At 42.5% G+C, this 140446-nt stretch overlaps 6 protein-coding genes across 6 annotated transcripts; 3 read left to right on the top strand and 3 right to left on the bottom strand.

The window, feature by feature from the left end:
• Positions 1-45881: 45881 nt before the first annotated feature.
• LOC137281974 (serine protease inhibitor 42Dd-like) lies at positions 45882-57885 on the top strand. The gene is made up of 4 exons (XM_067813717.1): positions 45882-45979; positions 51488-52329; positions 55728-56059; positions 56374-57885. The coding sequence occupies exons 1-3, from the start codon at positions 45922-45924 to the stop codon at positions 56049-56051; spliced, it is 1224 nt and encodes a 407-aa protein (XP_067669818.1). The 5' UTR covers positions 45882-45921; the 3' UTR covers positions 56052-56059; positions 56374-57885.
• Positions 57886-68807: 10922 nt separating this feature from the next.
• LOC137282761 (leukocyte elastase inhibitor-like) lies at positions 68808-76246 on the top strand. Its single transcript, XM_067814547.1, has 2 exons — positions 68808-68899; positions 74550-76246. Exons 1-2 carry the CDS (start codon positions 68842-68844, stop codon positions 75752-75754), a joined length of 1263 nt encoding a protein of 420 aa, XP_067670648.1. The 5' UTR covers positions 68808-68841; the 3' UTR covers positions 75755-76246.
• A 982-nt stretch (positions 76247-77228) lies between these two features.
• LOC137281185 (uncharacterized) lies at positions 77229-80047 on the bottom strand. Its single transcript, XM_067812306.1, has 2 exons — positions 78450-80047; positions 77229-78309 (listed from the first exon to the last, which is right to left on the bottom strand). Exons 1-2 carry the CDS (start codon positions 80045-80047, stop codon positions 77229-77231), a joined length of 2679 nt encoding a protein of 892 aa, XP_067668407.1.
• A 10543-nt stretch (positions 80048-90590) lies between these two features.
• Positions 90591-92108, bottom strand: LOC137281184 (uncharacterized). The gene is made up of 2 exons (XM_067812305.1): positions 91647-92108; positions 90591-90788 (listed from the first exon to the last, which is right to left on the bottom strand). The coding sequence occupies exons 1-2, from the start codon at positions 92106-92108 to the stop codon at positions 90591-90593; spliced, it is 660 nt and encodes a 219-aa protein (XP_067668406.1).
• Positions 92109-96391: 4283 nt separating this feature from the next.
• On the bottom strand, positions 96392-98953 carry LOC137281973 (COMM domain-containing protein 2-like). Its single transcript, XM_067813716.1, has 5 exons — positions 98787-98953; positions 98480-98557; positions 98218-98300; positions 97746-97919; positions 96392-96903 (listed from the first exon to the last, which is right to left on the bottom strand). Exons 1-5 carry the CDS (start codon positions 98851-98853, stop codon positions 96706-96708), a joined length of 600 nt encoding a protein of 199 aa, XP_067669817.1. The 5' UTR covers positions 98854-98953; the 3' UTR covers positions 96392-96705.
• A 273-nt stretch (positions 98954-99226) lies between these two features.
• Positions 99227-133321, top strand: LOC137281972 (centrosomal protein of 63 kDa-like). The gene is made up of 18 exons (XM_067813715.1): positions 99227-99450; positions 102390-102475; positions 102762-102951; positions 103599-103694; positions 104115-104258; positions 109109-109222; positions 109560-109694; positions 109971-110090; positions 110876-111021; positions 111189-111275; positions 117613-117724; positions 123538-123600; positions 123880-124077; positions 125620-125775; positions 128655-128764; positions 128999-129138; positions 129414-129541; positions 129854-133321. The coding sequence occupies exons 2-18, from the start codon at positions 102429-102431 to the stop codon at positions 129998-130000; spliced, it is 2133 nt and encodes a 710-aa protein (XP_067669816.1). The 5' UTR covers positions 99227-99450; positions 102390-102428; the 3' UTR covers positions 130001-133321.
• Positions 133322-140446: the final 7125 nt, after the last annotated feature.

Below are 140446 nucleotides of genomic sequence, written 5' to 3'. Positions count from 1 at the left end.
TAGAACCGCGGCATTTGGCCTTCAGTTCGGTATACCATAATGGCATTTTAAGAATTAGGTTTTCATACCATCATTTTAAAAACATTTTTATATCTTTTCCAAAATGTCTAGAAATCGAATCATGCTGTCCAATTCTATGCATTGCTAGACGGCCACCAGTTTCCCAGAAGAAAGTTCGGAATTGCCTTGAATGTCGTCAGCTGAGATCTACAAGTCAGTAAGACATCAGTACCTGGGTTCCTTTTTCAGTTCTTTGAAATAAAAGTAATGAAATAAAAAAATGATTGATACATTTAAAAAAACTAATTTCCTAATTTTCTTACAACCCCACACACTTGATGAATATGTTTCAAGTAGTAGTACATGGACACTGGATTTACTGAGAACATATTATATAGAGAGGTAAATTTGGTCATGTGATGTGGCAACACTTACCTCTCATAATCTCAGTAAATCTATCATAGAATCTTGAAATTAGTACTGCAGCTATTCCAAATTTAGGTATGTCTGAGATTTTTTACTTTTTATCAAATTAATCTTCAACAGATACGGTCAATAAGGAATTACGATCGAATGTGTTCTAAGTCTTATGCAGATGTAATTACAATTCAACGTACTGAGTGTTTAATTTTGCAGCTCTTATCAATGTCATTTTTTAATCCAATCTGTTTAAAAAACATTATCTGCAGCAATAATTCATTCAATAAAAATGTTCTGTTTGATACACATCATATTACACCTCGATATGTTTCAACAACTGGCCAGGTATGAATGTGATGACTTAGGTGTTATTTATAGACATGTGATCATTCGCCAAATCTGTCATCAACCTGAGTGTCTGGAACACCTGCAGTTACAAGCAATATTGATGATTGTGAGAAGGATCACTTGCCATTTGCTATCCATTTCTTATGTGTTTCATTAATTCATTTAATTTATTTAATATGATTTAAATAATTACAGCTTTGTTCATTCAGAATAACAAAGATTATGGTTACGTTGTCATATACCAAACCGAAAAGGACCGGACCGAAGGCCATGTACAGTAATATGTACCATACTGTGGTGAGAGTGTACCGTTTCTCCCTTAGATAATACACTGAATATAAATATAGTTTTTAGAAATGTTTGATGAAATACTTTGATGACTAGAACAGGTGCTTCTGATTTAAGGTGAATAGTGAGCAATATGATAATACAGTGTTACACAGATGGTTGAAGCAAATTTGTGTCCTTGTTCAGCCAACAGGAGTTAAAAGAATGTGGCATCTATAACTGTTGCAAACTTACAGTGTTGCAGTATCTCAAGTGAAGTGCACGACATTGTAGTGTTTAGGACTGAAACAAGTTATGACTGTTTTTATTGTGAGGTTATATCCATGAAATTATCGGGTATTTCCAATACATCTGATGTTATGTATCAGCAGGTGTTTTGTTATGGCATATGGGTGAGTCATTTGGGATATAAAACTGGTGTGTTTGAAAAACAGAGACATGTTTTACAGTATTGATGGCAACTAAATTTCAGTTTGAAAAGAACACACAGGGTGAGAATGGTAGAGTTTAGTATAGCGTGGTAGGTCAGGTTACTCTGTGCCTGGCACTGACATTGGAGTCGTACACTGGGACACAGGTCACACGGATCTCAAATAGATGACAGTTTTGGTACACAAGCATTTATCAATTGCCTCCTGCGACAAGCATTGTTTGCAGGAGACTTATTTCTGAGCGATCTTTGCCCACATTCTCATTGATCTGATGCCAAACTAGGTCTGGGTTTTCGACATTATCTCCACATAATTCAGATGAACAGAATCTCCCCAAACTGCTGTCGCCAAGCATCCCTCTAAGTCGGAGAATTTAGTAATGTCACTGGTTTTGTTCAAAAACTATTTGGGGTCTGTTCAGTTTCTCAAATTGGAATGTAGTTATATTTTATTAAGATATTTCCCAGTTAAGGATAGTAAGATCATGACCAGCAATATGTTAAGGGAGACTATCCTGTGTCGGGAAATATAGAGAAAGACATTGTCATCTTTTAAGTTTGGGGCCAGTGTGTTAGCCACGTTAACGTTGATCAAGCATTCACTCGATTCCAGGTTCGATTCCAGACATGGGTACAATGCTTAAAGCCTATTTCTGGTGACCCTGCCATGATATTGCTGGAATATTGCTATACGCGGCATAAAGCTGAACTCTGTTACTCTGAACATTGAGCCAAACAATATATTTCCGTAGTTTTGAACTCGGCAGTGCGTGTTTAGTGAGATCCAAGAAGGGCTGTGTCTGTGTGTGTGTTTGCTATGCACACAATGTATGAAATGAAGCATAGTAAAAGTGAAGATATTGTTTCCAGATGTCTGTGTGACTGTGGGTGGTAAATGTATGAAGGGTGGTAGTGCTGAAGTGTGCTTCCTTGTAGGATAGACATGTTTATTTCACATGAATGCATGGTAACACTATCCAAAGTAAGGGTTTGAAGGTGTGTATGGTCACTTCAAACAGGACCAGTGTATGAAATAAGGCCTGTCTGACCCCCCAAGATGGGCTGCATTTCTGACAGTCTAAATTTACAGCTAGCCAGCCGGTTCATTGTATATTTTGTAACTGAAACTTGAGTTTTCTTTGGATTGTCTGGTATGGTTAAATTCATTTTGATGCCTGGCTGGGTTTTTGGCTTATTTCATACACTGAACAGTGCTTCGATTCAGGACACTGTCGGTCCGCTAGACGGCAGCAGCCAGCCAAGCCAGTCATAGATGTGTGGTTTAACATGGGGTTCATAAGTCAAATTTATTCTGAATTTTAGAATAGGTTCACCTGGCACTCCAATTTGGAAAATTTGATTATTTTGTGCAAAATTGTGAGGTTTTTTGTTGGGTTTTTTTTTGGTTTTTTTTTAATTATCTTCATGAAATTAAAAGATTGTTTAAGTTGTATTTTGAGATTACATTCATTTCAGTGTCAGTGACCTTTAACAACCCGTCACCCTTTGTCAGTCAGGTGAAGATCAGGGTGTCCTTGTACAAAGCGGCCTTGACACTAAGACTACCTTAAGTCCATGTTAAGGTATGGGAGTGACCTCTGCACTAAGACTACCTTAAGTCTATGTTAAGGTATGGGAATGACCTCTGTACTAAGACTACCTTAAGTCTATGTTAAGGTATGGGAGTGACCTCAGCACTAAGACTACCTTAAGTCTATGTTAAGGTATGGGAGTGACCTCTGCACTAAGACTACCTTAAGTCTGTGTTAAGGTATGGGGGTGACCTCAGTACTAAGACTACTTTAAGTCTGTGTTAAGGTATGGGAGTGACCTCAGTACTAAGACTACTTTAAGTCTGTGTTAAGGTATGGGAGTGACCTCTGCACTAAGACTACCTTAAGTCTTTGTTAAGGTATGGGGGTGACCTCAGTACTAAGACTACTTTAAGTCTGTGTTAAGGTATTGGAGTGACCTCTGTACTAAGATCACTTTGTACAATGACACCAAGGTCAGTGCTGACTCTTACTTACAGTAACATATGTCGACATAAATTGGCAAAGATTTTATTCAACATGGAAAATATCTAATGATATATGCTGCCAACGCTATGCTGGATATTGGCCTCTGAGAATCTCTAGATAAATGCCTTGCATGCTCTCTGTGAGGTCTAGTTGGGGCACTAACTGACCAACCCTGTGTGAGGTCTAGTTGGGGCACTAACTGACCGGCCCTGTGTGAGGTCTAGTTGGGGCACTAACTGACCGGCCCTGTGTGAGGTCTAGTTGGGGCACTAACTGACCGGCCCTGTGTGAAGTCTAGTTGGGGCCCTAACTGACCGGCCCGGTGTGAGGTCTAGGTCTAGGGACGGAATATAGGGGATGGAATATGATGTCTTCTCATGTTTGGTTTGTATTTTATCAGATTCTTTTGTTTGCCTTATCCTTTTTGACAGGCATATAGTGCTTTTTCTGTTATGTTATTTTAATTGAAACCTGTGGCCAATAAATATGTTGATGCAAACATCATTAGACTTGGGTTTGTTTTGTTAGTGACATACATGTATTTGAGGTATTTCCTTGTGTTTTGCTTTTGACTCATGTATGTGGTACATAACACGACATGCTGTTTCTGTAGACCCTGTGACCGACAGCATGAGCATGTGATCCACGTCATTGACTTCTGAAGGAAGGCATGGTCTATAAAATGAGCAAATAAACTATTGCTGAAATATATGTTAACAGGGTTTAATGGTCAGCTGACAAACCTTAGTCAGGGGTGCATGTTCAGCCCCACTAACCAACAGACGCCAGAATGTGTATATGGAAAGAAAGCAGGACTCTATATAGGTCCAAAACGCACTCAAAAGACGATCTGGTTTTCAGGCAGGAACATCAAACCTGGCAGATATAGTTGCCTTTTCGGTTGCAAATTCGACTGTTTCGGTCGCAAGAACGTCTCGTTTGGAAATTGAACAGTACGGTACAGTTTTTTTCCGGTCCCCAGTCGGTAATTTTCGACACATGAGCATCATTTCCAGATCAAGAACGGTTGCATGCCAGGTATCCCCTACCTGGACCAGCCATAGATAGATGCTAAATTGCTGATGCGGCTTAAAGCAGTATTTACTCACTCCCTCATTGGATCACTGGGAACTGTATAATACCCTGGACGCATCTTCGTCTCTGCCCAATAAATTTATTACTTCCCTTAGCTGGCTTTTCATCCAATCAGATCTCTACTCTGATAAGTTGAGCGAACCAATCTCAACTCACTTTCGCTTTTTAAATTATCTAACCGATTAAACTTGGCAAAACAAACCATGCAGATTTTCACTGAAAGAAGTGAATGGAGTTCTTGCTTATATTTTTTTTTTAAATTTCGGACCTGTAAATTTGTCTGTCTGTCTGATTTCCCAAAACGTCTGAGTCGCACTGCGAGCAAACCGTCGCATTGGCGACCACTACCTTTGTTATTCTTCAAAGGCATTTAGAAGTTGGCGTAGTAATACAGGACAAATTTTATGGATAGCAAGTTCTTGAGTTTATTTTCACGACGTTTCGGGGCTTATCCAAGCCCCCTCATCAGGTTGAGCTGAACTGATGAGGGGGCTAGGATAAGAACGGAAACGTCGTGAAAGTAGACTCAAGAAGTTGCTATCCATAAAAATTTCTCCTACCTTTGTTGACACTGGCAATCTCGGTTGTAACTGCGGTCTAGCTGATTGGCTATTGTGAGAATGTCGTTTCACATTAATTAATTTTGTGCGCATGCGCAGAGCGTGTAAAAATATCTACTGGCTCACTTCCGCTTTGGTCGTACGTTTACCGATAGTGTAAATACACTCAAAACAAAACTATAAAATAATAATTATTTATGAGTGACAACTGTTCATAGCTGACTAAATACATCGATTTGCATATGCTTTTCAGTTGTTGATGTCCCATTTTGGTTGCAGCTGCATTAGAAATGTGTGTTTTGATAGTTGTGAGAAGGGGGTGTGCGGGAAGAACGGTGGTGATGAGATTAGCTAAGATACAGAGCGTTCACTACGTTGTTCATATAGTGAACGCTCTGTACCTTAGCTATGATGAGATGTGTTTATTCAAGAACTTATTGACATAACTTTAGCTATTTAATTTACTACTCCCGATCTTTGGTGCATACAAGTATGAAAATAAGTTGTAAGAGACATAAAACTGCATATTTGGTTTGATTGTTCGTTTCTTTACACTGTGTTAACACTAACGTACGACCAAAGCGGAAGTTAGCCAGGAGATATATTTTTACACGCTCTGCGCATGCGCACAGCGAGTCTTAGATTAATGTGAAACCAACGAATAGGGAGGTAATAAAATTATCGGACCGGCCAGTAGATGCATCCAATGTATAGTGGAGACTTTTCGGAATGTATACCCTGGGTTTACAGTGTCTTTGTTATTGTAATTATTTTTTCCGGAAGTTTGCAGTCTCTGTCTTCTTACTCCAGCGGCAGATGGCAACTCATTCTGTCCCGGAATCAGTGGCAGATGGCAACTCATTCTGTCCCGGAATCAGTGGCAGATGGCAACTGTGCTTTTCGACGTGTGTCTTTAACAACCCCTGTGGACTGTGTTTTGTGTGGACCCCTGTTTTATACTCCTAATGTTGGCACATATGTTGTACCTATCATTCAACAGAATCATTCTATACTAAGGGAAACAAATAAAGAAACACAAGGAAATTCATGTGTTACTTTAATATTTTCCAGTTTTCATCACCAGCTTTGAATGGGGCTGCGAGAGGAAATCTGAGTATAAACATAGGACCACAGCCATGAAGTGCTGCGTCCTTAGTTATTTCCATCAGTATATTTATGATATTTCAAGGAACAACAATATTTGTGGTGTTTTGTCAACAGATACACATACCTTCTTTGAGAGGTATTTTCAGAAGTTGTAAAGATAAAGGGAACCCAAGGTCTGTGGGTAGTCAACTTCTTTATTGCAATGGATGCCAATGAATGTTCAGTGCAATAGTGACTGACAGATTATTCCTAGAAGGTAGTTCTCCTTTAACAGATATGCAGGAAGTGAGACTTGTAGGTCACAATCAAAACATTTTCCAAAATATTGAGGTTGTCATTTTGGGTGTGTCACCTGAACCGCATGTGTACTTTCGTTTAAACTTCAGTATATTACAGGCTTGTGCCCAGCTTCTGCTGGGTTCAGTAACAAGCAAGGCAAATGTTAGTCAGACTCTGATATTTACAGACCACCATCATATATACTACATTCAAAAACTGAGAGATCTCATCATTCGGATAAAGCAATGGTTCCGTATACTAACAGATCCGCGGTGAGACGTTGCATCTGGACGCAACATCCGATTACTGACATTAACAGCACCACCAAGGCATATGGATCAATGTATGAACACCGATCCTACAGTAGCCGTCCCACTTATTGTTTAGATTACATAAAAGTCACACCATTTAAAATCAGTTGTTGACCCGTTTCTTCAGTGAATCACTTGAACAGTCGAACGGTTTTACACAGCAGCAAATGTTTAAAAGTCCTTTGGAAATGAATCACCTCTATGAACTTCCAAGACCCATACAGAACATGGACTGCTGGGTCGTGCAAACTCTGTCACACGCACGCCTCTGTTTTCTGTTCATGTACAAGGATGGATTCGTTCCAGAATAATAAAAGTGGCGTCAACTCACCCATGGCAGGCTTGTGGTGTACACAGCCGAGCCGCCCAGAATCCCACCCTACTGCAATAATGTGCCATCATCTCGAGCTCAGACACAATATTGGTCAATTTGGTTTTGAATTGCTGCAATTTGGGGATTTTCAAGAATCGCGTACTGCAATCGTGTTTTTCAGAAACTATACTATTCAGCAAGTAGGGTACATTCCATTTGGGGCAGATTATTTGAGAACTGCATTGTGTGGTTATAACCGACATGGAAAATGGCTATACCATTCACAACCTGTTGTGAATTTCGTGCAAGTGTTTTTCATGACATTCACGTATAGTCGACAAGGGTGAATCAGGCAGTCGACTGTCAGACATGTCACTTACTAGCAGTATATTTCAGTTTAAAAATCTCACTGAAAAGCCTTCTGTCATATTGTTTAAATTCAGTTATAAATCACTCACAATGGGCCAAATGGAGTGGCACATACAACTGATGTTTCGCAGTTGGAACAAGGCCGATCATTGTGGCATGAGCTCAGAACGTTTCAAAGTCAGCAATTAAGCAGGTTGTAATCACAACATCGACAGACAGACACCATGGCATCAGGGACTCTGGTCAACCAAGGGCTACACATGGCGTGCAAGACCGTGTCACTGGACGAACCCAGATCTCTCAATCTGGAGAAGCGCTGTACTGAGGTAGGGAGTTACAGGTGTTAGCGGAGTGGACGGTTGGTTTGTTATCGGCGACACAGCTGGGACTACGAGGGTTCGAATCACAGTTTTGACATTTTTTTTTAAAACACAAACGTAGATTTTTGCAATCGTATATTGTGTATACATATTATGATGCACATACATTTCAAATTTCTCATTTAAATGTAATAAGTATAGTGGTAGAATTTTCTAAAATATTCAATTTCTCACCGATTTCGTTCAAATGTGAAATCTATGTTAATCATAACGTATAAAAAATATATATATATGATTGCAAAAGTGTAGATTTTCATTTTCAAAAATTATTGTCCAAACAATAATTCGAGCCCTCACGGCCGGGACCCCAAGGGCGACGTCTACGTGTTTTCCCACGATTGCGCGATCGGCAAAAAACTGCAAGACGTCGTTTGTGCCAGGAGCGGCAGCACAGGAACAATCGGTGTTGAGCCAACATCGTGTATTCGGACGAAGACCACGGTGTTCTTGAGCTTCCTTGACATACGTAGTGGCGTGGACAAAATGGGCGTTTTCATGCCATTAGCGTTAGACAAAGCGAATGTTTTGGCTTGGTTATGGGTGGGATTACTTTGGCTGTCATGACACTTTTACGTGTTATTCACATACTAGGCAGTACTGCCATGTCAACTTCTGTGGGGCACCGTTGTGTGGTCTGTATGCCAACATGAACATCATCAGCGTTAGAAGTTAACGTCGGTCCTTCGACCCGACTGAAGACCACTCGAACATACAGCTTTTGGTTTCTGCAAGTCCTTATGACCGGCATCTTTTTCATCCCTAATTAATCTGAGTATTATTTTCAAATTACAATATAGGGCTTACATATTCTGACCAGGACTCACAACTTTTTATGTTCCTGGTTCCTTATGGCTTGAGCCTACCAAGGTTATGGAAGAGCACTGGGCATCGTCTTATGTCTTCAGGGTTCTTATTGCCAGTGGGAATCTCCAGCAGCAAAACAAAACCATCGTCAGCTTTCACGCTGCCTTGAACGGCACGTACGTCACCGTCAGAAACCACCGTACGTTGGCATTGCTCGCTAGATAACAAGTATGCTCAGTCGAATTCCTGACTGACAGAAGGATTCAAGTCTGATGAATGTGACTTTAAAGACGTGATGGACAACAGGGCGCTGTGGCCATTGATGCAACAGCATCTGTTCCAGTTACACAGCTAACAACATATCTCATTAAAGATATGTCAACTGGTTCGTGTGGGGTAACCAGCTTATAGCTTAAATAGAATGTAGAATTCCGTAAGTCAATGATCAGTCAGGGAGGTGTTTCAACATTTATTGTGAGGTCAAGTGTGTAATACATAAATACATATACATAAAAGATATTTAAACAATAATCGAATATACACATTTTGAGGGGGAATTAGCGTCTCAAATGGTCGAGCTTAAATCTGTAACAGTTATAACATTTCCTTTTTCAACATAACATCAAATACTAATCACAATGGGAAAGTATATTCATACAAATCCTTTTAACACATATCTCAATTGTGCCTCAGCTGTCGTTATGTAAAACATATATAAATGATATTTGCTATTGAACCAAATATTCACTTTAGTTCATTATTAGCATAATGATGATGCAAGGTACATCTAATGTGTCCATACATGAGTGCAACACAGGCACAACTAATCCATGACAGCACATCTACTTCACTTACATGTTCAAATAACGACTGAGATATTATGCATGACGATGTTCATGCAAATACAATATTACATAGTCAGTAACGACTTTGACATTATGCATGACGATGTTCATGCAAAGACACTATATACATGATATTGCCACTTTCTATTCATAAATAAGACATTTTAGTCATGGCATTAAATAATATAATATCAGAAAGAAAGCTTACCTTAAATAGAATGTAGAATTCCGTAAGTCAATGATCAGTCAGGGAGATGTTTCAACATTTATTGTGAGGTCAAGTGTGCAGACAAGAAATCACTGACCTCTTTTTATAGCCGAAACACCACTGATCAATGTTGGAATTCTTTTGTGATTGGCCAAAAAGGTACAATCGGTGTTTTAATTACCAGTTGTGGTCTGGATGTCTATACCACGTGTCATTAAGACATTTACTAGTGCAATAAACAATAGCTTCAGTTTTAAGAGTGACATGTTCAATGGTATATGGCCTGTGTTAATTATTCTTGCCAGGTGCGTTACATCAGTTTGAACCATGACATGAAGGCTAATTAATGTGACATTTCAAAATTGCAACTCTTCAAAATGAATGTGAACTCACAGAAAGATATAAATGGCAAACATAAACAAAATACATACATACAAATAAATATACAAATATGCAGAATACAAAGATATATTGTGCACTGTCACAATACCCTCGGGTGATAACAAGCTTTTGTCCTCAAAAGCAAAACAGATGAGGGCTCAAAGTTTGTGAAGAAAGAATGTGACAATGAATGTTTACAATAATCAATAGTTGGTGGCCTCGTTCGCCCGTTTAAGTACTAAAATAAATGTGGTTATTTGTCATCTATAAGTGACTGTTGCAGGGATGAAGAATATTGTACAAACGATGATGGGATATAAAGATAGTAGCTGAATAAAGGCGTTTCGTGCGTCTTGCTTTTAAAGCAGTTCCAGCTAGGTGCAAAGGGAGCCCGAATAGAATGCATCGAAAGAGGAACATAAGTCCTGAGAAATATGGAAAATCACAGTTTGATGGGAATAAGTCTTGGGGTGAGAAATGTAAGACGTCTCTTACATATCCCTAGCACTTAATAGACACATATTTACTATGCAAATTGTTGAGGCTTATTCTCATCATTGTGCTAGAAGGTTGATAGGGAAAGACTTGAAAGAGAAGAGAGCTTGTTTAGGTAGAGAACTGAACATTGTTACATCTGATATGGTACGTATGAAAATATTTATGAGGCAGTCTTGAAGAAACGTGGGTTCTTACATCTTGTGGCAGTTGTGGTGACATGAAATCTATCCAACATGTAGTCGCGCACTCTTTCTGCCCCAATGTGGACCACAGAGTTGCAGCGATCCAAATCTTTCTCTCGGGCAGTCCAGTTGATCTTCAATGGGTGTGTGCACTGGAAGAGCATCAAACCTGTCAACTCCCAGGTGCTTGATTTTGACGGCCATTGTTAGTGGAGCTTGTGGCACAGACGGTGGGGGAGTGGTTGGCCTGATGGTGGGAGCTGGTTCTCTACGTGGTGATTGTGGAACAGCTGGTGGGGGAGTATTGGGTCTGACTTGACCTTGCTCTGTGTGGGAGCTGCTCCGAAGTCCGTAGGCGTTGAAGGATGGCGTTGTCCCTTTCTGTCTTGGCATGTGAGAGGTTTAGTGAAACCCTTTTTCCACCATTTGTCAACTGGTTCGTGTGGGGTAACCAGCTTATAGCTTAAATAGAATGTAGAATTCCGTAAGTCAATGATCAGTCAGGGAGATGTTTCAACATTTATTGTGAGGTCAAGTGTGCAGACAAGAAATCACTGACCTCTTTTTATAGCCGAAACACCACTGATCAATGTTGGAATTCTTTTGTGATTGGCCAAAAAGGTACAATCGGTGTTTTAATTACCAGTTGTGGTCTGGATGTCTATACCACGTGTCATTAAGACATTTACTAGTGCAATAAACAATAGCTTCAGTTTTAAGAGTGACATGTTCAATGGTATATGGCCTGTGTTAATTATTCTTGCCAGGTGCGTTACATCAGTTTGAACCATGACATGAAGGCTAATTAATGTGACATTTCAAAATTGCAACTCTTCAAAATGAATGTGAACTCACAGAAAGATATAAATGGCAAACATAAACAAAATACATACATACAAATAAATATACAAATATGAAGAATACAAAGATATATTGTGCACTGTCACAGATATAAAATATCAATAGGAACGCCCCTATGTTGAATACTCCCAGCCTTTGCCCATATGGTACGCAATGGGGACGAATTTAAAACTGGCGCAAATTTTAACTTATATTTCAAGCAACTAAACGTGAAATCACCTGTTGTCCAACTAAACGTGAAACCCCCTTTTAACCTAATAATATGCAAAGTTTAACTATATGCAAGAAGTTTAACCTTAACATGAAGAAGCTGTCTGTTTACCAGATGTAACATGTTGACGTGTAACTCTCTCAGCTGTTTCTATTTGACCTGCACTATTATACATGTATTTGAGAGAGGTACCCATTCATCTGTCGCTAGCGTTTGTAATTCAAAATCTAACGCCTGTCAATGACACAATGCGAAGCGGTTGTATTTGTGCTATGAAACAATGGTGTCCGAGAACTTGCATTCTTTACGGATCCTTCAAAACACCATGGTATTAATTGTAGGTCTGGGATATATATGCAAGTGTTGTATTTGACACAAAGTGATGTATTCCTTTTGTTGAGAGTGTTCCAGGGATATGTTGAGTGAGACACTTTAAACCACTCGGATATACCCATCTGTGTTTACACTACTCTATCAATGGCGGAGCAGATCATCTACCACAATGGACGGAAGGACGCTCTCGTATGTCATGTAATGTTTACAATGGTTGAAGGGTAACCTCCAATTGGTCTGAAACAAGGCCGGCGTCCATTCCGAAATGTTCTGGAATAGTATACAAGAAATGAAGATGATGACATCAAGATGATGGCAGGACCGATCCTTTGTAACCGATAATTCTGTTTATGGGCGGGATGCCCATGTGAAACTGCGCTATGTATCTCAGTGGGATAGCACTATACAACCAATGTTTGCATGGGCCAACACACGAATGAACACGCATACGCACGCGCGCACACACATGCATTTCACAATTGTGCAGTAATTATTACAATCTATTCATGCAGCGCCGCGTTCCAGCTAGGCTGATCAAAGGTGATTTGTTTCCCCCTCGATCACTGGATGTCAGTCTCAGCGTCATTTCGTATTATCAGTCTCACCCCCTGGTCATCATACAACTCTTGCAGCCACTGGGCCCACCGGGTTACGAGGTACCCGTTCCCGGCTGGGTGGACTGGGACACATAGTCATGCTACTTTGTCCAGGTTTCCGGCATGTTGTACTCGCAACTAGGTGTTTGCACGTATTCATGTGGCCACCATCTAGTATATATATATGCACTCTGTGTGTGTGCGTATGTACAAAAGAAGTGACGATATATATTGAAATGTCGTCAACATTTAAGAAAATGGGCTGAAATCACCTTGAAATTATTTAACATAAACTGGATATACACACTAATCGTCATATTAATATTGGAACATTCATTAACTTAGGCTTGTTGTAATGAGTTGAGTTGAGTTGAGTTGAGTTGCATTCAGCAATATTCTAGCTATGTATATGGCGTCCGTCTGAAGATAGTCGAGTCTGGACCAGATAATCCAGTGCTCATAAGCATGAGCATTGATCCACGCAATTTGGGAAATGATGAAATCTGTCAACCAAGTCAACGAGCCTGACCACCAGATCCTGTTTGTCGCCTCTGACGGGTTTTGACAGTATCGGCCAAACTAATCGCCCTCAGAGACTCAGTGCCGATTGTTTCAAATATCTGTCGGCTTTTGTGGCTGTCAGTAAATTATCTGTCATGTTTTCTTTCAGTTGGAATATTTCCCATGTGCTTGAGCATGTCAGCACGAGTGTTTAACAATAAACACTTCTATCTGCGCCATAGGGTTCCTTAATTGATTTTGTTGACAAAGTGTGAAACTGTGTACAGTGTAATCTGTTTTGTTTATATTGGTTTGACTTTACAAAATGAACCTGCAGATTTCATTCAGGGCCTGTAGATTTTAAAGCCTGCAGGCGGCAGCAGGCCCTGATGGTCACCTTGTAAACAGAGGTTTTGTAAACAATATTTGTTTTGAAAGTATAACCGGTGTTGTCCTTTTTACAGCCAGTAAAAATAATAGCATCGATATTTTTTAAGCTGAAATTACTAAAGGACAAATACCTTAAGTATTTCAAATACGTTAATAGTAGGTGGTGCATGCGTGTTTATGAACCGTCTCAAACACATTTTGCTCAAGAAACTGACTGACACAGGGATGACTATATATCCCACGGTATTACATGTCGTTGGGGGCAACTGTCATGAAATCATCTACAATATTATGTGCTGATAAGAAACGCATATGCGATTTGTGCTTTTAAAATCGATTAACTACCTATTGTATTTAAACAATCATCAGGATGTGTACCAAAAGTGTTGATAGCATGATTTTACATAAATGCAGAAGTGAAAAGTCGATTTTACCTGAAAATGTTACTTTTCATTTCTTACAAGGATTAAATGAGTGAGTGAATGAGTTTAGTTTTACGCCACACTCAGCAATATTCCAGCTGTATGGTGTCGGTCTGTAAATAATTGAGTCTGTACCAGACAATCCAGTGATCAATAACATGAGCATCGATCCATACAATTGGGAACCGATGATATGTGTCAACCAAGTCAGCCTGACCACCCCATGCCGTTAGTCGCCTCGTACGACAAGCATGGTCGCCTTTTATGGCATACAAAGATTACAAAGGCATGGCCACAACGCAACAGAAATCACCGTCCTGCAGTTGAAATTGTTCTGCATTCATTCGTTTTGTAGGAGTTTCAGTGTCAAATCACTGCGTCAAGTTTTGACTCTGCGACGCGGACCGTTGACATTGAAAGAATACATGCTGGAGATTTACGGTCTTCTTCTGCTCGAGGTCTGAATGTTAATCATGGCTGAAATAACAAACTGACATAACAAATGACCGTCCTCGTGCAGGCAGATCTCGAGTTACCCCTGCAGCCCAAGATCGGTACATCCGGGTACTACAGTTGCGTGATCGTACTGCCACGGGTGAGAGCACAGCAGCCAGGGTGCCTGGACTTAAGAGGTTATCCGGTCAGACTGTATCCCCTTGGTTGTATAGACATCATCTTCTAAACTGATGCAAAACTTCATGCACTAAGATCTATTTGTGGACGAGTTATACATGTTTGAAAAAAATAACTAAATTTTCGCTACAGATTTCTGGTATCTGTGTTTTTTTTAATTTTTGGATAGTATATTTCAAGTGCCTTTTGCAAGCATAGTTGAACTAAACCACATCTCCAATAGTTTAAATATCCAAGTTAGTCTGAACACAACCCTTCGAATTATTGGACTTTTCTACTCAGATCATACTCTGTTACTGTTCAGTTTTGCTTGGAATAGCATTATTTCCAAACATGATTATAAAAAATTAATTCAAATATACAGACGATGAGACCCCACTGAAAAACTCTTAGTGTCAATGGTGACTATCTGTACAGTTCAAAGCTATCTGATAATGTTAATTAATCTCTTCTTCAGTTATTATTACCTCAAGGTACAGAAATAGGAGCTGAGTGCAACGCTTCCGAAACTGTGTCCACACAGGGTCAGTTCATTCAACTTGCAGCAGATAGTGTAGAGCAATCTGAATTATTGATGTATTGAAAGGACTGGATTCGTATGTCCTCTACCAGGCAATTCGTTCATACTGTGTTGAATCAAATTGCTTGATGTCTTGAACAGTTCATGTAGAATATAACGAATCAATACACTATATCATTTACAAGTGCTCAAGTTCAGACAAAGAAGTACAATGTCGGTACACATGTGGACAAGCCACGTTCATGTTTGAGGATAATCAGAGTCAAGTGATGTACACAGATTCATATCTGGTTGTTTTTGACAGATAGTACACTCACAGAAACGAATAAGGGAAAACACAAGCGTTCTTTTATTCATTTCCAGATTTTCACTCATAGTGCAGTACAAAGCATGACAAGAAACCCGGAAAAAAGAACACGAACACTTGCCTATTTACATGTTCCTTTATACCTCTCCATGATTATATTTCACATAGGGCACTGGAAATGGGTTTGCTGTGAGAATTTGTCACTGATATGTTGGTATGGGAGTTTCTTCATGCATAATCTGTCCCCGTGTACTACTCGGTGCCTTGAGGTTACAGCAAAAATATTGATGTGGATTTCAGTCTTTAGCAAAAAAAATACACTCTTCTTTCTTGAAACCTAAATATAGTGTCATGGAGAGACACCCGGAGAGCAGAGGGATCATCACTTAGTTTCTTAAGTTTGTCAACTCCTCTTGATTCTGGAGATAGTCTTTGCAAGTATGCTGCCATTAAAATAACAGAGTCCTCTTGATTATAACTAGACCCCCCCCCACACACACACACACACCTCTCTCTCTCCCTCTCTCTCTCACTCTCTGCTCAAAGTTCATGAATGAATAAGTGTTAAGAGAAGGGAAATGAAATTATTATAATTATTCAAGTCGTGAACATACAACCTGTCGATTACATGGAGCAGCTATCTGTTCTATGAAGTATATGACAACAGCCTCTCTATATTCCTTGATGAGAAAAACGAGGAACTAAATTGCATGTTCTTGATGTTGTGTTTATTTTACCCTTGAAAATAGAAAATATATGCTCTGAAAAGTCTTTATTGAAATTATATGACTTTTCCAGCCCATGTATTTATAGCTTTTTGTGTCCTCGTCGAAAATATTCATATAAAGTTCATTTGAACCTCAATATGAGATTTTTTTTAAAAATCTCTGAAAATTTAAACTTTTCAATTTTTACCCCATTATGGGATTTAGCTTAAATTTATTTGACTTTTTCTATCCCATCTATCACTAGTACCTTGTATTTTCCTTGCAATATATACTGATGGTTAAAAGAAACTTTCTCCTGCAAAATTTGTCATAATATTAAGGTAAGAAAATATCATCAAATGCAAACTTCCCCAGCTATATAAGTTCGATTCTGACCAACATCAGTGCTTGACAACTTTGTATTGGAAACCGCATGTGTTTTGCAAGGAAGGGTAAAATTCACGGGCATGCATGATATAAAACCACCTCACAACACAGAGCAGATCGTATTTCTGCAGAAAACCACTTTACAGTGCCGAGGTTAACTTCAGCAGAGTGATGGAGGGCCATCAGAAAGCTGCAAATGTTTGCTACAATGGGTCACGTTGCAAGAACCTTCAGTTGCTCTGTCGAGAACGTCGGGAACGTTGGTCCAGGCCCCGGCAGACCCCGGGTAATGCAGGAAGACCGCCAGCTGAGGACGTTACGTCATAGAACCGCTTCCTGATGGTGACGTTATGGGCGTCAACAGTGAGTCGATGGACAGTCTCAGGGAGGCTAATGTATCAGAGCCTACCTACCGTACCGAAGAACACTGCTGACCGACAGACATCGCCGCTTCCTCCACGTCAACAACGTCAACGCCCTGCCATGGCCTGCACGATGCCCTCACATGTCGCCAATCGGACACGTATGGGACCACTTTAATAGAGTTATTCGACGGAGGCGGAGTCGTGAATTCTCTAGTATGACCCAGTGTCGACCATAACCTGTCAATAATTTATCAGCCTTGTTAAAAATCGAACGTTTGTAATTAGCACTTGCTTAATCGTTGTTTCACAAATCATAAATTGCAAACTTTGCATTTTTTATTGTTGTTTTTTTAAGTGATAGACTTGGCATCAAATTAGGTTTTAGGGATAGGTTTTAGTACTCATAGTTATCTCTTACACATGTTCAAAACTCCCAAATCACATCTGTACAATTGTCTTAGGTTTTGTCTCATTTAGACTGAGCCAAGGAAGCAGCGGGAGGGTTATCACCTCTGTGACCTCACGTTTCCTTCTTTAGATGATATTGAGTTTTTTCAGTTTACTTTGTGCACACGAACATGTTAGTTTGGCATAAAATTGACTATGTCACACCGCTGATCACCTTGACGAAAGCAAGACCGGCCGACGCTTAATAAAGTGTTAGCAAGACGCAAGCCGTCTCCACAGACTTGGTTAATATTTATTTGAGGGAAGGGGCACAAGCATTTCTATATAATTCGTTAACGGCGAATAATATTTATCGATATTCCTACATATTACGGATCACCCACACCACTTTTCGGCCCCCGGGAATGAGTGTAAAAACACACGCTGACTCACGTGTTTTAAGGTTGTTATAGCAGGGTTGCACAAATGACATGTGTAAGATTTTTATGAAAAAGGCTCATTTTTCTATTGTATTCACCAGTTCTTAGAATAATAAATCAGGAAACCAGTGCTTGACAGACACTCTGCTTTAAAAGGGCCGCCTTTTTCCTGACATATTTGTTCCTGGTTTGTCACAGTCTGACAATTGCCGCTCTTGTCGCCTGTTAGCGTTATTGACAGGAACTCTGTTTTCATGCTACTCTCCGTTGATTGGCAACTGACTTTGTGGGCGTGTCAAATACTGTGCATAATTAATTAAACAGTCACCTGATACACGCCACCCTACGCTATATTCCTTTGATCCTTTGTCTAAAATGTTTATCAAACTCGTACTTTACGTTGTCCAATATAATTAATAAGGGTTGAAAATGCATTTTGGGGTAATGTGACAACGTCAAGAGGTTGTTGTGGTTGTGCTTGGGTTAATGTCACAACGTCACCATTGGAACAGTGTTGAGACGTTATCTCTGCGATAATAACATTGTGATTCCTCCTCATAAGCAGTATAAAACAAATGATGTCAATAACTATAGTGGAATCACATTAGTGAATCAAGTCAAAACATTGATTACAGAACAGTCTCGTTTCCTGTTTACTATGTTCCATGCTATTGCGCAACTTAGTGCGATAACCAGTCCATAACTGCTAGACTAATTTATTGATCTGGATACATAAATATTAGTCAGTTTGATCACAGGAAAACTGTAGCGCAAATGTAGTTGCGCAACATAGAGTATATGACAAGTATTCGTACATGCGAGCGAAGCGAGCAAAGGTTGGCAACGTACTTTCCTCACGTCGATCGAGGAAAACATTTTTCATGTCAAAATATAAAATCGCCACCATCGAAGGTATACTTCCATTTCCTCACTTGGCTGTGCTCTCACATTTCTTACCCCATGTTTAGTAATTACTCACGCGAAATATGTTTTATTACCCCTGCCAGCTTCCGGTTGAACGGAGTGACGGAACATGAATAAGCAGAAATTAGAAAGAAATACCACATTGCCTAATTTTTTCATGAACCTGTTTCATGAACCTCTTATCTGTCATCGCTATTGGTAGAATTTTCGTAACATTTATTCTACATAAAAACACTCCTGGCACATTGGGCGAATGAAGCAGGGGAGGTAACTGTAAGTATTCCAAATAGAATAATACCCTCCTGTTCCTTCACTCCATTGAACCGGAAGCTGGAAGAGGGAACGGAGGCGAAGAACAGTCTGATAAACCACGAGTTGCGCTTAAAATGTTGATAAAAAACATTCCACGTGAGTAATGGGGGTTGGAAATGTGAGAGCACAACCTATTGTAGAAATGGGTGTACACTTTTGATGGTGGCGATGTTTTATTTTGACATGAAAAATATTTTTCGAACCGAAGCGAGGAGAGTACGTTGCCGACCTTTGCTCGCTTCTCTCGCATGTGAGAAGACTGGTCATTTTCTTTATGCTGCGCAACCTATTTGCGCTACAGTTTGTCAGTGGTTTGATTTGATGCCTCTGAGCACTTTTATATTGCAACACAAAACACTGCTCCTAATACTTGCAAACAAGTCGTACAGCGTGCTGTGTCATACAGCGTTCTCTGAGAAACGGTAACCTGGAAATCGTGGAAATCTCAAAACAAGGCTCTGCCGCTAGAAACTTTGGCGGTCTAGTACGGAAGTGATATTATATCAATCGCATTGTGGGTTTTACTGAATAATCGGGAAAACATGGTGAAACCAGTGGTGCATTGCGAATCATTTTACGACCTTATCATACAGAGGCAGTCTGGGATTTCTTAGTTAAGATAAGCTGCCTAAACCTCAACATAAAATATAGAAATAGGGTGTTATGAAAGTTTAAAATTGAAATTTATTTGCAAATACCATTTTCTTATGAAACAAGGAATTGGAATTCAGTGTATCCAGAGTTGTTTTGTCTATTTTCACTTTCACGCGAGAAAATTAGGATCGGTTGAAAAGTAGGTCCTTGACTAAATAGGCTAGTGAGACTCATGTTTCGTTATGTAATGAGCAAATTATTCATAGATATATGTAACAGGAGGTTGTCTTTTTCGTTTGCAAAGGAGCATGATGGTGTTTGGTCAGGTTTGTCTGCTGTTAACAATGTGCTTATAGTGAATGTTCTTTAGCAAACGCATCTCACACATAAAGCTGGAAAGTTCTGTGGAATCTTTGTAGATTTCGGTGACACACTTAACCGTAACACACTGAGTGTTTATGCCTTGTGTTAGGAGTGATTGCAAAAGATCTGTCGAACGTTAAGTGTAAGACAAGGATGTACACTAAGTCCTTTCTTTTTCACCATTTTTTATGTGAGGAAGTAGAGTGAGTGAGTTTAATTTTCACACACTGTACACATGTAGGGAATAGAACTCGGGCCTTCGAAGTGACAAGCGGAGCTTCCCCACCACCCGCAGAGAAAATACAAAGTAAGTGAAGTGTAAATGTGACACAGATATATATTTGTACTTGCCGCACATGTCGTACTGATGTCAAGCAGAATAAGATGTCGGCTAGAATCAGTGTACTACAATTTCAGATACTTGTTCTTCAAACATTTTCTCAAAAAAGCTGCTTCAACAGTTAACTCTGACAATACTAAAGAAGAGGTATTAAAGAGTTGGTGTATTGCCGTAGCGAGAGAAATGGTTTTATGAAGGAAGGAGATTGATATTTATGGATTGTTAAATGGCGCAAATACCGGGCATCAAAGGATTTGAATGTTTCTTAAATAGACAAAAATAGTCCTATACAAATTGAATGGAACTGATACGAGGGGATATAAAAACACCCTTCTAATTATCCTCATGAATTTATTGAGAAATTATGTCGAAAATTATGAGGTAACTTCAGTGATGTTTACCTAGTTAATGGACCAGAAACTACTGATCCAGAAGCTGATCCTAAACAGGAGTAACCCCATGCATGCAGAATGCTGAGTCATGCAGTGCTATCAAGTTTTCGCAATTGAATGGTTGCACTGTATTAACTTTGGCATAAATTTCATTATGCAGACTTTCCTGATAAAACCATTTATTAAAACGTTCTGTTAAGACTATGTAAAATCGGCACTGTTCACTACTAATATTACCACTAATAGGTCACTGACGAGAGATCTTTAGACAAACGTTAAAACGGAAGAACGCGTGTTGAAACCACTACATTGTCCCGATTCAGTTGTTCGCCACATTCATTGTTTATTGAAATAGGATGATCAAATAAAATTTCTAGGGAAAATGGACTTTGCACATTTTGGAAACTGAAACTTAAAGAAGACGAGGAGCATTACAGTTTGATGTAAGGCAGTACTGTACGTGTATGTCAATTTCCTGATATCGTTTAATTTAGTGATACATTGACTTCCTCAAATTAGAAATCTGTGAGTTACCCACACTCTTTAAAGAAGAAACGCAGAAGCCGTCTTTAGAAGAATTTATTGTGTTAGTTTAAGAGCAACTATTTCATGTCATTTCAGTGGTAGAGAGGGGAAAATTCACACGTCAGTTGGCAAAACGTTCACCAACACAACAACCTTTATTGTTGTGTTTCTGTTTTTATCTGAGTCCATAGGATGAAGGCAATGTCAATACTTTGTACGTCCACCATTTCCAGCAAATCTGCTCGACACAGACTGAAAAACTCCATGAAATCGCTCTTACGGAATTCCTGCAATACGATGGCCAGTTGTGGAAATTTCTGAGGCAAGTTATGACGATAACGAGCAATGTCGATCGAGTTCATCGCATAAGAGTTCAATCGGGTTTAGATGATTGTGGTGATCGGGAAGGCCATACTGAGACACTGACGTTAGAGTTGACAAGGAGTGGACTCTAAGATTGAAATGTCGGGATGGAGCCCACCCGTGACCGGGTGTTAAAACTTTTGAGTTACCGTTGTGTGCAGACTCTTTCAGTGTTGTCCCAAGCCCTAGTGTGCAGAATCTTTAAGTGTTGTCCCAAGCCCTAGTGTGCAGACTCTTTCCGTGTTGTCACAAGCCCTAGTGTGCACACTCTTTCTGTGTTGTCCCATGCCCTAGTGTGCAGTCTCTTTCCGTGTTGTCACAAGCCCTAGTGTACAGTACACAACCCTGTGCACTTAAAAGAACCCACGAATCCGTTGGTATATGACCAGATGGTGGCCACATGAACACGTGCATACACCTAGTTGCAGGTACAGCAACGTGCAGTGAACTTGGACAAAGTACTGTGACTACGTGTCCCAGTCCACCCAGCGGGGAACGGGTACCTTGTTAGTATAAGAAAGCCACAATAACCCCGTGGGCCCAGTGGCTGGAAGAGTTGTATGGGGCCAAGGGAGTTGAGATCGATAATACGATGTGCGGTTTGAGGTTGACATCCAATAAATGAGGAAAAAAAACAAAGCGCCTTTGATCAGCTGAGCTAGATGATGGCGCTTTACAAATATTAGCACCATACTAAGATATAACACATGTATTCCAGTTTGGTGGTAACTCTTCGAAGGCCGCTTCTCGGGCGTTCTTGCAAAAAACGACCCCTAAGGCGAGATATGGTGCTCTGATGAAAGTTAAAACTGCAACTGCAGACTGCCACTCCCTAGCTTCAAGGCGGCCTGTGGCGATGTTTCGATTGGGGGCACTCAGTCGTTTTGACAGTTTAACCCACAAAACTATGAGACATAACCGATGCCGTACCACTCACTTGTAGGCTGTTACCTTGTTCATGGGACAAACATACTTTGTGCTAAAGGTTATTTAACTAAAGATTATTCTACGTGTGTTTATGCGGTGCGTGTGCGTGTGCGCACTTATTCATGACCATCGCCAAAGGTGTATAAAGAGAGATTAATACACTCGCGAGTGTGTTAATTTATTTATTGTCCATTTGTATCTAACTTTTTTTATTTCTAAACAACTCCACGTAAAACGAAATCAGCTGTTGTCGCTTGACGTAAAGGCCAAGGTCGCGTAAGAATACAGTGATACGGCACTATGGACGTAAACTCCCTGTGTAATGCTACTAAGAAAAGAGCGCGACATATTGATAAGGTACTCTTGCACGAAGACAAAAAATACAAACACATTTGGAATTGAAATTTAATCTTTATCAACTTAAGTAACTGTAAGAATTGTATGACTGGGAACATTGTTAATGGGAAAGGTTTTCGTTGTCAGAAGAGTCAATGAGAGAAGAGCAAGCAACACGGCGACAGTTTGGAACGGCTCGGTCTCACTCACTGCCATAATAGACTTGTCAATTTTGATGTGGAATGTTCCCCCGTTTATTGGACCTCCGAAGATAGTGTGAACAAAATCACTAGACAGGGTTTTGTTTGTGTTTAGTACGACATGCATTGGGATGTTAAATTTATTTCGGACAAACTGCCGATGACGGACCGAATGAGGACGCGCGACGCGAGCGTGGAACCATAGCAGGCTGATTTCCGGTCGAAGACAACAGAGTTCCCACTTCCCAGTGTTGTGCATCAGAAAGGCGTAAATAATTGTTCACACTCTGTACATTTTTATGTCCAGACACTTGCATGATTTGCGTTGAAGCTACGTTATTGTTTTGCAAGTTCTGAATCATAGGTTTGCGGGCACAGTTATTAGTTAGCCGTTTGTCGCCAGTGGCGTGTGCTCCACTTTTCTTTATCGAGCCGAATTTATTTTTACCTTTTCTTGAAATCTCATATCAATAAACACGGTGTGTGAAAAATTGCTTGTTTGTAACGTTTTGTATATGATATCATTTCATTGGTTTGTTCTCGTAGTAGCGAGACTGAGCATTCGTAGTAAATTTGCAGTAAAAAGTTATGAATGAAAAAAGTAGTTCCACATTTGAATGGGGTCATGGAGGTCATGGTCTAATAACTGACCAATGAAATTCGTTTTAGGGTTTATTACACGTGTGCAACATATGATTTTTATGTACTGGGTCATGTTTCACTGTATGGATAACAATGCAGTTTATGCCTCTCCTCAGCTTCCTGTCACCCCGACCCCTAAACAATATAACCAGTCCTCATTGCAAAACTTTTTGTAATGTTTTTAAGCTGATCATACACCGTGTTACCGGTGCATTATACAAGTCAGACAAACTTGCTACCACACATCCAATAAATATGCCAATATGGTTTAGTATTTGAAGTAAAATCAATATGTCGATGTAACACACACTTGTTCAAGAGTCATGTTCCCTAATGATTGGATAGAGGTTTTCGAGTGTGTCAGTGCATAATGTACAGTGAACAGCAGTAAGTTTGAAACTGAATTTATTCTAAGATTGAAAAATTGGGACAAAATATTTCCCCCTCGCGTACGTGTTTCCATACACACTATGGGCAATACGCCCTCGTCCCTCATGGTTAGATACGTCCTGACGGGTGTGTCTACAGAACATCTTGAGGGGTAGATACACTTTGCTTCTAACAGCTTTCGTTTCCTGTATGAGAAAAAACTGCTAGCTCTACAGCACTCTGTAACTGAAACTCCAGAAAAGTCAAAACTCTGTGAGAACCGAACCTGAAACATATTGATTTGTAGCCCCTTGCCGTCCCACCTGCCATAGAGAATGTCGTTCCGTCTGAAGTCAGTGTTTCTTGTCATTCATTTCAAGTTTTCAAAATTCTAACATTGTTGAAATTTTGTAGATGTTATGTTTAGTGGATGTTTAGGCGATGACAGGAAGGCCCATTTCATGTGTTCACACACTAAATGTGTTTGGAAAGAACACACGCATTCCGTTTTCCGTTTTGGAAACATTAGCATAGGAAATATCATCCTTTGTTTTTATAAAATGCTCTGATTAAGAATATCTTCTGTTCTGATGATTCTGTCCTTGACATATGTCTCTCCCCCTCTCCCCTCTTCACTCTCCTTCCCAGTAGGTCAACTGTAGACTACACGTCCCTCGTCCAAAGCCCTGCTGCTATCTTCCTGTCCATGTACATCTGGCACCTGCTCATCCGCTCGCACCCAGTGTTGTCTCAAGTGCTCTCAACGATTGTTTTATTCTGAATGGAGATTCAGGTCATTGTTTCTGTGCTAAAGTTGAACATTGACATCCGGCCTTGCTGCGTCTCCCCTTCCGTGCATGTGACTGATAGAATCAGAAGGACATCTGTTTTCCACAGACAGCGTATGAGTTGGTAGGTTTAACACCCAAACCTCTGGCCCCAAACACAAGTTTCTCTGACTTACAGGAATCTCCCCAGTACGTTAAGTATTTAGGAAAAGACGTACCTTAAACCCCCTGTCACGGTCTTGGGTTGAGTTATCTTCAATCTCACTTGTCTTCCCAGCTCATGTCATGTTGGATCTGATTCAATCCGGTAAAATGCCAGTCAACGACATCATCACCAGCGATAGGTAAAACGTTGAGTGTCGGTACTGTAGTATGGGGCGTAACGTTGACATGTCCCAATGTTCCCTCCAAGACCATCTACATGCAGGAATAGCTGCAGGGTTCCTATGCACGACCTTTGATGATACTGGAATCCTGTCAGTTGTTCACTGGGCAGCTGTTCCCGAGGTTCTCGACACCCCTAGTTTACAACGACGCAACGACACATCCACATGTTTGTTGTTCCCGCTTTCAAACAATATATGCAAGTATCTTCCGGTAAACAGTCTGACCAAAGAACTCCGTATATCAAATAAGAGTACATATAAGGTTAGCATGCTAAAATGAGCATTAAATCTGTCCATTCAAAAGAAAAACACTTTTGACACTAAGACTTCATTCGTCTTTAAGAGATCCATTCAAAAGCTTCATTACAGAATCCTCACAAAAGGAGACATCTGGCTAGATTCAGCAAATGTACCCTCAACTCGCTGGCGCAAAGACTTAGATTAGTCGCAGTACAATCAAGGACTGATTTCCTGTATTGTACCCGAGACTATACGTGACAAGAGGAATTTATCCTCCATTTGGATTCTCAAAAATATCCAGAAATATATCTGCCATCTCCGAAAAAGAGCGAAAATAAAATTATATTTTATTGTACATCACTGTCCTTTGAAAAACTAAAGTCCCTGAGCTGTCACACAAACGACTAAACGCGGTTTTAGTGGCCCAAACTAAGTTGGAATTAAAGGGTTAAATGTTCGATGTTGGATCAGGAAGAGTTAAATCGTGTATTGTGGTGGTCTAGTCAGCGTAGACCCGAATAATCTAGTTTGGTGTCTCTTTAAGTGACACTATAGTCCATTACGCTAAGGGATACAACCAGGGTAAGAGTCAAGTAAAGCTTGGTAGCCTATGCTGTTCAGGAATGAATACAGAAGCAAGTAGTCTGCAGGGCAGCAAGTATGGGCTACTCAGCCAATAGCAATCAGGGTTAAGATCGTAGAAACATGCTGGTTTGTCAGAATGGCAAGAAATCTTCAACACAAAGCAAAGACGAATACAGATTTTCGTAGAAATAAAGGAAGATGTCTTTCTCTATTTCTGTGAGATTTTGAACTGTCAGAAGTAGTTGGTTCTACTATGATGACTATAAATGATACAGTTACATGTCTTCAGAGATTCACAACAGTTTGTCCCCTGAAATTGTCAAACTTGGTTTTGTCACGAGTGTGTATTTTCTGTATATTTTGTTATTAATTCAGTAATAATTATTATTGGATCACAACGTTTAGTGTTTTGAATAATAATTATGATGGGTCACATTTCATATAATATATGGTCAGCATTTTTGAGACTTGGGCAGCAGGCTTTCCGGAAGTGCTTTAGAGTTACCTCCTCTTGAGTTTGTTGTGATTATTTGTTACTTCCGGGAGACTGCTAAAGCATTCTACGGTGTTGGCGGTGGTCGTAAGTACTCGAGAGTTTTTGAAACTATGACTGAATATATATATAAATGCTAGTTGCCGTGTTGGGACAACTTGACTTTTTAAGGCATGTTGCAGGACACGGCCAGGTACAAGAAGTTCATGTCAAAGTTGTAGTTCAGCTAGCTAAACGTCGTGTTCCTGCCAAGGCATACACCGACGTTTAGCGTCCCAGCCCTATTTTATGAGGAGCACTTTCCCGGCGATTTTTACCGTGAAGGTTTTTGACTGCAGAAACACTGAAAAACGAAGTATCCTATGTATATTTGTACACGGATCGAAAGATCTATCCTTTAGGTACAAAATCCGACTGCTGTCTTACCTTGAAAAAAATTATTTAAAATTCACCACAATTATATTCATCACCACCCCGTATTTTCCACAGTCGGATGCGGCCATTTTGCCTCGTGACGTCACAGGGTCGTGTGTACCAGTTGGGTTTGTTAAAACTGGGATCGGCAGGCAAACGAAACAAAGCAGTTTTTGAATACTAACAATAAATGCACGAACTGGCTTGGTATTGGAGGGGAGTCGATTTTGTACATGCTTCAAATGGGCTCAGTTGAAATATTAATGTCCCTTTTGATGATAAATAATTAAATAATAACCAAATACCAATGCTTGCTTTTTATATTTTCCTTTTTGACTGTGTAAAGATATTGTTTAATACTGTTAAAACAACATCCTACGGTCTCACCAACGTTTTCCTTCCCTTTTTACACATTGACTTAATTTTGTTGTAGCTGTTATGATGAAGTGTTTTTGGTAAGTATACTTTCTCTTCTTACCTGTAACCTTTTCAGAACATTTAAGATGTTGCTACATTCCAAGTCGGTTTGCACAGTGCACACACTCTTTTAAAAGACAATTCAGTACACATGTAATGAAAATAAATTTTAAAACTTCTTGAGAAAGAATAATTCCACACACATTGCATCCACATTATTGAATAACACAACCTATTCATGGTGTGTCATAAGTGAGTGGAAAGCTTTAATATGACCTCTACAAATGGCCATTAATTTGTCCAGCACTGGTGTTGTACGAAAGATATTAAACCTACAGAATTCCACTTAAATGTCTACTCAACATCTATTTATATACTTAGAAAGAATTAATGGTTATGAACCTAACAAACGATGATATTGATATTAATCTCATTTTACATGGCAATGCAGGTCACTCAATTACTGAAAATCAGAATGTTTTCAAATGTGTACATATCTATATCTTTCAAAGAAAACGCTTTCTTAGTAAACATCTGTTGTACATATCCTATCCTCTGTCTCTTGCGTATGTTGTAAGATAAATTTGCCAATATCGGGAGAAGGCTTTTCTAAGTTGGATAACTTGTGCCCAATCCTTTTCTTAATGATATAAAATATGTTTACATCAAATCAACGATGATATTTGCTCTTTATGTAAAACTGACCAGGACCGCTTGTAAATGTGAATGTGAATACGTAAAACAAGTTTGGGAGAGTCTGGATGCCCACATTAATATGGAAATAACTTTGGATACCAATGCAGTTCCTTTTGGCTATCCAGGCCAACATAACCTGTTGTATCACTTAATCCTACTGAGCAAAAGGCATGTTTTTTATGCCATCTAAAGGGCAATGCCTTATCGTTTAATAAGGTTATAAATAACATCAGACAATTTTGTGCCATTGAAAGGTTTATTGCATGTAAGAGCAACAACTATAATGCCTTTGAAAACAAAAGGCCTCCACTTACACAAAGATTAATCATAGATTTTATATATAGTATTTTCTTTCAGCCATAGTCACTTCTCAGTGTTAACAATGTTCATACCCTGACATTGCAGTTCAAACATACCTTACAATCTTAATCATATAAATTATGTATGATTGTTGTCGGTTCTCAGTTTAAATTTTATTTATCTATGGAAAAGTAGTTAATATAGCTTTGAGTTGAAAAGTACATGAACTTAGGAAGTCTATTGAGTTTGTAAACAGTTGCAACTATGATTCTCTAAGGAACTTTTGTATGCTGTGTACATTTAAACACTGTGCAAACCGACTTGGAATGTAGCAACATCTTAAATGTTCTGAAAAGGTTACAGGTAAGAAGAGAAAGTATACTTACCAAAAACACTTCATCATAACAGCTACAACAAAATTAAGTCAATGGGTAAAAAGGGAAGGAAAACGTTGGTGAGACCGTAGGATGTTGTTTTAACAGTATTAAACAATATCTAAAGGATAGATCTTTCGATCCGTGTACAAATATACATGCGATGCTTCGTTTTTCAGTGTTTCTGCAGTCAAAAACCTTCACGGTAAAAATCGCCGGGAAAGTGCTCCTCATAAAATAGGGTTGGGACGCTAAACGTCGGTGTATGCCTTGGCAGGAACACGACGTTTAGCTAGCTGAACTAGTCAAAGTTGAGGCAATTGTGCATTTTCCAGTACCTCGATCTAAGAGAGAACTCATGAGATTCTTGGATATGGCTGGCTATTACAGGACGTTTTGCCCAAACGTCTCAGATGTTGTATCTCCATTTACCAACCTTTTTGGGGGAAAAGGTAAAATTCAAGTGGGATAGCAGTTGTCAGACTACATTTGAAAAAGTCAAAGCCATTCTCATGAATTCTCCTGTATTGTAGGCAACAAATCTTGCGAAAGCATTTAAGTTGCAAATTGATGCAGGTGATTCAAGAGGGTGATTCAGGAATTGAACATCCAGTTTGTTATTTTTCAAAGAAATTTGACAAGCACCAAAGAAATTATTCTATCATTGAGAAAGAGACATTAGGTATTTTGTCATCTTTACAGCATTTCGAAGTGTACCTTGGTGCCACCACTTTGCCAATTGAAGTGTTTACTGATCACAATTCCTTGACTTTTCTTCACAAAATGAAGAACAAGAATCACAGACTTATGAGGTGGAGTTTGACCTTGCAAGGGTTCAATCTTGTGATCAAGCACATTAGAGGCAAAGACAATGTTTGTGCTGATGCACTTTCCAGGGTATAAATGTGTGATAACTTGATGATGTATGTATCTGCATTTTGTCGTAGGAATTCTGCAAAAAGTTTTCTCATATTATTCATAGTATTATATGTCATGTCATTATGTTATTATTGCTATGATTGTAACAGAAAGTTTCTAGGAAACTCTCTTTTCCTCAAGGGGGAGAGTGTTACGAGTGTGTATTTTCTGTGTATTTTGTTATTAATTCAGTAATAATTATTATTGGGTCACAACGTTTAGTGTTTTGAATAATAATTATGATGTTGTGATCTGTTTCTTATAACAGATGGTCAGCATTGTTAGGATTTGGGCAGCAGCCTTTCCGGAAGTGCTTTAGAGTTACCTCCTCTTGAGTTTGTTGTGATTATTTGTTGTTACGGTGTTGGCGGTGGTCGCATATATATTCTCTCTCGCACTGAGACTTTGGTGAGTTTGCTATATACTTTGTGACCCATTCCCTTAGATTTTGTTTCATTTGTATTGTATTTGAAATCGGTATTGTGAAATTGACTTGTGACTTTGTATAACTTGCTCTCTTTGCTAAATATATAATACAATGCTTGAATACTTTAGACTTGTCTTTGCTCTGTTTTGCTGGCTGCTGGCTGCTGGGGATTTCATACACCTTTGGTCACGGCAAAATTCTTAACCGAAACAGTTTACTGACAGCTTTGGAAGACGAGTAGGCACGAAGTAGGCAGCTCCAATGGTGCCTATTGGATCCCTCCAGTGGTGCCTATTGGATCCCTCCAGTGGTGCCTATTGGATCCCTCCAGTGGTGCCAGTTGTTCTTCTGGCTGGATTTCCTTACCAATCCAAACTTCAAATTTCTGTCTGAGAGACTTAACATCAGATGTGGTTCCAAAACCAAATTTCCAGTTTGCACTCACTCTTTGGACGAATCTACCAACCTGAATTAGAATATAACAAACCAGTGCCACCGTCTCCACTGCTTACTATTCAGAGGCAATAATACCCATTGGACTCTATGACAAATAGGATCACTTCACCCGTCCCTTTATGACGGGCAATATAACCAGGCGGCCCCTTTGTTGTAAGGTTGTCCACACTCGTTTCCATAGATTCTGCCCCTTGCTGCAATATGTTTCAAGGTCACAACGAAAGGCCTCTGTAAAGAATTCAAAATGGTAGACAGTGGATGACATGTTTTAAGTTGACACATCAGTAACAAAACTAAAAATGTTAATCTATTCCCCCTTTAAACAACCGCCACTTGCTGCCATGGCCTTACATGACTGGCCTTTGCGTGTGTTTATGTCGGATGCCAGCGTCGGATGACACCGAATTTAAGTGACGACGGTGCTAGCACTGCCTAGCAGACAATTTAGGAACGTATCACTTCTCTGTACATTATTGGTAAAGCCAACCTTCCAGAAACGTCAAATCTTGTAACTCACTCGCTGCGCTAAAATCTGTCCACGATAAAGCTCGTCAGTTGTTTTTGTCGTGACGTGCCCTTCCCTAAAAACATCATACCAATGTTCGGGGGTTTCATCGAAATGGTTAAGAAGCGAGACCAGCTTTACTTCGGAACGATGTCGCTCACTGACTCACTCACTGACTCACTCACTCACTCACTCACTAACGCGCTCGCTCACTCACCCAATAGCACACACATTAACTAACAATCACTCATTCATACACTCACTCTCACTCACTCTCTCACAGACGCACTCACAACTCGCTTACTTTATCACTCACTCGCACTCACTCACTCACGCACTCGTTCGGTTACTCACTCTCTCACTCACTCTCACACTCACTCTCTCACTCACTCTCTCACTCACTCTCACACTCATGCACTCACTCACTGACTCTCTCACTATTACTCTCACTCGCACACGTACTCGCTCGTTCACTGTGCTCCACATCACTATTAACGACCTAAACAATCTACTACCCAGTGACCCACTTGCCTTGGTGAACCGGCGAGGCTTTGTATCTCATCTGGGCAGGAAACACCTTACCTCTCTTCCTCTCTCTGACACAGACACATATCAATGGCAAACTGAAGCCAGGGTCGTAGTATTAGCAGTGAACTTCCGTCCACTTTACCCACTTTTGCTTTTTGCAGGACATCCAGAACTATCTTTATTTCGTTCCTCTGGAGAGCAAGAAACCTACGATTTAGAGCTCGAATCGAGGATTCTAATATGATTCCTGGCATTTAGCACCGATCCTGGTTTCCACAAAAGGGGTAACTTCTGAAACGTCGTGTTGGTTTGTTGCTTAACGCCGCACTTAGCAATGCTAATTCTATATGGCGGCTGTCTATAGACAGTGGCGTCTGGACCAGACAATACAGTGATCAACAGCATGTGCATCGAGCACTTGACCTAAAGGACACTTGAACCACTATTTTAATTGCTAATACATCAAACCGACAAGCTCATTTCGATACATTCTGACAGCAGTCGTATTTAAAACAATTCCTATGTTTGAATTCTGTCAATCATATCGTGGTTCGTGGTTGATGTGTATTGTGTATTGTGAAAAAGTTGTCCGCGTAATGCACGTGCAATGCGTCCGAAATATGACAAGATACATCGAATATATATATATTTCAAAGCAAATTCATTATTTCGTTTACGAAATTTACGAACGAACATTTAAAAGATGCCAAGATTGGATGGTGCATTTGGTTAATGAGATTGAATGATCTCATTACAGTTACGGCAAAGTAAAGGAATAAACTTCATAAATGATCTTATTGATGAAAACGGTCATTCCCATAACCTTGAAGAGTTCAAAGAGTGTAATTAATGTTAACTTTCTGTGCCATTTCATATCACACATCTACTTCAAACTGTAAAAGTAAATCAGTGCTACTATTATACTCTTATACAAACTCAGGCTTTACGAAGTCAACATTTCCCAAAATGGGGATTGATATTTGGGGGAAATACTGTAGAGAAAGCTAAACATAAGTTTTTTAAACACCAATGGTTTCAATATCAAATTCTTCACCATTTCTTGCGAATAAAGATTTTACTTTTAAAATGCACATACCTGTGCATCTATGTATGTATACATAGACAAAGATATACATGAACACATATGAATCCATGTATGTTTATATCGACATTTATATAAATGTGCATCTATGTATGTTTATATAGACAATGATACACATGTGCATCCATGTATGTTTTTTGATACAGACAGTGATATATATGTGCATCTATGTATGTTTATATAGACAATGATACACATGTGCATCCATGTATGTTTTTTGATACAGACAGTGATATATATGTGCATCTATGTATGTTTATATAGACAATGATACACATGTGCATCCATGTATGTTTATACAGACAGTGATATATATGTGCATCTATGTATGTTTATATAGACAATGATACACATGTGCATCCATGTATGTTTATACAGACAGTGATATATATGTGCAACGATGTATGTGCAAATGCCACAAGGGAAATTATTTAAATAATAATCATTGAACGCTTCTGATGGAAATATCGGCACTGGAGGCGGGAGACTCTCGGTCTGTCGTTGCAAGATACCTCAACGTATGGCATTGATATACCCGCTTCATTTTGACCACAGTTCGCCCCAGATGTGGAAGACAGCGTGAACCCGCCTGCTCAGGACCAATTCATTCTGGTGTTTCACCTACGAGCAAATCATCAGAAATCGTCTGATCGAAGTGGGACTTCGTGTATATCGACCAAAAGCTGGACCTGTCCTGACACGACTACAACGACAACGACGTGTCAAATGTTGCAACAGGGTGCAGGAACTTGGGGAGGTTTCACTCAGCAATAAATCGCCTTTCCGTCTGCAACGACTGGGGCTATGTCCTACACGGATAGATCAGAGCTAGTGGTGGTTTAAGGGAATTTTACAGCAAATCGACTAAATCCTGGTACTACCTATACGACCCCTTGTGCCAACATATGCATATGTACAGTGAGTGAACTTAATCAGTGCTGATAATGACAATAATACATATGTTCAACCGTGTGGTGAATTTCACTTCATCAATGTTCAATACATTCAAAGATGTTTAGCCAGTGCGTTTATCTTTTTCACACACATACACACATGTACGCACACACCTTACACCCATTTTGTGAAATCACTAGAATATAGGTAAAAGCGAATGTAGTTAATACGATACTCGCACTGGAAATCCTACTTGCATGTATGCCGCCATGTCCTATATTCACAGTCTTGTCACTTCCTGCAGCTGGTAATGGTTAACTTAACATTAATAGTCCACAAGCATTGATTTCTCTTTTGTAGAACACTAACAACGTCACCCAAGGGCAACCCCACATCTCGCACAGCTCGGATCACTAATGACTTCCTCAACACTAACAACGTCACCCAAGGACAACCCCACATCTCGCACAGTTGTTAGAAGTAGAATATGGACAAACTGTATGGATAAGAAACTCCTCTTACTTCCTGAGTGCGGAATATTCTTGTACCGCAATCAAGATAACAGTTTTAATTCCCCAGTGTCAAGACGTACGCAGGAATTAGGCTCATTGTCACGGGTGCTGCTGTACAGCAGTGGCACTACTGTTTGTAAATAATCAAACCTGGACCAGACAAACTGGTGACTGACATCGATGAGGTACGATGATGGAGGTACATGTAAATCACTATTAAACACAGATGGTGACGCGAAAAGGTGCCATCCGTCATAAACGAGGCAGAGGCTGGTCAGTTGTTTCCAGTCGTGAACGTATGGAGCATGTCGAGACGAGGAATGACATCGGACATCGGATATCATTTTTGTGACTGACTGATCGGATTTTGAAATGTGCTCCACATGTTTACCATGAAACCTTCTGAAAGCTTTGACAAATGCATGATCTGTTGTGATTGTTAAAAAAACAAATGTAAGCTGTTTATTTGCAAATCGGCCAACTTCTATTATTGTCAGTATTCAAGCGAATCCTCTGCGTTTTGAAGAATCAACACGGTATTTAATACGCCAAGGAAATGTTAAAGACTATGGTTTATCTTTGAGACAAGGAAGATTTTGTTTAACTTTTGCTGGGCGTTCAAGATATCTTTCTTTGTATGGATTTTGTATGGCCCTTTAGATACAGTTTTTATCTATTGATGGTGCTATTTAATTAAATCTCAGTGTTCAAACATGTTCTTGTACAACAAGAATTATGTTCACGTGGCATCTCCATGTACTATGTTATTCGGCTTAACATTTGGTTGTTGTTTTTTCATGTCTGTGTAAGTAGTAAGTCCCACCTACAACAGGAAACTGTGTAATGCATTCCTAACGTATAAAGTATAATAAAATATAATAAAAACAATAACAAATGGCTTTTCATCTTCAAGGAGGCAGGCCCAATCTGTGAACGTCGTGAAGGGCTGCTCTTAAAACAGTCGCTGGTTGTACAGCATGCCGTTTGTTGTTTGTTGTGTCATGCAGAATTCTTGTACATACAGGCCTCCAGGTTCTTAGCGTTTCTATAAGGAAAGGGGGCGGTGGTTTAAGTCCATCTCTGTGTCCCCGCTGTGATATTGCTGGAATATTGCTATAGGCGGCCTAAAACCATATTCACCCATCCCGGAAATTGACAAGATATACAGGCTATGACGCGGATGTCTTCTGGGATGATTGCTATCCTGCACCAGGAAAAAACAGTGTATTAGCGCGCCTTGCACGTTCCACGAGGTTTAGTTGCATGATTTATGGAAATTAGTAAGAGCCACATGGTATGATAAACAGGTTATCACGGTCACGTGTCTCGGAATGGTTAATATTCTGCATTAGGAATAAAAACTACGTATTCAGCAAGGCCTGGTGGCCTTATGCAGGATATCAACTATCCCAAACCACACTCATTGATACATGTAACATACATGATGTAAGTTTACGAATATGTGGACCCCGGGATATGCGCATTTAGACACGTGCTCTTGACACACTGCCGGTTCTTTTGAAGATCGCATCAGTTTACGGCAATCATGCGATAACACTCTACTACAAATACCATGGTGAAACGTCCGGGAGTTCTCATCAAACATACGCAGTTATCACCTTCAGCAGTATCTGAGCATATTCAGAATTCACAAACAAAAGTGGGAACAAAGTAAAAAGTTAGTGAGGAGTTTAATGCCTCTTCCCGCTGTGTTTCAGCCATGCAGTGTCAGGTGTTACCCTGAGAGGGTTCAGACACTGACATGGTTCAGACACTAAGAGGGTTCAGACATTGAGAGGGTTCAGACACTGAGAGAATTCAGACACTGAGTGAGTTCAGACACTGAAAGAGTTCAGACATTGTACCGATGTCGGGAATGGAACCTGGTACTTGGTCCAAAAGAAACGCCACTAAACACAAATTATGGTAACAGGAAGAGTTGTGCTGTAAAACATTAGGGATTCGGCGCCATTCCTCTTGGAGGGCAACGTATGTCCCTGTCGTCAATGGTGACTGTTGACGTTTCCGAATACGTTGCCCAAGGTTGGCGTTCTTAGTGTTGAGGAAGTCACAAGTGAGCCGAACTGTGTGAGATGTGAGGTCCTTGGGTGACGTTGTTAGTGTTGAGGAAGTCACTAGTGATCCGAGCTGTGCGAGATGTGGGGTTCTCCTTGGGTGACGTTGTTAGTGTTGAGAAAGTCACTAGTGATTCGAGCTGTGCGAGATGTGGGGTTGCCCTTGGGTGACGTTGTTAGTGTTGAGAAAGTCACTAGTGATCCGAGCTGTGTGAGATGTGGGGTTGCCCTTGGGTGACGTTGTTAGTGTTGAGAAAGTCACTAGTGATCCGAGCTGTGTGAGATGTGGGGTTGTCCTTGGGTGACGTTGTTAGTGTTGAGAAAGTCACTAGTGATTCGAGCTGTGTGAGATGTGGGGTTGTCCTTGGGTGACGTTGTTAGTGTTGAGGAAGTCACTAGTGATCCGAGCTGTGTGAGATGTGGGGTTGTCTTTGGGTGACGTTGTTAGTGTTGAGAAAGTCACTAGTGATTCGAGCTGTGTGAGATGTTGGGTTGTCCTTGGGTGACGTTGTTAGTGTTGAGAAAGTCACTAGTGATCCCAGCTGTGTGAGATGTGGGGTTGTCCTTGGGTGACGTTGTTAATGTTGAGGAAGTCACTAGTGATCCCAGCTGTGCGAGATGTGGGGTTGTCCGTGGGTGACGTTGTTAGTGTTGAGAAAGTCACTAGTGATCCCAGCTGTGTGAGATGTGGGGCTGCCCTTGGCTGACGTTGTTAGTGTTGAAGAAGTCACTAGTGATCCGAGCTGTGCGAGATGTGGGGTTGTCCTTGGGTGACGTTGTTAGTGTTGAGAAAGTCACTAGTGATTCGAGCTGTGTGAGATGTGGGGTTGCCCTTGGGTGACGTTGTTAGTGTTGAAGAAGTCACTAGTGATCCCAGCTGTGTGAGATGTGGGGTTGTCCCTGGGTGACGTTGTTAGTGTTGAGGAAGTCACTAGTGATTCGAGCTGTGTGAGATGTGGGGTTGTCCTTGGGTGACGTTGTTAGTGTTGAGGAAGTCACTAGTGATTCGAGCTGTGTGAGATGTGGGGTTGCCCTTGGGTGACGTTGTTAGTGTTGAAGAAGTCACTAGTGATCCGAGCTGTGCGAGATGTGGGGTTGTCCTTGGGTGACGTTGTTAGTGTTGAGAAAGTCACTAGTGATCCCAGCTGTGTGAGATGTGGGGTTGTCCTTGGGTGACGTTGTTAGTGTAAAAAGAAGTCACTAGTGATCCCAGCTGTGTGAGATGTGGGGTTGCCCTTTGGTGACGTTGTTAGTGTTGAGGAAGTCACTAGTGATCCCAGCTGTGTGAGATGTGGGGTTGTCCTTGGGTGACGTTGTTTGTGTTGAAGAAGTCACTAGTGATTCGAGCTGTGTGAGATGTGGGGTTGCCCCTGGGTGACGTTGTTAGTGTTGAGGAAGTCACTAGTGATCCGAGCTGTGCGAGATGTGGGGTTGTCCTTGGGTGACGTTGTTAGTGTTGAGGAAGTCACTAGTGATCCGAGCTGTGCGAGATGTTGGGTTGTCCGTGGGTGACGTTGTTAGTGTTGAAGAAGTCACTAGTGATCCGAGCTGTGCGAGATGTTGGGTTGTCCTTGGGTGAAGTTGTTAGTGTTGAGAAAGTCTCAACGGGGTTTATGTCTAGAGAGTTGACGACCATGGCATGGGGTTGTTTGTCCTCCAAACGGCCGTTGTCAGCCTTGCCGTGTGAGGTCAGAAATTTGCTTCTTGCATAATGGGAAGCAAGAAAGGCCGTAAAATTATATGTGCTACGTTCGGCCGTTTAACTACCATGGGCGGGTACCAAGTCTTTTCGTGATGTTGGAGCCCACAGCATTACACCTTCGTCACCAAACCTATTCACTCTTCACACCGTCACTAAAGCAAACTCGTCTCCATCACAGCTGTGGTCATACTCTAGGCCCTCGGCACCACTGGCGTCGCAGCCGACGGTGCTGGTCAGCCTGAATGACGCCAAGAACCGGTGGGTCATCTCGGGAGAAGAGCTGCGGCTCGCTGACCGTTCCACATCGTACTGGCTGACGTTCTACCCAGTCGTCGAATGTTTTATGTGTAGAGGTGGCTGTGATGAGTCTCTCACTTGACAAAAGTAAGTGACCAACCTGTATGAACCTGTCGTGGGCTGCAGTTGTGGTCATCTGGATTCGAGTAGGCCACGTGTGGATCCCTCCTCCTGATAACGGTTCCACAGTCTTTTAATGACGCTTGTTGTCACATGTAGAAACCTGGGCCCGACTAACGCCGAGTCGCCTGTCTGCTCTCCCTGGCCGTAGTTCTGTCCGCGTATATCAGGTTGTAGGAAAACAGGTCATAAGACAAAAAGTTATGAAAAAAAGTTATAGAAAAACGTCACAAACTCAAAAAGGTCACTATTGACCATGTATTTATTTAACAAGCCGTAACAAGTCATCAACAATAGCATACCACATTTGAACCAAACTAAAATTGATGTCAAAGGAAAAGTGATAGGCAAAAAGTTGTAAAAAATTAAAGAAAGGTCAATATTGATCATGTATTTATTTAATAAGTCAGGGCTATTTCGTTGTTGTCTGGTGCATGATTGTGTTCAATACCAAGCTCGGGACATTCCTTGTCCGGGTAAGTCGTCAAGCTGCCTCTGCATTTTGTGCTTAATCCCTTGGTACTCTTCCACCAGATTTTACTTTTCCTTGATGAATGCCTCGTATACTGCCTGAAGGTGTGGTCTAAGGTGTCTCAGAACTTGTCGACTTCTTTGTCATCAGATTCAGCTATTGGTGCGCATGGGACGATGAAATTCACGTTTGGCGGACATGACTTGAGTTTAACCAGGAGCACCCTGTCAGATTGTGGCCATGTGACTAGAATAGATTTGGAAAACTGTATATCTAGAATCATTCCAACACCCCGATGATGTTCGTTCCCTCCGGAGTAGATCACAGTCTTGACTGCTGTATCTGAATCAACTAAAAGACAGTACAGGACAGTGTGCCATCAGGGACCTCTGGGATGCGGCAAGAAGTCGAACTTTACATCATGTGTCGTCAAGGGTCGACTCGACCATGGCACAAAGATAGATAGATAGTCTAGTATAGAAATATCCATGACAACTTACTGCCAGTCCCCCCTTATTTGTGGTCAGTCCCCCCTTATTTGTGGTCAGTCCCCCCTTATTTGTGGTCAGTAACGCCATCTTGAATGACTGAACTCCCAGTTTACCACATGTTTTATACTAGCTGTTAGAAGGAAGCCATTTAGTAAAGGAATTAACTGATAACCCGTAGTTCTTCTTGCTACAGAGGGTTTTTTCTTACAAAAAATAAACTGGTTTTTTTTTTACTTTTCGTATATGTTATTTCTGACACCATACATTGAGGACTTGAAGTGATGGTGGTCCCAGACTCTACAGGGTGATATGGAGCACGAGGAAGTTAAACTTGACCTGGTGTTCTGTAGTTTGAACTTGTATATTGAATGAGAATGTACGATATAGAGTTAAATACTAAACTTTAAGGCACACATATATTTTTCTCACATTTCATAAAACAGCTTCCTTATTATGTTGCAGACACACATCTCACACGTGAACACACGCACATGCACACGCACACAATGGCGCGCGCATACACTTTCGCATATTTGAGTACACACCTCCTATTATAGCTGATTCATTTACGTCTCAAGTCGATGTCGACGTGGGTAGCATACCGAGGTCATTTCGTCACCGGGGACACGAGGATGTGAATATTACGCACGAGGGCATGGCATGCAGCGCAAAACGCAGCAACGATTACATCAACCCTTCAATGTCTGCAACGAGGCTGTTTGCATGAATGGCGTAGTGACTGACCACGTGACCAACAAGGTACGTAAGTCAACAATGCCACCAAGATCCGATACAACTTGACCCCTGTCCCCGCCACGCACACCCCCGGTGTGGTTCGTCAAGCAGCAAGCTATCTGTGTGGTACCTGCTGTGGCGTAGGTCCGCCTGTATATCAACCATTTCATCATCAAATGTGAAACATTTGCCCTTGATTGAAAGTCGCCGTCGAGAGGTCATCTTGGAAACAATTTCGATGACGGTCTAGTGTATCGCAATGCTGATTCAAACAGACTGTGCAAGAGGTGATTAATCCAACTTATACAAAGCTGGGGTACCCACCTTCAACATATATTTAGGTTCCTTTATAAAGTTTCATTAATGCATCCTTTCATTCAGTTATAGGAATCCATACACCCAAACTCATACACACAAATATGGCTTTTCAGTATGTGTACAAATGTCTAGAAAATCTAGAACATGTACATAATTTATATTTGATTCGTCTCATACAGTCTTTGAGCCGCATTTAGAAGTGATACATATAATGCAATAAATGTCAACTGTATTTTGACAGACGCAACCTTTCGGGGTATGTTCGTTCTTACTCCTCCATTAGGTGAATGAAAGACAAGCATACAGCTATGTATGTACATGTAAAACAACAACAACAACAACAACAATAACAATAACATGAAAGAGGAGGAAGAAGTAGTGATGAGATTACTAGGGAAGGCAGTAGTTAATTAGCACTAAATGTGTAAGGTAGATGGGCAAGTGAGTGCCAGGTATTATTAATTCAAACATGAATGATGTGATCACAGTGGTGGCATTTAACGACGGAACAGAAAACAAATGAAACCGGGGCCTTATTAAAGGACAATGAGGCCAGCAGTCCTGATTATTTCACATATATGTAGTGTCAATAAAGTGTCTGTACCTTTGGAGGGGTCTTGCAGGCACTCAGTGTCTCAGTGCAACATGGGTGTTTCTAGTAGAGCCCTCTTACAACGCTACCCGTGAAGGTCCTGGTTGGACTATTGGCTTCAAGAACCCTTGTTTGTCGTGGAAAGCGACTGACAGGATCGGATGATCAGATTCACTGACTTGGTTGACTCATGGTATCGGTTCCCAATTGCGCAGATCGATGCTCATGCTGTTGGTCACTGGATTGCCTGGTCCAGACTCGATTACCTGCAGACCGCGGCTATATAGCTGGAATAGTGCTGAGTGCGGCGTAAAACTAAACTCACTCACTCACCATAAAACGCTGACCCATGGATTCCTTGCAACTTACAGACACTGTGTCTAACACAAGTTGTCTACAGCAAACACCGTACAACTAACACCGTATGATTTCTCGTTAAAGTTTGTATTTATACTGACCATGCCGGGCTCATAACACGCTCGTTCATTTCGAAAAGACCTGGAGGTCTGAATACAGGCCTACTTTCAGAAGTTATTGTTTCTATATGATCTCAACGTGGTGTCCTGTGCAACAACGAAAGATTATTGACAGGCTGGCGTCATGTAACTGGGACATTTCGGAATGCGGAGTAAAACCAACTCACTGCAACATGAACGCCATTCTCTCATTGTTCACGACAGCGTGAACTACTACAAAGACAAAGAAAGTGGCACTGACGATATTTCATAAGCAGGACTGGAGTAACATACACACTTTCGCCTATAAATATTGGATATATATTTCATAGATTCAACATTTAAGGACCATTTTAATGAAAATCGATTCGAATCATAAGTTTTAAAACTTGGCAGTGAGATAATAACTAGATCTAACTTAGTATGTGACTGTACTCTCTAGGGGGTGCAGACAACCCCAACTCCATGTCAGTTCCACATAGTGTGAAGAATTTTTATGCAAGCTCCAGTTTTGAAGCGCAGTATACTAGTATATGTGATTTTAACTTTTGGCAAAACATACCAATTTTCACCAAAGACCATTGGGATGGTGTTAATCCAGCTACGGTCCAAGCAGGTAGTAAAGATACTGCAAGGTTGTATTTTTTTATTTTTCTCGTTCTCTTTTGTCTTTGTTTTTTATTACTCACCAAACCCTGTTGCAAGAAGAGGACCCTGACAAAGGGGAAGTGTAGGGATCCAGTAGTATACATGTATGTAGGCAGGGTTTAGCAAGAGACAATAAATAAATAAATAAATAAATAAATAAATAAATAAATAAATAAATAAATAAATAAATAAATAAATAAATAAATAAATAAATAAATAAATAAATAAATAAATAAATAAGTAAATAAAATAAGAAAAAAGAATAAACACACAGCATGCACACCCACATTCGCACCCGGTCATACAACCGCACACATGATGATTGCAACTGAAATAATTAATGACACCGACATTTAGTCTTACAGTACTAAACTGTAGGGTGGCGTGAACTCTGTAAACTGAATAATCTATGGTAAGGCTGACATTTCTCAAAATACCTAGCCAAGACAATTTATCTATACTGGACAAAACATAGCTAGGGATATATATGAATTTTGAAATTATGATTAATGACATATTAATTCTTTAACACACTGATAAGATATCAATCATAGAAATACCAGTACCCTTAAATTATTTTGTCCAGCAAATAATTCACTGAGCCATTTCATTTATATTTGGTCAAACAATATAAGGATAACCTTACAAGCTTCGACATTATCTGCTTTCAGCATTAGCACAGCTTTGCTTGGCCCCGATAGAGGAATATGTTCGGGGAAAATAAAATAAATATATGTCAAAAGCTATTTACAGATCTGAGAGCAGTTGACTTTGACGAAGCTCCACTGGGTGCACTAAGTACTAAAATAGCACAACTTGTGAATACTCAGACATAGGTCACAATGTAAACAAACTCCCCACACAGTAACAAACACCTACTTACAGAATTGAGTACATTATACTAAAAGAGAATAGATTGTGGGCCTTGGCTGGCATGTTATTGACAGCTTCATGAGTGACATGACATTCAAAAACAGAAGACATATATATCCTCAGAGATATGTTTGTTGACATATTTTTAAACATTTTACTAAAATAATTGGCTTACTTATCGTTCGTAATTGCTCCTGAAAAGGATTTTCATATTTTTTCCATTTGTTATTGTATTCTTAAAACTTTGCTTTGGCATCAGATCTCTTTTTTCCACTCTGTGGGGACATTTAATTTCTTTTTGAAACATGGGAAAATGTGGTATTCGATTTGTAAGTTTACATTGATAAATAGAAAATTTAGCGAGTAAAATTATCGTCAAATATAGCATCACTGTGAAAGGAGTCTGAAATACCAAGTTGTACTAGGTGAAAGGAGTCTGAAATACCAGTTGTACTAGGTGAAAGGAGTCTGAAATACCAAGTTGTACTAGGTGAAAGGAGTCTGAAATACCAAGTTGTACTGGGTGAAAGCAGTCCAAGTTGTACTAGGTGAAAGGAGTCTGAAATACCAAGTTGTACTAGGTGAAAGCAGTCCAAGTTGTACTAGGTGAAAGGAGTCTGAAATACCAAGTTGTACTGGGTGAAAGCAGTCCAAGTTGTACTAGGTGAAAGGAGTCTGAAATACCAAGTTGTACTGGGTGAAAGCAGTCCAAGTTGTACTAGGTGAAAGGAGTCTGAAATACCAAGTTGTACTAGGTGAAAGCAGTCCAAGTTGTACTAGGTGAAAAGAGTCTGAAATACCAAGTTGTACTGGGTGAAAGCAGTCCAAGTTGTACTAGGTGAAAGGAGTCTGAAATACCAAGTTGTACTAGGTGAAAGGAGTCTGAAATACCACGTTGTACTAGGTGAAAGGAGTCTGAAATACCAAGTTGTACTAGGTGAAAGGAGTCTGAAATACCAAGTTGTACTAGGTGAAAGGAGTCTGAAATACCAAGTTGTACTAAATCACAATGGAATACAATTTTAGCAGCATGGGCACATTTCAGCTGAATCAACTGACAGAGGTCTTTCCAATATGATTCACATTTTCAGCATCCCCGAAATAGCTGGAGCACTGATTCCGGTTCAGAGTTACAACATTACAAGAGTTACAAGATTCATAAGTAAGCATGTGTTGACTGGTATAATTCTGTGTAGGTGCTGGTATTGCATCCATCTTAACTTTGGATTAATGTGGTTTTAAATGCCTTTATAAATATATTTAACCAGTTCTGTCTTACTAGTATACAATATACAGTATTTCCTCCTCCCAGTTTTCAGTAATCCTTATGTATTCATCAGTCTGCGCCATAACAACAATACTTTTTTTAACCTCTTTTACAGGAAAGCAACTGGACAATACAAACATTCTGTATCTACATCTGTTATGTTACCTTGGTCAAGTTTCAATATTTTTAAATAAGCATTGATAGATCTTCTGGGGCCTTGAAGAAGCAGGAAGCTAATCTTTAAAAAAAATATTACTAAACTGCTGAAGTCAACGAAAGGCTCCTTCTGCATTCATCAAGCAGCCAATATCAGTGATACCTTTTTCATAAAAGAGTTTGTTAAAAAAAAAAGAAGATTTTTTTATGGTGATATTCTTAATATAGGAGGGGTTCTCGTAGGAAGTCGTCATAGGTAGTTGGTCTGTGGCTACTGCTGTAGTTACCGAGCGCTGCGTGCAGTCTTTCCAAAACACAACCGGAGTATTGTTTACTAGCATCACTGGATAATCATGTCTAATTTTAATAATTAGGAACAGGGATTAGTTGCAGGGATTTCCACTTTTTGTGTTAATCATCTTTAACAAAGTTTCTTATCCATGTCAACTTTAGTGCATCAGCATAGTCAAACACATTAATCATTCCTAATTCCTCCCTCTGCAACAGGTTTACAAGCAAGTTTTGATTTGATCTGGCTTGTTATCCTAAAGGAAATTAAGAAGACTGCTATATCAAGGAAGTCTCCAGATCGATTTGGAAGAGTAAGAACAAGAAAATGTAACTTGGAGATTAGTAAGGACTTAACGATAGCTGTTTTCCCCAAGTCTACCGCAAGTCCCCATAATCAGAATCATAGTCCCTAGCGTGGTTTCATACGTGTTTCCATGGTTACATGCTAGTTTCACATGTTCATCTGTGATAGTATGGCTAATTTACTTCGCTGACAGACATCAATTCATTACGGTTTCGTTTGTATGGACTTTTCAAGATCTTTGAAATACTGCCTATGTGACTTTAAATTTTAATTCACTCAATCTAAAAATATAGATATTGTTATGGATAAACACCATTCCAGTACAAAATGTTTTCAATGAACGGTCGTCTGTATACATTGTGTGTATTCAACAATCCCTGTGTATACATATATTTTCAAATAACAGCCCCTACTTTCAATACATTGTTTATGATAAACAGTGTGACCCATCCCCTGCGCTGTCATACAGACCCACGCAGGTCTAGAGATGTGACAGGTCTTAATACCACCTTTCCAATAATCTCCAACTTTAGAAACTGTGTGCATTTCCCCTTATACACTGTTTCAACAATAGTTTAATATCACAATTCTTAGGGGAGTTCTGTGGAAAAATATTTTGCCTGCAGATTTGGTGGTCCAGACTTTGAATTGGAACCTCACGTGCATCAAAGAGACTGTTGGAACTGCATGCCGAGCAATGTGGCTTTCGTTGACTTGGGCAGTTCTCTTCGCCAATAGGGTGCAGGGGCAGTACTTTGGGCTCACGGTCCGCTGTTCGCAAGCTGCTTGGGAGGATGTGACACGTGACTCAGCGCCAGGCTGGTTCAGTATAAATACGGAAACCAAGCTGAAGATTTCAGTTGTCAATGACACTTACACAACAGCAGCTCGTTACGTCATCAAGATGGACAGACGTCAAACTCTTGCCCTCTCTCTGATGTGTGGAATCCTTCTACTGTGCGGTGAGTAGATATATTACACAGTACATATGTGGCTTCTAATGTATTATTCACGTGGAAAGAACCCTGAAAGATATGCTTAAGTGTGTGTTCTGAAACTCGAATATTTACAGGTACTGGTTACAGTTGGAAACAAATTTCAGTCGTGCATATGTCTTTGATATTGACATTCAGTGTTGTTATAATGAAATTATTATGAGGCGATGTATTTCGCCCACAGCATGTTGGAGTATGCACTCAGCTGGTCTTCGTTAAGAATAGGTAGTGTAAGCATTAGGTCACCCTGGTACCTACAGGTGACATGGCGTCATCTACAGGAGCACGCGACTGGGAGACCAAAGTATGCCTTACAAGATAGGACACTAAAGTTTCGTTCTCTTCACTTTTCTGGATCTGTTGTGACAATCTCGACAATAAGTTTCAGAATGAGCGTGGATAAGAAATAAAAGTTATTAAACTTCACGAATTAGTTTCTGTGTTAAGTGTTTGGCACGAACCCAGAAAATCGCGCAGACGGAAATCCTTAAAAATGTCGTGTGAGTCGCACAGAATCTAAATGTCACGAATACAAGCGCCTTTTAAAACACCTCAGAAAAATTCATTTCCGCTTATGGCTTACTTTTCACATGAGCTGAACATTCAAAACGTTGTAGGTATAAGGGACCCATGAACTGAAATCTCTCCTGGAAACAGCTGGTCATGGAAGACTATGAACACACCGACACTCGTGGAATGCGGGACTACATATATGTAACCTTCGTTGTTGGTGGTAGGTTTGTTTTGAAAGGTCTTGCATCACGCGGTTCCCACTGACGAACACCGTCTCCTGCCTGCAATATTCGTGTACTATCCTTGGAGAAAGAAGAATCAAGGATTTATCACGTATATAGTGAACTGTATAGATCAAGGCTTAGTCTCTGAATATATATAATATATATAGTAACTAATAAACCAATTTTAATTAAAAAGACGCCCCAGGGAGACCTGAGATTCAGAACCTGTGGAAATCTAGACTGCTTCATTAAAGGCTTTAGCACTGGAGAGAAGGCTTGACAGTAGGCAAAATAATATGGTTCAGGGACTGTGAGACAGACTATGAATTGTACAGCCATTGTTTCACGCAATCATACTTTTCGACACGGTTTGCTAATGTGCCACCAGGAATGTGATATCTATGTAAGCGTCGTATGAAATACAAAATGTTCTAATTGTTTTTAGGGAAATATCTTATTCTTACATAGTATAATCTCGTTAACCCGCACAACACTTCCGATAAACTAGCGTTTCTTTATTTAGTCTGGAATTAACGCAATAGGGCGAGGATTAGGTTTTCGGACTAACACAGAATCCGTCCTGTCGGACGCACAGGCAACTCTGTCAATGAGGATACCCATCTACAAATGTGGACAGGATCACATCTCTTTTAACTAAGAGTCACAGCACCCCATGTTAATCCAGAGGTGTATTACTACGGATATTGCCGTCCGCATTAGCGAGGTTTGACAGTAAAAAGGTGCTGTTGACGTGCTGAGTGGACCACATGTACTCATCAAAGGTATTTCTCATCGGAATGAAATGTCAGGGCGTGTTTGCTTCTGAACCCACGCAAAGCTGATGTTGCGATGGTTTCCAGGTGGGACACGCGGTTTCTGCAACCGCGTCGTCTAGACGAGGAAACATGGGTGTTGGGTGTGCGTACCATTGTTTGAAGATTCAGGAAAATTGTTCACTCATTTCAGAATTGCAACACTCCACAAAGACGATGTTATTCGTCGTGATCGTGATCCGGTGTCCGTAGGTTCGAATCCCTGACACTGAGTGTGATCGTGCCCGCGGGTGAACGTCTCATACAAACATCACCTCCTTCAGTCTGCCGGAACACAGGTAGCCAGGGTGTGTAAAAACGCGTTGCACAGTTGCGTCTCTTCGGCACACCAGGAGCCTATCTAATCACGACATCTAAATTAGCCAGCACCACAGGCGTGTTTGTAGGTTTCAATAAAACCTGCATCGGTTCAGGACGACCTCCCTGCTCACATGGGCCCGAACCCAGCTCACTCACTCACTCCAGCAATAACCTATACAAAGGCACTGCTGTAAAACCAAACCCACGTGGCCCACGCGGCGAATGCCTCATGGCAAAATACGTGCCAGTATCAGTAAACAACAAATAAGGAATGAATGTGGTGACCTCTGCTCGCCCTGCAGATGATGTGTCCTTGACTTTAGTGCTCTTAGGGTCATAGGTAGCCTTGCTTCAAGGCCGATTGAATGCTAAGCACAGGGATGTATAGAAATGCTGTCCTTTAAAGAGGCAAGTCTAGATGAGCGGACAGTATATATGTCGTCTGTTATTCATATTTTATTTTTAGAAATCAACCTTTAAGCTATTGACTGCTACCTTGAAGACTTGTGCAGGTCCGCTACATGGGTTAATGATTATATGGCAGACCTCCCTGTATATCTCCGGAAACGAACACGACTCCCGGAAGTTCTTGTTGGGGAATTAACGACTTGTTAACTTGATAATCTTCCGCGTCCGATATCATTACTACAGCAATGTAAGACTTGTATCTATCGTCATAATTTTATACGACCCTCTCATTATCAGGTAGGGGATGGTTAATTTATCACAGCATCTGGTAATAGTTGAGGCCACAAAACCTGTTACAGCTGGGGAAGGCATGGCCTTTTAGAAGAGCGTCTATGTACTAGGTTCCATGTGTCTACACTGGTCCATGTGCAATGTCCACTGTGACCACACGGCATCCATTTACCTTGGCCTATTCTGTGTACATATCTGATCTCTTACATACAACACTCGCCTCGGCTTTCACAAAGATATAAACTTGTTATCGAGATTTCAATGGTAGAGTCTGAAAGGTTTAGCGCCACCTACAGAGAAATAAACTTTGTTTGTCTTGAGGCGGGGACCTCCGCTTAGTCTGTTTGTACAAAAACATTTCGTTATGTTATTGTAGTATTCGTTATGTTATTATAGTATTCGTTATGTTATTGTAGTATTCGTTATGTTATAGCATTCGTTATGTTATTGTAGTATTCGTTATGTTATTATAGTATTCGTTATGTTATTATAGTATTCGTTATGTTATAGTATTCGTTATGTTATTGTAGTATCCGTTATGTTATTATAGTATTCGTTATGTTATTGTAGTATTCGTTATGTTATAGCATTCGTTATGTTATTATAGTATTCGTTATGTTATTATAGTATTCGTTATGTTATTATGTTCAAATGCGGCACTATTTTACGTGGACTCATATTGAAACTGTTCTTAGTCATGTCAATGTTAACTGAGAAATGTTCGGAAGTCAGATTATTGACTTTTCACACGCATCACAAGGTGACTTAATAGTCGCCTAAGAGAAGAGACTTAAACAACACTTACACAGAACAGACTTGGAAACAGATTTACGATCTGAAAAAGGACTGAAGCAGCCGAATCTCGAATCTTTCGAATCCCTCTTAGCACTAAGATAGCCATAAGTTAATGTTAATGTATGGCACTTAAGACTGTTTGAACTTTGATCAGCCAGTGTGTAAAGGATGGGCCTCAGAGGTTCGTAAGGCTACGAACGTTTCGGAAGTAGCTAGCGAGATTGCGTGTGAAACGCGGACAGGGGTCCCCAACAATCCGATGGTCTGTCTGGGTTCGACCACCCACCTGCTCATTACAGTGTCTTGATTGCAGATTGTGACGTCACAGTATAATAGCTTCAAAAACTCACTAACACAAGAAAAATTGCATTAAAACAATTTCGTCTCAATAGATTTGTGAAAAAGGTATCCTTAGACAAATGACAGTTTATTTTGTGCTTGAACTCGTGTCCAAAACATGCTCGCGAGGACGTAATCTGTTGTGACGATCCTGTCTGTATGATCTTCATTGACACATACATGTTCCAGTAGAGCAACTCTGCCTGAATCATCACAACTTTGAAATACAGAGACTGAAATACAGTACTGGCAATAAGAGCATAAAAGACAAGGACATTTGTACATGAGAAGGTTTACCGTGTGTATGCGTGCATGCCTGTGTGCGTGCGTGCGTGCATGCTTTGATTTTGTTGATTATTGTTGACTTATGTCGTACTGGTCAATGCTACTGACCGCGCATCGATGTGTACAGGGTTTATTTCTGTGCAGTGTTAAACAGACAGGCCTTGGACTTGAACACCAATGAAGGCATTAACGCGACTCCAACCAGCTCAAACGCAACAAAACGTGAAGTGTGTTCTGGAGGATGCTGACTGACCTAAAGACTTACACTTTGTCTCTGATTACATGTAATCTCGATTGTAAGAAATAAACCCATACAAACTGAAAAGGAGACCCACTGAGACCAGAGATCCTGAACCTGGGAAAGTCTAGGCTTCCGTCATTTAGGGCCTTAGCATTGCAGGGAATGCTGGGCTGAAGGGAAAGTTCCATGGTTCAAGGACTGAGACAGACTAACTGACTAACAGGTAGGTATGTGCTACAGAGTGGTCCTGTGTGTGTCTGACGGCGATCTCAGATTTACAGCACATATAGCCAGATATTGCCTGAACCTCCCACGGACAATATATTGTTTACATCAGGTAACACTGCCCCAAGTTAGCGTCTCTGTCTGGACTGACCGTTTGTCTGATTAGAAACTGATAACAATGGCGCCCGTGTTGATTACAACAGTGATAAGCAGAGACTGTGGACTAGCCTACCTTTGAAGAAAATCTGAGATCTTTGTCAGAAAAATGTTTGACGCTGGTGAAAAATTTCGTTCCACCGTGGTTGAAAACACACAAACTGTGCACAGAGAAATGCAATCCCTACTACAGGACACCCAGCGTGATGCGCACGTTGTTAGCACATTTCACCCCGGTTTTGTGTGACAAAATATTTTGTTCAGTATCCCCTAACGTCGTCCCCTGTCCTGTTTGGTGTGAACACGAGACTTTGCTCCGTCCGTCTACACAGATTGTTCACATCAATGTACAGTGTACATGCAGCAAAACAGTGCTCTGCTCGGTGAAACGTTGGAGAACCGTTGAAACTCCTGGGAGTTTCTGGGGCGTCTGAACTGGAGGAGCGTATGAAGCAGATATGGTGTCCCTTTCTGTAGTTTTAAGAATACCGTACCAAACAGTGAATGGGTACCCGATGGGTGACTGTTAACCTTCCAGCGAATCAGTGGAAACTGAGAGTGAAGGTCGATTGCCCCCTGAATAATAGCCATTATATTTTGTCCTAAGCATGTCACTACACATGACTCACGACACACGGACTCAAACCTTGAACAATGGATCCTTGTCATTTAAGCAGGCCTAGATTATCACCCGGAGACTATACGTTATATTGCTTGACTTGAACTGAACCAAGTCTCGGGCGATTTAGAACCTAAAAGCCTACAGATCCGTGAAGTGTATACAGTGCGCAAAACCATATTCATTCACTTGTATTTCCTTGTATTCACTTGTATGGCCTTGTATTCATTTGTACTTTCTTTACAGGTGTGCACTGTAAGCCGACCCGACGCGTGACAGGTGAAGCACTCCAGCCTTTCTTGGCTAGAGCTTGTAACCGGGTGAGTCTTGGTGTCTACGAAGAAGTCTCTAAGAGCAGCAACAACGTCGTCTTCTCTCCCGTGAGTCTCTGTACGCTCCTAGCTGTGTGTGTGAGAAGCGCTGCGGACAAGACTCTGAACGAACTCAGAAGGAGCTTATTTCTGGAGCTAGTCGACAAACGGGAGATGCTATCAGTTTATGGAGCTGTATATCGTGATTTCATGAACGACCCAAACATCACCATCTCTGCGACAAACATCATGTTCGTCAACCGGAACTTCCAACTGGTCGACAAGGCAGCTCAAGATTATAAAGAGACGTTTAATGGAACATTTGAGGAATTTGACCCACAGACGAAGTCTGAAGTATCCAGAAGCATCAACAACATGGTATCGTCTGCTACCCATGGAATGCTGAAGGGGAAGCTGAGGGCAGTCGACATCACCTCTGACCAGGCGCTGTATCTGTTCAACACACTGTTTATGAGCGCTCGATGGAGGGACCAGTTTGCTTCCAGGGAAACCCGCCTACAGAAATTCTACCTGAACAGTACCACGCACATCATGGTTCCAACCATGCACAGGAGTGGCTACTACAGGTGGAACAAGAACGAGAAACTGGGCTTCAACATCCTGGAGCTACCATATGAAGGAAACCGATTCGCCATGTACATCATCTTACCTCTCGAGAAGGACGGCCTTGGCAGGCTGGAGAAGATGCTGACCCCGGAGAGAACACTCCGACTGGAGAAGGCCATCACTAAGTTGAAGAGGGCCTCCAAGTGGGAGGTACGTTAACGATTATTTTGACGTAGTGGAGAAACAGGACGCTATTTGCAACTGCTTTTAACATAGCATCTAGTTGCCAAGCGCTAACGGGTTCTGCTAAGCTGAGGTTTGAAATGTAGTTTAAAACAATGGTGACGTGCGCGAAAAGCTGAATGTCCTTATTCGCCAGTATCATTCAAGTTATAAACATTGAAATGCGTTTGATATCAAATTTATGTTATCTAGTTAAGGTTAATTAATTAATCTGGAAACTTGGAATACTAAGCAAATGTGATTTTGAATGATTAGAACAAAACTTGCTAGCCAGTAGGTCTGCTTTCTTAAAGCCCAGGGCCCGGCTTCACGAAGTAAATGTTAATGAACACTACTCCAACTGTAACCGTTATTCAGCAATATTCCAACTGTGACCGTTACTCAGCAATATTTCAACTTTAAACGTTAATCAACAATATTCCAACTGTGACCGTTATTCAGCAATATTCCAACTGTGACCGTTAATCAGCAATATTCCAACTGTGACCGTTAATCAGCAATATTCCAACTGCAAACGTTATTCAGCAATATTTCAACTGTACACGTTATTCAGCAATATTCCAACTGTGACCGTTAATCAACAACATTCCAACTGTAAACGTTAACCAGCAATATTCCAACTGTAAACGTTAATCAACAATATTCCAGCTGTGACCGTTAATCAGCAATATTCCAACTGTGACCGTTAATCAGCAATATTTCAACTGTAAACGTTAATCAGCAATATTCCAACTGTAAACGTTATTCAGCAATATTCCAACTGTGACCGTTAATCAGCATTATTCCAACTGTGACCGTTAATCAGCAATATTCCAAGTGTAAACGTTATTCAGCAATATTTCAACTGTACACGTTATTCAGCAATAGTCCAACTGTGACCGTTAATCAACAACATTCCAACTGTAAACGTTAACCAGCAATATTCCAACTGTAAACGTTATTCACCAATATTCCAACTGTGACCGTTAATCAGCAATATTCCAACTGTGACCGTTAATCAGCAATATTTCAACTGTAAACGTTAATCAGCAATATTCCAACTGTAAACGTTATTCAGCAATATTCCAACTGTAAACGTTATTCAGCAATATTCCAACTGTCACCGTTAATCAGCATTATTCCAACTGTGACCGTTAATCAGCAATATTCCAACTGTAAACGTTAATCACCAATATTTCAACTGTAAACGTTAATCAGCAATATTCCAACTGTAACCGTTAATCAGCAATAGTCCAACTGTGACCGTTAATCAGCAATATTTCAACTGTAAACGTTAATCAGCAATATTCCAACTGTAAACGTTATTCAGCAATATTCCAACTGTAAACGTTAATCAGCAATATTCCAACTGTGACCGTTAATCAGCAATATTTCAACTGTAAACGTTAATCAGCAATATTCCAACTGTGACCGTTAATCGGCAATATTCCAACTGTGAACGTTAATCAGCAATATTCCAACTGTGACCGTTAATCAGCAATATTCCAACTGTGACCGTTATTCAGCAATATTCCAACTTTGACCGTTAATCACAGACCGAGAATCCCAGTTGTAAATGTTAATCAGCAATTAATATTCCAACTGTTAATGATACTCCAAAAACAGTATCTATACTACAGTATCTACACTACAGTATCTACACTACACTATCTATAATACACTATCTACACTACACTATCTACACTACAGTATCTACACTACCGTATCTATACAACAGTATCTATACTTTAGTATCTACACTACAGTATCTACACTACAGTATCTTCTCTACAGTATCTATACTACAGTATGTATACTACAGTATGTATACTACAGTATCTACACTACAGTATCTATGCTACAGTATCTATACTACAGTATCTACACTACACTATCTACACTACACTATCTATACTACAGTATCTATACTACAGTATCTATACTACAGTATCTACACTACAGTATCTAAACTACAGTATCTACACTACAGTATCTACACTACACTATCTATACTACAGTATCTATACTACAGTATCTACATTACAGTATCTATACTACAGTATCTACACTACAGTATCTATACTACAGAATCTACAGTACAGTATCTACACTACCGTATCTATACTACAGTATCTACACTACAGTATCTACACTACAGTATCTTCTCTACAGTATCTACACTACAGTATCTATACTACAGTATGTATACTACAGTATCTACACCACACTATCTATACTACAGTATCTACACTACAGTATGTATGCTACATTATCTACTGTACAGTATCTACACTACAGTATCTATACTACACTATAATACGGTATTTACACTACAGTATCTACACTACATTATCTACAGTACAGTATCTACACTACAGTATCTACACTACAGTATCTATACTACAGTATCTATACTACACTATCTATACTACAGTATCTATACTACAGTATCTACAGCATTCACGCCATGAACAACAAGCTATACACTATACAATAGTATCCACGTGGAAGCTAGGATTCATTGTGTCTATTTCGGTTCTTACAGTTTCGGTATGTATTCCCTGTTAAACAACAGCCATGCTGATATTGTACTGGACCTCCTGGGGACAAAGAAAAATCCAGATCGAAACTTCGCAAAAATTTGGATCTTAGTTATTTTCGTGTGTGGTTTGCACGTGTTGGGTCTCTGTTTGACTGATGTTTGACAGAATGGAGTTAATGGATTTCATGACGTATATTTTGTATACTTGCACTACCATTTATACTTGAGTCGAATGTCGGTATGGGGGAGTAGGTGGGGGGGGGGGGGGGGAGGGTGTGTGTGTTAGGTGTGGGTCTACTTATGTCGCTAACTGCCCCTAGTCGTGTTAGCACGTGGAGAGCAACCTTGACCTTTGTGAACTCCGAGACTAAATCAAACGTATCCGAGAGACTGGAGAGGTAATAGATACCATACAGCTATGTCAGTTCAGTCTGGAACTACCTCTACTTCAGTACTACCTCTCAACTACTACTACTACTACTACTACTACTATTGCTACTACTACTGCTGCTGCTACTACCACTACTGCTACTGCAACTAATACTACTACTGTTACTACTATTACTGCTGCTACAACTACTACTACTACAACTACTGCTACTACTACTACAACTACAGCTACTACTACTGCTACAACTACTGCTACTACTACTGCTACTACAACTACTACTACTGCTACAACTACTACTACTACCCAGTTTTGATGCCTCCCGCCGGGATATTGTTTGAGTGTTGCTAAAAGAGGTGTAAACCCCACTCACTCAGTCAGTCAGTCAGTCAGTCACTCACTACTCCTACTGTTACTAGTAATATTATTACTAATGTCATTGGCATTACCATTCAGGTATACCTACCCAAGTTCTCGGTGACGCAGTCATTCAGCATTAAGTCAGCCCTGCAAAAGTTCGGAATCAATAGGTTGTTTGACGAGAAGAGGGCCGACTTGTCCGGACTGATCAAGGGCGGCAACGTGCACGTCAGCGAAGCCTTCCATGATTCTGCCATCAGCGTCACGGAGCGTGGGACGGTGGCAGGGACGTACAGCAAGATGAGCTTCTACTACCTCTCCGCCATTCCTCTGTTCAACGTCAACCGCCCTTTCATGTACGTGCTGCGCGACACTACGACGGGCTTCAACGTGTTCATGGGAAGGTGCATTCGGCCGTGACGCAACTGGTACGTAGATAGTAGCTCGGTACAGCGACTGAGTGAGTAGGACGCAACAGGTGGGTACATGATAGCTCGGTACAGCGAGTGAGTGTGACTTTCTGTACAGCCAGTGGATGAGTGAGTGTGACGCAAGTTGCCCACGCGAGTTACGGAAGTTTTATCTGATGGAATTTCGATACGAAATATGTTTGCATTATTGTAAATATTGTTCGATTTTGACCGGTCCGGACAGAAGCAGAATCGATTACACGAACACCCTTCCGTCTTTGTTTTGGAACAATAAAATAAATGTTTCAGGTGAATATTACTCTAATTTTCAGAGATCGTCCCATGGAACCGCGGCGACGTTCGCTCTCTTTGAAGCTGAAATGTTTCCTCGACGGAAATCTCGCGAGAATGGACGAGACTTGTGTCACAGCAGCGAGATCTTCCTGTTGCATCCCTTCCGCCATTGACATGGTGGAGTTAAAACTTGCTTCCGTCCTCACAAACGAACAGGGGACTTTGAGTGTCCACTATAGGAAATCAAGTCTTTTGAAGACAAATTGATAGTGTTTATAATGTTTCCAACGCATTTGAAACAGGACATATCATCGCTTCCGAGTTTCTACCAGTTCCAGTCCCTCAGTCGGTTTGATTGTGATGCAGAACATTTGGGAAAATGTGAGGTGGTTTCCCTGAGCGTCCTCTGCACTAGGCAATCGATTAGGTACGTGACAGATGGCGTCACTATAATGTTTCGTGATTCCATTCATTGCATCATCAAAATCCTACCGTAACCTACCGTAACCTCGCCAATCGAGGCGTTTTCATTGTATCTGTACAAATTAACCCAACATGTCAACTATATGAACAAGTTCGCGAAGGGTCCTCTCTAGTGGATGTCTGAATTAACTTACTATGCAAGTCATATCCCATTTGCAAAGATCGATGTTCATGCTGTTGATCATTCGACTGTCCAGTCAGAAGTCGATTATGTACAGACTGTCGCCAGATACCTGGAATATTGCCGAGAGCAGCGTTAACCGGCAACGAAACAAAGAAAGAAAACTATCGTCTCCATTCCACAGGTTTCTGTGTAAGGGTATATGAGAGATTAATACCACTTGTTTTATAAGAAATGCTGCTTTGCCATCACGTGAGATTCCGTCTAAATTATTGTATCCTAAAAACATATATTGAACGAGAATATGGTTGACCTGCATTTGAAAAAAAACCGGCCTCCTCATCTGAATTTTTTCATGCAGGTAACAAAAGTCACGAGTAAAGGGTTGTTAAACAACCATTGTACTAATTCCGCTTTGATGCTCCGTGAGTAACTCGTGAATTGTCTGTCACCAAATAGATTTTGTTCCCACAATGGCACTTAGAAGTTAAAGTTAAATACTGAAACGGATTCCGAGGTGGGGGAGCATATCCAGTTTCAACAACGCCCAGATATATATCACACTTATCATCGTTCATCTCTGAATACTGGGGCACTGATTCTATTCGTGTATATATTGAGAACAGCTGTAAATATGACTGGGTGTACGTCCGAGTTGACCTCAAACTTCTCAGCACGTTTTGTTGAACTGGTCAATCATTTGACGTCACTTCCCGTAACCTGCACCCACTTCCGGTATCATTCGTGAATCACTCGCGTCTAACCGTGAGAAGCCGAGGAATATGCCCCGGAATGACATTGGATATAACAGTTCTCGTGTCACGTTCTTCAAATAGTTGGCATGACATTCATATCATAATATACATAATGATTGCTGAGCTACATTTCATCGTATTTATTGTTATGATGTTTGTATAACAATGGAATAAACAAACCTATACTTGTACGTCATGTCATTGTTTGTAATGAGCGTGGTGAATTGGATGGTGAATTGGATGAGGATGTGGGTGAGTAAGTCAGGGAGGATGAGGATGTGGGTGAGTATGGCTGGATGGATGAAGATGTGGGCGAGTATGGCTGAGGGTGAGGATGTGGGTGAGTATGGCTGGAAGTGTGAGGATATGGGTGAGTATGGCTGGGTGGGTGAGGATGTAAGGTGGGTATTACTGGATGGGCGAGGAGGTGGGTGAGTATGGCACAAACAGTCGATGTTGCTACGTTCAGGGTGGTCCTTTGTATGTAGCCCATTGTGCTGACATTTCACAGACAATTTCCGATTTATACGCTATTCAAGGTTCTCATTTGGGAGCGACTATGCTTGTCGTAAGAGGGGACTAACGGGATCGGGTGGTCAGACTCGCTGACTTGGTTGACACATGTCATCGGTTCCCAATGATCGATGCTCTTGTTGTTGATCACTGGATGTCTGGTCCAAACTCGATTATTTACAGACCGCCGCCATATAGCTGGAATATTGCTGAGTGTGGCGTAAAACTAAACTCACTCACTCACTCACTCACTCTCATTTGGGATGTTCTTGGCCTCAGTCAAGCTAAGTCTGTCACGAGAACCAATGGGAACCAGAGTACTGGAAATCGCGGTTCTGGGACAAACATGGCCTCACAGTGCTGGAATGCTGTGAGGTGACTTCCGATTGCTTTGGCGTCAGTATAAATAAATGACGTCACTCCCATCAGCACGGTTACATAAGTATGATCGTCACACCAACAATTCTTGCCTGTGGAAGTGACCTATTTTGGAGTCATGAAAATACTACTTGATGTATGTGAAATATCTAAAATCACTTGTGTTGCACCCACGGAAAGGGGTGAGTGAAACAGCAAAATATAACACTAAGTTGTTCAAGATGGCGTAGATGACGAAGACATCTACCAGTAAACAGACAGCACAAGGTGTAGCTTCAATACAGAAGCCTCATGGAGTTAAGTCCCTTGGTTTTAAAACTACAGTACATCGATACACAATAGAATTGTCTCCCTTCGTTCAATGAGCATAATGCATTCATTACAGAGTTTCAGTCATAGGGTTGTCCATCCTCGATATATCCAGGGTATACGCTCCGATAAGTCTCCACTATACCCTGGACGCATCTACGGCTCTACCAGATAAATTTATTACCTCCCTTTGCTGGCTCCGCCTTCTCACAGTACCCAGTCAGCTAGGCCGCCGTTATAACAGAGCTTGCCAGTGTCAACAAAGGTAGCGGTCGCAACTGCGAAGGTTTGACCACAGTGCGTCCCAGATTTTAGGGAAATCATACAAACAAATTGACAGGTCCGAAACTTTACAACAACATATGCAAGAACGCCGTCTAACTCTTCCAGAGAACCTCTGCATGGTTTCTGTTGCCAAGTATTAATCGGTTAGATAATTCAAAAAACGAAAGTGAGTTGTGATTGGTTCGCACAACTTCCCAGCGTAGACACCTGACTGGATGAAAAGACAGTGGAGGTAATACATTTATCTGGCAGAGCCGTAGATGCGTCCAGGGTATAGTGGAGACTTATCGGAACGTATACCCTGGAGATATCTAGGATGAGGGTTGTCATAATACTTCCAATCTCTTTCTTTAGAGTCTGTCGCAGTATCAAGATGTGCATCACACTGCTATTTGCTATTGTCTACCGATAGATGTGCTAACAATGACGTAACAGTAATGCAACAATATCAACTTACGAACTGAGATAACATTTAGGAACAAATTCATACACATTGGCCTGATACCTAAATTCGAAGTTAAGAAATCTCACTATTATCCATCACGACACAATTCTTCAATAGACGTGAAGTAACTACCCCCAAGGTTTTACCATATTCATGTACACATCCTGTGTTATGCGCATGTAACCTTTGACCCCCCGACCAATCTACTTCCGGTTAATGAAAATGCCTTGTCATACCTAGTACAATACTTAATTCCTACTTCTAAACCTAATATTTCTTAAAACACGTGATTTACATCCATTACATGCATCATAATGAAGTCTTCAACTGATAAACGCTGCTCAGATAGCGAAACATCAATCGATGTTACTAAGAATATATTTTACAAAGTTTCCACCAACAGTACATTTGAAACATTATACAATTATAGCATTCCTAGTGTTATACAAATAAAACACTCATGTAAATATGATCTAGAGGGCTTCAAGGGAAATATATCTGGTGTTTCATTTGATTATCATACCTGAAACAGCAAAACATAACACTAAGTTGTTCAGTCGATCATCAGCTTTAAATGATGTACAAGATGGCGTAGGTGACGAAGACATCTGACGTCAATCCGTGACGTCATATTTTGTGATGCTAGCTAAGACAACTATTTATGATTATTAGCGACACATAACCCAAGCGTCTGTTGGCTTTTAACCAGATCGATATATTACCAAGTTTTTGCGGGGTGGAGGGGTGTAGTACCTGATACAGCATAATTTTAGCTGAAACGTGTAGAAAATATGTGTGTCAATTCTAGAGGGATAACACTTGCAATTCATATATTCAGAAATATACTCTTCAAAATGGTTGGGAAATTTGGATAGAACGTATAATATAAGCGTTAACAAACATTTCACTTTCTTAGTAAAGTACAAATTCTAGTAATATTTTGGTTGTGTAATCAAACTTTTCAAAGACAGACATCTTACGAACACATCACCATTTCTCTTTATCATCACCCAATAACATAAAACAGTAACCTATACACGTGCATGGATGCCATTCTTTTTTTAACGGTTTTCATTAACGTCCAGATGTCACTGTAGACCAATGTTTCTTACAATCATCTTTGCATCTATAGTTTGACATGAAAGGCACGCGGATCCGGTTTTTGTAAACAACTCTTCATCCAATGATCCAATCGATCTCAAACTTTGCAAGTGGATGTTTTGTCAGACAACCGAATCACATTGTAAACCATGGACGTGATACGTTTGTATGAAAGAATCTGTCTATGTAACTGTCAACAAAATAAACAGCAGAACGCAGGCTGCTTGCAGAGGGAGGGAGCCAATGACCTAAAACAACCGCAGTGTTGGGTCAGAAAGGTCAACGTTTGTCAGTGTAGGTCAGCTCTGCACGTGACAGGTATGCAGAGGTGTCACCGGTCGTGAAAAGGGTAAGGTGGGTGCCAACTCTTACCCATCAAACGGAGTTTGTTTCCCTGAGTTGTTCAACATGAACCGCAAGACCCATTAGTGAATATTATCCTTCAGGTTAAAATCTTTCAATTTGTAATGTTAATGTCATATTTTGTTTATGCAGTACCTAAGTGGAAATGCATGTAAAGAACACGGAAAGTATATTTACACTAAATCATTAATCGGATCCAGCCCATGGTTAGAACTCAACAAGTTTTAAAGCCCCGTGCACACACACTCATGCACACTCATTAAAGAAAGTCTATAAAAGACAAAAGTGTTATGTTTTGATGTCGTTCACACTCCAAATTAAGCAATGCATTTCTAATAGCTTTAAGCATATAGGTAGTTAATATTTATATTTTCATGATAATTTTATGTGAAATGAGTGTTTCATGCTACACTATAAGTCGTTGGAAATGGTCAGTGCTGTCATTGTCAAAGAATTTATATTTCTTTGAGCATATCTGGCTAGATACTATTATTATCTGTATTTTTAATAACAGAATTAAACATCATCTAGTTCACTCCATTCTTCCACAGAGGAGTCATCAGTGTCCAGAGGAATGTCAACTGAATTAACTGATTTCTCCTTCAAGCAACATCTTTGAGCCAGTACTCTTTCCCCACCTTCTTGACATGTTCAACACATGCATACCAGCGTGCAATGTCAATGTCACATATAGCAGTGTTGACAATATGCTTGACATTTTCTGACAATTTTTAACACGATGTTCTTTTTCATGCCAAGAGCAAAAGTTGTACGTTTCACGTAATCCGACACCTTGTAAATCGGATTGCTACGTTTGCTGTCTTTAAAACAAAATTAAACTATCAACAAATTGATAAACTCCGAGATATCACCCATTTTTCCAATCGTAAATGCGGCACAGCTACCATTGACTGGTTTTCCGTCATAACACGCGTGGCTGTATTTTCCCGGCATCGATCGACGGCCCGCGCTCTTCAGTGTTCGGAAGTCTAGGGGAGACAACTCTTGCGAGTTTACCGTCGTTGACAGCGCTGCACACATCACGTTCATGAAACAGCAACAGCTTTCTGTGAACAATATTCCGGGAATTAAGTTACCTTCATGGCTGGATATTTTCCATTTACATTTAAATTTACATTCACATTTACTACTAATACCGCTATATTTACTACTACTAAGCACTGCTTCCTACAACCACCATTACTATGTTACTGATATTGCCACTGCCAATACGAAGACGGCTGTCATTTTCACCCCCACCACCAGCTGTGACTAGTGCTTCTACTCCGAATCTACAGCTGTCATTCTAGTAGCAAAAGTAGTCATCTTTGACCTTTGGATTTACTGTGACAGTTGCCCGGAACGTCCTTGTAGTAGTAGTAGTAGTAGTAGTAGTAGTAGTAGTAGTAGTAGTAGTAGTAGTAGTAGTAGTAGTAGTAGTAGTGAGTGAGTGATTGAGTTAGTTTAGTTTTAGAGCAATATTTCAGCTATATGTCGGCGGTCTGTAAATAGTCGAGTCTGAAACAGACAAACCAGTGATCAACAACATGAGCATCGATCTGCGCAACTGGTAACCGATGACATGTGTCAACCGAGTCAGCGAGCCTGACCACCCGTTAGTCGCCTCTTACAACAAGCATTGTCGCCTTATATGGCAAGCTTGGGTTGCTGAAGGTCTTTTCTACCCCAGACCTTCACGGGCCCTTGTAGTAGTAGTAGTAGCAGCAGCAGCAGCAGTAGTGAGTGTGACTGCTTTTATTCGTAACATAAAGGAGACGACAATCGCTATGAAATGATGTGCAATATCAAACAGTCAAATATCATATCATTACTCTCATTCTCCTCGACGTCCCGTGATTTAATGTAGTGGCTATCTCCATTGTATCACACAAATCTTCCTGAATGGAGTCAAGTAATAAATCTCTCGCCCGCCTGAATCAACAGAAGTACGGGGTCGTTCGTCAAGATACTATCGTTATGTCAGTCCTGTGCCAACTTTACTTCATCTCATCTCATTCACCATGCATGACAGTGGCAAGTCCGTTGAGAGCTGTCGACAACGACGTCCATTTCGGTGTGCATATGGCACCTCATGAGCCTCAGATGGTAGTGCCGCAGAGTGCAGTTTCTTAGTCAAGTACAGATTCTATATTTTGTTTTGTTTTGTTTAGCCCCATCTGGGATTCGAACCCACATCCTCAGAGTCAGGCAATATTGGTGTGACAGAATGAAATCTGGTGAACATTGCAGGCAATGAACAGTCTCGTCGTGCATTACGTTCCATAAGTCGCACATCCGACCTTCACCTTGAACAGAACAGGCCAATGACCAGCGTGATCTTCTACGGCGTTTTACGTGTGCGGGAAAGCCATAAACTTCTAACCTAACTAACGTCGCCACAGATCAGCGAGTGTTTGCCCGTAGGTCTGGGGTTGATTCATCTACTCTCACACCAGTCTTCCCAGCACGTCCCAAACGCGTTCAATCAGGTTCCAACCTGGGAACGGAAAGGTCAATCTGTCCAAGATCATGAACGTGTTAGCCAAGACATTTTAACAACAGAATTCTACAACAATCTGGTCAGTGAATGGTACCAAGGACATGAACACCAGCGATACGCAAGAAGTTAAGTTACGTGTCAGGGACTAGATTTCCGAAGCTCTCTTAGCGGTAAGACAGTCGTAAGTGCCATACGTTCACATTAACCTGCGACGATCTCAGGTTTCAAGAGTTTCTAAAATCAAGGCCCTTAACTGCAGCATGGCTTTCGGGTTGTCGGCCCAGAACCATGTGCCTGCATGAATGCAAAGCGATCAACCTCACGATACCCTCTTGAAACAACTCCCTGCTTCAGAACAATGAAGACGTCAACAGATTTCAAGTCATACGTGGCGCGCCAAAGCCGTGTGCAAATATCTTCAGTTCAATTCAAGATATCTCTATTTTCAGTCAAGATAACTTCAAAGATATCAGTAACGGCTTGCCATACGGGTCGGCAAACTATGTATTGTCAGACGTCCACACCCTTGGGTTCCTGCAACTCCTGCAAAGCATTGCCCGGCTGACTTGGGGTCGGCAAACTATGTATTGCCAGACGGCTACAGCCTTGGGTTCCTGCAACTCCTGCAAAGCATTGCCCGGCTGACTAGGGGTCGGCAAACTTTCTTTTTTGAGTTTTTTGAGTGAGTGAGTGAGTGAGTGAGTGAGTGAGTGAGCACAGTTTACGTCGCTTTTAGCAATATTCCAGCAATGTCACCGCGGGGGACAGCAGACATACATTTACCCACGTAGCAATCGAACCCGGGTTTTCGGCGTGACGAGCCAACACTTTAACCACAAGTAAGTGTGCAGTTTGATGTATACATATTTTTTTTCATTTTATATGTTGAGTAAGAGCCTTGTGCTTTGTATTCACACGTACCTGCAAAAGCTGAGATGATCAGATTACTCGCTGCACGTGAACATTACGTTCCACGTTGATTTGCTCCAAAGTGACAAACCTGGTTCCACCACTTGAAATCAGTGTTCAACCACACATATCTGCATCTGAAATTGATCTCGATATCATAGCACCTTTCCGGCTTCTGTCTTCGCCACCCAGGCAGATGTTGAGGCCACAGGTCGATCTTACTTCCAACAAGAGTACAACCAGCTACGTTCCATGTATAACACCCACGGCAACATTTTCACAGACGGATCCTACGATAATGGGCATGTTGCCTGAGTGCCACAATCGTTGGATCCAAGACTCTCGTCTCGTCTAGAATGCCTGAAAACAGTTCCATCTTCACGGCTGAGGCCAAAGGTATATTACAGCTTTGACCAATATTAAACACCAGAACCACTCGGAAAAATTCATTGCTATTTACAGATTTACTTTCTTGCCTTCAAGCACTTCAAAATGTTACTTCAAGTCGCCCAGTCATCCTCGACATTTTAGAACTTTACCTCGTCCTCTGCTGTTTCATATATGTTTTTTTTCTTTTTGTATTTTTAGGATTTTTGTTGTTGTTGGGGGGTTTTTTTTGTTGTTTTTTTTGTTTTGTTTGTTGGTTTGTTGTTTTGGTTTGGTTTGTTTTGTTTTTGTTTTGTTTTTTTTTTGTTTTTTTGGGGTTTTTTTTTGGGGGGGTTGGTTGTTTTTGTATTTTTAGGGGTGTGTGTGTTGTTGTTTTTTTTGTTTGTTTGTTTTTTTGGGGGGGGTATTGGTTTTTTGTTTGTTTGTTCGTTTTGTATATCGTGTTCTTTTACGACGTATTACACACGTATTACGTTGATATCACAGTCTCACACGGGTGGAGGGGTACAGAGAGATAAAAACTGTTGCCTTCACCAAAGCGAGCTTATCTCTACGACTATCGTAAGTCTGTGATATATGACATTGTAGGTATGATCCTCTTAACGCTGCGGTCGCTTTGTAGATGTGGGTCCTCGTGCTTAACGTTTGTCCCGGTGTAACTACTGCACGTTGTGACGTCTACAAGGAGCCTCCGCTGACCGTATCTGCCCAGTGTTGACCGGATCTGTCCTCTGTTGACCGGATCTGTCCTCTGTTGACCGGATCTGTCCTCTGCTGGACGGATCTACTCTACGTTGACCGAATCTGTCCTCTGTTGACCGAATCTGTCCTCTGCTGAACGGCTCTACGTTGACCGAATCTGTCCTCTGCTGGCAGGATCTACTAATTTGCCTCTACACTCTCAGGGCTATCTTTTCCCAGAAGATCTGAGTGAACCATTACCTACAGTCAAAGCATATCTTTACTTACGCATTATCAATAGCACTCATAGTGTTCCACCCGTTCAGTAATATATAGCTGATCTGACAATGGTAAGCTGAAACATTCAGCGCTCTGACTGCCCTAGCATTGACCTAATCGTTACTGTCAGTGATCTTTTCGGGTGGGCGAGTACTAAGTCTATTCTTCGACATGAAAAGATCCTACTATATCACACTGATAAAATGATATGGACTTGAATGAATAAGGACATAAAAGAAAGCTTGTGCTTACTACGGTGTGGGTATTTGTCAGGCGCTATACTGTGTATGTGTGTTCTCACTGGTTCCATATATATACGAGTCCAGGTACACAAGAACCTCTAAACTTGTATCCCACCAGCTACACCTCCCTGGTGTCAGTTTCCCTCTGGTTCAATTCCCCCAGCAAATCAAACCACAAATGAAAGGTAAACTGTTCTCCCCCGAAAGGTCTGTGTCGGCATCTCTGGGTCCACGTCAGCTTATGTTCCAGGGATGACACTGGGCACCCGTGTTTCTGCCTCTGTACACGACATCGTAGCGACCACATCTATCCGACTGCCGTCTGCTGTCAGTCCGTGGAGTTGTCCTGCTACACCATAATTTTTAAGTTTTTGTCCAATCCAAGACTAAAGAAAGTTTGTATTACTAGTCAAACTCAAACCATTTATTTTGTTTTAATGAAGGTTTATTTTGGGGCTTTTTTCGTGTTTTCGTTTGTACAGGGGGAGACCAAACCTACTCCTTGTCTCCTCCGCCTGTATTCGCCCTCAGAGCAGTGCACACAAGACCACGTCACTATTAAAAACCCTTTACCCTTTAAGTTAACGTTCTAATCTGACTACATCCCTTGCATTCTGATTGGCTAAGACATGTTTACACAGGGGTTCATTGCTGTTTGATCTAGACTACCTTCAAGGGTAGGTGGATATCTATTACATATACTGCCGAGTTGTACATAAGTGGCACGCCTACTACGACCAACAATACTTCTACCTAGATCACTCACGGTTTACCGCTATTCTCTACTCGTAAATCAATGTTTTACTCTTGGGACTCATCCTCGGTACTCCAGGGTGTTATATTTCCACCACAGTACCGCAAATACACTGGAGCATGCTCCTAACAACATTCAGTTTTAACCCATGGATATAACGTATACACTCCGATCTTTGACCTTATGACTTTAATGGAATCCTAGGGCACCCGATTGGAAACAGTGAAAATCTTTAGAAGATTTTGATTGGCCTGTCAACCACCTTTGGTCTTAAATTAAGAAACGATAAATCACAAACCGTTAGTAATTATAATTCGAGATGTCATATCCGTAAAGATCTGCGTTAGAAAATATTTTCAGCTATCCCTATTTGTCGTGAAAGCCGAGTAACTTGCTGTTTAGTCTGCTGCATTACTCAGTAGTCCTGATCTTTGCTGCATTACTCAGTAGCCCGATAGTTTCTCCATTACTCAGTAGTCCTGATCTTTGCTGCATTACTCAGTAGCCCGATAGTTTCTCCATTACTCAGTAGTCCTTATCTTTGCTGCATTGCTCAGTAGCCCGATAGTTTCTCCATTACTCAGTAGTCCTGATCTTTGCTGCATTGCTCAGTAGCCCGATAGTTTCTCCATTACTCAGTAGTCCTGATCTTTGCTGCATTGCTCAGTAGCCCGATAGTTTCTCCATTACTCAGTAGTCCTGATCTTTGCTGCATTGCTCAGTAGCCCGATAGTTTCTCCATTACTCAGTAGTCCTGATCTTTGCTGCATTGCTCAGTAGCCCGATAGTTTCTCCATTACTCAGTAGCCCGATAGTTTCTCCATTGCTCAGTAGCCCGATAGTTTCTCCATTATTCAGTAGCCCCGATAGTTTCTCCATTGCTCAGTAGCCCGATAGCTACTCCATTACTCAGTAGCCTCGATAGCTACTCCTGATTAATGAGGTTATATATAGCCCGAAATAAAATAAAAGAAAGTAAGGTTAACGTATGATTAAGTATGGTTAATTCGGAACCGTATATGTCCGGCCTGGAGAGAAGTCCTAAGTAGTGAGGGTTTTAAATGAAAATTCATCCACTACTACTGTAGATAATCTAATACGTCAGTTGTATCACAAGGTGTCATTCAGCAACATCCACTAAATGATGAAGTTTTGAGGGGGGTGCCCCCGAGTCCAGTGTCAGGTGTTTATCATCAGACAGGGTGAACTCAGCACCGACAGGCCTGTCCCCCCGACCCGAGGTGGGTGCTGAATGTCAGGCACAGGAAGCCGCACTGTAAACACGCTCTACTCGTTCACTCCATAAGTTGTAAACAGACTCAGATCCAATTGGAACTCGACCTGCATAATAAAGGCTCGTGTAGTAAACTGTATCATTCATGTGAATTTGGGAACGTTCTTTTCACAATGAGATACTCAGCTTATGGGTTAGTCTATCTCACAGTCCCAGAACCACATTATTCTCAATCCTACCAAGCGCTCGCTGCCATGCTGATGTCCCTTATGGAACTAGTCTGGGTTTCCTCGGGACATTTAAGGGTGTGCGTATTGTGCTACGTGTTTCCATCCCCTGACCGCCCGAAGTTTTCTTTCCAAGCATTTTCCTCAATTTCCCCGACCCCCTTTCAACCTACCCCCCTCACTAACCCCTTCCCTCTAAACACACACACACACGCGCGCGCACGCACGGACACACACACACACGCACATACACACCTCCCCTCCATACAGACACAAATTTCTAATAAGTATTTTTTTTCTATATCAGTGATAAATACATTTTCTTAGTATCAGTAGGAATCACGACATGAACATCATGTGGGGGAGGGAGGGGGCGGAAATTGCCTGCAATACAGAAAGGAAAACCTCGCTATTTTATGACCACTTCAATAAGCGCCAAAACCGCCAAGGGAGGTAACTGGTCTGCAAGCATACCCGAAAGTTAAATCTACTCAGCACCTGATTTGCTATCGACAGTCCCAACTTGTTGCAAGGGGTAAGATGGCGCTCCGAACGGTCCTTCTCGTCGTGTGTATGATGGTGATACTTCTCATGACGGGTATGTAATTATTTTTCATTCATGTCATTCAAACAGTCAGATCTTATCAAACCGGCTCGCTGTTTTTCTCTTCTTATTCTATGACTGTACATGTTGCTACCTGACTCGCGTTTTGCTGTGCGAATCATTGACCAATGGCTATTTTTAACACTGAGTCGTACATATTATAATATTTTTCTCATAAAAATAAGATTTATGTTTCCTCACAACTGAGACAGTGCCCGGGGGTTGTTGCAAAAATAGCAGTTGATGTAAGATACGTCGTGCTCAGTGGTGCAATGTGTCACTTTGTTTTAGATGCATTGTTTTCGTGTACTAGTGTCAGCGCAAGTCTACATAGTATGCTAGCAATGGTGGACAAAGTTTGCAGAGATCGCCGTGTCCATTTGGACTATGCACTACAATCCCGCGGTCGATGGGGGGACAGGATCAGGTTGTTTAGGGGGAAGCAAAAGTGATAATTGAAAATCAATAGCAAAGCATGAGACCAGCGATAAATATAACGCTCCATTGCGCGCGCCGGACACCTGGAGCAGACGACAGATGGTGAGGGGCCGTTAAAGGTTCTCTCCCAACCTTCCATTGTCACAAATAATGTGTGAAGTTAAAGGTTAAATTACTAAACTCTATTGTATAGGTTTAAAGGTGCATTATCTCCATTGTGTCGTGGTAGCTAAACTTGAATACGCCATAATCTTTAGTGTTATGCACATGTAAAGGGCCGCTCGTCTGGGTGTCGAGTTACGGGTGGTGTCCCTTCAATATGCACTCGGTGCTTAGGAAGGAGAGAAAACAGTCTGTTAAGTCTGACAGTCTGTTCTACAGTTGACATACGCAGGGACACCGACTCCGGCTTATTTCTGTTTGGTTTTATGTCACTGTTTCTGATTCTCACAGTGGGTTACGAGAAACGATACATTAATGTTTGATACCAAGAGGCATGGAAGATATATATATGTTAAAGCACGTCAGACCTGTTGTGTAGACTGTAGTGCCGGATGTAGGTTCATGCTGAGTAGCTGGGATGAGAAGTGAGGCGATACGTTAGCCAAGTATTACAGCTTCTTTTGATATAAATGATACTGCACAGGTCACAGTAATATGTTGTCACTATTCGCCACTATCTTGCTTTACCGCTTGTCGTCCATGAGTACGTTGATGCCAGTCTTGTTTTCTTACAGCGTTGATTATTTAGTTACCATATTGCTTTCGTATCTTGATAATTATTATTAATATGACTGTGTTGACATATCACTGAGTAGCCGCTCCGTCATACCAACACTCCGCCGGTCGTTACGGGTGTCTACACTACAGTTGGTCTGTTTGACGGGAGATATGGGTGGCGCTCGGTTTTAAAAAATCTAATTATGTTTTTAAATCATTAGTCGATCTGCAAGGACGCCGTGTAGTGCAGTGCAGTCCTTTGTGAGTAACATAACCCTGGTCTTCTGGGAGATCTTAGTGCCGTTCGTTTTGACAACTGAGAAACTGACTCAAGACTCTGGCGTCAAGGTGGCATTTTGCTGTCTGTTGAACCTGGCTAGCGACCGACTCGCTTCCTCGTCCCTTTGTCACAGAGAAGGGTTGCTGTGACGTCAGCGCTGTCTGTCTCCCAGTCCCTGAACCATTTAATCTGTGAGCCATCACATATTTTCACAGAACATATGTTAATCTAGCGTCAGTCCCGCGAGTATGTTATATGACTGTAAAACCGTGGCCACCAAACTTTGTCCCATAACAATTAACAGTCCTTGACAGCAAACACCACGTGGACACTGAAAATGAACGGGGAACTTTTGATTGTTACTTTATTGATTAAACTTCGCAGCAGAAGTTTACAGACCAATAGCAAACGAGTTTTGAAATAGTGTGTAATCGTCTTGTACTTTACTTGAAAACCTTTGACCCACATCTTCATTTATTTATTTAGAATGAAGCACTTTTTAATTGGGTGCGGGGGGGGGGGGGGGGGGATAAGGAGGGTGGAAGTGGGGTGGGAGAAGGATGGTCAGGAAAGGATGGTGAAAATTCAATTAGAGCATACATCATAGCATACCTCGAAAAAACACAAAGTAACCCACTATGGACGGTTGTTGTTTCCGCGTGGCGATGCTAATTAAGTACAGTCCGGACATGTTATTGGCTTTCTTGAAATTACCGCTCAGAGAATTTAATTTCCCTCGACAGGTAAGCCTTTGTCATAGACATTATGCCAACCGAAACTTACATTATATACACATCTCTTAGTAATATTGTGAAGAAAAAAAACTATAGCTTATTATGTCGCCATTCTCTGCTGAGATTAATTAATGAACACCCATTGTTTCACCTGAGTACTGGTCCCCTTTGAGATGTGAAATCGTGACTCCTCAGACAGGTGGGTAGGCTTGTCATATCGCCGGGGGCGTGAAAACAGTCGTGCAATGTTCAGTTGTTATATACAGACTTGAACACTTGTATAAACACTACTCTCATTAAGCCCCGAGTTTTCACAGCCTCTTTCATCGTGCCGAGATTAAGCACATTATACACACATTCAGCGGTATTCAGCGTTCGTTTAGTAGGTGGATTCTCGTGATATCATTTTGGAAGAATTAAGTCAACAATGCAATTGATAACACCTGAGAAAATATTGCTTGATCTCATTGCACGTTCTTTAGTTTCACTCAGTCCACCTGACAGGGATTAAATGAGACTAGATCTAGTTTTAGAAGTAATCCGTGGTCGCTTTTCTCGTAAGAAACAAAGCGGCCAGGAATGAAATTAAAAAATATAAACCTGCCTTGAGTATATGTTTTCGTGAAAGGTCAAAACGTTATTTTACTTCCCATGCCAACGGAAAAACCAGTTATCTCAGAGCCTGCTACGAGTATGGGAGGTAACTCTAAACGGAGCATTCCACCTTCTTCAGTATTAAGCGTCCACCGTTCTCTCTAGCTGTTGTCGTGATGTACTCTTTGATTCGAATCCCAATAATAAATATGTGTTTGTCAGTACCCTGTCCCGGGGCTCCATCATGAACGTCTACGACGCCCTGGTTCGTACAGTAGACGAGGACACAGCGACATTCTTGATGAAAAAAACTAGTTCAAAGCGTGAATTCGTAAGTTTCATTTGGACGTACTGATTTAGACATCACGTTGGTTACGTTAGATGCAATAAGCTAGAAAAGATGTGTTTATCATTTGTTTGTCTGGCAAGGTGAGTCGACACGCCACTGGAATAGCCCGTCAGTTGGCCCTGAACTACAATCGATAATTTAGGGGTCATCGACACCGTCGTGTATCTGTCATAGACATATCGTAGGTAAACCTTAAATTTGGCATCGTAGAAAAGAAATCCAGCCCCACCAACAGACCCCCCACGTGTAGTGCTATATTTTTGCCCTTAACTGTTATAGTTAAAGTACGCATCATCGAATTGAGACATTTTGTCCGTCGAAAAACCTAAACGTATTGTTTCCACCAGCGGTGTTTAGCGTTAGCCGAGTCAAACAGCCATGATGTATAGCGTAAGCCAAGTCAAGCAACAGTGATGTTCAGCGTTAGCCGAGTCAAGCAGCAGTGATGTTCAGCGTTAGTCGAGTCAAGCAGCAGTTTCGGTGTAAACTCTAACACCGTTATCAATCACTTGCTTATTAATGGTGTTAGTGCCTACACCGAAATGTTCCGTATGTTACAATGAATAGGTTGTCCATCCAAAAACATTGTTCCACATCATCACACCTGCGTCCATATGCTGAGGGCATTTGTTAGTCCTGGCGTAATGACTTGCAACGGCCCTTCCGGTTTAACGGAGTTTCTCTGTAGTATTTTACTGTTTTCACACTTAATACCCGGGACGTTGATATATAATTTTACAAACTTTTATGCCGCCCGTTGTGATTTAGGAACGAAAGAAATTCAGGCGCTTTACAGAAAGTCACAAATACTTCTCTGTGTAGGCTGATTTTGAGAGATGGGTTTCTAAGTCCTTATGTGTTAGTTTATTATATTTGGACAGGGCTCACTGTCCCTTTAAATCCTCGTGTTGTATGTCCCCGCGTCTGACCAAGTCACTACCATGTCAATTCACAGACAATCATATAGACGTGCCGTAGCACATCTCTGCAGGTTAGTACGCACGTACGACTGACCGCTCGGAGGTCAGCTGACGTTCAGATGGTGGGTGTTTTGAGAAGAGCCCTTTAACGCGCACATGCAAGGCATCAGCGTCAGGAGACCTGGTTTTGTCAGAGACAGAAAAACCAAGCAGTTCAGCAGTTCTGAAAATATGAGCCAATATCTTCAGCTGGCCATGTTGAAAGTAATGTAGCCAACAGTAGATGTTTTTTCAATACATTTCTTCAACAAATGTTATTACAAGATGAACAATAGACAACTACGTTATTCTAAGAGATTCGACATTTCAAAGTAGATGCTAACACGAGAACACGTGACGTATTTTCATGGCGACGTGGGGTTTTGTTGTCCTGAGAATCCTCGTCTTTGTCACCCTTTGTCTCGAACTGCGGATATGTCATATTGCTTTCCCGACTACTTGTTCTTCGAATCAATGAATCCATACTTATTCGAAAACAACTGAGTATGAACATCATTGACTCGAAGAGCAAATAGTCGGGAATATCTGTTGCGTGAAAGATGGAATGTACTTTTGGGGCTGCAACTACACACAGAATCGGAAACAAACTGTCATTAAAGTATTGACACATTTCACTGTGTGTTACGAGGGAGGGGTGCAGACAAAGGGACATCTAGGTGTGCGAGAAAGCATGCAGACAGCACAACACAGGTTAATGAATATATAACTTTCTCGGCACTTCTGCACGTGCTTCCCTAACACCTGGCTGTCCTTTTCTCTACACACCTCCCTCGTAACAAACAGTGAACTGTGTCGATATTTTTATGATACTTTGTTACACAACTTTTTTATTTTATAGGATGAATAATCTGCAAAAACCTCACAGAGTTTATATGATGTTTTAATTATGATCAGCGTTTCATTGAGTATTTTGTGTTTATTAGTTTTCGAGTTATACTGCAATTCATCGGTCAGCTTTTGTGTCAAACGAAATACATACTAGTATACTACAGTTCTAATCTCTTACAATGTGAGAAGACTCAGTAAGTAGTATCAACTTCATTTTTACCAAAGTATTTATCAGGTATTTAATTTATACTAAATGTTTAAAATTATGACTGTCTCCACATAATACTCTTTCATCTTGCTAAGTAGGTAAAAAGTAGTTACTGAACTTGTGGTGATCCTCTACCCTCTGTATTCCTCTACCCCCAACTACTCCTTCCATAATCCCACCCCATAGGCTGTTCTGTTATTCCTATAGGTAAGTGCATAATTCGGTTTGGACTTTTTGTAGAAGTTTTGACATATAGAAGTTTTGTCATGCAAACGTTTTGGGAGATAACCACATCATCGGTTCCCAGTTATGTAGATCGATACCCATGCTGTTGATCACTGGGTTATTTACAGACCACCGTCATATAGCTGGAATATTTCTGAGTGTGACGTAAAACTAAACACACTCACTCATCCAGTGAGTTAAAATGTTACATCTCAATACTGAAGCGGTATCATCATGTACACATACAATTTAAGTTACTAATGCTGATACTAATTTATCCTTTCCCAGGGTGCCTAGCGCGGCACAGACGTCGACACTACCGAGCAAGCAGACGTCGACCTCCGCTGTCGGAGTTCCCCCCACGCCTGCACGCCCAGTTTGCCACCGTGGCTAACAACTTCACGTGGAACCTTTACAAACAGTTGTCCTCTGGTCGGAAAAACCTGGTGTTCTCCCCTGTCAGTGTATTCAAGACTGTGTCCATGGTCTACCTCGGAGCAACCAACGTCACGGCTAAGGAAATATTCAACGCCGTGGGATATAAGCTTTTAAAAAGACCCAGAAAAGTTCGGAAGGCCTTCCGCCATTTTGCAGAAATGATGCGCAGACCTATGCGCAATGTGTCGTTTCAAGTGGCCGATGCACTGTATGTCCACGAATCGATTCATCTGAGAAACAGATTCGTCAAACGGATGAGGAAATTCTATAAAGCTAAAATACGGACATATAATCACAACACGAAGAACGCAGCACTATCCTCGTTGAAGAAATGGATCAAGAGAAATACCCGAGGCAAGCTGAATGACTTCAAGACGAATTTATCCGTGAAAAGCAAAAGATCGTTGTTGTTTATGAACGCCGTATATTTCAATGGCTCTTGGGACATGTTGTTTGATCGTAGCCGGACCAATCGGACCATGTTCGACGTCAACAGACACACACGAGCCGATGTGGACATGATGTTTTGTGACTGGAGGTACTATTATAAAATTAACCCCGACCTTAAGGTCAAGGTCATCGAAATACCATACGACTCGCACAGGTTTAGTTTCTATATAATTCTGCCCGATGAAGACAGTGGACTTGAGGAACTCGAACGCAGATTGACATCTGCGACATTTCAGAATCTCATAACAGACATGAAAGGACCAGCGCGGTTTCATCTGCGCATGCCGCGTATGAATCTCATGAGTGACCTTGACCTTAAACCTCATTTGAAGAAAATGGGGATCAACGATGTGTTTGAAAAGAAAGCAGACATGTCGCCAATAGATGGCACTAAGAATTTGTTTGTAGATCACGTAATGCACATGTCGGTTCTAGACGTGGATGAGGGTGGCAGTGTGGGATCAGGGCTCACAGGGGCTGGTATAGCTCTGAGGTCAGTGCCCCCGGAGTTCATCGCTGACAGACCCTTCATGTTCGTGATTAAAGACAAATTAACCAAAACTGATTTATTCATGGGCAAATATTCTGATCCACGTGCCTCGTAATTATTAATAATACCTTTTTGACAAACTTTATCAGGACAGCTCCTGAACCCATTTCGAGAATACGGACTTGGTGCGAGGTGGACGTGGAAAGCAAAACAATGCAATTTTTTTATGTGATTTTTCTCAGTGATGAGGATGTTGGTTTTGTATGTACAAGAGAGTCACACAGATGTGACCACATTGAAGGACACAGGTCTCAAGACAGCACGCCGCGTTCCTTACGGTTTATGGCAGTGGCAGCGAGTTGCACAGGGCACAGACAGTGATGTGAAGTTTAGGTTGACCCTCAGACATGCAGTGGCATACACACCCAACAGGTGTTTATAATAGTATTAATAATTATGATATATTATATGTCGTGTATTATTTATTAATGTCGATAGCAACAATAACTCATTTTTTGTAATATTTATATTTTCTAGGGTCGACGGATTGATAGCTAACTTTTGTAAAGTTTAACCGAAAACGATATAAAACTTCTTTAAAATATGATACATTTTCGAAATATTTTTATTCAGTTTGTCTAGGCTGTACGCAGTGAGTTGTAGATAACGGTAGGGAAGTGGTGGCTGTTTCTCCAGCTGATTTGTCCTCAGATGTATACAGTTATCAATAACAGGTAGCAAGGTAACGTAGTATTGTGAACTATGTCTGTAACAAAGACAACCCCGTTCATCCAGACGGTCCCACTGAAACTGTCTGGAATAACGAAATTCTGTATTAACGACGTTGTGGCATCCCTTTGATTTTAAACTTTTGTTTTCAAACACAAGCCGGTACTGTTGGTTCCCGAGCTGACGATATATATAACATTTTTGATTAAATGTCATTTTTTATACTTACCTGGTAGAAAGCCAACAATGCCCACGTGAGTGGCGCTTACTCAATTTCTCTCATAACACAGTCTACAAAAAGTAGAGACGCGAGGTCAACATACGGGCGGTAGGTCACCCAGGTCACGAGATGACCTGGACACGTCATTCCCTTACCCAGCGAGGCAGACAACAAAACCCTCAGGAGGGGAGGCTGGGCGGGAACTCCCGACTGTTGGCTTTCTACCAGGTAAGTATAAAAAATGACATTTAATCAAAAATGTTATATTTTTTACATACTTATCAGGTAAGAAAGCCAACAATGCCCAGAATGGCACAGAGGCGGAGGGCTGAGAGCGTGGACGCGAGACCTCGCCCGTGCGTCTCTACGTAAAGAGGAACCAAGAAACCCTGAGGAGAGCGATCCACCGGCATCCGCCTCCGCACTATAGGGCGGGTAGGACACCAACCGCTGTCCGGACATCTCCGATAAGGAGGAGGGATCGGCCGACAACCCCGGAAGGGAAACCCAACACGAGAAAAGACATCTCAACACTGAAGGAGTGGAGAGAAGCAACAGAAAAGTTTATTTGAGGCAAAAAGGGTGTGTAGTTGAGGTCCCCAGCTTGGCACCATACGAGAGGCGGGGGAGTGTAGGCCACCTAAAGAGGAGCAGCCCCGCGCCGAATTAAAGGGTAAGGATCCCCCATTCTTTGCTGGGCAAAGACCTGGGGTCCTAGCCTTGAAATGCCCGCCAGATCCTCGTTGGAGAGGGTTCGTAAATAGTGGTTGGCGAACACCAAGCCAGACTTCCAGAAGCAGCCCGCCATGATGTCCGCCACCGCAATGTTGCGGTGATAAGCCATGGTGGCCGAGACGGCCCTGATCTCGTGTGGGTTGGTGCGAGTTGGAAGAGGTCTGTCCTGGCCTTTGTAGGCCTCTATGATGGCCGACCGAAGGTATACCCCAAGAGCTCTCCGATCAATCTCCCTTTTGCTCCTCTGGGAGTGAGGGAGGAAAAGCCTCCGCCGCCCCTGCCTAAGGGAGCGGGTACGGTCGGTATACACTCGGAGAGCCCTGACAGGGCAGAGAGAGAGTGCTCCCTCCTCCGTCGGGTCTACCAACGGCCCTAAGGAAGGGATGTGGAAGGTACGTCCCAGTTCGTCTGCCTGTTGGTTCTTGCAAACGAAGTCGGGGGCGAGGCCCAAGGACGCCGATCCTCCATCCGTGGCCTCAAATCTCAGGAGATCCGCCTGAAGAGCGTGAAGCTCCGATATTCGGGCCGCCGAGGCCATGGCCACTAGAAAGGTGGTCTTCACTGTGACGCGGAGGAGGGGAGCCTCTTCCAGAGGCTCATAAAAATCTGACTTGAGGTGGTCAAGGACCACTGCCAGATCCCACTCAGGAGCCCTCGGCTTGCGCCGACCCTCCGCCTGTCGGAAAGACTTGATGAGCTCCCTCAGTACAGAAATGTCCAGTCCCGGCGACCTCTTCCTTATAACGGACATGATGGCCGCCAGATTGGTGTTAATGGAGGAGGCCTTGAGCCCTCGAACGTTGCGCAAGTGAACCAGATAATCAGCTATCTGGGGAAGAGTGGCAGAACCGGCCTCCACGCCGTTGTCTTCACAGAAGGAGGAAAAGGAACCCCACTGGAAGTCGTAGAGCTTCTGCGTGGTTTTCCTCTGTGAGGAAGCCAAGGCCGAGGCTACTCGCTTGGAGTATCCACTGTTCCTGAGCCCCCTTTGAATACAAGCCAAACGTGCAGATTGAATACCTGAGGGTTTTCGTGAACACGGCCGCTTGGCTTGCTTATGAGAAGGTCCCTCCGGTGAGGGATCTGGACGGGATCCTGCAGACAGAGTCTGCGAAGGGGAACGAACCAGGGCCGGGCAGGCCACATGGGAGCCACCAGAAGCAGTCTGATGGACTTGGTGGTCTGAAGCTTGGCCACTACCTGTGCTAGAACCGCTGGGGGAGGGAAGGCATAAGCGTCCATCCCTTCCCATTCTAACGACAGTGCATCGACGGCCCAGGCCGCTGGGTCCGGCACGGGGGATACATAGATCGGGAGCTGGCAGTTCAGCCTGGTGGCAAACAGATCCAACATGGGCCTGCCGAACTGGAGACAGAGGGACTGAAACGTCCGCGGGTTCAGTTGCCACTCTGTCGAAGGAGGCGCGTCCGGCCGGGAGAGAACATCTGCCAGGACGTTCTTGGCTCCTGGAATGTGAACTGCACGGATGCTCAGGCAGAGCCTGTCTACCAGTTCGAACAGGCGGAGGGTCAGGTCTAGGAGAGGAGTGGCTCTGGTGGAGCCTTGACGGTTGATCGTCCAGGCTGCGACTGAGCTGTCCGTGTGGACCAGTAAGGTCTGGTGCCTGAGGGGAACGGACCAATGGAGGATGGCAAGTCGTACGGCATCCAACTCCAGCACATTGATGTGCCGGTCCTGCTGGGTTGCCGACCAGGTACCTGCCGTCTGGTCCGACCCCAAGTGAGCGCCCCATCCTTGGGTGGAGGCGTCCACAAAAAGGTGACTGGTCGGGAGAGGTGTCCTTAGGGGAACTCCTTTGAGGACGTTGTCGTCCACTTGCCACCAGGTGAGGAAGTGTCTGAGGTGAGGTGGGAGATTTATTGGGTGAAGACAGTGGGTCTCCCTGACGTGCTCGTTGAGGAACACCTGAAGCGGTCGGAGCATGAGCCTCCCCCTTATGGTTAGGTCATGGGCTGACGTCAGGAGGCCCAATATCCGCTGCCACTGCCTGAGGGACAGGGGCTCTGATAGTGCCCAAGTCATCAGGGGCGCTAGCCTGGTCATCCGTTCCTTGGGTACAAAAGCCTTGAAGGCTACTGTATCCAGTATGGCACCTAGGTATTGGAGAGAGGTGGTTGGTACCAGGTCCGACTTCTCCAGGTTCACTAGCCACCCTAGGCGTCGAAGGAGGTGGATGACGAGGTCCCGTTGCGCCTCGAGAATGGAGGGCGAAGGGTTGTGAGCGAACCCATCGTCCAGGTACATAAGGAATTGGACCTGGAGTTCGTGGAGGAACTGGACGATGGGTTGGGTCACACGAGTGAACAGCCATGGGGCAGAGGAGATCCCGAACGGGAGGACATTCCACTGAAAGTGCCTGCCCCCCAGGACGAAACGGAGGTACCTGCGATCCGCCAAGTGAATGGGGATGTGCAGGTACGCATCCTGGAGGTCGAGGGACACCATGTAGTCCGAGGGCTCCAGTAACCGCATGGCTGATGGAACAGTCAAGAGTCGAAAATATGGCGGCTGTTCGAGGTAGGAGGAGTTGAACTCCTTCAAGTCGTGAATCAGCCGCCATTTCCCCGAGTTGCGTTTGGGCCTGACAAAAACGGGGGAATAGAACCCGGGAGTCAGATCCTGGAGGGGGATTTCCTGAACTGCCCCCTTGGAGACTAGAGACTCCACCTGCTCTAAGGTGAGTTGGAACCTGACCGAGTCCATCGGACGTTCCACCGGAGAGCAGGTTAGAGGGGGCGGAGAGGAGATCGGGATGCGGAAGCCACGCTCCAGGATCCGACACACGAATGGGTCTAGGCCTAGCTGACGCCAGTTTGGGACAAAGAGGCTCAAGCGGCCGCCAACGGGTCCGTCGAATGGAGGAATGATAGGTGGCGGAAGGATTGGCGGGCACCAAGAGTCACTTCTTCTTGGACGTCCACTTGCCCTTGTTCCGCTTCCGCGGAGTGCCCTTGCTGGGGGTTTGGAATCCCTGGTTAGCCTGGCTGGGCTGGTTGGACTGGTTCGTGGGTCCTCGGCCACGACCTCCGAACCGAAAGTCCACCTTCCCTGTCCGCTTCCTAGGAGTGGATTGGTCTGCTGGAGGACCTCCCTGACGCTTGCGGGGGGTGGAGCCTGCTGAGGGTCCGCCACCCGTCATGATCCGATTGGTTAGGTCCTGCTGCTGGATCTCATGGCGAGTGCGGAGAGCTTCTGGGATTTCCCCCGCGAACAAGGTGTCTGCCGACACTGAGGCGTAACGGAGGGAGTCCCTAATCTCCGGAGGGAGATTAGTGCGCCCCAGGAAGCCTTCCCGTCTGAGGTTGGTAATGGCAGCTGAAATCCTAGCAGCCGACAGGGTGACTTGTGCCACTCCGCCAGCTACCGCTCCAAATGCCCTATACAGAGGTTCCTCACCCTGTTCCATCCCTGCCTCCTTGGCGAAAGTGGCCATAGCTTGGCAGGCGTGAGCAACATAGTTGCTCAGCCCCACAATGGATCTGGCCTCCTTGTCCAAATGGATAAGGTGATTGTCCGACACCTTGTGGGGTACCCCAGCAGAAGCAACACGAGAGATATCGGGATCCAAGGAGGGAGGATCTAAAGGAATGGGCGAGTTCGCCACTGGAAGCCTGATCCTCTGTTTGTCTGAGAGGAGGAGCTGAGGGGTAAGGCGACCTGGTCCGGTGGTGGCAACAGCCTCCTTCAGTTCCTTAGCGGCTGCTTCAAGGAAGCGTTGCGGAGGGAGGACTTTCCGAGGGGAGAGAACACAGTCTTCAGGGCAGAAAGACTCGCCTCTCGCCCTAGAAGCGGCAGAAGGTTGATCGTCCACCTCCGCCAACACCACACCGGTGTATTCCGCAATTGCCTCCAGTCTAGACGCAGAGTCAGAGACTGGAGGGTTAGGCTCTGGGAGGACAGGGTCGCTGTCATCCCCCACCTCCTCCAGGAGGATAGGAATAAGTGGAGGGTCTCTTGTGTTAATGAACTCCCTAGAGGGGGAGGACCTGGGAGAAGGAGAGCGCCTCGGGGAGTGAACAGGCGTCCGCCTCCGGAGGCGGAGCGGAGAGGAGGGTTCCGCGGAACGAGCCGATGTGGGCGGACCAAGGCGTTGATCAAGTATGGACTCCACTAACCCTTTAACGGAAAGGAGAAGCCTCTCTGAGCGAACCTGCTCCCTGTTACGAGACTTCTTCGCTTTTTTCTCCTTCCTTCTCTTCTTCTCCTTCCTCCCCTCCGGTGATACGGCTACGTCCTCCCTCAGGAGGGGCCGAGAGGGAGAGACGGAACGGGAGCGAGTATCGCTCCCCTCTGGCATAGTCCTGATGGGGTCCGACTCCATTCCTGACTGAGAGTCGAACTCCTCCGCCTCCTCGTGAATAACTAACTCCTCTGATGCGGAGGGAGAAGGAGGGCGGATGGGAGAGTGAGGCACCGATCGTCTAGATGACGCCGAAGACACTGGCGAACCTGCGGAAGGCGCTGCCTTCTTCCGATGAGACTCCCTCTCGCTCTTCCTAAGTACTGCCAGGTACTGACGAAAGTCCCGCTCAGAGAGGACCTCACACTCTGCGCAAGTGTTATCCGCAGCGCAGGGACTCTTGCAAAGCCTACACAATGTGTGAGGATCCCACTTAGCCGACTTCCTAGTGCCGCACTGAGTGCAGAAGGAGGCGAATACCATGGTGGAACGCACGACAGGGAACGCTGCCGAGGGGTGACGGCAGAGTAAACTCCTATCCGAGGAGGATAGGCACGTCACAAGCGAAAGGTCCGACCAGGCGGAAGGTTCGCCTGTCCTCCGCCTCTCCGTCAAGGCGAAAGGTCCGCCAATGCTCCTCTACACCACACAGGGGTTGAGGGGAACGACAGAAGAATCTCCTAGCGAAGGGTCCGCCTAGGCGGAGGGTCCGCCTGACCTCCGCTACTGCGCACAAAGGCGTAGGTGAGCGATAGTTAAGGAACCCCTAACGAAAGGTCCGCTCGGGCGAAGGGTTCGCCTATCCGCCAATCCGCCTATCCGCCAGCGAGTAACGCGGAAGCCCGACAAGGGTCCGAGTGCACGAGCCACACAAGCGTGAACCGAGACACAATCGGGACACCCGTGAAGCACGTGCAAGTGGGACGACGGCCGACGACCCACAACTGCTGGCAAGAAAGAAAAAATCAGCTAGTCGCAGATAACGAAAAACACCTAAAAGCGACTAGAATGATGATAGTAGAGAGAGAGAGAGAGAGAAATATAGAAAAATGCAATAAACAAAGCACACACTTAACTAGAATCCAGTAGAGCGGCCAAGCAATACGTCTTGACTCGCTCGTCTCTAGTAAGGGAATGACGTGTCCAGGTCATCTCGTGACCTGGGTGACCTACCGCCCGTATGTTGACCTCGCGTCTCTACTTTTTGTAGACTGTGTTATGAGAGAAATTGAGTAAGCGCCACTCACGTGGGCATTGTTGGCTTTCTTACCTGATAAGTATGTAAAAAATATCTAATATGGCACCAGTGCATTATGTCAGTTATATCGCCAGAAATGACAGTTGTCACCCAGGCGCTGTGTTGTAAGGTTGTAACAGGTGAGGGATGACAGTCATTGTCTCACCTACCGTGCTCAAACCTTTAGCGTATAAACCCAATATGTAAACAGTGTGTTCCCCTTAATACATCCGGCATTTTCCAGGTCAATGGTCATACAGTTGGATCATGCAAACCCTATAACTCCTGCTTCTGGTTGCCATACGCTTCGGTCAAATCACCCCTTTGTTAGGTAGCCTAGCGATTTAAGCGTTCGCTCGTAACGCCGAAGACCCGGGTTCAAATGGGCACATTGTGTGAAGTCCCTTTTGGTGTCCTCCGCCGTGATATTGCTGGAATATTGGCGTAAAACCCAACTCACTCACTTATGCACTCACTCATTCGATCTAACACTGACAGGCCCTTGTGGCAGTAGGGAGGATAGCACACTTTAAATGCCCGAATCATCATCATCATCATCATCATCATCATCATCATCATCATCATCGCAAGCGACATTGTGGAAGATACACGGTGTGGGTGGGGCACTTAAGGAACACTTTGAACCTGGGACAGCTATCCTTAAAGCTACATATACGCACAGTTTTAGCAAACAGCTAATTTATGCCTTGCATTAGGACAAGGGCCGTATGAGGTCGGTATGTTTATGCCTTGCATTAAGACAAGGGTCGTATGATTTCGGTGTATTTGCGCCTGACATTAAGACAAGGGCCATATGAAGTCGGTATATTTATGTAAACTATAAAGTTTATTTGAGCACATACTTTTTACTGAGTGTGGTCAAATATGAAATAGAATCAAATGAGGCCATCATATTGAGAGGCTGGCGGAAGTGTGTGTAGGCACGCCGGAGAGGAATTGCATTTTTAGTGCCTAAAGGCTCTATTGTTATATGCTGCCCAAATTAAGGCTCTTTCACTCAGTTTCACGCAGAAAGGAAATGAAAATGAATGGAAGTCGTTTTCTCTCAGATTACCGTAGTGTAGGGAATAAATCGTTGGACAGTTCAGTATGTGGGTAAACGGGTGGAAGAGTGACCATGTCCTTATGGCCGTAGAACAACACGAAGACTCACAGCATTATTCATATTTAGATAATTCTGACAATGTTTAACCTAATTTTGATACATTTTACATGTATTCCATTGACTGTAATATGTTGCATAATTTCATTACCTTTACCTCAACATACTTGTTTTGTGTTCCATTCAATGTTATAATTACACTGCTGGTATGAACATCTACAGTCTACAGAAACACCAGCAACATGATAGGTACTTTGTGTAAATCTTGAAACCGGTTGTATGTTGTTTTTATTGTCTGTATGTTGTGAATATAAAGGTGGTTGCATTGTAGAGGTGATCTTGTTAAAAGCGCTGGAATGTCTGACTATTAGTGAATGGGGGTTTAAGCAGTAGTGTGCTTTGTATCCGGTATTTACTGCAGTGTGTTGCGGTTTCTGCCTGGAGTAGTACCAGCTTAGGTAATGCATGCATGAACCTGTTGTTTAAAGGTCACATGCAACCAAAAAATCAAACATAATTAAAACACAATTATCACTTATTCATGACATATAATATACATTGCTGCTTTTAAAAAAACAAATAAACAAAATTATAAGCGTACAATCGCGATTCAAAAGTGCAATATTTTGTACTTGGGCTTACTTTCCCCGAAACGAAGCCCTCGGGAGACCGAACCCAGTCATTGCGGGTGGATATGCACTCAAGTGTAACGACGGCTTCCGATTGGCTGTTTCATTTGCTGATATGCTGAGGGTTCATTGTGTGTACAGAAAGATGATCTGTTTGATGGGCATTTTAGAAGTATAGCCAGTCACAAGAAAGTAAGAACCTTTGCAGATAACAACTTCTTTTTGTGTACTTGATGCGTCGTTTCAGTATGGATTCATATACTGTTGTCAAACAAAATCATATACACGAAAAGAAGTCGTTATCCATGAAGAATGTATATAGAGATGTTGGGTTTGGAAAATACATGTTCTCTGAATTTGCGCTCGATCCAATAAAAAAACATGTCAGTAGAAATGGTAAACTACTGCATGCTTGGAATCTGTCATTCGTCAAGTACAAAGCAGGACTTGAAACTGACAAGAGTTTGCACCAGTTTCCGTCAGATCCAGTCATCCGAAAAAAATGAATGTACATGTAGTTTGTTTGCAACCCACAGACATAAAAACCTGTCATGTGTATCACACGTGCCTAATTACATAATGTGGCAGACACGGGACTCGGGTGCACGAGTCATAAATCAACTCATTTTCTTTATGTCGTATAGTCTGATAGGTGTTAAGTTCAAATTGCACGTGGTCAATGATTGAAGCTGTGTATTGCATGTTGTCTTTAGCAGACAGGCAGATAGACATATAGGTGTAAATAAACCAGACACTGAGCTTTCTCTGTGACAGAGACTGCTTACCACAATCAACAAGCTGTTTTGCGTAACGAGTAGATTATTTACTTGTTTGTGTACACAACAAGATTAGACTACTGCTCACGACCTTAGACCCTGGGCATGCATACTGTTCCAAGCTCCGCGAAACTATTCACTGCGCATGCGTTATGGACGTAGCGCAGCACAGTTGTTGAAACCAGTTTTCCCCCCAGCGCTGGGGGGAATTTAGTGAAACGTTTGAACTCCGATTTCGCGGGCTTTTTTTTCATTGCGTTTTTTTCAACTTTATAGGTTGAATTGGCATTTTGTTATGATTTGTTTCGGTAAGTGCACACCGAAAGGTACCAGAATCTGCAAAGTTGTGTTTTACGTTGCATGTGACCTTTAACTATGCTCATTGTAATTAGGTCATACGGGGTAAGTGTAAAACGCGACCCTGTAAAATATGGAACCTGTCATGGGAGTTTCCGTTCCTAGGTAAAATGTTCGGGTTAACAAATACCTCGATTAAGAAGTATTCAGATTAACAAAGTGTCTGGTTTAACATATGTATGTGTTCACTAAATATCTATTTAGTGGGAAAGGAGTTTATCATCTGAAAGCCAGTCAAATGAGTGTTTGCTGTAAGGAGGTTTTGTATGACTTTCAACCAAAACAAGACATGTGAAATCCAGGGACTCCTCTCACAAAGTACTGAGGTGATCCTAAGTCACTAAGATAACCTTAGTCCAGTGTTAAGGAAAGAGAGTAGGGGTTAACATTGGTACAGGCTGCTTCGTGAAAGGAGCCCCAGGCCCCTGTTCCTCAGAGTGATCACAGCGCTACGACTGTATGCCTGTGTTAAACCATAGCCCCAGGCCCCTGTTCCTCAGAGTGATCAGAGCGCTACGACTGTATGCCTATGTTAAACCATGGCCCCAGGCCCCTGTTCCTCAGAGTGATCAGAGCGCTACGACTGTATGCCTGTGTTAAACCATAGCCCCAGGCCCCTGTTCCTCAGAGTGATCACAGCGCTACGACTGTATGCCTATGTTAAACCACAGCCCCAGGCCCCTGTTCCTCAGAGTGATCAGAGCGCTACGACTGTATGCCTATGTTAAACCATGGCCCCAGGCCCCTGTTCCTCAGAGTGATCATAGCGCTACGACTGTATGCCTGTGTTAAACCATGGCCCCAGGCCCCTGTTCCTCAGAGTGATCACAGCGCTACGACTGTATGCCTGTGTTAAACCATAGCCCCAGGCCCCTGTTCCTCAGAGTGATCACAGCGCTACGACTGTATGCCTGTGTTAAACCATGGCCCCAGGCCCCTGTTCCTCAGAGTGATCACAGCGCTACGACTGTATGCCTGTGTTAAACCATGGCCCCAGGCCCCTGTTCCTCAGAGTGATCACAGCGCTACGACTGTATGCCTGTGTTAAACCATGGCCCCAGGCCCCTGTTCCTCAGAGTGATCACAGCGCTACGACTGTATGCCTGTGTTAAACCATGGCCCCAGGCCCCTGTTCCTCAGAGTGATCACAGCGCTACGACTGTATGCCTGTGTTAAACCATGGCCCCAGGCCCCTGTTCCTCAGAGTGATCACAGCGCTACGACTGTATGCCTGTGTTAAACCATGGCCCCAGGCCCCTGTTCCTCAGAGTGATCACAGCGCTACGACTGTATGCCTGTGTTAAACCATGGGCCCAGGCCCCTGTTCCTCAGAGTGATCACAGCGCTACGACTGTATGCCTGTGTTAAACCATGGCCCCAGGCCCCTGTTCCTCAGAGTGATCACAGCGCTACGACTGTATGCCTGTGTTAAACCATGGCCCCAGGCCCCTGTTCCTCAGAGTGATCACAGCGCTACGACTGTATGTCTATGTTAAACCATGGCCCCAGGCCCCTGTTCCTCAGAGTGATCACAGCGCTACAACTGTATGCCTGTGTTAAACCATGGAAGTTGCGATTGTCTTACGGTTACGATTGCCTTGAGGAACGGGGTCCTAGGGCTGCTTTCACAAAGCAACCTTTGCTAAGGTCAACCTTAACTGCTATTAGACTTAGGTAGCCTTAGTGCAATGTTAAAGAATAGGAGTTGAGGTTAACCTTAGTAAAAGTTGCTTTGTGAAAGGAGTCCCTGGACTACGGTACAAGCAAGTTCATCTGCTGCTGACTTATATTGTTTACGATACCTACTGATGGCTCTTGTGCTTCAAACTTCACAAAAGTACTGTTAGTCCTATGAGCTACAGGTGCGTTTTGACGTGTAGTCTGATAGTTCCTGGAGGTGCGAACTAATGTCTATGCCCTTTATGTGTTGTGATCTCAGACTATTCATTCCATAGACAAACGCATAGTGTCAGCTGATTGTGTCAAGCTTTGCGGGAAATAGTCTGTCAACATTTTCTCATGGAATAAACGGATTATCACCTTTCGGACAACATCGTACTGTGAAATGTTAATACTCTTTTTTCATCCTTATCGTTTTCATGTGAATGTGATATGTACCACGGTGGTGTGAATCAGCTGTGAATCAGCTGCTTATATTTCACTTAGTCTCACACCAGAGCTCATCCTCAGCGTTTATAGTTTTATCTAATATCTTCCAGTGGGTGGTGGGGTAGCCTAGCAGGTAAAGCACTGGCTCGTTACACCGAAGACCAGGGCTCGATTCCCCTCGTGGATTTAATGTGTGAAGCCCATTTAAGGTGTCCCCGCCGTGATATTGCAGGAATATTGCTAAACGAGGCGCAAAACTAAACTCACTCATTAATATCTTCCACGGTGGTCAATCAACGTGGTTATTTTTCATATTGTCAGGCACCCCTGTCAGTTAGAATCGACATTTCCTATGTGTGCATGACGGGAGGGACAGGAACCACGTGAAGTAGCGTGTTCATGACAGACTTGTTTGTTTGTTTGTTTACGATTTGACACATGTCATCCAAGTCAACAAACATGACCATCCGATCCCGTCATTCGCTTCTTTACCCTGAAGATCAAATCTAACTTTGATTTTCACGGGCAACATTCTCGTGAGTTTTGCAGATCCAGTACACACATGGGCGTACAGTAGCACAAATTGTCTTGTTTTAACACAATCGTATACGGGGAAGATCCAAGTGCAGAGTTCTACAGCTTATGGGCTTTCTAACATAGCTGTTACACAGGGTGAAGCGCTGTCCACACGAAATGTAGAGTTGCCCCAAAAGTAACTCCATTTTCTCGATGGACAGTGAAAAAAGAACACTTGACACGAGAGTAAAGGTAACTTTTCCCCCATAATTACAATATTTTTCAAGTATATCAGGATTCACCATTTGGCAGCGGGGTCTAGAAATCTACAGATCTTTCTGTAATGGCTTGACACCCTCTATATTTATTGCAATTGGGCGTCAAGTGAGAGCACCGTCTTGAGAGTCTAAACAAGATGGCGGAAGATGATCGTTTCAACTCGAAATATGACCTCATCATTCTTAGATCTTCAGTCGCAGTGCAGACTTTATAGCGTCATTAATTATTCAGTTATGGAAAAATCAAACTGTACATTGTATATGGAGTTGGGCACATGTAGCAAAAAGACTGTCCATTATGTAGTGATTTTACTGAGCAGGGAGTTGACAGTTTGTAGTTTTAACCGCCATGTCATCAACCGCTATTCTAGAGGTGTTTCTTGTGAAGAATGTTTTGTTCATTATTTGTGTATAGTTGAATAATATACGAATGGTAGAAGGTCAAGCAGCCCGATAATGTGCAGAGGTTATGGAACATGAAGTGCCATTATCACTGCTGCCGCTTTATGATGACACACACATTGCTGGATGTACTAAACATCATTACAAGAGTGTAGTTTTACGCCGCACTCAGCACTCCTCCAGGTATATGTCGGCGGTCTGTAAATAATCGAGTCTGGACCAGACACTCCCTTGATCAGCTTGAGCATCGATCTGCCCAACTGGGAACCGATGACGTGTTAACCGAGTCAGCGAACCTGACCACCCGATCCGTTAGTTGCCTCTTTCGACAAGACAGTGCATGTTTGCAGTGTAATGACGTGCCATTAAACTTGCATTGTGCAAGTCGCGACGTTTTCGTGTATCTTTCGTCTGCACATTCTAACTACCTACGAAGAAATCATCATGTACATACTTGGTTGCTTAACTTTTCACCATCAGTATATATGTTTTAGTTTGATATGTTCTTGGTTTCAGGAAATGAATTTTGAAGTCGAACAAGTCGCATATGTGCTTCAGTACCAGTCGTTTGTTGTCACCTACACAAAACAGAAAAAAACAGAAACAGGCTGTGTTCCATCCTATTGCGCAACTCAGTACCATAACCAGTCCATTTCCTTTAGACCAGCTCATTCAGCTGGGTATATAAATATTAATCAGTATTATTTGATACATCTAATCACTTGTATATCGCAGAGGTACGTTCCTTGTATTCCGCCGTGCAGCACGTGCTCTTTCGTACAACGTGCTCTGACAGACGGAAAACTAGATATCGGGGGAATCTAACTACGAGACTCGGCCGCTAGAAAAGCTTGGCGGTCTTGTGTGGCCTTGATGTGATATCAGTCACATTCTACGTCACACAAATAACCGCAAAGAACACATGACAGGTGCAACCAGTGAGTCAGATGAATTGCGAATAATTTTACGACCTCATCAAACCGGCAGTCTGTGAGGTCTCAATTGACGTCCCCTGAACCTGTAAAATATTTAAATACTATTTATTATTAAAGTTTTAAATAAAATTAATTCGCAAATACCATTCTCTTATGAATCAAAGAATTGGAATTTCGTGTATCCATAGTTGTGTGTAGTGTCTCATTTCACATTCACGCGCGAAAATTGAGATCGGCTGTAAAGTAGGTCATTGTCTGAATTAATGTATAAGACTCATGTTTCGGTTTGACCTATGCCACACATGCTGTTCTACAAGTCTTCATTGGCCTCAGACTGTATGCTAAGAGGATTCACTACCGTTTCCATTTCCAAGTCAGGGTATCAACAACAGTTGGATTTCGACAGTTATTGCTCTAGAATGCTCTAGAATAATTACCTTTACTTTCGTCTCGCGTGTTCTTCTTTCACTGTCCATCGAGGGTTGCTTTTGGGGCAACTCCACATTTCGTGTGGACAGCGTTTCCACCCTATGTGTTAGGTTAGTAATGGTGTCCGAGGGAACGGACTCCGAGCAAGATTACCATATTTTGGACCATTCCTAAGGCGATTTCATTGTCCTCGATGTGTTCACTGTGGCGTCATGTCAGAGGAACCCGATATTGCACTGCAGGTTACACATAGGCCATAGGTCTACACGCACGTCCTATATATTAATAGAGTACTCTGCGTCAAGTTGACCGAAGGCGTGGAGTGGGGAAGCTGATTCCTCACGCTGAGACCAACTTCCTATATGTCTGGGGAATGTAATAGTTGCTAGAAGCAGGACAAGCTCCTGCCTCACATGGTCCTCTAGGGCACCGCCAAGGGGCCATGTTCCGGCGACCTGGTACTGGGCAGCACACTGCACGTGCAACTGTTGACTACCCACGGTATGAGAGCATTAGAGACTTCCCATGGGCAAGTCTTGACCACAGCTTCGAGGAGTGTGGGATTCCACAAAGTTGGATCCAGATCGAACCCACACCAAGAAGAGCCAGAGAAGCTTTGGGGGCACATGTTGGTCAGGGTAGTTTATAAGTGAGTTCGTATCGTTTTACACCGCTTTTAGCAATATTGCCGCAGTACAGGGAACACCAGAAATGGGTTCAGACATTGTACATTGGTGGGGATGGAACCTGGTCCACCAGCGTGACGGACGAACGCTTTCATTACAAGACCACCTCTGCGCCCTGTTGTCATCTTGAAAAACTCTCTCCTTTGTTGTTGGGGCGGTGAGGCTGTCTTGTGGTTAGCGGGTCTTCCCGTGGCAGACATTCTGTAGCACGTGTCAGTCTTCTTTGTCACGGGATAGCGAGGGGACACCTGTCTCTCGAGAAGAAGATCCTTAGTCGTCGTTAACGCCGACATAAGGGCATTAATGATTTTGTTGTTGGTGGTGGTTTATTGACGCATCAGTGTTTATAGTCGATATAATTCTGTCATAAAATAATGGTATTCAAACAGATCTGAATGAAAGAAGTATGGAATCATAATCGTCATTGGGTCATCCCCCTCCTTATGTAATGTCCATCCTTCGTCAGTCGGGGTTTTTGTATTCCTGCAGTTGGCCGACAGACGTACACTATGTTTCTTAGTCAGCTGGTTGTCTAGTCCCGTAACATGGTTGTCTAGTCCGGTCAGCTGGTTGTGTAGTCCAGTCAGCTGGTTGTCTAGTCCAGTCACTTGGTAGTCCAGTTAGCTGGTTATCTAGTCCAGTCACTTGGTTGTCTTGTCCATTCAGCTGGTTGTCTAGTCCAGTCACTTGGTTGTGTAGTCCAGTTACTTGGTTGTCTAGTCCAGTCAGCTGGTTGTCTAGTCCAGTCACTTGGTTGTCTAGTCCAGTTAGCTGTTTGTCTAGTCCAGTAACTTGGTTGTCTAGTCCAGTCACTTGGTTGTCTCGTCTACTCATCTGGTTGTGTAGTCCAGTTACTTGGTTGTCTAGTCCAGTCAGCTGGTTGTCTAGTCCAGTCACTTGGTTGTCTAGTCCAGTTAGCTGGTTGTGTAGTCCAGTCACTTGGTTGTCTAGTCTACTCAGCTGGTTGTCTAGTCCAGTCACTTGGTTGTCTAGTCTACTCAGCTGGTTGTCTAGTCCAGTCACTTGGTTGTCTAGTCCAGTTAGCTGTTTGTCTAGTCCAGTAACTTGGTTGTCTAGTCCAGTCACTTGGTTGTCTCGTCTACTCATCTGGTTGTCTAGTCCAGTCACTTGGTTGTCTAGTCCAGTCACTTGGTTGTCTAGTCTACTCGGCTTGTTGTCTAGTCCAGTCACTTGGTTGTTTAGTCCAGTCACTTGGTTTTCTAGTCCAGTCAGCTGGTTGTCTAGTCTACTCAACTGGTTGTCTATAGTCCAGTTAGCTGGTTGTCTAGTCCAGGCAGCTGATTGTCTATTTCAGTCAACTGGTCTAGTGGGGGTCATCTGGCTGTCTAGGTCGGTCAACAGTACGTGAGCCACCGTGACATCTTCTATCAAACGGAAGATTATTTACAGCCAGTTACTGTTCAACTATATGTAATGACCACCGCCTTGGTGGTGCGCCATCTTCCTGGCGCGTCTCTCCTACATCCGTCAGACCGGTAGCTGTTAATGTTCAGCATGCATACTAACTCTCAAAAGTCGAAGTTATTCATAATTTCTCCAACTTCCATGCTATCCAAATGGGCATGGCATCATTTCTACAATAATAGCTTCAGCTTTGGCTTCATAAAATACAGATAGAATTGAAAGTTTTTAAAGCCTTGGCTTTTCGTCTTGATCCAAATATGACAGATATTCCTGATTCAGTGGCACCCCCACATGTTTGGTAAAATAGGCATCGCATCTTTTTATGGTCAGTGTTCATATTCGATATATTCACTTTGAAAACATTGAAGAGATATGTAAACAGCAGGTTTTGTTGAGACCGGGGGTTAGGTTATCTTTGGTCATATTAGGGGAAGTCAGGCAACGCTCTTTAGAGTTATCAGGGCATATGGCTTGCGAAAACATAAGTACCACACACTTTCAGTGCCTTCCATATTCAAGTAAAGTATCTTCTAGTGAAAGAAATGCATACAAGAGTACATACACAGCCATAAATTACAAAAGACCTTTTATTGGTGCTTTCTCACACCAAACAGACAACCTACCATAAACACTTAACCACGGGACAATCCTTTCATGTTCGTCCCTGACTTATGTCAAATTTACAGTGCGACCCAAAACAAGTGCTCGACTTAGTGGAAAGATTCCTGCCGGTTCAAGATTTAGCTTATCGTGTTTTGTTTTGTTAAATAGCTCTGCTCTAGTGACACCGTATGTTTATCGGCCAAGTTAACTCTAACGTTAGAGAACTAGCCTATGAATCCGAAGCATTTTATTGGTCAGCCAAGCAATTCTTTCTGGTGTACAAGTTTCTATAAATCGAAAAAGAATGTCCTGACATTTATTGCCCGACTGGCTTAACGCCAGGAGGGCATAGGTTGTAGGATGCCAACTACAGAAACGTCCATTCTCGTCCGAACACTGGCGTTTTCGCAAGAGAGTATAAGAGTAATTATATATCCATGCACTGGCGTAAATAGATATCTGACCAGATCACTGACTGTGTGTTGTTTGGATTACTGTAACCGCCTACTCGTGGGGATATCAGGAGATTGGCTACATGCACAGATTGCAGACGATACACAGCAGAGCTGTCCGGATCATAACCAGGTCTAAGGTTCACTCTTACATATCCCCAACTGTAAAGTCACTGGTTAGGCTGAGAACCTTCGAGAGGATTGAATTTAGATCCTTTCTTTAGTCTTCGCAACACTGCCCCTGTTATATTCCTCAGCAAGAACGATACTAGTAATCAGACAGGAACGGAACGGGTCAGACAGGAACGGAACGGGTCAGACAGGAACGGAACGGATCAGACAGGAACGGAACGGATCAGACAAGATAGGATATGGTGTAACAACTGCGTTTATCGATGATCATGATGTCAGTCACTGGACTGTTTAGTCCAGACTCCTGTTTACAGCTGGAATACCGTTACATAGCCGGAGGAGTGTGTTGTGTCGTCAAACAGACACACAAAACAATGCCTGTCAACAATCAGAATGTACACCATGGAAGTTATGTATCAATACAGAGACTACTGAAGGTCATCTGCTGAAGGTTATTTATATACAGTGTTAATAATGATGTTACACACTTCCTTGTATGATGCATTTGTTTATTTTAACATTGCAGTACATTTATTTTTTTTATTTTCCCTTGAGGTGACATTTTAAAACAGTGTGCGAGTTACCTGTTCTTCACACTTAACTGGATTAGTAAAACAATTAAAAACACAATAACGTTGTTTACTCTGCCTCAGGTTGAGTTCTGGTGGGGATGGGTGTATTATCTGCTGTTGAAGATGCTCAGCGACCTGTGAACATCCGGGTTATAATTGATCTTCAGTAACCCAAGCTTACCGTAGGAAGTGACTTGCGGGATCGGTGTTGTCAGGCTGGCTGACTTGATTGACACGTGCCATTGTTGTGTAGATCGATGATCATGACATCAGTCACTGGACTCCCTGGCTCTATTATTTACAACCACTGACTTACAGCTGAAATTTGCTGTGTGGCGTAAAGCAACTTATTACTCGCCCGTTGAGGATATTTAAGAAATACAGTTCATTCTACCACCATGTATAGTGTAATAAAGCACACTTTCGCCCTGAACTATTATAGTTAAAGCACGAGGACGCTGCGTGTGCTAAAGTGTGCTTTATTACGGTCCTCGTGCTTTAACCATAATAGTTCAGGGCGAAAGTGTGCTTTATTACACTATACATGGTGGTAGAACGAACTGTATTTCTAAATTCTAAGATGCTTCTGTGAAAGATCAATGGCGCCGACAATACTTTATCAGACGATAATGTGCACTTTTTGCATTACGTCACAATGTGTTGACGTCACTGCACCATTCCAGTCTGCCCCTTTGATCTTTCACAGAAGCATCTTAGAACATTGTTCTGCTCATCATGAAAATAAGGACACTGATATTACCCAGCCATTGTGTACAGTGGTGTTTAAGTGTTGGATTATTTCTTCCATATAAAAATGTTTTTTCATCCTGGGTCTAGATTTTCGAATTTCGAAGCTCTCTATGATATTCGAAAGTCCCATACATTGACATTACCTACGACAACCTCAGCGCTGAGAGACCTTCGTAAATCTAGGCTCAAAACTGTGTTCCACGGGAGATATCGTTTGTGCGAGATCAAACGTTGCTACACGCCCCTGGAAGATACTACAGTGTAATTGTTTGGGTGGCCATATTACACCAGTGTAGTATCGTAATCGCTAGATGTATGACGTCAGAAGGGTTCCGGGTCATAACGTCACGACGCTTCTGCAGCTCTGGCAGTGGTACTAGACCTTGTCTGACTCGAAGAAAACTAGGAGTCCTCACACTGTAGCAGCTTCTATCTACTTGTGTTGGAAGTAATAAACAGAATACTAACCTCGCTTCCGTGAAATAGTGAAATCAGTAGTCACTTGGGTGGGATTCTTCATACCCCCTTGAGTAGTATATCCATGCTTCTCACTTAATATAACCAGATATCTGGCTGTAAATGCACATGCCTGTCTGACAATTCGTCAATATCAAACAGTCATAATTCCTAGGACAACACTTCAGATTTACAGTCACAAAAATAAACAAGCTACATTACAAATATATTATATTTACAGATAAGCAGTCATGCATAATGGCTGAATCTGACAGGTGATTTTCGGGCATGGCTAACGCCAACAAAGGTTCATCTAAAAGCCTGTACTTGGTACACATGTCGGTACGTATTCGTTTAAACGTGTGGAAGGGAGACTACTCTTGGCAAATTTCATGCAGGCATCTCACTGCCGCTTTGTTAACTCTAAATCAGTACTGCTAAAGATATGCTGTTCCCTCCTCATCCAACCATCTTTATTCCTTCGAGCATGCCAGTCTTCTAGAGCTGTGTGTCATGTGGAAAGTGGTCAGATTAACATATGTTATATGTGTGTTACTGACTGAAGCACAGATTCCAGTACTTTTGAGTACCCGAGTCCCATCTGGGATTCCAACCCATAACTCTTGGAGTTATGCACCAAATCACCACCATATGTCAGTGATTTAAGCCCCTCAGCCATGGCAGCTTCACAAAAATGGAAATCAAACAATTCTGATGTGAGTGAACAAGAACTCTTCCTATGGCTGAAAGCAATGAATACACATTGTTGTCAGACATTGTTTGCTCATCAAGAAATGTCATCTAGGGTTTCTACATTCATAACTTTGTTTACAGGTTGGTGAAACATAATTACACATATACATCAAAGTATCCAATTTCAAAAGAATCTTGTTCTTGTTTCGTGGGCTTGGTTCTTGTGAAATAGAATAACGAGATTCCTATGGGAAGGGAGGTAACCTTTTTAAATAGTTAAAAAAAGCAGTACCTATGTACCACAGTCTTGCATACAGGATATTTATTTCATCCAAATGTTCATACATATTGTTGGGGCAGCCTGAAAATATATATCTTTAATTATTACTTTTTCACAAAGTATATGAGAAAACAATGTAAACTAGTAATAACGTCCTCAGCCATGACATTTTGTAAGCCACATCACAGCACAGCCAAGCACGGTTTTAAATGGAAGAGGAACTCAGCGTATTTTTAAACAAAATACTTCTAATTCGTAGAAACATTTCATATATAAAGAATCTCATCAGAAATATATATATATTATTAATATGTACAAAAACAATAATATAACACCGAAAATTACTTAATATTCCGCACAATTCTTCGACAATATGGTGACTTCATTTCTTGTAATGCTTCGTCTAACACCTTTGTCATGTGTATGAGATTGACAGGATCAGTGATCATCACATGTCTTTCATCCTTCCCACAATCCTTCAGGTGAAGTTTACACAGAATCTGAGGAGTAGTTTGTCTCCGTAACGATCGAGACGCAAGCTGCAATAATAAATACACAATTTTACCTGTGCTTGAAAACACTAAAAGATGCTTCAAATATAATCTTAATGGTGTGTCTCTTTTTTCCTAGCTCAAACTAACTTTAACATTTATTGACAAGACATGACAAATATAAAACAACAAATATTCAAACGAAACATGTATGCATACAACTGTCCTTTTGTGGTTTTTCTAAAAATTCCCTATTACTAAGGCAGAATCACCCATGTGAACTCCTAATTCATAAAGGGAGACAACTCATGCCAAGTACATGCTACTGAAGCAATGAATCACAAATTCATGATAAATGATCATTTGTTTGAAAATAAAAAGAATATTTTTTATCTTCAACATGATTAGCAATAATGAAAAAATAGCAACTATACATAAAGTAAAAACATATACTTGTTTTGAGTCTTCAAATGCAAGATGTTTTGTTTAACTCAGCTAACAAGCTCAACAAACCAACCTATCCACACACCTGCTCTACTCCCTGCTGTTTACAAGATGGGAACAGGATCATTGCACAATAATACAATGGATGGTAAGTTTAAATGCAGCCATTTTCTCCCTTATCACCAAATGGAGCAAAACATGGACACCTGCATCCCCACTGTCACACAGTTATATTGTTACTATCAGCAGTAATATCATACTGTTACAGTATAAACTGGATTAAAATGATACAATGTTACTATGATTGCAGTGTTACAATGATACTGTGACTACACTGTTTTCTCTGTCAGAACTGACTCAATTTCATACATGGCTCACAAACATGTCAGACGTTGACCAGAAACAGACATCTGAGCCAGGCACACAATCACTGCTTAACTTCCTACCTGAACATCAAACCTCCACTCCAGATCGTGGTAGTGGGGCAGGTCCATGGCCATCTCTGCCAAGGTAGCTCGGACCTCCCTGCGGTTGTCGAGGAACACCTGTAGGATGGCCTGCTGCATCTCTTCACTGAATCCTAGACACATGATGGAGTCTTGGAAGTCGATTTCATTCAGCTGAAGTGCAGATCAGTAGAGTGAGTTGGGGTTTCACCAAAAAAACTAATCCAGGTGGTTATTTCTTTTGCTCCATCTTACAAAGGCAAATAATAATTAACAAATGCAACTTCTTGATAACTGGGCAATGTGGAAGTTACTGAAAAACACTGACGTTTAAACTAGATAGTTAGTTTACACTTAGCATTAAATTTGTTTGCATAAGGTGGGCATATCATGACATGCTTACATACTGACTAGAGTTAATTAGCCCAAAATAGGATACTCTTTTCTGTAAATTCTGTACGTGGATACATACCATCAACTTTGAACCCTCAGTGAGAAGGTACATCAGTCCCTCAACTCCATTTTTCACCACTTCAGGACTAACTTCCAGTTTTTCTGCAAAACATTAGGCGACACACATACTGGTGATTTTGAGTGAAAGACTGATGAAACATATGAAAGACTTGGGACTGTACTAGTTGCGATCTGTATCTCATTTCATGACAATTAAAGGGCTCATATTTAGATATTATGGCAATTATAATTGCATTTGTAACAAAATAGGAATATCTTACGTGATGCACTTTGATACACTTTCGGGTTTGCTCCTTTCCTGATGAAATTCAAACTTATTTTGCAGAATTCTTGCACAACTGAAAAAGTGAGAAAATCTTTAGAGAATCAAATTTATGTTACGAAGATATCAAATTTAAGCTTGCAACGAAACATAATGGAAAAAGGAAATGTTTCATCCACATTTAGTCTGTAAAGCTTAAACGGTAAATAATTTTTTCCAAAATGTTGTTATAACTGATTATCTCAGAACAAACATGCATATTTCTGCCACGCCCCCTTCTAACAAATCGCTGAGGAAAATAGTACCGTCGGTGCTGACATCGCTCAGAAAAGACAGATGTTCTTTGTGCTTTTCTTCAAGGACTAACAACATAATTATTTAATTTTTTAGTCGCACAACCACAAATATCGTAATTTTCACTTGCACATCACACTTAGCATGTGATTGAACGTACTACGCAGGTGCAGTTTATGCCGGATATCCGTTCCCAACTTAGTCTATTCTTATCAACAATTTGATGCTGTAGTAATATATCAATAAAATAGTATACTTTACTTGATATATAATCAGTTTTATGAAAAATATATCCTAGATTATTATATTTCTGTATTAATGAAATATTTAGCGTAAGTATATGTAACATGTGTAGGCATTTATCATCAATGCAAAATGAAATTGTAGATTTATGGAATAAGTTTTAGGTTAGTAGTACAAAACCTTATATCCGGCGGAAACCATCCAGATTGTGGTTGTATTTACAAACTGAGCCCGGGAGATTCGGAAGTTTTGAATGCCAGGCTTACTGTTTATTTGTTTTGGCAACAAAACGAAAGAAAGGCAATATCGAATTTGAAAAAACGAAAATGTCTTTCTCTCGCGTATCTTTGGACATTACCTAATCTTGCAAATACATCTTAGTAGTGTCTTGAACGTTTTCCGAGACCACCCAGAACAAGCAGTAACATGTTTGTAAGTTGATGTCGTAAATTGAATAATCAATCACTTTCTGTGTCAGAAGATTAATCCATACAGAAAAATACTGTCTAGCGGGGAATTTTGGGGACTATTATTCGGATTTGAAACATGCTCGAAATGAAGTTTGAACTCAAAGGTTAGGCCTTCCTCTCAGAATATGGGTCCAGTTTGTATTTAGTTGTTTGGGACCCACGTTTACTTGATAAACTCAAAAGAGAATGCATGTATAATAATCAGAACGGATTATTTTCCACGCTGAGGTTGTGATGATAGGATATTATGTGAGGGAGTGGTGAACATGGTGAAAGTAAACTTAGTTTCCAGTCTTTAGCATTTCTGTTTTTAAATGTCTGGCATCTGAAAGGAATAATTTCAATTCATCATTTATAATTTTTACACAAACAAAGTTTGTCAATGATAGATTGTTTATAGTTCATTGGTTGATTTTTCTTTGAACTTGCACATTTATAAATTAAGCATTATGAAACTGCTGACTCTTGTTTAATGTGATATATTAAATGTTAATTAAGTGATTGAATAAATAAGGGCACATAAACAGGTCAAGACGTTCAAATATTGGGTGCTTATTTGATTATTAATGGGATTACCCACACTCTGAGTGTAGTCCCCAAAAGATGCTCACTGACGTATTACTGAATAAATGTTTTTCATATCTGATTACAGAGAAGGGTTATAGACTAATGACTGTTACGGTTATAGGTGACATCCTTACCCTGTCTGTGTATCAGGGCACGGAGTCATCCCACAGGTGACATCCTTACCCTGTCTGTGTAGCAGGGCGTGGAGTCATCCCACAGGTGGCATCCTTACCCTGTCTGTGTATCAGGGCACGGAGTCATCCCACAGGTGGCATCCTTACCTTGTCTGTGTATCAGGGCACGGAGTCATCCCACAGGTGACATCCTTACCTTGTCTGTGTATCAGGGCACGGAGTCATCCCACAGGTGGCATCCTTACCCTGTCTGTGTATCAGGGCGTGGAGTCATCCCACAGGTGACATCCTTACCCTGTCTGTGTATCAGGGCACGGAGTCATCCCACAGGTGGCATCCTTACCCTGTCTGTGTAGCAGGGCGTGGAGTCATCCCACAGGTGACATCCTTACCCTGTCTGTGTAGCAGGGCACAGAGTCATCCCACAGGTGACATCCTTACCCTGTCTGTGTAGCAGGGCGTGGAGTCATCCCACAGGTGACATCCTTACCCTGTCTGTGTAGCAGGGCACAGAGTCATCCCACAGGTGACATCCTTACCCTGTCTGTGTAGCAGGGCGTGGAGTCATCCCACAGGTGACATCCTTACCCTGTCTATGTAGCAGGGCGTGGAGTCATCCCACCGGTGACATCCTTACCTTGTCTGTGTAGCTGGGCGTGGAGTCATCCCACAGGTGACATCCTTACCCTGTCTTTGTAGCAGGGCGTGGAGTCATCCCACAGGTGACATCCTTACCCTGTCTGTGTAGCAGGGCACAGAGTCATCCCACAGGTGGCATCCTTACCTTGTCAGTGTAGCAGGGCGTGGAGTCATCCCACAGGTGGCATCCTTACCTTGTCAGTGTAGCAGGGCGTGGAGTCATCCCACAGGTGGCATCCTTACCCTGTCTGTGTAGCAGGGCACAGAGTCATCCCACAGGTGGCATCCTTACCTTGTCAGTGTAGCAGGGCATGAAGTCATCCCACAGGTGACATCCTTACCCTGTCAGTGTAGCAGGGCATGGAGTCATCCCACAGGTGACATCCTTACCCTGTCTGTGTAGCAGGGCGTGGAGTCATCCCACAGGTGACATCCTTACCCTGTCTATGTAGCAGGGCGTGGAGTCATCCCACCGGTGACATCCTTACCTTGTCTGTGTAGCTGGGCGTGGAGTCATCCCACAGGTGACATCCTTACCCTGTCTTTGTAGCAGGGCGTGGAGTCATCCCACAGGTGACATCCTTACCCTGTCTGTGTAGCAGGGCACAGAGTCATCCCACAGGTGACATCCTTACCCTGTCTGTGTAGCAGGGCACAGAGTCATCCCACAGGTGGCATCCTTACCTTGTCAGTGTAGCAGGGCGTGGAGTCATCCCACAGGTGGCATCCTTACCTTGTCAGTGTAGCAGGGCGTGGAGTCATCCCACAGGTGGCATCCTTACCCTGTCTGTGTAGCAGGGCACAGAGTCATCCCACAGGTGGCATCCTTACCTTGTCAGTGTAGCAGGGCATGAAGTCATCCCACAGGTGACATCCTTACCCTGTCAGTGTAGCAGGGCATGGAGTCATCCCACAGGTGACATCCTTACCCTGTCTGTGTAGCAGGGCGTGGAATCATCCCACAGGTGACATCCTTACCCTGTCAGTGTAGCAGGGCGTGGAGTCATCCCACAGGTGACATCCTTACCCTGTCTGTGTAGCAGGGCGTGGAGTCATCCCACAGGTGACATCCTCACCTTGTCTGTGTAGCAGGGCGTGGAGTCATCCCACAGGTGACATCCTTGCCCTGTCTGTGTAGCAGGGCGTGGAGTCATCCCACAGGAGATCTTACCTTGTCAGCTTGCTGACGGGGTCAACCTCTTTGATCATGTGGACAAGGCGTCTGACTTCAGATAAGACGGTCTGTGGTTCGAATCCCAGCCACTACAGTTCTATGGAGCGAGTGAAGTTGGTCTATAATATTTATTTTTACATGCATATTTAACATTGGTCTCTGTTTACCTCTCTGTTGTTGTGACTATTACAACCATTGATTTGCGAGGTGACTTAGTTGATTGGCACATCAGTTCATTCCATACCATCACCTGTTAACATGAACATGCTCATGCTTACAATCACTGCATTGTTTGTGAGCACTTCATCATTTGCAGTCACATATAGCTGAACTTTATTGAAATGTGGCTTCAAACGAAGACTCCACAATCAATATTTTCTATTTTAGATGATGGTCTTGGGTGTACATTTGAGCTGAGAACACAAAATGGAAAAACTCTCTGGTCTCTGGCTTGAACTGCAAAAACAGGATAAGTGAGTTACAATGTAACTATGTTCCTTTTGTTTGTATGTACAGAATCTTAACAACTGTTGCTAGATGAAGCGTATATTTCACAGGTTATGCAGCCCAATAACCACATGTTTAAATGTTTTCTTCTGTGTTGCCAAATGGACAAGGGAAGCAATGTCATCATGAGCTGATAGTCTGGTGTTGCTTAGGATGTAGAAGTTACCAAGACAAGGAGTTAAAGACAGAAACTGTTTGTTAAATTATCTTAGCAATGTATAACAGTTACTGAAACAAATGTGTGTTACCTAGGTTACCAGGAGGGGGATTGACGTCTTCGTGTCAGGAGGAGCTCCTAGAGCTGATGAGACAGCTAGACATCATGTTGACAGCCAAACGGAGAGACTGGGAGCATGAGACGGCAGCCATTAGGAGTCAACTGGAGATGAAGGACAAGGAGTTGAACATCCAGACCACAACACTAGAACACAAGAACAGACAGGTGAGTACACGATGCCAGAACATGAGAACAGACAGGTGGGCACATCGCACAAAATCAGACAGGTGGGTACATGGCACTAGAACACAAGAAACGACAGATGGGTAGATGACCCAAGAACACAAGAACATACAGGTGGGTACATGACACAAGAAGGTACATGGCACTAGAACAAAAGAACAGATAGGTGGGTACATGACACTAGAACACTAACACAGACAGGTGGGTAAAGTCCATTTGACTCCGATTTTGAGTTAAAATCTCCCCAGTGAATTGCACTCTAACTCAAAAACAAATAATTGTAAATGACTCAAACTAACGCCAAAGTAAAAAAGAAAAACACACCAACTCTGCAGAATTTTGTTATAATTTTTGTCAACAGAACGTAAAAGTTGTTTAACAAATCATCATTATTTTCATTCGATACTGCAACATTTGTGACATGGGTGTAGCAACAGCTCAGGCAACAGTCAGGTAAGCAAGAGGCACGGGCAAATTTGTCACATGACTACTGAAACACTCACTCAAACATCGCCATGTAAGTGTGTCACTCACATTGGTTTTCCCTCCATTACTGCTGAGACACTCACTCACTCAAACATGTCCATATAAGTTTGTCAGCATCAATGTTGGTGTTTAATCTGTTATAGTTTGAGGACATGAAGTCACAGCTGATGCAGGCAAGCCGGACTCGGGACGAGGTTGTTCAGCAGTACGAGGCGCAGGTTGTTCAACTCAGCAGCGAGGTACAATTACAGTTATCCCACATACATGTGTTATATCTCTGTACTGTCATGTTCAAACCCTTGGTCTTGCCCAGTGTTTCATTTAAGAGGTGTCATGGTATATTTGAGGTTTGGTCTTTGGTGTTAGAATCTTTTACTTATAACATTTCAGTTTTGGCAATGTTTAGCAATAAATGAAATACATGAGATAATTACAGATGCGAACTGCAGGGGCAACAGCAGCAGATTGTGTATTGACACATTCCAATCTGGCAGCCAGTTTTTATCTTAAAGTATTTGTGTATGTTTGACCATGCAAGTCTCTATTCAGGGTTGATGGTCATCTGATCCATTGTTTATGCTAAAGCGTCTGTCCCTGCAGTCACTGGTGTTTGATTTCTGTTACATGATCCACTGTTTACAATCACATATCGGTCTCAGGTACAGAGAATGAAGCGGGAGTACGAGAAGCTCCACAAGAAGCACACCCGCCACACGAAGGAGGCTCACCGTCTCAAGGCCGAGACCACCAGTGAGATTGAGGGTAGCAAGACTGAGATGAAACGACTGCGAGATAAGATAGAGGTATGAGCATGCTGGTACATCAGTGACACTGTAGACTGCTGTTGACAAAAGCAACCTTTTGGTGCCTAGAATGAGTTTGACGTTAAAACGGGTCATACTACCTCCATATCTGAAAGATTTCACTTGCTTTTTGTGTGTTGGAGTTGTTCACTCACATGAAGAGTGAGTGAGTTTAGTTTTACGCCGCACTCAGCAATATTCCAGCTATATGGTGGCGGTCTGTAAATAATCGAGTCTGGACCAGACAGTCCAGTGATCAACAGCATGAGCATCTATCTGTGTATTTGGGATCCAGTAACGTGTCAACCAAGTCAGCAAGCCTGACCACCCAATCCCATTTGTCACTTCTTACAACAACCATGGTAACATTCTCACATGAAGAAAACCCCACAAACATATATGTGAGGTATGTTGAAATGGGGTTTTAAGTCGCAATAATATTTAATTCATGACAATTTGCATCCATGTGTATGTGTGGCTACTCATAATAGCCGCTACTACTCGTAAGGTAGCTTTTTGTTGAAGTCCACTGACTTCAAAAATATGAAACCAAATGTGAAAAGCAACTTATATTTTATGTGCTGACAAGTAAGTAAAATATTAAAAAGATAGCCAGCTCATTTTCTGTCATTTCTCAGTTCCCTTCTTTTGAAGTGGATATACATTCACATTCACCCAGAGAAAGCCTTCCTGTTTCCCGACACATCTGTCACATGACCAGCCCTGTTTGTCACTCTCTCCTCCATCGCCCAACAAGATGGTTGGAGTCAACTTGAGTCTCTATAGGGCGTTTAATATCCTTTTATATTCCGGTCCTTTACACAAAATTTAGTGGTATACAGCTTTGGTGTGTATTAATTATCATTATGATATGAAATTGTGGATTAATTTATGTATTGTTTATGTTGTTGCACTGTTGTTTGTTCTTCCAGTGTTCACTGTGAACTTGGTAAGAATGTGTTTTTTTCTCATTTTAGTTTACTGTTCAAATATGTGCTAAAGATTTGTACATAGGCTTTCTCAAGTCATGTCTGGCAATTTGATTCTTATTGTGACTGGTAGCCATGTGCTAACTACTGTTGATATTCAGGTTTATTGTGTATGGCGATGAATTTCAACTCCTACTACCTGAGGTACTGGGCTTCAGGGAATCAGCGCAACATGCAGCATCTACTAGACCTTTAGCATCTACATCTACAACAACACTCCTACCTCCAGAGAGTCTACTTTCAATGCAGACACCGACATGTCGGATGCTTTTGCGAATCTGCAGTCGCTGTAGCATTTGGACATAGTCATTCATCAACAACTATTACAGTCACCTTATATGATGATTCAACAGCTGCGAAAGGTCTGTTGAATGAAGAAGGTGCAAAGATCTTTGCACCTTCTTCATTCAACAGACCTTTCGCAGCTGTTGAATGAAGAAGGTGCAAAGATCTTCACCGTCAACTGTGCGAAAGGTCTGTTGAATGAAGAAGGTGCAAAGATCTTCACCATCAACTGTGCGAAAGGTCTGTTGAATGAAGAAGGTGCAAAGATCTTCACCGTCAACTGTGCGAAAGGTCTGTTGAATGAAGAAGTTGCAAAGATCTTCACCATCAACTGTGCGAAAGGTCTGTTGAATGAAGAAGGTGCAAAGATCTTCACTATCAACTGTGCGAAAGGTCTGTTGAATGAAGAAGGTGCCAAGATCTTCACCATCAACTGTATCATCTCCACACAGTTTAGACAATGCACTGTGTGAATGCTCCTGCTGACAAAGATCTTCACCATCAGCTGTGTCATCTTGACACAGTTTAGAACCTTCAAGAAGAGTGCACACACATGTATCCTGCTACAGTTTCAAGGATTCACCGACAGCATCCCCCAATCATCACAGACGTCGTCATCATTCATCATCTGCGTTGGATGTGGTCTCCACACGCAGACCAGCATGAAGTCATTCATGGAATGACAACCACCCAGGGATGCATGCAGGAATGCAGACATTCAGCGCCGGGACGACATTCAGCGAACCCTTTTGGACCACTTGCGAATATATTCACGGAAGAACAGAGATGACTCGGAGAGTCGCTGGCTTACATCAGAGGGAAAAGGAAGTGGTCTTCTTGGACTCAGAGATTATATCTTTCATTAAAAATCTTCGCAACACAAAAGAGTTGAGACATGATTCAAGCCATGATGCTGCAAGTTCTACTCTCTCCATTACCACTACGACAGTGGCAGTGTCTTCTCAGTCTACTCACTTCAGCGCAGCATTTGGCCTGAAGGGAAAGACTACAACTACACCCATTACAACGTTGCAGAAACTTGTTTAACAGAGCTGATCTGTCATCTCTACGTAGATGCGTCTATACTAGGTTGAGGCGCCCACCTGGAAAACTAGGTTGCATCAGGAATTTTCGCAAACAACGAATGCACTCTGCATGTCAACCACCTGGAGATGAAAGTTGTGATCAATGCAGTACAACACTGATCGACCGCACTGACAAATAAAGAACGGACTACTGATGGTCCACACCAACAACTCCGCACTAGCGTCCTACATAAATAGGCAAGGGTAAACATGATCTCAGGCTGTTACAGCTAATCTTTCATCTCTTCGACATCATTGATGACTTGAATCTCTACTTAAAGGCATGCCACATCCCAGGTGCATACAACATCTTGGCAGACGTTATATCATTTTTTTTACAACCATCACCGACAGAGTGGATACATCAGGAGGCGTTTCGACTCATCAGTCAGATATTCGGATCACCACAAATAGATTTATTTGCCACCAGGAACCAACATTCATATCTCCAGTACCGGATCCGTGTGCATAGGCAGCAGTCACTGTCAGCATCTCATGGGAAGGAAGGAATGTTTACACGTTCTTGCCTTGGGTCGTACTACCAAAAGTCATCGGTAAGAGAAAATAGACGTCAATGCTACAAGACTCTCAGAATGGAGAAACCTACTCATCCATCCACACACCAAACAAACACTCAGATATCGTTCCAACTACATGTTTGGATCATATCCAAAGCCTGCTTGACACATCAAAGATACTCTGCTAAGATAGCGAAGACAGTCACCTTAGCTCTACGTAGTTCTACTCGCACCTAGGACAGTGGTAAATGAATGCGATTTAAGACATACACCAAGGACATCACTGCAACGTAAGCCACACATCCTCAAGTAGCAGACTACTTATGTCACCTAAGGCATACTACAGGACTTAAAGATTCTACACTATCGACCTACTTAGTGGCACTCAGCTATGTCATCACCAGGAGATTTGGGGTCAAGATGACCAAAGTGCCGGTTTTACTCGCTCTTCTATGCTCTTCACGCTGGAAGACCAGTAACGCAGATTTAAAGCACTAGCTTGGAACTTGAATGTTGTACTTCAACATCTCACCAGTGACACTTATGAGCCTCTAGATCTGACATCCTTCAAACTGTTGACACAGACAAGACCTTTTCAACTTGCCACAGCTGCACGGATGTCAGAAATACAACTTCAATTCTAAATGATTCAACACCAATGATTGTGAGACTGCGCACCAAGGACTGTGATGGAATTTTATCACCAAAAATCAACTGCCTGGTCAACTTGTATGACAGTTCCACATTCCAGCATTATTGACAGTCCTTGGGCACATGATACACAGGCTTTACCAGTATACCCAGACAGTGCATTGTAAATACAGCCTCAGTGAACCAAGTCAAGGAGACAAATGTTCAAGCACCTATTCATCCCACTATCTAATGAGACAACTACCGTTATACTGGGGGCCTCCAATCCACATGACGTAAGAGCCTTGGCGTTGACACCTGCTCTACATGGAAGTAGCTCCTTTACAACAATAATGGAGGGCTGCTTTTGGAGATCATCCACAGTGTTTGCCAACAACTACCTATGAGACATCACCACGTCACTGGCATTCACCAGTTTGGGACACTTGTTGTACCGCAACAACTAAAGGTTCCACTAAGGCATTGAGTTTCACTCTCACCTTTTCATCAAGAATGATGATGACCCTGTACTTGTAAAGGAGTTGCTTGTACATGAAGAAGGGTCGCAAATCTCTGATGAGGACATCATGAAGAAAGAGTTGCTATAGACAGCTAGAATCTAGACGCTCCAAGACGCTCTGCACTGTAAAGTGGTTGGGAGTTCATGCACACGTCTCGAACAGACTAGCATGAGTGATTATGACCCAGTTCTTATAATGAAAATACTTGTACAAGTGAAGGATCGCAACTTGTCTTGATAGGAATTTTGACACTAACTGATCTATATATCATCACGTTCCACTCAGCAATCTCTTCACAAGAAGAGAAGTTTGACTGGATGTGAACCCCTGGTTTCAAAGATGAAGGCGTTACATTTCCAGAAATGGAAGTAAGAGTACTGTGCGTACTTATACGACAACAAACAGAATTCATCATGGTCTGACCCACTGCCAATTCTGTCAGATTCTGTAAGCAAATAAGCATGAGTCAGGATAAGGAAAATTATGTAATTTTCCAAATAAAATTGATATTTTTTGCTTATTCTGACTCGCAACGTCAAGCCCTCCTTACCACCCCAATCAGACACTTTGGATTCTCTGCAATTCTCATGTCAGGCTTATGGAAGGGCTGGTCATGTGACCGATGTGGCGGGAAACGGGGAAGCTTCCTGTGGGTGAATGTGATTGTATGTCCGCTTCAAAAGAAGGGAACTTCAAGGGATATCAAGTGTTCTACAATCTTTGCATAGAGGGAGGAGATAAGCAAATAAGCATGAGTCAGGATAAGTATAAAATATAAATTTTATTCAGAAAATTACATTTTTGTGTATGCGATTGCTGTAGGAGTATCGTGAGAGGCTGCAAGACAGCGAGCAGCAGCGAAAAGTGTTGAAGAAACAACTGGACACAGTAGAAGCTCAGAAAAGGGCGCTGGCAGAGAAGTGTGAATTTGTACAGGTATGATAGATGTTTGGGGATGTGTTTACATTTAAACTATTGTATTTACTAGAAATGGGATGGGTGCAAGCTGGATGAATGTGATCCAGACTCAGTTGTTTACAGACTGCCGCCAAATGGCTGGAATATTGCTTACAGCAGCATAAGACTAAACTTAATCACTCACTCAAAGGTCATGTGTTCATTGGTTCCATAACTGAATCTCATATAAAATGGCTAGGAGTCAATTTTGTTTGGATCTTTCCTTCATGGTGACTAGTAAAGTTGAAGATGGAGATCAGCTGTTTGCTATTTATTAAGTGAAAGGTATTTGAAGAAGTTTTGGACAATGTTTCAGCAACAGTCTCAGACCTATCAATCGCAGATCGACCGGCGCCGACAACTCCAGGACAACACCGAGCTCAACCTGAAGACAACCATCACCCAGCTGGAGGGACAGGCAGAGAGACAGGGTGACATCATCACCACGCAGGTAGGTAGTTGTCACCACACATGTAGATATACACCATTACTACACAGGTTGTCGTCACCACAGGTAGATAGGCATCACCACACAGGTAGGTAGGCATCACCACACAGGTAGAAAGTCATCACCACACAGGTAGAAAGTCATCACCACACAGGTAGAAAGTCATCACCACACAGGTAGAAAGTCATCACCACACAGGTAGGTAGTCCAGTAACACTGCCTGGATATTACTGTAAACACTGTAAATATTCACTCACTTACTCGCTTCTTTTTAAACAGGAAGAAAAGATACGGAAGTTGAAGGCATCACTGAGCGAGGCTATGAATGCCCACAAACGTGCAATGAACGACAATGAGAAACTGCTGGATGATCTGAAGAAAGCAAATACCAGCATCAGAGTAAGAGTTTTACAGGCAAAACTTCTGTGTACCCCGAACTGGACCTAGCGTAATCAGATCCTAGCTGGCACATGTATAAAATATGAATGATAATCAAAATATGAAGGAAAATAGTTCCCCTGTAAAGACAGTATGCAGTAGCACCCTGTCCCCTAGACACTTTGATTTGAAAAAAATGTTTTCATGTAAAATAATGGTAGATATGAGGATAACTTGGTTTCCTGAGCAGAGTTAGCTCCCTTCCTCAATTCACCTCTAAATAAGCTGTCTTGGGTTAATATATTTTCCAATGTCTTCTTACTGATACTGTATATGAAGATAAGACTACATAACAGTTACTTGTCTCACAGAGAACATGAAGATAAGACTACATAACAGTTACTTGTCTCACAGAGAACATAGAGTTTTAATCAGATATGGAATCTGTGCTTTGGTCCCTATTTAAGTTTTTTCTTTGTGTAAGAAAGGTTCCTGTTACACATAGCTTCTGAATAATCAGGATCCAGTCACTTAGGGTTCCACTTAAAATTATTGGTTTATTGACCACCAAACAAATACTTTGACTTGTATTGTGAGGAACAAATATTTAGTCTGAATGGACTTTATAATTAGCAGTCCATGACTTCAGCCACAAAATGCTCAAATTCAGTTTCGTCTGGTAAGCTCTGCATGAGAATATCAAATGAACATGCTGTTTCAAGTTAAGATAGATGCAGATCAGTAATCAGTATAGTTGTATACATACTCGTCACTGAGATTTGTTCAGATTGTGATGTTTGCTCCAGCGGCTGGAAGGGGAGAAACAGCAGGTTGAGCTGGAGGTGCAGTCCCGAGAAGACCTCCTCCGTGCGGCAAACGAGGACGCCCAGCAGTACAGCCAAGAGGTCTCATTGTTGGAACAATCTCTGTCAGCCAAAGACGATATTATCAAGTAGGTCACCAAATCATTCATGTTGGAACATGTAACTTCAGGAATTTCTTTCAGTTACATGTCAGCCATGTTGGTGAACATTGAGTTTCTAGAGGCAGCTATGTTTGTATTATGTGGCAGCCATGTTTGCGAAATTTTGTGAGTTATAGTCTGACTATATTTTTCAGAAACCTTGGTGACAGTGCTCGTCAAGAGGAGGCAGAACAAGTGATGCTGTTACGTCAATCACTCAACGAGGCTAAAGAGGATTGCAGGTAGGAAGATATATCTTCAGAGAGACTTGAGAGTTCCAACTAGCGCAGAGGACAAGAAAAATCTTCTGACTGCAATCTTTACTTTATGGGCCAAAATTGTCCATGAGTGCTCACCACTTCAATTTTCCAAGGAATTTGAACTATATAGACCTGAAGGATATGTAAATACAGGACTACAAAGGACCTAACTCTGAGAACATACGAATTCTTTTTCATAGAGATCCTCCTTGGGGTACTTCTAAGCATTTAAATGTTCCTTAAATTCTTGACAAGTACTAAGATGAGTAACTCAGAGACTCAAACTGTTTGTATGGTTTCTTTATTAGACGCATGGGTGCTTTAGGAATCATTTTTTACAGTTTACTTGTCAAAATGTTGTAACTTTTTTGCTGTCCCTGTTGGTAGCCACGTGGTTGGCATAATGGTGGAAGGCAAGCTTTTTTCCCGCCAAAACTTTTAACTTTCTATGGCAGTCTTTTTAAAGTAAGCGTTGTTCAGCTATACTGTTTCATATATTTTATTAATATCATTTCCATATTTACTGCAATTTGAATAAATTTGTCGTAAATTATGGTGAAGTGGCACTTAGCTCATATTTGGGCTCAGGACCCTCCGTCCAAGCATTCACACAAAAAGACAAGCACAGCTTCCTCTTTGGAGGGGTCGGCTAAGAAGGCCAGGGTGTCTAGGGACCCTTCCCCTTCTCCTGCCACGTTATTCTCTGCAACAACCCCTGCTTCTCAAACACCATTAATTTCTGTTGATTCCATTAATGCCTTGTTTCAGCAGCAGATGTCCTCGGTCGAATCAATGATAGATTCGGCGCTGTCGGGTTTCCGAAAGGAACTTGACGCCCGATATTCATTGGGCGAACCTAGTGTCTCGACCCTTCTCAGTCCTTCTGTTCCTTCGTGTTCCGTCTCGGAAACGCCCTCGGCAGGCTCGCTTTACGGTGAGAGTTCCCTTTCCGAGGAGAGTGAGGAGATAGATATGGAGGAGGAGGGGATTCACTGTTCGAACCGCCGGTGGTGGACGAGTGTGTGTACGCCTCGGTCACCCTGGGGGGTCCTCCTCCTCTTCCTTGGCCTCGGCCAGGCAGGGCCGGCGGCTGCCGCCCTTCTCCACGGCAGCTCCAGCGCTGAGGTCTGCCTATCGTTCCTTCGAGGAATCGTATAGGTATGCGGCCCAGCAGCTCAGAGTTGTGGTTCATTCAGCTTCTCTTTCTGCTTTGCAGGGGCAGCTGTTGGACGGAGAGTCGTCGGCAGTTTTGGGCCGGCAGCTTACGGATGTGCACTCTCATCTGGCATGGGACAGCATTAGGTGCTGTGCCAGCCAGATGATGGGGGCTGTCATGGGGTTGTGTCGGCTATGGTTGTCCGTAGCCAGGTACTCTCCCGCTACCCAGCAGGCACTCCTAGCAGTGCCCTACAGGTTGGGATCTTCCCTCTTCCCTGGGGCACTGCAGGTTGTGCGGGAGGCTGTTAGCACTTTCAAGGACTCTAAGCCCTTGTTGGAGCAACCCTCATCGTCTCGCCAACGGCCTCCCACTCTTGCTTCGGCTTACCCTTTGGCGCCGGCGAAGGAAAGTGCTCCACTGCAGCACAAACAAAGCAAGAGGGCGAAAGGCAAAGGCAAGGGGCCTGAGTTGCAGCAGTCACAGCAACAGCAGCCTTTTCAGGGCAAAGGGAAGCCTGCCCCGGCTTCCCATTAAACATTTGTCCAGAGCCTTTAGTGTCCCTCGCACAAGCAGGCGGAGAACTGCTGAATGTGGGGATACATTACCTTGCACCAGAAGTCCCTGTAGGCGGCAGGCTGTCACTATTCCTTTCGGAATGGCAGGCAGCCACTTCAAATCCCTGGGTCCTGTCCACAGTCAGGGATGACCATATGCCACAGTGGAAGCGAGACACTCCACGCTTCTCAGGGATTCGACACACGCCAGTGCCGTTCTCCCGGGAAAAAGCAGAGGTCTTCCGTGCCGAGGTCCAGTCGTTACTGAACAAAGCAGCCATCGAGGTGGTTCCGGAAGATCAGCAAGAAGACAGGTTTTATTCTACGTACTTCCTTGTGACCAAGAAGGACGGAGGGTTCAGACGTATCTTGAATCTCAAGGGGCTGAACAAGCTCATAGAGGTTCCGTCCTTCAGGATGGAGACACTGCGGCCAGTGATCTCTTCCGTGGAGACAGGGGATTGGCTCACGTCAATCGATCTCAAGGACGCTTACCTCCATGTCCCGATACACTTCGAGTTCAAGAAATACCTTCGGTTTTCGTTCGACGAGAAGTGTTATCAGTTTTGGGTTTTGCCCTTCGGCATCTCCACGGCGCCCAGGGTGTTCACCAAACTTATGTTGATTCCAGCTCAGCTAGCCAGGTCACGGGGCAGGTGTTGTCATCCGTACCTGGACGATTGGCTTTTGAGGGGCCTTGGGCTCCTGTTGTCACACGATGCCACACAGCAAGTGATGGACAGCCTGTTGAAGCTCGACTGGATCATCCATCTCAAGAAATCAGACCTGACCCCCATGCAGGATCTGGTGTTCTTGGGGGCACGGTTCAATACGGCACAGGGGATTGTTTCCCTAGCCCCAGACTGCATCGTCAAAGTTCAGAGAATTGCACTTCAGTTTCTCGAGTCCCCCAGGGCCACAGCAAGAATTTGGCTTCATTTGCTGGGGACTATGGCGGCTACAGTGGACGTGGTCTGGCGTGCAAGGTTGAGGATGCGACCCATTCAACATGCGTTGGCCCAGTTGTAGTCCCATTGGAAGAGGTACGAGATTGTTCTCGAGACTCCTGCTTGGCTGATTCCTCACCTGCGGTGGTGGACGGAAGTCTGAAATCTGTCCAGGGGGATCCCCTTAGAGACGCCGACGCCTTCCCTCTCAATTCAGATGGACTCCTCCCTCACAGGCTGGGGGGGGGCGTCCTGGGCGAACTATCAGTCTCGGGCTGTTGGGCCGAGGATGAAGTCACCCTACACATCAATGTGTTGGAATTGAGAGCAGTCCGCCAGGTGTTCGAGAGCTTCATGGAGTCAGTGCGGGGTCAAGTGGTTCGCCTAGAGATGGACAACCAGACCACTATGACGTATATCCTGAAGCAAGGCGGCACAGTGTCTCCGTCCCTCCTTCAGGAGGCGTGGCAGTTTCTGCTGTGGTGCGACCTTTTCTACATTTGGGTGCTCCCCGTATATCTCCCGGGCATAGACAACGTTCGCACAGATGTGCTATCGAGACGTATACTAGCCCCACACGAATGGATGCTGCATCAGGGGATATTCGGGATTATTTCCCAGTTGTTCGGGTTGTTCCAGGTAGATCTGTTTGCCTCTGGGGCGACAAGTCAGATTCCTGTGTTTTGCTCAAGGATACCGGATCCGAGAGCGATAGCCAATGACGCCTTTCTGCTCGATTGGACAGACAAAGTGCTGTGGGCGTTCCCACCAGTTCCTCTGATCTCACGAGTCCTCTCGCAGCTGACCGCACAACCGGCTCGACTACTTGTGCTTCTGGCACCGCTTTGGTCGGCTCAAAGCTGGTTTCCGGTAATTCTCAGGTTTCTGGCTCAGCCTCCTGTACTATTACCCTTTCGACTGACTATCCCAGAGGGGAGTGCCACACCCGAATCCCAGGATTCGGTGGGTGGCTTGGCTGCTGTCCGGAGTCGCCTCCATGCGAGAGGAGTTCCTGCATCAGTTGCAGACACAATTCTGGCTTCGCGGAGGGATTCGACGAACGTTCAATATGAGGATAGATGGGCCTGTTATGCGCGCTGGTGTGTCGACAGGGGGATTCTCAATCCCTTTTCTGCAGATCTAGTATCTGTGTTGGAGTTTCTACAATCTAAACTGGAAGCTGGTCTGGCCGCTTCTACAGTTAGGGGCTACTCCACGGCAATCTCTTCCTTCCACATTCCTGTCGATGGTGCATTATTGGGGCAGCACCCTCTAGTTCAGTGCTTCCTTGCATGCGTGGACAGAATCCGTCCGTCTGTCCGGCGGATTAGTTCCCTGTGGGACTTACCAGTCATTCTTGATTGGCTGTCCGGTCCTCTTTTTCACAACCTGTCGGCTCTGTCCCTGTTGACATGGAAGACTACTTTTCTTGTGGCGGTAACTTCTGGGAGGCAGGTAGGCGACATACACGCTATGTCAGCCAACCCTGAATTAATGGTGTTTCACAAAGACAGAGTGAGCATTCGATTGCCAGATACTTACCGTCCTAAGAGAGACAGCACCTTTCACGTAACTGCGCCTATTGAGCTCCCTGCTTTCACGCAGCCTTCACTGCCCAGTACCTCTCTTCAATGTGCTCAGATCTTAGATGTCCGTAAGACCCTTAAGGCTTATATCAAACGAACAAAAGACATTAGGAAGAATGATCAATTGTTCTGCTGTTATGGTGGTGGCAATTCTGGCCTTCCGGCAAACAAGCAGACCATATCTGGGTGGCTTGTCTCTGCCATTTGTATGGGATACACCTCGAAAGGTCGTGCGCCCCCTGGGGGTTTGAAAGCACATTCAGTTAGGGCTGTGGCAGCGTCTAAGGCATATACGTCTGCCTTGCCCATAGGGAAGATCTGCTCCGCGGCTATTTGGAGCCGAACGAGCACGTTCATCCGTCATTACCAGTTAGACAGACTGTCAAGCAAGCGTGCTCGGTTTTGCCAGTCAGTTCATTTGACATTGTGGCTGCAATAAGTAGACTGGTGGTGGTGTCTTACTTTATACTTTCCATCTTTTATCCCGGTGGTGTGCTCTATTATGGTGGTGGTATTTTTCGTTACCGGTCTAGACTGTCTGAGTCCTTCCCTAGCACGTTGGCCGGTGCCTGAGAATGGAACTTAATATATCGGTCGCCTGTCCTGGCTCCCGTTTTTGGGGAAAAAGGGGGGGGGGGGGCAATTTTTTAGAGGCACCCTACGGCTTTCTCGTAGAATGGTAGTGTACTAGCCTGGCCCTGGTCCGCACACCCGCCGCAAGGCACAGAGGGTCACGTGACCAGGTAAGTTTGATTCCTTGTTACTTTCAGTTCGTAATAAAGGTTATCATCTTATGTCAGGTTTATGAGCAGACAGAATGCCTCTCCCTAAGATCAGTCTTTAGGAGTCTGTCTTATGCTTATAAGTACCCCCAGGAGGATCTCTATGAAAAAGAATCGAACAAACCTGTAGAGGTTGCAGATTCTTTGAATAGAGTCCTCCTTCGGGTACGGCCACCCACCTCCCCACATTCCATCTGTATTGCTAACAGAACGGAAGTGTTTTTCTGGAGGCTATAGTCTGAAGAGTTACCTGCTCTTGACTGTCACGGGGCCAGAGGCCCTGTAGGGGTGGTCTCACAAGACAAAAATGATGTTTTTTGTTTTGTACATATTTTTATTGAAAAAATATAGTTACAACTGTCGCAAGAATTTAAAGAACATTTAAATGCTTATAAGTACCCCAAGGAGGACTCTATTCAAAGAATCTGCAACCTCTACAGCTTTGTTCGAATTAGGTTCATACGAATCCTTGGCTTGAAAACATTTCTTCTTGCTTTATGTTTATCATGCATCTTGTTCCTCGACCTACAACCAAGTGGGGACTTTCGTTAGAATGGTTTCCAGTATTGCTGACTGTACGCAGTGGTCAGACCGGTATGATTAGGCAGGGACATAGCTGACTGGGTGTGTCGTTCTTCCTGATGGCCAAGTGGTCAGACCGGTATGATTGGGCAGGGACATAGCTGACTGGGCGTGTCATTCTACCTGATGTCCAGGTGGTCAGACTGGTATGACCGGGCAGGGACATAGCTGACTGGGCGTGTCATTCTACCTGATGTCCAGGTGGTCAGACTGGTATGACCGGGCAGGGACATAGCTGACTGGGCGTGTCATTCTACCTGATGTCCAGGTGGTCAGACTGGTATGACCGGGCAGGGACATAGCTGACTGGGCGTGTCATTCTACCTGATGTCCAGGTGGTCAGACTGGTATGACCGGGCAGGGACATAGCTGACTGGGCGTGTTGTTCTACCTGATGTCCAGGACAATTGTTTGGATTCCAGCATTTAATCGTTTGTTGTTGTTAGGTAAAATGGCTTATTGGCTCTTCTACGCTGACTTTGGTTTTCACTGGACTGAGTTTGTCAAATCATAGTACACACCTCTGGTTCAAACAGATGATGTGATTGCTCCTCCGCTTTAGATGCCAATATTTGATGGAAAAAGCCTTCCAAAACTTTTTGATGTAATTATCAATACAATAATACCTAACACACTTTCCAGATTGACATGTTTATAAACTGATGGTGTAGCCTTGACTGCAAGCCCTGTCACTTACTGTATTAACTAGATCTCACAAGAGAGCCCAGAAGAAGCTGAGAGATGAGGTGACTATCTTGGAGAGCAAGCTTGAGAATTCCGTCAAACTACGAGACAGCATTGCACAAAAGCTTGATGAGAAGGTTTGTTACAGAAGCATGCTAAATGGGGAGGTATGAGTTCAGGATTTAGATGAAGTGAGAGGATTTCTAGAGTTCAGGATTTAGATGTACAGAGAGTATTCCCAGAGTTCTAGATTTAGATGAGAGTATTCCTTGAGTTTAGGATTTAGATGTACTGAGAGTATTCCTTGAGTTCAGAGATTAGAGGTATTGAGAATTTACATAGTATTTCTTCAATTTTCCCTTATCCTGACTCAAGCTGAATTGCTTGTCACCTTTTCCCTGGCGAAGGTAGTGGAAATACATGAAATCCCTTGAAGTTCCCTTCTAAAAGAAGCCAACATAAAAATACACTCACCCACGAGTAGCCTCCCCTTTCCCGCATAATTGGTCTGCTGACCGACCATGCTTCTCAGACAACTCTCTCCTTATCGGCTGACGAGGGTGGCTGGAGTTACCTAGGGTCTCCACTACGGCGATATGTTTTTGAACTGTTGCAGTCCTTTTACTATATTTATGTAATATGTGGTATTTGGTTTATGTGTATGTATCACAATTTGTTTATATCTGATTATTGTGTGTTGATATAGCATGTATTTAGTGAACTGAGACTTAGTCTCAGTTGATGAAATCGAGTTTACAGTGTAAATTACGACTGTCATCGTTTAACATCGCTCTTAGTCCCCGGCGGCGTGTCAACCCTATGTTCTTCCTATTTGCTGTGAAATTTGCAGGAATATATCTGTTTCAGAATTTATTGTATTAATTCGTTCTTTTCACAGGCGTTCGAGGGACAGGCAGCATCGACCTTCGTTAGGCAAGTCTTATTGGGTGATTTAGCTGCTGGTAACGGCCTTTTCATTAACTACTGATTTTCATTCCAGTTATCAGTCAGGTGTGTCTCTGGGGTTATACCTTGGGTCCAGCGAGTCATCTCCAAGACCACAGAAGAGTACTTCATCCGTAACGGGATCATCGCAGCCTAAGAAGTATAGATCACCATCGTCATTATTGAAGACGAAGTCGTCTGCAACGAAGTCGTGGCAGAATCAACATACTTCAACAACAAGATCGTCCCTCTACAGGAACGACATATCTACGATGAGCCGCAGTTCATGCTACTCTTCGAGCAGTAGACATCACTACAAGTCAGCTTTCGCTGCACTCAACACAGCTGTTCGATGCAGACGCCTTAATCTTACCAACCAAGACTCCAACCAGTAAACTTAGTAACTAAGTAAACTTAGTCTCAGTGTATTTTGTTACACTCCACCACTGAGTCTAACAAAACCTAGTAGAAGGTCGCGTCAGGTAACCTTTGAGCGACCAATGACCGTCCAATCAAACACGAGACGGTTGAATAGATTTAACCAATCAGACAACTGCTACTATTTAGAGATCGGAGGGACTTTCAAAATACTCAGGTCACTGACACAGATCTTTCCACAAACAAAAATCTGCATACAACAGTTATTTGATCTGCAGTATATACGCTTTGGTGTTTCTGTTGACATGGTTACCATTAGCGAATATTTCCGCTAGATGACATCCTTGAATATTGCCCAAAACACTACTTTAGCGACTGTTTACTCACCGTTGCCACGGTCATAACGTGTACCGTGTGCATCACCTGGAAGCAAGCGTACGCTAAATAGCATTCGGAATCATTCGGGTACGAACATTTTCGAAATAAAAAGTTCGAAAGGTATGTGCGAATGTCCACTTTCGTGATTTGGTAAACTGTGTTTTGATTGGTCAATCTCAAAGGTTACCTGACGCAACCTCCCATAAGGTTTCGTTAGACTCAGTAGTGGAGTGTAATGAAAAGTACTGAGGATAAGTTTACTTAGACAGGGACTCCAACAAACCCAACACTTATTGGATGAAGAAGGAAGGCATGCGTTGACGTTTCTGGTGATAACTCCGATATCTACGATTTCTGTGAAGTTGTCTTCAGCATTCAAGTTAGCAACCAAGTTTCAACAACAACCTTTGTCACCCTTCCACGCTCGTCGCTTCCCTCTTCACCATGTGGAGCCCTCCATCAGAGCACGGCTTGCTCTGAACACCTCTACGAGACACACCTTCTTCGGACGGACTCAATTAGTGCCATTAACGAGACTCATCTCAAGTTCAGCAATCCTGCAAACGAGGAAGAGTGAATGATCCTATCAGCTTCACTCAGAAGAAGGATCAGTAGTTTACATCCGAACACCTCGTCTCAACTACTGCGAAACAGTTTGGTTATGGACAAGCCTAAATGCTAGCAAGGGTATCACCATTTGAACAAGATTTCACGATGATCAGTTGTCTGCTACACCGGTGACGTCACGTCTACAATCTGATTGGTCCCCGAGAGGCAAAACCCTGCAAAGAAAGCCGACGACGTTACATCTACAATCTGATTGGTCTATGAGAGACAACGCCATGCAAAGAAAGCCAATGACGTTACATCTACAATCTGATTGGTCTTTGAGAGACAGCGCCCTGCGCAGAAGGTGGTATTATTGTTCCAGTATCAGGAAGTTGTCGGTGACTTCAATGCTGGAAAGATGTTGATTACACTCTAGATTAACAGTTTATAGCATCATTTGATTTCGTCAGGCAGCATAGAGGTCTTCTAACAGCAGACTCAGTGTTGCCTATCACAAGGCTTGCAGCAGTGAATGACAGCTCCTGATCGGACAGGCAGCCAGCTATAAATAGACTTCCTTCAAATGTCAACACGCTTGTAATGAATAGTATTGACGATCTGGAGACGAAGAATGACGTATCTTCACGGCATACACGTTCTTCATGAGACAAGTCAACTCAGTCTACAGTAGGACTTAACTATCAGGCTACTGACTCAGCTCGGATGAAATGTGAAGCTAAATTCCTCGGCATTTGATTCATCGCTACATGGAAATACGTCGCTTTCCCAGAGAATCGTAGGGTCAAAGTGAAAGTTGTTAGAACAAGTTCTACTCTCTCTGCCATCATTACAACACTGTCAGTGTCTATTCGGTCTGCGCATGTCATCTCAGGATATCACCAGATGAAGATGCCAACAACTACGTCTATGACAGCGATTCCTGAGTCACGGCTTCACGTCCTGACCAGTTTACGATGACAACTTAAGACCACACTCGCTATGGGGAACTCGCCAGTCAAATGTCTGCGGAGGAACTTGTCTGTTACAGTTGGCATTCAACAACCATCTCTATGTAGACACGTCTCTCCAAGGATGGGGTGCCTATCTAAACAACGATGTTTGCAGCAGGAATCTAGAAGAAAGAAGATCAAACTCCTCCCATCAACCAGTTGGAGATGAAAGTTGTGATTCATGCTATCCATCACTGGTCAACAACACTGAGAGACAAGCTACTGATGATCCACACAGACAACTCAACAGTGGCTGTCTACTTAAACAATGAAGGGTCAGTGAGATCGCCATCCCTACTACACCTGTTGTTTCAACTCCTCGACATGGTCGACAGTCTGAATCTCCAAATAAAAGCATGTCACATACCAGGAGTTTGCAACATCATGGCAGACGCCTTATCTCGTCCTCTCAGTCCATCACCAACAGAGTGGATGCTGCTTCGAGAGGCGTTTCAACTAATCAGCCAGACATTTGGATCGCCGCAAATGGACTTATTTGCAAGAAGGTTCCACAAACAGACTACAACCTTTGTATCACCGGTACCAGATCCGTTAGCCTGGGCGCTCAGCATCCCATGAGAAGGACTAAAGGCATTTGCATTTCCACCTACCAAATGTCATGGAGAAAATAAAACAGACCAGGAGGCTACAACTGACTTTGGTTGCGCCTTACTGGCAAACAAGACATTGGTTTCCAACACTCAGAGGAGTTAGGACAAGCAACACTACAACTACCAGATTGGGAAAATCTTGTCCATCCCCACACGAAACAGGCACACAGCAACCCATCTGCGTTCCGATTTCAAGTGTGGAACGTATCAAAATCTGTTGAAAACACAGAAGATACACGACAAAAGCAGCGAAAGCAGTTACCTTACCCTTATGGGAATCCACACGCACCCTTTATGATGACAAGTGGAAGCGGGTTGAGATATACGCCAAGAAGAAAGGCTTCACGGTGATGAAGGCAACATATCCACAGAATATTTATGTCACCTACGACATTTCAGAGGTCTGAAAGGTTCTACATTATCTACCTTCTTGGCAACTCTCAGCTCAGTTGTCACCATGGAAACGGGGACCAAGCTGACTGAAGTACCCAAGCTACTTGCCTTACTACGCTCCTTCAAGTTGGAAGATCAGCAACGTAGATTAGGAGCTCCAGCATGGGATCTAAACATCGTACTCCAACATCTCACAAGTGATGCGTACAAGCCGCTTGATCCAACCTCATTTGAACTGTTAACTCAGAAGATGCTGTTTTTACTTGCCTTGGCTACAGCTGCATGAATGTTAGAAATTCATGCTCTAGACTTCAACCACAGGAGATTTGATGCAAGTCATCAGACAGCTCATCTGGGTCTACGATGGGATTTTATTGCAAAAAATCAACTGCCAGGTCAACCGGATAGACAATTCCACATACCAGCAATATCTTAGACCCCATGATGCACAAGATTTATCATTATGTCCAGTCAGGGCATTGAAGATGTACATCGCATGTACCAAGTCTAGAAGGCAACATTTCAAGCACCTGTTTATCAATATATCTACTGAGACACTTATGGAAGTATACCACAACACTATCTCCGTGTGGATCAGACCTGTTATATTGAGAGCCTATAAAGCAGCAGAATTGGAACCTCTGCAAGCCTCCAACCCACATGAAGTCAGAGCCTTGGCCTCTACACTAGCGCTATATGGGAATTGCTCGCTATCAACTATAATGGAGGGCTGCTTTTGGAAGTCAAACACAGTGTTTGCCAAACACTACGAGACATAGCCACAGAGGACGTCTCTGGCATTCATCAGTTTGGGCCACTCGTCATTGCTCAGCAACTAACAGTTCCCCGAAGGCGCTGAGTTCACTCACACGTTTTATCACGTGTCTTGTGGAAGCCACACGCTCTGCGGAGTATAATGGTGGAAAGTCCATGCACACATCTTAAACAGACTAGCATGAGTGATTATGGCCCTGTACTCATAATGAAGATACTTGTACATGAAGAGGGTTGCAACTAGTCTCGATTGCTATATCTTGACGTTTAGTTACATCAGAAACAAGCAGGACACAAGTTACTTTTGATGTCATCACGTGCCAGTCAACAAAGTCGTCTACGGAAGACAAGTTCGACTGGATGTGATCCCCCCCCAGAATCTACAATGAATATTAGAAGAACAGGACCGAATTATCGCCGTTACAAGTTCCCATTAAGGGGGAAATTACTGGACATAATTTTGAACAGCCGACAGAATCCAGCTTGGCCTGACCCACCACCGTTTTCGTCGGATTCTATAAGCAACTAAGCATGAGTCAGGATAAGGAAAAATATGTAATTTTCTGAATAAAATTGATATTTTATACTTATCCTGACTCATGATGAAAGCCCTCCCAGCCGCCCCTCACATTCACGCTGAATTCCTATCATTCTCGTGTCAGGCGATTTACAGGAGAGAGTGACAAACGTGGTTGGTCAGCTGACCTATTACGTGGGAAAGGGGAGGCTACTTATGGGTGAGTGTATTTTTATGTCGGCTTCTCTTAGAAGGGAACTTCAAGGGATTTCAGGTATTTCCACTACTTTGCCAGGGAAGAGGAGATAAGCAATTAAGCATGAGTCAGGATAGGTATAAAATATCAATTTTATTCAGAAAATTACATTTTTGTGTAACACACACTCTCTTACCAGGACTCAGAGCTGATACATCTGAAGACAACCGAGCTCCACGCACTGCAGGCACAGATCCAGCAGGTACGCAACAACTGAACTTGTTACGTGGTTTTAACACTAATGCATGGGGTCCACCCTTAACATCTAGGCTTCACTTTTATGTGTGGGCCTCACATGGAGTGAGTTACACTAAGTGTTTGAGTTTCACAGTATTTAAGAGGGTGTCACACTGAATAAGTGGGTTTCACAGATATAAAGTGGGCGTGACACTAAATGAGTAGGTTTCAGACTAAATGAATGAACTCTTAACTAGGTTTCACATTAAATTTGTGGGTTTCAGTCATCACCCGTGGGTTTCAGATGCAGGATAAGTTTCGTGTCGTGGAGGCGAGTCACGGGGCAGAGCTGGACGGAATGAGGACAAAGCTGGCCCAACTCACCACGGACCTCCATCAACGCAATGCTTCCATTGCCAACTTCACTGACAAGGTGTCGCGGATGGAGCAGCAGATTGTCATGGAGAAGGACGTCTTGGAAGGACGAGAGGCTGAACTAAAGGTGACAAAAACAAACTTGTAAACCAAAGTTGAAAGGCCTAACGGTGATTCCAAGATGAATTGAAATAATCTCCGCAAATCTGACGATATCATCACTTATTTTTCTTGAGCAATTAGAAAAATTCTGAGACACTGATTGTCACAATTTCATTTCAGATTTAAACATGTAACTAGTATCAAAAGCAGAAGTGTTCACTTTCAATGTTTGAGATAACATGGCCTTGCCATTGTAAGACCTTCCTTGTTCTGTCTTCAATTCATCTTAATTCCAGTTGCTTTCACTGTTTGCACAGAGGCTAGGAGTGATGTCATAGTGCCATCACAAAACATCGGACAACAGTTGACAATGACATCATAACCCCATCACAATACATCGGACAACAGTTGACAATGACATCATAACCCCATCACAACACATTGGACAACAGTTGACAATGACATCATAACCCCATCACAACACATCGGACAACAGTTGACAATGACATCATAACCCCATCACAACACATTGGACAACAGTTGACAATGACATCATAACCCCATCACAAAACATCGGACAACAGTTGACAATGACATCATAACCCCATCACAAAACATCGGACAACAGTTGACAATGACATCATAACCCCATCACAAAACATCGGACAACAGTTGACAATGACATCATAACCCCATCACAACACATCGGACAACAGTTGACAATGACATCATAACCCCATCACAAAACATCGGACAACAGTTGACAATGACATCATAACCCCATCACAACACATTGGACAACAGTTGACAATGACATCATAACCCCATCACAAAACATCGGACAACAGTTGACAATGACATCATAACCCCATCACAAAACATCGGACAACAGTTGACAATGACATCATAACCCCATCACAAAACATCGGACAACAGTTGACAATGACATCATAACCCCATCACAACACATCGGACAACAGTTGACAATGACATCATAACCCCATCACAAAACATCGGACAACAGTTGACAATGACATCATAACCCCATCACAACACATCGGACAACAGTTGACAATGACATCATAGCCCCATCACAACACATCAGACAACAGTTGACAATGACATCATAACCCCATCACAACACATTGGACAACAGTTGACAATGACATCATAACCCCATCACAACACATCGGACAACAGTTGACAATGACATCATAACCCCATCACAACACATCGGACAACAGTTGACAATGACATCATAGCCCCATCACAACACATCGGACAACAGTTGACAATGACATCATAACCCCATCACAACACATCGGACAACAGTTGACAATGACATCATAACCCCATCACAACACATCGGACAACAGTTGACAATGACGTCAGTGTTTGTACATGATGTCACAATGTTCAGTTTATGTGAATTTGCTCTGCCAGTAGAGCAACTGACCTGAGGAACTTCTGGAATTACATCGGTAATTGTGTGTCGTACCTGTATTTACTTTACAGACATAATCCTTCCCATGACACTGTGACGGTTACACTGATGAAACTGTTGTAGGTAGCACAGGCCCACATTGAGGCTCTGAGAGTGGAGAACCAACATCTTCGTCAGGACTTCATGGAGAAGCTTGGCACAGTGTGTGGCAATCTGGATGCGGAACACCAGCTGCAGGCCGTCAGCAGCGAGTACACTGCCGTTGTGGCTAGGCTAGAGGTAACTGACATGAGGAAGAAGGATGGGGAGATTACCAGACTCCACAGTCTGATTATACACCTGGGGAAGTGAATCAAAATCTCATTCATGTGGCAAAGTAACATGTTGTTTTTTTTCAACTCTAGTCAAAACCGGACATTATAGTAGCATTAAACAGTTCCAGTGTTGCCTGTGTTGCACTAGATGAGGACATATGCCATACCTGGTATTGGGCCGAATGGAAACTGCTGAACAGTTCCAGACATTTTCCAGCCCTCCAAAGTGGCTTTTTCTCAATCCACTCACTCAATGTGAAACACACTATTGATTCCCCAAGTGGGTAGAATGGGTGAAACCCATTCCTTCTGTACCCCGCCATGATATTGCTGGAATATTGCTAAAAGTGCCATAAAACTATATTCTTCAATTTTCACCCTAAAGGCTTCACATAATTTTCAAGGTCACCACAACACTTTGAAGACTTCAGCATGTTAACTAAGGCCCAGTTCCTCAAAGCGATCGTGGCGCTACGACAGGTGTAACTCCCATACTTAAACATGGACTTACGACTATTGTAGCGCAATGATTGCCAAGAGGAACAGGGCCCTGAATTCACCAGATTTCTAGACTTTCATTGAATGTTTTTCATTAAGATTATTTCTTTAGGACCATTTTTGCTTTGGCGATGGGTTAGCCTTGTGGTTAAAGCATTTGCTCATCATGCCAATGACCCGGGTTCGATTCCCCACATGGGTACAATGTGTGAAGCCCATTTCCTGGTGTCCCCCGCCATGATATTGCTGGAATATTGCTAAAAAGTGGCGTAATACTAGACTCACTCACTCACTCACTCACTTAGGACCATTTTTGCATATTTCTTACAAAATTCATGTCAAGGTCAATGTCAGTCTTGAAAATGTGTCTAAGGCACACCAATGTACCTTTCTAGGCACTTCCTCCCACCTACTGACCAGGGCCCACTTGCACAAAATGATCTTAGAGCTACAATTTTTGTAAATCCTTAAGATTGTGATCTTAGACTTCGGCTACAATCGGCATCCACTTTCACAAAGCGATTGTACGCTAAGATCATTGTAAGTTACAATCAAAACTTACAATTGGTCGGAACCAAGTGTAAGGAGCTAAGATCATTGTAGTCAGTAGCAAAATAGTGTTCAAGTTGGTGTCAGTTTCACACAGATAATAAGCTTGACGTTTGGGGATTGCTTTTATATTGCATAAAACTGCATGATTCGCCACGACACTTCAACAACACGGAGAATGCAACATCGATTTAACGTCTGTTATTTGAGGTAGTGAACAACATCATTATCGAGTCGATATCATAGAGTACAATTCTCACCCGATTCAGTGTTGGAAATAGTGTGTACACCATACCTTTTTGATAAGCAAGGAAAGGATAGTAACGAAAGGTGTCTGCATGCAATTAGCAGTGGCCATGACCTTTTCAATAACTCAAGGGCAGCTAATCTTTACGCAAGATGGGAGTGGTTTCCCTTTGCATATTATGCAGTTGCCGTAAAATCAGCAATGCCCAAATACAATGCATGTTCTGTTGTGACAGAACAGATCTCCACATATTTCTTTTCGGTTAATGATTTTGTCTTAGTTTATCACTGAAATAATCTACAGTTGGATAATGTACAAAATTATGGGGTTTTTTCTACTTGTAAAAAATGAATCTGACGAGAGACAAGAGTATTAATATATGGATTTTAAATATAATACAATTATTCTTCAAACCGGAAAAATACGCTGGCTGGGGTATGTGATCGAAATTTGCATAAAACGTTTTTTTAACAAAACGAAAAAGTAATTGTCAACAAAATAGCATAAATTAATTAATATACTGTGGATGAGCATTTAACAACACATACAACACACACGAAATAATAATGATTTCATATTTCCCTGTCATGAATTTTCCACAACACTCCCACAGTCATGTCACACTTTCATATCTTTACAAATCTAATGTTTGTGGGATATATTTGGGATTTTACTCCAAATAACACTGACCAGAAACTAAACCATGTTTAACTGACAACCATTGACAAATCCTGGTACATTTAGGTGTTATATCATAAGGAAATTTGATTTATGTGTTATCTTTTAATTTCATGATTATTAGGTCAATAACTCAAGACACAGTTTGTTAATGTGTTTGTTTGTATTTCAATATTTGCATAAAACATGATATTTTTGTGGTTGCAGTATCACATGTTTAGTTCATTAAAAAAAAATAGAATGGAGGAAAATTAGAGAATAACCCCTGAGGTATGAGTGATTATACATGTTACCTTCCACGTTATCGCTTCCTTCTTCAATGTTGTCATTTCCTTCAAAGATTTGTGGGTTGGGGTGTTTTGGGGGTTTTTTTTATTTTATTTTATTTATTTATTTATCTATTTATTTATTTATTTTTTTATTTATTTATTTATTTATTTATTTTTTTTTTTTGTCATGAAAAATCTGCAAGGTGCAATTAAGGAAGGAATGTCATTTGCGTGCAGTATACAGTTCCACGTTTTATTTGCGCTGCATGCTATGTGCACTTGAAGACAGCTGTAGACAGGAGTCGAGTTTAAGAAATTTCTACCTCTTAAATCCATGCTGTCTTAGGATCGTCTTTGTGCAAGTGGATTAGGGCAATTGTATGGTGATTGTAAAGTTGATTGTAGGGGCGGGGGGCTAAGATTGATTGTAACTAAGATTGCTTTGTGCAAGGGGGCCCAGGGTGCATCAGTTCTTTAAGTCATCCCTGCCTACATCTCACAATAAAATAGCACCTCATGATAGTGTGGAAGCTGGTTGGGTACAGCCAACCACAATAAAATAGCACCTCATGATAGTGTGGAAGCTGGCTGTTGTTTTTGCAGAAGGAGAATGAGAGTCTTCGTGAGGATGTATCTCACTTGAAGCAAGATATATCTACCATGGAGAGGTCCCGGAGCCTTCCCTCCCGTCATGATAACAATATGCTGTCAGTGTAAGTAGAACCTTCACCAATTTGAGATTCCAATACATCCTCAGTACTCCAAGTTTTGTCTTCCTTGTCTTACAGTGTACAGAGAGGTATTTCATTGCAAATCTGGTTGGGTACAGCCAACCACTATCCTTGTGGAGATTGAAACAGTGTAATATATATCTCAATCATAGATGCATTGATATTATAGATTATATATGATATTTCTGTTTGACTTTTTCCTTCTGTGTACCTTAGCAAGCCACCGAAGCACAAGCAGACATCACAGGACCACCTGGACGGCACAGCGCAGGGGTACGAGAGTCAGATCCAACTGCTGCAGGCCCAGAAGCGTCGTCTAGAGGAAGAGTTAGACCTGGAGAGGAGGGAGAATAGACGTGAGTAGCTAAGTTTGCCTGGTCTTCTCCAGTCACCACCACTCTGGTCTTATCCCTGACACATGTCATCACTGGTCCATGTTTCTGTTTCCCTCCTCAACCCTAGCCTGTCATATGATGTGACTGGATTGGTGGTGTCAAGCATGCTGACTGTTCTTTATGCATGTCGTATCCTGAGTGTGTTGATATTGGTGTAGCATGAGGACAAGGACACCTGTAGTTGTGTGACGTTATGATTTTGATGCTGATGCTGACAGCACTATTCTGTGTTCCAGGAATGTCAAGAAGTCAACTCCACAGTGAGTTGAACGGCAGCACTGGCACCATCTTGGACTCAGAACCCATGTCTCTCCTCCATACGCTCAACGATCTTGACTCTCCAGCTGAATCCCTTGAGTGTGATGTGAGTCATGTGACTGTTTTCTCATTCAAATGGGAGGAGTAGAAATACTTGTTGAATGTATTTCATTGTAGTAGGTGATCACCGCGTTGAGCAGAGTTGCTTCCCTTGGGTGAGCAGGAACCTATGAATCCTGCTTCCCCATTCGTTATGTTCATGGTTGGTACCTCTGTGGGCTTGAACAGTGGTGACCATCTCAGACCTGCATGACTTTGGGCTTCCCTTATGTATGAAACAGACTAGTTGTGAAAAATTGAAAAGCAACTCCAAGCAGCATTATCAACTAAACTCATATTATTTTCCTATCTTTTACAGTTAGAGAGTTCTGCTGATGCAGCAGCTGAATTGTTCCTGAGCCAAGAACAGGAACGAGCCAAAGAACTAGAACGACTAATAGATTCTCACATTTCTGAACTGCGTGCTGGCACTGAACTTACGCTTAGGAAGTACACCCATAAATGAGCAAAATCAAAAGTCACTCAATCTGTGGAAAGACAGAATGTGTCAGCAGACACCTGCGATGTTTGGAACAGGAGTCCAACACGTTTGACAGTCATTTTGGACTCCTGGAATATATTCTCAAGACAGTGTTTTGTGATGTGGTCGTGTACTGATTGCTCCTCACAGGGCTGTGTAGACATGACAGTGCCAGGAGTTGACAGCAGCTTCATGCATTACTTGTTGAATCACAGGACTGAAATCTCAACAGCTGACGGACCAAACACAACATCCAATTCTGTGATAATGACATTATTTTGAGTCAGTAATCCGGTAAATCTGACTTTGTGACAAGTGAATTTTGACTGTTTAATTGCTTAGGTATAAGTCCCAGTTTTGATATATCCACACCCATGACAAACACAAGGTCAACTGTTTAGATGAAACTGATTGTATTCAGGCAGGGAACAGAGATTTCAGTCTAGTCTGTCTCTGTGACACTGTATGAATGAATTGTAGATTTCGTTTACCAGGGAAATAGGATTATCACAAAATGTATGCATGAAAACAAAACAAACTCTGCGTTGACCATTTAAAGATTTTCTTCCTGGGGGCTGTTGTTCAAAGCAATCTTGGTGCTAAAGTGACCTTAACTCCCATGCCATAACATGGGCTAGAGGTGGTCTTAGTGTTAAGGTGACCTTAACTCCCATGCCATAACATGGGCTAGAGGTGGTCTTAGTGTTAAGGTGACCTTAACTCCCATGCCATAACATGGGCTAGAGGTGGTCTTAGTGCTAAGGTGACCTTAACTCCCATGCCATAACATGGGCTAGAGGTGGTCTTAGTGTTAAGGTGACCTTAACTCCCATGCCATAACATGGGCTAGAGGTGGTCTTAGTGCTAAGGTGACCTTAACTCCCATGCCATAACATGGGCTAGAGGTGGTCTTAGTGCTAAGGTGACCTTAACTCCCATGCCATAACATGGGCTAGAGGTGGTCTTAGTGCTAAGTTTGTTTTGTATAACGGCACACTGACTATTCCATGTGTGTGAGTACAGGATTGTATCTGATGTTCTCCTGCTGCCAAGTGTCCTCTGCCCATTATACAAGTATTACTTCAGGAAAGAGGTAATTCTGATATTAACATGTCAGTATGATGTGAATAAACAAACACTTTCCACCTAGTAAGAGCTGCCTGAATGTTTCATGTTGCAGCTACAGTTATTGAGGGTGTGGATTTTGGGTTGCTGGGATACCATATTTCCTTTCAGTCATAACCCCTGGATTTGCAGTTCAGGCAGATCATTTACGCACTGTCACTGGATTCATGTAAACCATGTATTTTTTCACCTGTTATCATTCATATTGTGTATTGAGAGTTCTGTGTGTTCATTAATACTGCTCAGAAGGAGTTTGTTTTACTCCCTTGGCCTCACTTTATTGGATGTTTTTAGATCAGTGAGAAGACTTTCTTTTATCAAATCCGCAGAAAATGCTTCAGATTTGCGTCTATAGATTAATGTGCTATATGTCACATGACGCTCCAGGTCGTGATACATGTATCAGGCATGGTAACCCGAGTACAGGTACACATACCTTGTGACATGGTTCATATGGAGGTAGGGCTAGTATCCTTTCAGTGATGTAGATCTGTAAGAAAATACAGGTACACAGCTGGAAGGGGTGCACAGTGTCCTTTGACTGATGCTAATGGCTCTTCTAAATTTTTTAATTGTACCCAAACAACTTAAAATGGGTTATAATTATTTACTGGGAATATTTTACAAAAATAAGAAGCTAACATGAAGCTCAGTGGGTGTGCTGTTACACCATGAACTCATTATGAATACATTGAAATCAGAATTTATGTATTGAAATGTCTCTCTCAGTTGTGTTAGAATCTATGCAAGTATTAAAACTTGGCAGCGTAAGCTCCTTTTATGTTGGTGGGAAAAGCAGGTACTCAGCGTCTGTGAGTGGGTGTGTACATGCCTTCATGTGTGTGCGTGCGTATCAGTATTACGTTTAGTGGTGTTTGATCAGTATCGTCTTGTCATTATAGAGACAACCTGAATCGCTCAAATTATTCACAAAAACAGACTCTGAATCAACGACCTGTCACATCCTTTACTTTGTAGCGTTATGTTCATGTCACAACTGTTTCTGGACTTCTCCTATCACGATCATGTTCTCATCCCTATCTCACACTTACAGTATTACAATATACTAACAATCTGTTTGTATCTCTGGGACCTTCCATATGTAAGTTTGGAGTCCACATCAAGTCCATTGTCCTTATCATGTTGTCATATTTCTCAACTGGCATCAATGGTTAGAACCACATATACATAGCAGAGCTATACATCCCTGAACTGTTTTCAAAATATACTGTCACACAGTTTTATCCTGAACAAGCTGTGTAGTACTAGTAGTGTGGCTTCAAAAGCATGATGAAGATAGACTCACATCGATAGCACTGCCATGGTAGATCTTTCTAGCAATGTGGATGGGTAATCTTGTAGGTGCTCCTAAAGTTCTTTGTCAGATTTGAAAGAGTGCAGCTAACTGTACAGGTAAAATTGGTGGACTTTGAAAATGGTCTGTTGATTAAAATATTGTCACAGTCTGGAGTGGATTCCTGTCTCCAGACCAAGTTCAGGGGCTCCAGGTTAGACTAGTGGTTCACTCTGCACGCTGAATGTCTGGGTTCCATTCTCCACAGGGGTACAAGGTCTGGAGCCGTCTTACAGCATGCATAGCTTTGCTGCAATGTCGCTAAAGGTGACATGAAGCCCAACTGATTCAATTTTTTCCCTTTTTCATTGTACTGTAAACGCTCACAACTTGAACCAGACTATTTTCTTAATCTTGTTTTATCGGGCTGACAATTCCCAAAGTATTGAAAACAACATGACACTTAAAAATAGTGTTTGTTTTTTATTCCACTAAACAAAACTAAATGTTTGATTAAAACTCCAACTGAATCACCTTAATATAAATATTAGTTTGAAAATTCAAAATCTGTTGATAAATATTCTTAAGATGCATTTTGAGTAAACATATACATATTTTTATTGTATTTTACAAAAATGAAATAAATCTCACATGAATTTGAGCCCCAGATCCATGAACTGAATTCAAAGTATATGTCTGCCCTTATAACATTGCCATGACAGACAGAGCACATGCAGACACAGAATATTGATGAGCAATAACCCTTCAAATATTATTGAAATACTATTGTGTCAACAGTACTGTCCAAACATTGTATAAAGAATGTGTATTTATTTGCTGAATTTGTATATAAGATACCAAATAATTTATTAAAACAATTATTTAGAGATACTTGTGTTTGTTGTTATTTGAGATTATTGATGGTCTGATTCTGGCATTTTGTTGTCTCTATCTGTCCACTAGTTCTGTTGTTAGAAGATTCAGTTTAAATGATGGCAAGCAAGCTGAGTTATTGATTATCTCTTTTGAGTTAATTAATGTACATTCACTGAGGATCATCACTGCTTGTTTCTACATGGTTGATCCATACTCTGGGATAATGGCAGTGGTGTGTGTCCCTGCTCTGTAGACCAAATGTACATTGTCAATACAACTAATGTTGACACAGTCTCGAATCTGGAACACTGTTCATGGTTTATACTACACATGCCTGATGCCTTAGACAGTACTGTTTACCCTGGACGTGAGTGAGTATAATTTTATACCGCTTCCAGCAATATTCCACCTATATAGCAGGGGTCTGTAAATAATCAAAATTGGACCAGACAATCCAGTGATCAACAGCAATTGTATATGATGGCATGTATCAACCGAGTCAGCAAGCCGTTAGTCAGTGACAGTGACCTTTTGTGACGTTTTCTGCCACATGTCTTAAGAGGGGACCAATGGTGGGGATCTATGACGAGTAACCTCTGGTCTAAGAGGAGACAAATGGTGGGGATCTGTGACGAGTAACCTCCGGCCTAAGAGGAGGCCAGTGGCGGGGGTTTGTGACGAGTAACCTCTCTCCTGAGAGAAGACCAATGCTGGGGATCTGTGACGAGTAACCTCCAGCCTCGGAGGAGGCCAGTGGCGGGGATCTGTGATGAGTAACCTTTGTCCTATGAGGGGAGCAGTGGCGGGGATCTGTGATGAGTAACCTCTGGCCTAAGACGGGACCAATGGTGGGGATCTTTGAGGAGTAATCTCTGGTCTATGAGGGGGCCAGTGGCCAGTCTTTCTACAACTGTTCTGCATGTACAACACTTGATCTGATAAATGGTCTCTCTACGAACTGTTCTCCATGTACAACACATGATCTGATAAACGGTCTTTTTACAACTGTTCTCCATGTACAACACATGATCTGAAAAACGGTCTTTTTACAGCTGTTCTCCATGTACCACACACGATCTGATAAACGGTCTTTCTGCAACTGTTCTCCATGCACAATACATGATCAGATAAACGGTCTTTCTACAACTGTTCTCCGTGTACAACACCTGATCAGATAAACGGTCTTTCTACAACTGTTCTGCATGTACAACACATGATCTGATAAACGGTCTTTCTACAATTGTTCTCCATGTACAACACCTGATCTGATAAACGGTCTCGTTCTACAACTGTTCTTCATGTACAACACATGATCAGATATACGGTCTCTTTACAACTGTTCTCCATGTACAACACATGATCTGATAAACGGTCTTACTACAACTGTTCTCCATGCACAATACATGATCTGATAAACGGTCTTTCTACAACTGTTCTGCATGTACAACACTTGATCTGATAAACGGTCTTTCCACAACTGTTCTCCATACACAACACCTGATCGTATACAGGGTCTTTCTACAACTGTTCTCCATGTACAACACCTGATCTGATAAACGGTCTCTCTACAACTGTTCTCCATGTACAACACATGATCTGATAAAGGGTCTTTCTACAAGTGTTCTCCATGTACAACACATGATCTGATAAACGGTCTTTCTACAACTGTTCTCCATGTACAACACATGATCAGATAAACGGTCTTTCTACAACTGTTCTGCATGTACAACACCTGATCTGATAAAGGGTCTTTCTACAAGTGTTCTCCATGTACAACACATGATCTGATAAACGGTCTTTCTACAACTGTTCTCCATGTACAACACCTGATCAGATAAACGGTCTTTCTACAACTGTTCTCCATGCACAACACATGATCAGATAAACGGTCTTTCTACAAGTGTTCTGCATGTACAACACCTGATCTGATAAAGGGTCTTTCTACAAGTGTTCTCCATGTACAACACATGATCTGATAAACGGTCTTTCTACAACTGTTCTCCATATACAAGTGACAGTTTCATCGACAGTGCCGTTAAGGCAATATCTTCTCCTTTGTACATGGAGGCTTGACGTATGTTCTAGAAGAGGACAATGAAAATACGCATATTTGTTCCATCGATTGAAAACCCAATCAAATACTACGGTTGAAAGGGACAATGCATATTTTTTTATACTTTCTTTGTACTAATGTGATAGTGCACAATGTTCATGATATTGAGGAAAGAAAGAATAATACTCACGAGGCATTGTGATCTTTTCAAGGTTCATCAGGCGTTCATGTTACAGTTGACGTTGTGAACATCGCCGTCGTCACCAGCAATAGGGTGTAGTCCGCTGACTCGCGACCCCCGATACCTCGAAGTGGAAAGTGTTTGAAAGTGAGAAAGACAAATGATTACTTATTGTTGCAGAATATACATAATATTTACATCGCTGTGAAAATATTTTGGAGAAACACATTTTGTGGGTACGAAAGTCTTCCAAAAGAATAATAGTAAACTGCCTTACGTTTCACAGTCACATAAAAAAGCTTATCTTACTATCTACCGTTCATAAGTTATGGCAGGGGGTAGGCTTGGGCTTGGAGGGTGGTGTGATGATTTTTATGGAGTTGTATGTACTATGTGAAATGACCTCCCACGGCCCCTAACTTCCAGTTAGTCACTGCATGGTCTCCTCCCGCTATCTTTCCCCCTCCATGACCCAGATAAATAGTACACGAACTATATTCGAGCTCTCTTTGTGTGAAGTTTTGAAATAGGAGACACACACATGAACGCTTACTTTCAAAAATTTCTTTTTTTTCCCCTTAAAATTGCATTTCTTTTGCTGTTCAGTATAATTACCCTATTTACACAGTTACATCGTCCTATACGGAGATCGTGACATTGCCGAACGCTGCACATCCAATGGTCGAGCATCTATCTGTAAGTAAAATGTAACACGCTAGTCAAGATGCCCCTGTGGTCGTGAGGATCTTATTTCTCAATGCCCCAGCACCGTTGTATCTAATCTGAAGACTCGCACTAAATAGGATTAAAGCAAACATCACTGCTAGCGTCAGTGTCCAACGCTCAATCTATTAATGCGTGAGTTTGACATATCAGCGTCTGACCAATAAGTGAGTGAGTTTCACGATGCTTTCAGCAATATTGCAGCAGTGTCACGGAGGGTGACGCCAGAAACGGGTTTCGCACACTGTTCCCAATGTGGGTAATCGGACCGGGTCTTCGGCATGACGAGCAAGGGACTTACCAGGCCCACAGCCTGCCACTCGCACCGGACAGCCTACACCTAACAACCTCCCACTCGCACATGACAACGTGCTACTCGCGCCTGCCAACCTGCCAACCTGCCACTCGCACCTGACAACCTTCCAAGCCCGCCCGACAACCTGGAATCACAGTGTGGGCGACTCTAGCTGGGACTAGAACGCATTGCGAGGAGCCGAACAGATGCAGATCTGAGACTGAGTAAACCACAGAGGTGCAGACAAATCTGGAACCCGAACGTAGAGAATGTGGGACTTGAACCCAAGACACGGGGCTACAGGTCTGACTACTGGATACAAAGAAAAGTAAAATTTTAAGATTGCTATGAAGATTCCACGTGTCCTTGAGAAAGGCACTCGCTTTTGAAATGTTGAAATTGACTAAAATACGATTCAGCGATCAATGTCATTATCGATTGATTGTTGATTGTTTAACGTGACTGTGGGGTAGCCCTGTGGTTAAATCCATCGCTACTTGAGTTCGATTCCATACTTCCCCCTGAGCAATCGAGTGACATGATAGGCTTGAGGGAATAGGCCGATCGAGTTGGTTGGTTAAGTATTGTTTAGCTCGCCGCACTCAACATATATTTCAGTTATAAATGGCGGCGGTCTGTAAATAATGGAATCTGGACCAGACAAACCAGTGATCAACTTCGTATCGATCTTCGCTGATAGAATACGATGACTTTAGTCACCCAATCCAGCCATTCACTTCTTAAGACAAGTAAAGGTTCCTGAACCAATTCTAATCCCGATCGTTATGCACGGGTCGCCCAGTGAGTGAGTGAATGAGTGAGTGAGAGGGTAAAGAGGGAGGGAGGGATTAAAAAGGTGAGTCTGTGCTTGAGAGTGCTGATGACTCACCTCACGAGGGATCTTACACTATCCGTTGCACTCGAGTGTAAGATATGAAGCTTGCATAAACACTCAGTACACGTGACTGCCATGACTTGTATCTTCCTGATATCACCGATAGAAACGGTGCCGCAGGCAAGTGACACTATCATCTACGTCGTGGGTGTCGACGTCTGTAAACACAGTCGACAGCGTGGTAAAGTACACATGTTCTGCTGACAGGTTTATCATGCTTAACGTCTATACACTACAGGATCTGTTAGTTTGACATACAGATCCTGAAAATAGTGGCGGCTGAGTTTAGTTTTACGCCGCACTCAGCAATATACCAGATATATGGCGACAGTCTGTAAATAATCATGTCTGGGCCATGCAATCCAGTGATCAACAGCATGAGTATCGATCTGTGCAATTGGGAACCGATGACATGTGTCAACCAAGTCAACGAGCCTGACCACCCGATCCCGTTAGACGCCTCTAACGACAAGCATAGTCCCGTTTAATGGCAAGCATGTGTTGCTGAAGACCTTTTCTACCCCGGATCTTCACAGGTCAGAAATTAATTAATACGGGCACTATTACAAACTCATGACAGCTAGGTCACTCGGGCGTGTAAGGGAGGTAACCCGGCTGTTTCATAGGCAGCTGGGCCAGCTAGCCCGACGTCCTCGGTGATCCTTGCTTGAGAAAGAAGTGATAAAATGGAATAAGTGATCAGAATCCCCGTGACCTGTTGCATGCGTAGTCCTTTATCCGACTGCATAGACCAATTGTCATAACATCAATCGCCGGTTTGAAAAAAATAATGTTGAATAAAAGACAGCAACAAAATACAAAAAAAAAACAAGAAAAAGAGTTAGAATTTGTTTGACTAACATAGAACATGCTGGTTTAAACAGATCTTGAAGATTTCCTTTGTTTAAAGATAAGGTGCGGTCGTCATTTTAGATGGAGCCTACGCTTTGTTCCATGGCAGCTGCGTCCACTGTACTCTAACATCACCATGTACATTGTATTGTACACGCTATCAAGCAAATACATAGATAAAGAACCATACCTTCCAAAGAATTTAAATATTTCAAAAAGTGTTCTGTATATTATGAAATAGAGAGATTGTTTCCAGGTGACAAAAATGATTTAAGAAACGACAGAAGAAGAATCTCAAGGTTTATTGTTTATTAGATTCTTACAGTTGATAGTCGGTCTATTAAACAAATTTCCAGCTTATAGATGACATGCATCGTTTCTGGGATTCATAGTATTTGCTTCCACATGCATCATTCGGTCAGCATGCAAATATTATACTGACGTAGGTTTCCCACAAAATATGCAGCTCTAAAATAGTGAAAATGCCTTGCATTCAAGTTTGGTGAGTCCTATGTAATGTTTAGCATTTGTTAGCAGAGAGTATCGCATATTTGTGAAAACCTGACAGTCTGAATGCCTACACGTTATGCAGCTTATTCTGTGAACTACAGAGAGCCACCTAGTCTCTTAAATGAAAATATATATTCTTCTAAACAGCATACAGTTTCTGAATATATTTCATCTTACTAAACCATAAGAAAAGCAACAAGATTATGGATGTCAACTTCTTTATTTGGAATAATAGGACGTTTCAGAGAGTGTGATTGCTCCATCATCAGTTGATGATTTTACACGTGAACATGCATGCGCTCCCGTTTCGACAATTCGTAATTTGGTTTAAGTCCTCTTGTAATAGGGATATAAATCTAATTGTCATATCTTTCATCATTGTTTCTCTAGCAACAATATACAATGTACTTTTAATTATTTTAGGTATTCTTTTACATTTAAATGTGCAGGACAAGGACTGAATTCTTAAACATTTTAAATACAGAAAAAAGTATTTAATAATTTGTTAGAGTGGCGTTCTAACAGTATTCATGTAAATGGAAAACACATTTTCGGTATATACGTAATATTCAAAGACACGTGGGCTACACTTTCTACTCATTAACACATAGAGCACATGCAAGCATCCATCAAACATCCCCTCCTCTCTCTATTCCCCCACTTACATTCACACTCTTCGTGCAGCACCTACACGTATTCCCCTCATTTGTCTACCCACTAGTCTGCCTTGATGTATACAGGTTGCATGCGCAAATAACAAATCTATAGCGTCATGTCCTGAAGCCCTAGTCACGTGAGCACGTAAACACGTATGTGAATGTGTAGAGAAAGAAAGATGAACTTGAGACGGCGTTCTTACTGTTCTACACGTGCATCTGTTTCAGGATCTATATGACTGACTAAGAGGTAGAGTGAGAACGGCCGTATCGTTAACCTAGTCTGTTATAAAGATAACCATACAACTGTATCATTATTTCTTGTATGAAAGCGGGAGACTGTGTTTTGTGTAACACTACCTCAGTTACAATCAGAGTGAAGAGTTGTTTTGCTGCAACCGACGCTTGTCGAGAGTGGTAAGTAAGAACATCGGGCGGTCAGGCTCGCTGATTGAATGTCTACACATCGATGCTCACGGTCTGCTGTCAAGAAATGAAATACAGTTCCACTACAAACAAACCAACAAACAAATACATCAAAAATAGCAAACTCACCGTTGCAAACATTAAGTTTATCCATCACACCAATTTTCTGCACAAGCGACGGAAAAATAACTGTCTGTTAACAAAATTATGAATATTCACCACGTATTATCTGAGACCGTCGATCAACACAATAGCCGAAGACTTTCCGGTGATTAAACACAGAACTTAATGGCTTTAGGCGCGCCATTGCATAATGCAGAAAAAGCTAACTCGCACATGTTTTGAGAACAAAGATCAACTGTGCCTAATAGGAAATTCATTCAATAAATAGTTTTGGAAACAAATTTTAATTCTTTTCATATTGAGCTCCCACCCTTTTCCATGAATATGGCGTTTCCTTTCCGTCTTGGTTCGTCTGGTTTTTGTTCACGCTCCGCTAGATTCATGAGCGCAAAGGTTATATTACATATAATATGGCACTTAGT

This window comes from Haliotis asinina, chromosome 4 (genome assembly GCF_037392515.1).
Source record: "Haliotis asinina isolate JCU_RB_2024 chromosome 4, JCU_Hal_asi_v2, whole genome shotgun sequence".
Lineage (NCBI taxonomy): Eukaryota > Metazoa > Mollusca > Gastropoda > Lepetellida > Haliotidae > Haliotis > Haliotis asinina.
This window is presented reverse-complemented; position numbering and strand designations above follow the sequence as displayed.

Excerpts from the sequence above, each read along its gene's own strand:
- LOC137281974 (XM_067813717.1), top strand. The coding sequence starts at position 45,922 with ATGGACAGACGTCAAACTCTTGCCCTCTCTCTGATGTGTGGAATCCTT. Across the intron at positions 45,980-51,487 it reads TGGAATCCTTCTACTGTGCG|GTGTGCACTGTAAGCCGACC; the intron begins GTGAGTAGATAT and ends CTTTCTTTACAG. Across the intron at positions 52,330-55,727 it reads AGAGGGCCTCCAAGTGGGAG|GTATACCTACCCAAGTTCTC; the intron begins GTACGTTAACGA and ends ATTACCATTCAG.
- LOC137282761 (XM_067814547.1), top strand. The coding sequence starts at position 68,842 with ATGGCGCTCCGAACGGTCCTTCTCGTCGTGTGTATGATGGTGATACTT. Across the intron at positions 68,900-74,549 it reads GGTGATACTTCTCATGACGG|GGTGCCTAGCGCGGCACAGA; the intron begins GTATGTAATTAT and ends ATCCTTTCCCAG.
- LOC137281185 (XM_067812306.1), bottom strand. The coding sequence starts at position 80,047 with ATGGACTCGGTCAGGTTCCAACTCACCTTAGAGCAGGTGGAGTCTCTA. Across the intron at positions 78,310-78,449 it reads ATGTGGCCTGCCCGGCCCTG|GGGGCTCAGGAACAGTGGAT; the intron begins GTTCGTTCCCCT and ends TTGTATTCAAAG.
- LOC137281184 (XM_067812305.1), bottom strand. The coding sequence starts at position 92,108 with ATGAGTAGACGAGACAACCAAGTGACTGGACTAGACAACCAAGTTACT. Across the intron at positions 90,789-91,646 it reads TGAATGGACAAGACAACCAA|TGTGCTGCCCAGTACCAGGT; the intron begins GTGACTGGACTA and ends TTGCACGTGCAG.
- LOC137281973 (XM_067813716.1), bottom strand. The coding sequence starts at position 98,853 with ATGTTGTTAGTCCTTGAAGAAAAGCACAAAGAACATCTGTCTTTTCTG. Across the intron at positions 98,558-98,786 it reads GAGCGATGTCAGCACCGACG|TTGTGCAAGAATTCTGCAAA; the intron begins GTACTATTTTCC and ends TCACTTTTTCAG. Across the intron at positions 98,301-98,479 it reads AGTGTATCAAAGTGCATCAC|AAAAACTGGAAGTTAGTCCT; the intron begins GTAAGATATTCC and ends AATGTTTTGCAG.
- LOC137281972 (XM_067813715.1), top strand. The coding sequence starts at position 102,429 with ATGGAAAAACTCTCTGGTCTCTGGCTTGAACTGCAAAAACAGGATAA. Across the intron at positions 111,022-111,188 it reads GCCAAAGACGATATTATCAA|AAACCTTGGTGACAGTGCTC; the intron begins GTAGGTCACCAA and ends TATATTTTTCAG. Across the intron at positions 123,601-123,879 it reads TGCAGGCACAGATCCAGCAG|ATGCAGGATAAGTTTCGTGT; the intron begins GTACGCAACAAC and ends CGTGGGTTTCAG.